Here is a 139,304-nt window from a genome sequence, read left to right as displayed (position 1 = left end):
AGAAACTGTCCCCATTAGCAGTCACTCCCCATTCTGTCCTCCTCTCCAGCCCAGGCAACCACTAATCATCTTTCTGTCTATAGATTTAATTCCTCAGGACACCTCATGTAAATGGATCATATGTGCTCTTTTGTGACTACTTTTTTTCCCCCACTTAGCATAGTGGTTTCAAGGTTCATCCACACTGTAGCATGCTCAGTACTTCATCCCTTTTTGTTGCTGAATAATACTCCACTGTATGGATATACTACATTTTACTCATTTTGTCAGTTGGTGGACATTTGGATTGTTTCTCCTTTTTGGCTGTTACGAATGATGCTGCTGTGAACACTTGTGTACAGGCCTTTGTGTGGACATAACTTTTCATTTCTCTTGGGTATGTACCTAGGAGTGGAGTTGCTGGGTCGTATGATAACCCTATGTTTAACCTTTTAAGGAATCGCCAAACTTTTCCGCAAGAAGCTATACCAGTATAATATTGTTTAATGCTCTTGTCTGCTAATTCCATTATCTCTTGTCTGAGTCTGTTTCTGTTGATTGCTTTTTCTGCTGGTTATGGGTCATAATTTCTTCTTCCTTTGCCTGCCTGATGATTTTTGCTTGGATATCAGACATACATTGTTGGGTGCCAGATTTTGTTTTACTCCTTCAAATAGTGCCGGACTTTGTTCTGGCATGCAGTTAAGTTACTGGGACTTAGTTGTATCATTTTGTAGCTTGTTTTTAGGCTTTGTTAGGGTGGGTCTAGGACAGCTGTTAGTTTAGAGATGATTTAGCTCCATTATTAAGGTGGTGATCTTCTGAGGATTGTGTCTGCTGCCGTGTGTGTTAGGAATCATTTCCACTCTTGGTGGTGGAGCCATGAACTCGTTCTGGCCCTGTGTGAGCTCTGGGCTTCTTAGACCAACTGTTCTCTGGTGCTTGTCTCCCCAGCTTTATTTTTTTAAATATATTTTTATTAAAGTATAGTCAGTTTACAGTGTTGTGCCAATTTCTGGTGTACAGCACAATGCTTTAGTCGTATAGGAACATACATGTATTTGTTTTTATATTTTTTCACCATAAGTTACTACAAGATACTGAATAAAGTTCTCTGCTGTATAGTATAAACTTGTTGCTTTCCCAAAATTTAGATAGTCTCCTCTTAACACGGATCAGAATTCAGCCTGACTCTAGGGGACCTCTGTGCTGCCCCCTCCTCCCAGGGGTGCGGCACTGCCAAATCTAGCTGTCTTGGCCTCCGTGAATGTTGATCTCTACCCCTCAACTCTGTGACTGCTGTCCTCTGAGTTTCCCCTTCTCTGTGCTGTGGCTTGGAAACTGCCTCCTGGCACTAAGTTCAGGCTGTTATCAGGCGTGCCTCCCTAGTTTTACTGTTCTCAGAAATTCAGTTCTATGCTCAGTGGTAGAGCACGTGCTTATTAGCATGCATGAGGTCCTGGGTTCAATCCCCAATACCTCCATTAAAGTAAAACAGATAAATCTTATTACCTCCCCCTCCCAAAAAAACAAACAAACAAAAAAGATCTTTTTTTCAGTTTTATTAGGTAGAATTGACAATATATTGCATGTAAATACATATATACAATATACTGCACATATTTTGTTAGTTTATGTATATGTATTGATTGTTCTAAGAACAGATTAGAGCTTTAGCTTTTTAAACTTAGTTATCAAAGGAATAAAGCCAACCAGAAAATAAGAATCAATAAAATGCAGTAATCTGATCATAAAGGACAGCCAAATATGCTTACACATATTTAAGAAGTCAGTCATTAAAGTTATAAATAATAAGTAGTTCACTTGTGTCCCCCCCTTTTTTTATTTTTTAGATTTCACATATAAGTGATATATGGCATTTTTCTTTCTCTTTCTGGCCTACCTCAGTTAGAATGATGATCTCCAGGTCCATCCATGTTGCTTCAAATGGCATTACTTTATTCTTTTTAATGGCTGAGTAGTATTCCATTCTGTGTGTGTATGTATGTATTTATATGTATATGTGTGTGTATGTGTGTGTATATATATATATATATATATATATATATATATATATATATATGTATGTATATAGTCTCACAACTTCTTTATCCAGTCATCTGTTGATGGACATTTGGGTTGTTTCCACATCTTGGCTATTGTAAGTAGTGCTGCTGTGAACATTGGGGTGCATATGTTTTTGAATTTTATTTTCTCTGGGTATATGCACATGAGTGGAATTGCTGGATCACATGGAACCTCCATATTGTCCTCCATAGTGGCTGCACCAGTCTACACACCCACCAACAGTGTAGAGGTTTTCCTTTTTTCTGCACCCTCTCCAGCATCTATCATTTGTAGACATTATAAAGATGGCCATTCTGGCTGGTGTGAGGTGATATCTCGTTGTAGTTTTGATCTACATTTCTCTGACCATTAGTGATGTTGAGCCAATTCATGTACCTATTGGTCACTTGTATGTGTTCATTGGTGAATTGCTTGTTTAGGTCTTGTCCCCGTTTTTAAATTGAGTTGCTTTTTTTTGATATTAAGAGGTGTGAGCTGTTTCTATATTTTGGAAATTAGTCCCTTTTTGGTCGCATCATTTGCAAGTATTTTCTCCCATTCTGTAGGTGGTTTTTTCATTTTGTTGGTGGTATCCTTATCAGTGCAAAAAAGTTTTTTAAGTTTAATTAGATCCCATTTATTTATTTTTGCTTTTATTTCAATTACTCCAGGAGCTGGTTCAAAAATATATTGCCAGGACTTATGTGTGGGAGTATACTGCCTATGCCCGTGAATTTGCGTGCCAGGGTAAAGGATCTGAAGCCTGGTGCTCCCCCAGGTGCGAGCCCCGCCCCTCTGCAGATGTCTCCTGCTGGCCTTCCCATCTGTGTGCCTTGCGTGGCGCCTCCCGGGCGCCCAGTGCGCAGGCGCCATCCATAAAGCTCGATCGTGCAAGGAGCTCCAGCGGGTCAGAGCGGCGGCAGCGGCGAAGATCCCTGGGCGGGCTGGCTGACGTGCGGTCAGGCCATGTCCCCGGGCACCTGCTGAACTGGAGAGCCCAAGAATGTCTACACTGAGGAAGGTGCCAGCCGCCGGCCCAAAGCCGCGCTAGGACCCGGTGGGGGACGCGGGAGCCATTGGGGTTTTGGAGGCGGGGCGAGGGCTGCGCGGAGAAAAGGACAGCTGGGGCACCGCTAGGGCTGCTGGTGGCGGGGGCACCCGTGGCAGCCTTGCGCGGGGCCCTGGCTCACGAGGCTCCCAGGGGTGCGGGAGCGAGCACCAAGCAGGGCTTCACGGAGAGGTGACTTTCTCCGCTCGGCCCCACGAGCTGGGGGACCCGAGGAAATCCGGGATGGGGCGCCGGCTGCCGAGGGGCTGTGCGCCCTGCTCAGGCTAGGTTCCGCGAGGGGGTGGGGGCTGCAGCAAACTGCATCCTCTCTCCCCGCCCAGCGGGGACCGGTAGACAACCACTCTTGGGAATGGATGGAAGGCGCCGGGAGCCTGGGCTGCGCGAAAGGGGCGCGGGGCGCAGCGGGGAGGCTGGAGGAGCCACTCACGCCTTGTGCGACGTCCGCGGCGACCAGGGGGCTGACAGACTGCCCCGGGAGTGTGGCCTTGGGCTCTCCAAGTGGAAGGGGAGCACGGAGGCTTTTTGTGGGCAGTTCCTGAACGAGGCTTAGAATTCTGTAAGGAGTCTCCCCTGGCAGCAGCGGTTGTTCTGGGCTGGTTGGCTAAAGGTAGCCGAAAGTTGTAATTATTACAGTCTTCCCAGCGAGGGGTGGGGGTGGCATGCATGGTGGCCCCCTGCTGGGTCAGGTGGGTGCCCGGTTCCTGGCACCCCCACCCTGTAGAACGTGCTGCATGGAAAGACGTGGAGTGGGGTGCACGTGATCCGGTGGGGGCCAGGGAAAGAGTCGGGGGTGGAGAGGGGCGGCAGGGCACAGATCCCAGGGGCGGTGGGTTTGCAGAGGGAGAGGGGCTAGAACCAGCCCCAGGGGGCGACCTGTGTTGGAAACTAAAGAGCGGCTCCCTAGGTGCTCGCTCTCCTTTGGAAAGTGTTCTGGCCACCAGTGTGTTGCTTCCCCCATGAATGGCTACTTGGCAGGTCTCCGGATTCAGGACTTACCTGGCTCCTATGGAGTAAAAATAAAGTGACCATCAGGGATTCTTTGCTGTGATTAATGCTGCCAGTGCAGGCTGTGGGTGGTTTCGGAGCCGGAAATGTAACGCGCACCTGCTTTTTCTGTCATCAGAGGAGAACTTCAGACAAGGCTTTACCGAGGGGCCTCGGCTGGGGGGGTCTTTGGGCTTTCCTCACAGTAACTGTGCCTCCTGGTGGACAGTATCTGATTGGAACTCGCAGTCCTGGTAATCTGTGACTTCAAGAAGACTCTTAGTTGCAGATGTGAAGTAATTGTATTAGTTAAATAAAAAAAACCCTGGTGTCTCAGCATGGCCTGAAGGAGCCCAAGAGTCCCGTCGAAAAAGCAGTCTTTCACTCCCTCAAAGCTAACACCACAGAATCCTTTCCCCTTTCCCACACCTTGGAAGGAACAGCATTCAGGTTTGAGGTTAATGTACATTAAATCACTATTTTCATTTTACTTCCTGTGTGTTCTTTGCAGAAAATAATAGGTAACCAAAGCAAAAAAAATGGTGAAATAAGAAAAAATGGTCATTTGGGGCAGGTCAAGTTTTTGCTCTGGTGTTTAAAAAAATGTCATTAATCAGGAATTTCCAGTAGTCAAATTGGTGCAGGCAGCTGGGTGACTCACAGATGTGACTCTGATAGTAATTCTAGACTGTGTGACTTTCTCATGGCTTGGAAGGGAACGACTTAGAATATTTTTCACCCCACATCTGGCAACATGACCAGCAGGCTGTGGGGAGTATTCTGCCCAGGCACATCTGGGCTGGGAGGTCTGTGGACCCACTGAACAGGAACAGCATGAAGCACTCCCATCCTGGAGCACACTGCCCCTTTCCCCCACCACCTCGGTCCGTCCCAGGTCAGGAGTTCCACAAGTGGGAGCCTGCCTTTATTCTCCCTGAGCTCCTGTCAAGGGAGGCTACTTTGTGTCTATGAGCCCCTCCTGCCCCCTTGTGGCCTCCCCTCACTAATTTTCTCTGCTCTTGGTTAAGAAGTCCGTAAGTGTTGAATAAATTATCCCAGTGATCAGGGTTAGCTTTAAGAGCACAGTGAATTCTTTATCAGATCATACAAAGTGATGACGTAATTGGAGGTTTCTCACCACAAAGATACTTTCTGAAATATGACGTCTAAGTCAACTTTCAATGCTGTTAATCATTTTCTCCCTTTCCTTCCAAAGAGCTTTGCACTTACAGTATAGTTGTCCTAAGTGGTGCTGCTGGAGACAGAAATAAACATGGGTTTATTTAGCAATGTTTTTGTGAGCTTTGGGTTTCCTGAGTTGTAAATGAATTAATAACAAAGTGTTTATTTTTATGTAGTTCAGATTACTTTGCATGATTTCTTCTCAGCGATGTAAATGTCTTCCTACGGCAATCTGTTGCTTCTCTTATTTTTGTCTACTTCATTTTTGAAGTTGGTGGAAATTTCACATTAAATATTAAAAGGAAAAAAGAACTTTGCCAAATTTGAGTCACATAGGATTCTGAACACCCAGAATCCAACCAGTTCTGAAACTAAATTCTCGTATTTTAAATTTGTTATAGGATTTGTTTTCTGTGGTTTTGACAGAGGGTCTCTCATCCTGTGCCTGCACGATGAAATTGAATAAATGCTGTAATCCTTTTCTATTTGAGGAAAAACTTCATGGTTTCTTGGTTACTCAAGGAGTTGAATGATATACATGTTGATCATAGATTTTTAAAGGGAAATTAATCAAATGTGTTATTTATTGACCCTTGGAATGGATATGCCATAGTCATTCACTGGACACAATAAAAGTAACTGATTCATCATTTGGCCAGATGGAAGTCATATTTCAAGCATTGCCACATGTCAGTTATAAAAGAATTACGGGGGCCACCAAATACGAAGTTAGCAGGCAAAGTATTCTCTGGTTAATCATTCTGATCAACCACAGGTTTACATATAAGTCATTTTTACTCAATAACCATCTTCCCATCTGATCGCCAAGTTTTCAAGTAGGTGTTGTTGTCTTTGGTCACAAAGCCTGTTCTGGGTGATTTCATGTTTATGCACGACAAACGCTCTGGTTTCTGGGAGCTAAGCTGTGGGCCTCGGGGTGGATGGTGGGGGTGCAGGGCTGCAGACTCCTCTTTATCTCCTGCGCCTGCTGTTAGAAGGGCTGTTGTGTTTACTGCATGTGCCCCTTCCAGGGCTTAACACCAGCTGCAAACAACAGGTTTGAGTCGATGTTGCTCTCCTGGGAAAGGCAGTGGGAGTCCACGTGCAAAGCCAGCTCTTTTTACTGTGTGGTCTGTGCGCTGGCCTCACCTGTGATAAGAGAGTCGGTCAGGCAGTCCCTCGAGGGGTCCCTCACTCTCAGCCTATTTCTGGCTGTTCCCACACTTCCCACGAGGGGCTTCAGTTAGGTGACTCTCAGGGAACACGTCTCCAGACTCGGTGCTGATGGTTTCTCCTGCTTGGGTGGACTGTGTGTGTTCTTGAAGGCTCTTTCTTGGAGGGTCTCCAAGGAGTTGAGCTCACTAGTCTGATTAGGACAACTTCTGTGGCCTGTGCCATCTGGCCTCCCAGGACAGCTGCACAGTGATTTCTCTGGAGAGCCAGCCTGGCCCACTTTTAGGATCTGGCTGTGGTGGGCCCACTCTCTGCTTGGAGGTGGGCTCTTAGTGGGCTCAGGAAGTCAGGACCCCACCCCTCTCTCAGGAGTAAGTTTCCCGGTGAGGAACATGGCATTTCTTTGGAGCCAAGAATGGTACTCACCTTTGAGGGAAGTTTAGGAAGTAAATCTGAAGGATGTGGGGCCATCACTGCACAGCCTCTGAGAGTGAGGCATGGTGGCCAGCCTGGAAAGGAAACCAGTACCCAGGGCAGCAGGGGTTCTGTGGGCTCTTAAAAGCAACCAGAAAGCACCTGTGAGTCTTCAGTTCATCCACTTGCTTGTTTCTCTAGTGATACTTTATTAAGAGTCATGGCAGGCACTTAGTGTAAAAAAAAAAAACACCAAAAACAGGGATATGCTTTCTGATCTACTCCAAATACCTCTTTTGATGAGGGCTAGCATTTTGTTGATGTTTTGGGGGCTGCCGTATTTCCTCGATTAGCCTGAGAGAGAAGTGAGTTTTCCCCTTTTACTCATCTGACTTGCTGAGCTCCAGCAAGTAGGTCATACCTGTTACCATGTTTGAGGTGTTAGCAGAGGTGGATGCTGGCAGTGGTTACAGGTCTCTGTACTGCACAGTAAGTGGGTTTAGCTGAATCAGAGACTCTCCTGTCCCCAGTGTGACTTGTGAGTTGCCCTGTTGCAGTTTCCAAAGAACTAAACTTAGTATGAGACACTTGGGTTGAGAATCTGTCCTATAGCTTATCAATAATAAACTAAATAACCAGTGGCCATCAACTGTCTTATGTGTAAAAGACACATTTGATGGATTAGTATTTTAATGGCAGAAACAGAACTTTTGTCTTTGTCAGGCCAGATTTAGGCAAAGCTTAGCATTTCTGTTGTTGGTGATACTGACTCTCCAACTGCTGCTCTGAGTCGCTCTTACTGTCTCTCAGCTGTTTCTCATAATTAGAAGACAGCTCATAAACTTATCCCGTGTAGCATGTTAGCTGATAATCCCTTAAGATTTGTTATTCTTTGGCATATTTGCGTTTTAATGCTAGTCCAAGAAATAATCAAATTGATGACTCCCTGGTGCTGGAATGATTTTGGAGAGTTGGATGGGAGAAGTGGGCACACACCCTCCTGCTTCCTTATGAGGCTGGTTCTACTAAGTGGATGCTTTCAGATCGTCAAGTAACAAAAATGTCATGTTGATGCTTTGCTCTTACAACCTCACATACTGATTTTTTCTATTTTTATATTAAAGTATGGTCAGTTACAATGTGTCAATTTCTGGTGTACAGCATAATGTCCCAGTCATGCTTATATATACATATATTCATTTTCATAGTCTTTTCCATTAAAGGTTACTACAAGATTATTGAATATAGTTTCCTGTGCTATACAGAAAAATTTCTTTTTTATTCTGTTTTTAACATTTGCAAATCTCAAACTCCCAAATTGACTAAAGTTGTCCAAATTCACTGCTGTAGCTCATCTTGCTCATCATGAGGATGAGTCCAGTGATCCACTGAGGTTTTCTCTGAAACTGACTCTTTGAGTGGATGGTACTCAGTGGGAAACACCTGGACTGTGCTAGTGCATCCAACCCTCCGCATGTGCACCCACTGCGGGCAGCCATTTTCATGTGATTTTAATTGGTATGGCATAAACCTCTGAATTCAGTAGACTGTTAACAAGACAGCTGAATATTCATTCAACAGGGTAGCTAGATGGCCCTAAACAGTGAATTAAAAAAAAAAAAAAAACCCTTCAAACTCCATAATTGGAGGATATTGAAAACTCTTCATACCAGCAGGCTGGAGTCAGGGAGAGGACTGGGAAGCCCTGCCTGACTGTGGCCTGGCAGGGGGTCCTGTCATGTAGTCTGCACGGGTAACACTGGCCATGGAGAAGTTTTGGAGGGGGAAACCAAAAAGCTTTAGATCTTTTGCTGAATTTTTTTAATGTGCTTCTAAATCAAGTAAAAACCATCTGTAAAAAGGTGAGAATAATACTGAATGGCCTCTACTATTATGCAGACCTTTGCTGTCTTTTCAAGGTCCTTTGCAGCTCACTTAGGACTAATGCCTTTTTGGAGAAGAGATCTGTGAGACATGTTTTGGATGGAACTTTGCAGTGCTGGCCGCTTGATAGTTGAAATGTCTTTTTAAGATCACTAGTTTAAGCCTTAAAATCCTTTTTATGATTTAAGGGGCCTAGTTTACATTTAAAATGATACCCTAGGATATATTTTAAACTTTCACGGTGGAGTATGTTTCCAGATCTTGACAAAGGTCTCAAACAGAGAAAGAGCTTTTCCTAGCAGATGAGTGAGCTGGAGGGAGCGAAGCTGACAATCCCTGTTTTACTCCAGACCAGGATAGGCAGACAGCAGAACAGTGTGGTCCTGCAGAAGCTGAAGCCTGACACTCCTTACACCATCACCCTGTCCTCCCTGTATCCTGATATGGAAGGAGGTTGCATGACGGGAAGAGGCGAGACCAGTAAGTGAATCTGGACTCCTGTGGCATTTTTTAGTAAACCATCATGGGGATGGAATCACATCTTCCACTGGAAACACTGGGGTGACACAGAGTTTTGCTAAACTTTTAAGATTGCATGTTAATCTTTTTTTTTTTTTTTTTTTGGTCTCTGTTGGGGATGGAGAGTAATTAGGTTTTATTTATTTTTTAATGGACGTACTGGGGATTGAACCCAGGACCTTGTGCACACTAAGCATACACTCTACCCATGAGCTATACCCTCCCCCAAAGATCTAAATTGTTTTTAATATCCTTACTGGAGTTATCTGTCTCTGGTCTTGGAGAAAGGTGTTTATTACCTTCTAGGATAACACAAACAAACTATGCTCTGAGGCCACAGTACCTTGTGGAGGGATGAGACATGTACCCGATAATCACAGACCTTTTTTCCTTTATTCACTACTTCAACAGGTATTTGCGGGGTGCCTACTAAAGGGATCCTGTGTTCTAGGGTTCCCAGGACTCATCAGTAAACCTGGGCTTCGTGTGTGCTGGGTTGTTAGAGTCACAGTGATGTGCTTTCTGTGCATTTCAGAACCTTTGAATACCGCAAGGAACCTCAGTGTATGACCCTTCCACCAGCACTTTGCACGTTCGCTGGGAGCACACAGAGTGAAATCCTCACCAGTAGAAGCTCTTTTATGCACCCACAGCAGGTGGTCTGTAGGAACTGGTCACTATTTCCTGTAGGGAAAAGTGTGTTAGTTTCAGCTGTAGACTGCAAAGTGGAGATCAAGAGTTAACTAGTGTACCGTAGCGCTGAAGGAGTTCATGTTTCTTCTGTAGAACTCGACGGAGGGTAGTCGGTTGGGGCCTCGGTGCCTGGGTGATGGGAACTTTTGGGGGACTGGGGCTGGGGGATCAAATCATTCTAGGGGCTTTTCAAGAAGGAGCTGGCTGTGTGCAGAGAGGCCTTCATCAACTCTTAACAACAGTTCATATGGGGGCATGTCCTTAGGTCCCAATACTACGGAACCTGCTTCTTGACTTGGTCTTCAGTTAATATTTTGAGTGATTGTTCAAAGTATTATTTCTTGTAAAAGGTTTTCAAATCAAGTACTTAACATTTTATTAAAATCTTCAGGTGCCAATCCCTGTGAATACCAATGATGCCGTTCATAGGAATCTGCAGCCAGATGCCCCAGACACCGTTACAGTGGTTCCCCTTTATCCTAAGGGCGATGGAGGGTGTACACCAGACACTGGAAGGACGTGGAAGTAAGAAGGCAGACAAATTTAGCGTTTTCATGATGCATTTTGCTTTTTAGTGTGGCGTAAAGTTTAACATATAAAGAAAATTTGGGAAATTCATAATGATGGAATAAAAATGTAACAGTTACACATAGTTTACCTCCCAACCCCCACCAATTGTTAATATTTTAGTGTATGAAATAAAAATGACATTCTTCTGAAATGAGAACTTTAGGATTTATAAATGTGTATACAGTTACCAGTATTCTCTGTCACTGACAAAAGTTCATGAGCTTTGCTTTGTGCTCGATAAATTTGTATGAAGCAGCGTTTTGTCACTGGCTTTGAGTGGCAGTTGTTGAAATCTGTTGGTCACGTTACTTGATAGCACATTTCTCTGCTGATGAAGTGCTTTTTGGCATTGAAAATCTCTGCTTTCATTTGCTATTAACATCTTGGGAAACCAGTTTATAGTGGTTTTACAATTCTTTGTAGTATTGTTTAAAGTCTTTGGTGCATACCTCTAAATATTTTATTTGGCTTAAAAATATATGTGTTGATGGCTAAAAGAAAGCAAATGTGGATGACTTCTTTTGGCAAAAGATTAGTGATCTAGAAAAATGATGTTATTGGTAAAGTGGAGTTTGGGGATAATATATAGATTTAATTTGCATGTTTTTCTAAGTCCCTGTAGGGGCAGTTAATTGAGAACTGAGTTATCTTTGATTTCTCCCTATATTTGCCTTTTCTTTGACTCACAGAAGACATTCAGTGTCTGTTGAATGATAAGAAATGAATGATTGAAACCAGCTAACCTAGCTGCCACAGTTAGATGGGTGTCCTCGGTGTTGTCAGTTCTCATTTAGAGGCGGAGATGGTAGAATCCTCTTGTCTCTCTCTCCATGACCTGTGCTGGAAAACTGAAGCTTCTTTTCCAATTTCTCGCTCTTGCTCCTTGTCCCTTGTCCTTTTATGGCCAAGCCAGTACTACTACTTGTACTCCCTTGTTTTTATTGGCAACAACTTAGCTTCCATAGAGACCAAGGCCCTAGTTGGCTAAGTTTGGCTAAATGTGGATTTGGAGAGTTTTCATCTGCTTTTGAATGCAGATAATTCAAAGTCTAAAGAGGTCAGTATTTTATCCTGCTACAAAGTGGAAGTTTGGGGGAAGTGATAACAAAAGCTTGACATGTGTAAATAGATGTAAGAAATACATGTTGGCTTTTCTTTCCTCAGTGGTGAGAAGACTGGCCAGAGATGTCCAAGTGTACAGTCCGACCCCAAGCAGCTGGGACGATCTCGACCCCGCCCCTGGCCAGTGCCGCAGTACCGCGTTGTGTGCGCTCCCCTGGCTAGCACGAGGCCCCCGGAACTTGTAAGTACTGTTGTAACCTTAGAGCTGGCAGAAGAATTTTGTAGATTTTACGGTGCCTCCTGCTGTAGTTGCTGGTGCAGGACAGTAGGTCAGTTGGTGTGGCCCTGGGTCACAGGCACACTCATTTCCTGATGAACTTAGTCTCATATTTGTGTCATGCTTGGCAGCCTGTGAGAACACAGGCCACAAACATGCCCATGTACAATGCTTATTAAGTGATTGCTTTTGATGAATTAAATTGTAACGGTATGAACTGTAGGGTTAGTAAGCAAAAGCAAATTTGGGGAAAAAGCAAATTAGCTATATGAGTTAAAAACCCCAGTAGTAAATGCAAGTCGTTGATACACCTTGTCAATATGGACTTTCATTGTAACACACACGTCTTTGTTAGGACCCTACCTAAAAGTTTGCCTTCATTGGCTCTTAATAGACTGCCCAATCTGGCTTAGTACTATTCCATTCTCTAAGTAGATTAATAACAGAGAGAGCAGAAATGACTGATTTGAGTAGGGAGAGTGTCAGAACACCTGAGGGAAAGTAAATTTATGAGACTTTACAAAAAGAAGCAGGGACCATGGACAAAGATAAACACAAGTTGAGCCTGTCCGAGTGTTGATTTGCACCCTTGTGTGTGGCAGGACGAGTTCAGACAGCACCGCCCTTGTCCATCGCATGGAGTAGCTCCATTTTAATAGAAAAACCTTTCCCTGAGAAGTGTCTCTAACATTCGGGGTGCTTTGGGGTCACTATCGTAAGCCCTGGATGTTGTATTTGAGAACCTTCCCCAGGAACCTAAATGGGAGGTTGTCGAGGTTGCTAAGGGTCAAGTGTGTACTCAGATTTAGTGGAGAGGGAATTTCTGAGGGAAAAGTGCATGTAATGCTGTGGCCTGGGGAGATGTCACAAAGTAGCACAGAGGTTGGCTTCTGCTGAGTCTGGGCTCAGTCCTTCACTATAAACATTATTATGCTAATAAAAGTGTAAATAAGCATTTGGGTTGTTACCAGACAGAATTTGGCATGTCCTCCCCTCCAGGTTGTGGTGCCAGGGAACACCCCCATGGCGCACTTGGAGCAGCTGGTTCCAGACACACACTATTCCATGAACATCACTGCGCTCCACTCGGATGGAGGCAGAATCCCAGCCCCACGCGGGGCCAAACACATGAGGCTGAAATCCTTCCCACCCAGTTCCCTTGTGACTCAGTGAGGAAGGCTGGGCAGGTGGGTGCTGAGGTGGGTGCTGAGAGCCGCCGCCACCTTGCGCAGGTGAGGGGACGCCTGGAGCTCACTTCTGCCCGGGTTCCCACGTGCACATTCAGTCTGAGGGCCCTCTGGGCTGAGTGAGTGTCACTGGGCCGAGTGTCACTGGGCTGTTTCCCTCATCTGGGACCTGGGTTAAGGAGAAGTTTCTTCCCTTCTCCTCCCTGCAGTGGGTCTTCTCACCAACTGGGCACTTTTGAAATGTGAGGGCTCAGCCTGTGTTTCATTCAGCAGGAAATGGTCGGAGTAGTTAAAATCCTGTTCTCTCCCAGTCTGTACATTTAGGCTCCAACCCAGTCCCTGTCCCGAAAAGCTCAGCATGTAACTGTAGCTCTGAATGGAGCACTTCCTACTGTTGAGGGGTCCACATGAGAAAAGTAGGAGATGCGGATTTTATCACAGGGGAGGAAACACCCCAGAGAGTGGTGAAACCTCTGGGTGCAGTGACACTGACCTGCTTACAGGTCTGTTATACCCCTCCCTCCACCCCCATGTCCACCTGCTCACAGACAGGCCACTGACTCTATTGTGTTGATTTATTTACGACCACGCAGTAGACCGAGGAATCTGAGTCTTTGGAGAGACAACCATCAGCCTGTCCGTGCCCTGGGATCACGCTGATGGGCCAGCTCAGCAGCACAGGATCATTTTTTCTCCCAGCGTTGGTGACCGGTCGATGAATATGTGAGTCTGATACTTGTTCATTTGAGCATTTTGCAACCTCTTGCCTGGTTAGAGGGCGAAATTAAGCTTTTTTCTTTAGAAGTGCTTTGATGACAGTTGAGTCCTGTCTCTTGTGTGACAGTCTGACAGTGCCCTGTTTGAATTCTGTGTGACAACCACATTTTATATGACTTTCTCTGACCTGGCCAATCAGAATCCCCCCCAGCTTGGGGGTGGTGACGTGGGGCTGTGCTTGGCGATGCAGTGGAGGCCAAGACTGAGGCAGAAGACCTGGAGTCCCCACTGGAAGTCCTGGACCCGGACCCTCCCACAGCAGGGGGCACTGTCACCTCCCTGGTGGTCCTGCCTCCTGGCCTCCTGGCCTGGGCCCTGCTGGGATCCTCTCACCTGGACCTGCATCAGAGGAATTACCTTTTAGAAGGTCTGTCAACTTCCTCAGCTTACTTTTCTTCATATTTCCTGCTCACTTTCCTGTTGGATTTTTGTGTTTTTCTTACATTGATTGTTTTTAAAATTTCTGTCACCCAGAGCCCCTGGGCTCAGAGGCGCTGGACATCTGACCAGGGCCAGCGTGGTGAGAGCACCAGCTGCACAGGGAGGCCAATGTTGGGCCCCTGCCGGCCTGCGCACAGCACCCCGCAGCCCGGGCTGGACCCAGCCTGGCTGGGGAGACCTCACGGCCCCTGCGGGGTGGGCTGAAGCATTTTTTTTAATGTTGTGTAAGTTTATCTTGTATAGGTTCTTTTTCCTGTGGATACTTGTTTGCTGGTCTGGTGTTTGCAGGTTAATTTTGTTTCTTTCTTACTCATGCAGAATAATCCAGTTGGTTTTATACACTGATCCTCAATCCAGTAACCATGCCCTAATTCACTTCCTAATCATGAATGTCTTTGTATTATGGTGGGTTTTCCATGCATGTAATAATGCCGTGCACACACAATGACAGTTTTCTCACTTAAAATGTGATCTTTATGCCTCCTGTTTTGTTGTTGTTGTTACTACATTATTATCCTGACAGTGTCTTCAGTACAGTATTGACTAGAAGAGGTGAAAGCTGGCATCTGGTTCATTTCAAAGAAAACTTTCGGTATTTGCTCATTAATTATATTGTTGGTTATTGTTACTGAATCCAAACTCATTCTACTCACCACGTGACAGGCCAGCAAATCAGGAGATGAGGTGTTAGGGCAAAGAACAATGACTTTATTCAGAAAGCTGGCTGACCCAGAAGGTGGCAGACTGATGTCCTAGAGCACCATCTTCTCCAAGTTAGAATTCAGGCTCCTTTTATACTAAAAAGAGGAGGGGGAATGCTTGGTTGTTGGAAACTTCTTAATGTAGGAATTCTTTGTTCTTGGAATCCTGTGTTCTTGGCAGCTGTCCACGTGGGTGAGATCATGGTGTCCCTGTAAACCTCCAACAAAACAAATGTTTTCTATATTGCAACTTGTTACCTTTATATGAATGGAAAAGTGTAAATATCCTTAAGGGTCAGAGCCTTGGGAACAGGCTCTGCTGTCTATTTCAGGCTGTTGGCAACATTGTTTTACAAAAGGTGCAGAACCGGCAAGTCTGAGCCTAGGAAACAGGGCACAGAGTTGAAGTCAAAGGAACAGGTCTAGTATGGAGTCAGCTTTGTTCTTTTCTATTCCATTGTCAGTTCACTTAGATAATCAGATTCAGGAAGCTGCCTTCTTTCCTTTTGTTTTCTTTCTGGTTCCTGTTGCTCTGAATGTGTTTCTTCCTGTCTGGATTCTAAATATTGTTGGGACTCATCATGCTCACTCATGTTAGATTCAGTTTTCTATTTCCTTCGTCTGCACCTCACTTTGCATTTCTGTCTATTAAAAAGCCAGTTTTCAGTCTGTTTCCTTCCAAAGAATATGGAAAATACCGTGGGTGGAATTTCTATTGGTAAAGCAATAAAGATGGCAGTCTTTATTAGAGTTCTTCTTCCACAGGGGGAGGAGTAACTACAGCTGAAGTGACCTGGGTAGGTCGGAACTGTCTGCAGGACCTGCCTGAACGGTTGCAGATTTCTGTAAAGCAGAATGAAATTGTCACTTTTGTTTTTGAACAAAAGGCAAGAGCTTGCTGTCTTTTTATGTTCCTCTGCTGTGCTGTTTGCGTTTTCTTGGACTGCTGAGTGTGTGATTCCTGTACTTGGGCACCTGTACTCTATGAAACTTAATGCCTGGCGCAGGATGCTTTTTCTTTATTCTCAGGTTGCTCATCCTAAAGTGGTGTGCTGACTCATCAGAATAGGGTGTTAGTGTGGACATACGTTACTGTGCAGTAGAGTAAACCCATCCCTGCCACCCCCATCTTCCTCACCCATTCAGGAAATTGCAAGAATAGGACCCCAAATGTATTTTTACTACAGAACCACAGACAGCTGCTCAGAGTTTATAATAGCAGCCCTCCTCTGTGTAGCAAAACAAAACAGACACACACATCAAACCCTCAGCACTTTTAATGAGCTGATTCTGGATGTGCTGTACTCTTTTCAGCTTCATTTAGATATTTTTACTTAGCGGGACGATCCCTAAGAACAACGGAGTGTCCATTCTGTATCTTGTGCAGAAACCAGAACTAACCTGTGCTGATGCTCTTAGCAGGCTGCTGTGGCTGGTGGTGCCACCACGCTGTGACCATTGCCTGTCCTCCTTGTATCTATTCATCTTATCACAGGTTTCAAAGCAACATTAACCCTGTTCTTTCTCAGTACAACTTTGCAGGATAGACAGTGCAGGTTTTCGTATCCTAAGTTTTATATATAAATGAAAATTGAAGTTCAGAGACTTGAAGGGGCCGGAATCAGAAGTGATTAGGTAGTAAGACGTAGTCTAGTAGGACGAAAATCAGTCTGTGCACTTTTGTTCTGGTTCCAGGTTTTCGCTGCTTGAAAGACAGGTCTGAGTCCTGGCTCTGCCACTGGCTGTCTTGGGAAAATTGCTTAACTTTTCCAAGCCACAGCTTCATTCTTTGTAAAATTGTCTGGTACAGATCTTTTTATGATTGATTGTCTTGTAAGTGAGATAATGTGAGTAAAGCCCTTAGCACAATGATCACCAAAGGAAGTGCCCAGGGTTGTTGTTGTTGTTATTGTTGTTGTTGTTATTATTATTATTATTACTACTAATGTTGCTAAATGTTCACATTATCCCAAGTATATCCTTTTACAAATTGCATAGCCTTATTTGTTTGTGTGATTGTTTTTATTGAGCTAGAATAGACAAATAACTTTATCTTAGGTTCTGGCATACAGCATAATGATTTGATAGTTATATATATTGTGAAGTGATAACCACAGTAAGTTTAGTTAACTTCCATCGTATATGTTTACACATTTTTCTTGTGATAAGATTCTACTCCCTTAGTAATATCAAGTATTTTATGTGGTATTGTTACTTACAGTCACCACACTGTATGTGTCATTTATTTTGTAAATGGAAATTTGTATGCATTGGCCCCATTCACCAATATTTCCCCTCCTCCTCCCCACACCTGGCAACCACCAGTCTGTTCTCTGTATCTATGAGCCGCCTTTTGGTTTTGTCTTATTTAGCTTCCACCTGTAAATGAAGCCGTGCATGTTTATCTCTGATTTATTTCATTTAGCGTAATGCCCTTAGGGTCAATCCAGGTTGATGCAAATAGCAAGATTTCATTCTTTTTAATGACTCAATGGTACTTTGTTAGACGTATACACGCATACCAGATTTTCTTTGTCCATTCATCCACTGATGGACACTTAAATTGTTTCTGTATCTTGATTATTGAATTAATGCTGTAGTGAAGATGGGCATGCAGATCTCCTCTCAAATTAGTGTTTTCATTTCTTTCAGATAAAGAAGAGTGGAATTGCTGGATCATATAGTAGCCCTATTTTTAGTATTTTGGGAAACCTCCATGTTGTTTAACATTGTGGCTCCACTAATTTACGTTCCCAACAGTCACAGGTTTCCCATTTCTCCATGTCTTGCCGAACCTTGTTATGTCTTGTCTTTTTGGTAACAGGCATTCTGACACATGTGAGGTGATACCTTGTTGTGGTATTGATTTCTGTTTCCCTGATGACTAATGATATATTGGTCCTTTTCATGTTTTAATCAGATTGTGTTTTTTTAATGTTGTGATTATTGAGTTGTAGGAGCTTTTTTATATATTTTGTATATCACCCCCTTTTCAGTTACTATTTGCAGTTCTTTTCTCCCATTCTTACCATTCAGTAAGGTACCTTTTCATGTTTTTGTTAATTTCCTTTGCTGTGCAGAAGCTTTTTAGTTTGATATAATCCCACTTGCTTATCTTTATTTTTGTTTCTTTTGCTTTTGGTGTCAAATCCAAAAGTTCACCACCAAGATCCAAGACTGATGTCAGGGAGCTTACTGCCTACAATTTCTTACAGTAGTTTTATGGTTTCAGGTCTGACATTCAAATCCTTCATGCATTTTGAGTTGACTTTGCTAATAAGATAGGTGTCCATTTTCATTTGTCTGCATGTACTTATACAGTTTTCCCCACACTGTTTAGTGAAGAAACTGTCCTCTCCCCATTATATATTTTTGGCTCCCTTGTCATGAATTATTGTTGATATATGCACAGGTTTATTTATGAGCTTTATTCTGTTCCATTGCTATATGTGTCTGTTTCCAAGCCAACACTATACTGCTTTGATTATTTTCACTTTGTAATGGAAGTTGCTTTCTTTCACAGTTTTGCTAAGAGTTATTTTCATGACTACTCAATGAACCTTATTAGATACCTTTATACATTTATCCTACTTAATCATTATTTTATCATTGTACTTTCTGTTAAGGGGGTAATTTAGTTATTTTTTAAATATTAAAAAGTTTTTAAATACTAAATTATTTTTTAAATATTTAAATTTTTATATATTAAAAATGCATATTTAATGAAGTCATATACTTATTGAACATTTAAATTGCTACATACTTACTGTAAAGGTATTAGTAATATAATGATGACTACAGTTTTAAATATTTAGTAAGCCACTGTAGTTTAGGTATTACCATATTTTAACTTCATAGTAGGGCTACAATGTGATTAATAGTAGTATTCTCAAGTTGAGTATTTGGGAAATGAGATTTATATGGATTAAGTCACCTGCCTAAGAAACAGAATATTGACCGTATGAATTCATGATGGTCTGGCTCTCATTCCATCTCCTATGCTCTGAACCGTATGAACAAGAAAGTGACTGAAGTTATTTTGGGGATCTCAAAAAAGTTTTGCATATTTATTTAATTTAATTATTTTTATTGTTTACCTACTTTTTAAAAAAGTTTATTTTATTGAGCTACAGTCAGTTTAAAATGTGTCAATTTCCAGTGTAGAGCACAATTTTTCAGCTATACGTGAACATACATATCATTGTCACAATCTCTTTCACTATGAGCTACCACAAGATCTTGTATACATTTCCTTGTGCTATACAGTGTAATCTTGTTTATCTATTCTGTGTATACCTGTCAGTATCTAAAATTTCGAATTCCCAGTCTGTCCCTTCCCACCCCCTCCCCCCAGCAACCACAAGTTTGTATTCTATGTCTTTGAGTCTGTTCCTATTTCGTATTGATGTTCATTTGTATTTTTCTTTTCTTTTTAGACTGCATATATGCGCAATCTCATATGGTATTTTTCTTTCTCTTTCTGGCTTACTTCACTTAGAATGACATTCTTCAGGGATATCCATGTTGCTACAAATGGTGTTATGTTGTCATTTTATGGCTGAATAGTATTCCATTGTATAAATATACCACCTCTTCTTTATCTCCTGTCGATGGACATTTATTTCCATGTCTTGGCTATTGCAAATAGTGCTGCTATGAACATTGGGGTGCAGGTGTCTTTTTGAAGTAGGGTTCCTTGTGGATATATGCCCAGGAGTGGGGATTCCTGGGTCATATGGTAGGTCTGTTCCTAGTCTTTTGAGGAATCTCCATACTGTTTTCCACAGTGGCTGCACCAAACTACATTCCCACCAGCAGTGTAGGAGGGTTCCCATTTCTCCACAGCCTCTCCAGCATTTGTTATTTGTAGACTTTTTGAATGATGGCTATTCTGACTGGTGTGAGGTGATACCTCATTGTAGTTTTGATATGCATTTCTCTGATAATGAGTGATATTGAACATTTTTTCATGTGTCTATTGATCATTTGTATGTCTTCCTTGGAGAATTGCTTGTTTAGGTCTTCTGCCCATTTTTGGGTTGGGTTGTTTGTTTTTTTCTTACTAAGACATATGAGCTGCTTGTATATTCTGGAGATCAAGCCTTTGTCAGTTTCATCTTTTGGAAAAATTTTCTCCCATACGTAGGTTGTTTTGTTTTACTTACGGTTTCCTTTGCTGTGCAAAAGCTTGTAAGTTTCATTAGGTCCCATTTGTTTATTCTTGCTTTTATTTCTATTGCTTGAGTAGACTGCCCTAGGAGAACATTTTTGAGATCACGTTTTTTCCTGTTTTCTTCTAGGTTTATTGTATCTTGTCTTATGTTTAAGTCTTTGATCTATTTTGAGTTTATTTTTATGTATGGTGTAAGGAAGTGTTCTAGCTTCATTGATTTACAAGCTGCTGTCCAGTTTTCCCAACATGATTTGCTGAAGAGACTGTCTTTTTTCCATTGTATGTTCTTGCCTCCTTTGTCAAAGATTAGTTGATCAAAAGTTTGTGGGTTCATTTCTGGGCTGTCTGTTCTGTTCCAATGGTCCATATGTCTGTTTTTGTACCAATAGCATGCTGTTTTGATGACTGTAGCTCTGTAATATTGTCTGAAGTCCTGAAGAGTTAATCCTCCAGCCTTTTTTTCTTCAGTAATGCTTTGGCAATTCTGAGTGTTTTGTGATTCCGTATAAATTTTAGGATGATTTGTTCTAGTTCCGTGAAATATGTCCCGAGTAATTTGATAGGGATTGCATTAAATCTATAGATTGCCTTGGGAAGTATGAGCATTTTAACAATATTGATTCTTCCAATCCAAGAGCATGGGATGTCTTTCCGTTTTTTTAAGTATTCTTTAATTTCCTTAATGTTTTCTAGTTCTCTTGTGTATAAGTCTTTCACCTCCTTGGTTAGATTTATTCCTAGGTATTTTATTACTTTGGGTGCTATTTTAAAGGGGATTGTTTCTTTACTTTCTTTTCCTGTTGATTCATCATTACTGTAAAGAAATGCAACTGATTTTTGAATGTTAAACTCGTAACTTGCTACCTTGCTGAATTCTTTGATTAGTTCTCGTAGTTTTTTTGTGGACCTTTTAGGGTTTTCTATATATAGTATCATGTCATCTGCATATAGTGAGAATTTTACATCTTCTTTTTCCAATTTGGATCCCTTTTATTTCTTTCTTGCCTGATTGCTGTGGCTGGGACTTCCAAGACTATGTTGAATGGGAGTGGTGATAGTGGGCAGCCTTGTCTTGTCCCAGATTTTAAGTGGGAAGCTTTTGAGTTTCTCATCGTTGAGTACTATGCTGGCTGTAGGTTTGTCATATATAGTTTTTATTATGTTGAGATATGTTCCCTCTATACCCACTTTGGTGAGAGTTTTTTTTTTTTAATCATAAATGGGTGTTGAATAGTTATTTTTGAATCTTGACCAGTATTGCATTTTCAGTATAGTCTACTATTACTCTGTTAATATAATGGCTTAATTCATATAATAATATTTTGTTTGAATATGTACAGCATAGTGTATGTGTGTGTATATATATATATATATATATATATATATATATATATATATATTCCTTTCCTTACTCTTTTTCATTATGGTTTATTATAGGATATTGATAAACGTTCCCTGTGCTATACAGAAGGACCTTGTTTTTCTACTTATTTTACATGTAGTAGTTTATATCTACTGGAGTTTGTATCTGCTCATCCCAAACATCTAATTTATCCCCCTTCCTGCTTTCCACTTAGTAATCAAAGTTTGTCTTTTAAGCCTGTGAGTCTGTTTCTGTTTTGTAAATAAGTTCACTTGTGTCATGTTTTAAATTCCACATAAAAATTATATCATATGGCATTTGTCTTTCTGTAACGAACTTTATTAGTATAATTTGTAGATCCATGCATTTTGCTGCAAATAGTATCATTTCATTCTTTTTTATGGCAGAGTAGTATTCTGGTGTGTGTGTTTATAAAATATATGTATATCTAAAACACTTCTTCTTTATCCATTTATCTCACAGGGGACATGTAGGTTGCTTCCATGTCTTGGCTATTACAAATAGTGCTGTTTGAACTTTGGGATGCATATATCTTTTTAATTTAGTGTTTTCTCTGGATGAGCCCAAGAGTGGGATTGTTGGATGACATGGTAGCTCTACTTTTAGTTTTTTAAAGAACTTCCTTACCATTTTCCACAGTGGTTGTACCAATGTGCAGTCCCACCAACAGTGTAGGAGGGTTCCCTTTGCCCAGTGTCTCCAGCATTTGTTATTTGTAAACATTTCAATAATGGCCATTCTGACTGGTGTGAGGTGATACCTCATTGTAGTTCTGACGTGAATTTCTCTAGTTATTAGCAACGTTGAGCATCTCTTCATGTGCCTGTTGGCCATTTGTAGTTTTCTTTGGAGAAATGACTAGGTCTTCAGACTGTTTTGGGGTTTGGATCATTTGTTTTGTTGTTGTTGTTACTGAGCTTTATGTGCTATCTGTAAATTTTGGAAATTAAGCCCTTTTTGGTCACATTGTGAATATTTTCTTCAATTTTGTAGTTTGTCTTTTCATTTTCTTTATGGTTTGCTTTGCTGTGTGTGCAAAAACTTGTAAGTTTGTTTGGGTCCCATCTGTTTATTTGTGCTTTTATTTCTTGCCTTGGGAGACTGACCTAAGAACACATTGCTACAATTCATGTCAGAATGTTTTCCCTATTTTCACTTCTAGGAGTTTTATGGTGCCATGTCTTATATTTCAATCTTTAAGCCATTGTGAGTTTATTTTTTATGTATGGTGTGAGGGAGTGCCCTAACTTCAGTCACTTACATGCTGCTGTCCAGTTTTCCCAACACCACTTGCTGAGGGAACTGTCTTTTCTCGATTATATATCTTGTCACCTTTGCCAAAGATTAATTGTAGGTCTGTGTGTTTTATTTCTGGGATCCCTATTCTGTTGCATTGATCCATGTGTCTGTTTTATGCCAGTACCACACTTTTTTGATTACTGTAGCTCTGTAATATTGTCTGAAGTTTGGGAGGCTCATTCCTCCAGCTCTATTCGTTTTCTTCAGTATTGCTTTGGCAATTCTGTGTCTTTTATGATTCCATGTGAATTTTAGGACTATTTGTTCTAGTTCTGTGAAAAATGTCCTGGGTAACTTGATAGGGAATGCTTTAACTGTGTAGATTGCCTTGGGCAGTGTGGCCATTTTAACATTATTAATTCTCCCAATCCAAGGGTATAGGATATGTTTCCATTTCTTTAAGTCCTCTTTAATTTGTTTAATCAATGTGTCATAGTTCTCCATGTGTAAGTCTTTCACTTGCTTGGCCAGATTTATTCCTAAGTATTTTATTGTTTTGGATGTGATTTTAAAGGGGATTTTTTATTTTTTTTACTTTCTTTTTCCACTATTTCATTGTTAGTGTAAAGAAATGCAACTGATTTGTGTATGTTAATGTTGTATCCTTCTACCTTGCCAAATGTTTTTGTAGTTCTTCTCTGTCCTTCTTTCTTCATATTCTTCTCTTATGATTGGTTGATTTTCTTTGTTGTTATGTCTGTGTTTCTCTCACTTGCCTTTGCATATCTAATGTCAGTTTTTGATTTATGATTACCATGAGGTTCATATATTTCACTCTGTTCCAATATCTGATTGTCTTAAAGTGATTGTGATTTAAGGACATGTAAGTTCTTTTTTTTTTTTTGGTTTTGATTTTATTTTCTACATCTTCATATGCCTTGTATAAATGTTTACTGTAACTATAGTTTTTACAAGTTTTGTCTTTCAGTCTTTATAGTGGTTTATTTAAGTGGTTGATTCACAGCTGTTGATCCATTTTTGCCCTAAAAGTGGGATTTCCCCCTTCACACAAGTTCTTATTTCTTGTTCCTTTTCACATAAAGAAAACCTTTTAATAATTCCTATAAGGTCAGTTTAGGATTGATGAACTCTTAGGTTTTGCTTATCTGAGAAACTCTTTAACTGTCTTTCAACTGTGATTAATAACTTTGCTGACTATGTAGCCTAGGTTCTAGGCTTTTCCCTTTAAGTACTTTAAATATATCATGGCTGTTCCTTCTGGCCTGCAATGACTGCTGAAAAACAGCTGATAGGCCTCCATGAGCTCTCCTGTCCTCACGACTACGGTGAAACCACAGCTGACTGCTAAACAAGCATCGAAAAAAAGATGAACCTGGCAAAAAAGATCTTCAACTGGAAACAAAGCGGGGACCACAGCAGGATGGTAGGAGAGGTGTGCTCATGATATAATCAAGCCTCATACCCCCCGGGGTGGGCTACCCACAAGCTAGAGAGTAAATCAGAGAGACCCTCCCACAGGAGTTCTGAGCCCCATGTCAGTCTCCCCAGCCTGGGATTTCAGCATTGGGAGGAGGAAGAGGCCCCAGGACATCTGGTTTTGAAGGCAGGGGTGCTTAGCTCTAGGAGCCCCATGGGGCTGGGGGAAACAGAGAGTTCATTCTCTTGGGAGGTGTACCCAGAATCTATTCATGTGTGCCAGGTTCAAGGGCAGAACTAGTGATTTCATAGAAACCTGGGCCAGGCCTGCCTGCTGGTTTTGGAAGGTCTCCTGGGGTCATAGGGGAAGGCTGTGGCTCACCCAGGGGATATAAAAACTGGTGGCTGACATTCCAGGAGTGTTTATCTATGTGAGCTTTCCTGGAGGCTGACATCTTGATTGAATCACTAGCACCAAAACCTAGCCCCACCCAACAACCTGTAGGCTTAAGGGCCAGGAAGCCTCAGGCCAAAGAACATACTGGGTGGGAACACCGCCCCACCTATCAGTGGGCTTCCTGTCCTAAAAATACATCGAGACAAGGCCCTTCCCACCAGAGGTCCAGGAACAAGCAGTGGGCAGGCACTGACTTCTCCTGCCAAGAGACCTGCATAAGCCTCTAGTCCAGCCTCATCCACCAGGGAGCTGATACCAGAAGGAAGAAAACAACGGCCCCAAAGCCTGTGGAAGGAGCCCACAAACACAGGCCAGAGTCTTCACTGGGACTGGCTGGACTCTGGCCCTTGGGTGACAAGAGGAGTGTACTGCTGGGACACATAGAATGTCTCCCACAGTGGGCCACTTCTCCAAGGTTGAGAAACATAACTATCCTACCTAAAAGTAGAAATAGAAAGACATACAGAATGAGACGACAGAGGAGTATCTTCTAGGCCAAGGTACAAGATAAAATCCCAGAAAAAGTAAGTGATGAGACAGGCAGTTTATCTGAAAAAGAAGTTAAAGTAGTGATGGTGAAGATGTTCAGAGAACTCAAGAGGAGTATAGATGCACAGAGCAAAATTTTTAGCAGAAAGTTGGAAAATATAAAGAATACCCAGAGTTGACTAATAAAATCACTGAAATGATTTTAATGACCTAACACACTAGAAGGAACTAAGACTAGACTAAATGAAGCAGAACAGATCAGTGAGCTAGAAGACAGATTAGTGGAAATCACTACTGCAGAACAGGAAAAAAAATGAAGAGGCATGAGGATAGTTTAAGAGAGCTCTGGGACAACATGAAGTGCACTAATACTCACATTATAGGGGTCTCAAATAGAGGAGAGAGAAAGGACGTGAGAAAATTTTGGGACAGATAATAACCAAAAACTCCCCCAACTTGGGAAAGGAAACAGTCACCCAAGTCCAGGAAGTGCAGAGAGTACCACACAGCATCAGCACAAAGAGGAACACATGAAGGCACAGAGTCATCAAACTTACAAAATTAAGGGTAAGGAGAAAATGTTAAAATCAGCAAGAGGAAAACAACAAAATGACATACAAGGGAGCTGCCATAAGGTTATGTCAGCTGATTTCTCAGCAGATAGTCTTCAGGCCAGAGGGGAGTGGCACAACATATTTAAACAGATGAAAGTGAAAAATTTACAGCCAAGAATATTCTGTGCAGCAAGGCTCTTTTTCAGATTTGATGGAGAAATCAAAATCTTTTCAGATAAACAAAAGCTAAAAGAATTCACCGCCACCAAGCCAGCTTTACAACAGATGTTAAAGGAGCTTCTCTAGTTATCTAACCATAAGAAAAGAGAACCATAAGAAGAAAGGGGGGGGGGAAGACATACACAAGATTGCTGTGGCTGTTCAGGGTCTTTTACGGTTCCATATAAATTTTGGAATTGTTTGTTCTAGTTTTGTGAAAAATGCCATAAGTGTTTTGACAGAGGTTGCGTTGGATGTGTAGTTTGCTTTGGGTAGATGACCATTTTGATAATGATGCTTCCAGTCCAAGAGCAGAAGATATCTTTCTGTTTCTTTGTATCATCTTCAGTTTCCTTCATCAGTTTTCAGAGTATAGTAACCTCCTTGGTTATTTATTTCTAAGCTTATTTCTAGGTGTTTTGTTGTTTTTGATGCAATGGAAATGTTTATGCCAGTTATGAGATTCTCGGTTTTGAAGTGAAAAAAAGTGAATGAAAAGCCACAAATTGCAAAATATCCTTCTCTTTTACGGGTGAGTTGTGTTCCATTAGGTAATGTGTATGGTGCATCTTCTTTATCCAGTCATCTGTTGATGTGCACTTGGGGTGCTTTCATGTCTTGGCAATTGCAAAAGTGCTGCTGTTAATAGCAGGGTGTATTACCTTTTTGAATTAATTCTTGCTTTGTGGTTGGCTTTACTCCTTTAGTAACTATGTAAGTTAAAAAAGCTACAGCTCTAAACCTTCTTAGAGACAGTGAACAGTAGATATATGTAAATTTAAAAAATACATGCAGTAAGAAGAGCTGATGGGCTTATTTCCTTTAATGTGACATTTTCCTCTTTTTTTGCCTTTAGAATTCTGTTATTGTCTTTCTTTTTGACTTTTTTTTATTGATTTATAATCATTTTACAATGTTGTGTCAAATTCCAGTGTAGAGCACAATTTTTCAGTTATACATGAACATATAGATATTCATTGTCACATTTTTTTGTCTGTGAGCTGCCATAAGATCTTTATATATATTTCCTTGTGCTCTACAGTATAATCTTATCTATTCTACAACTTTGAAATCCCAGTCTATCCCTTCCCACCCCCTTCCCCCTTGGTAACCACAAGTTTGTATTCTATGTCTATGAGTCTATTTCTGTTTTGTATTTATGCTTTTTTTTTTGTTGTTGTTGGTTTTTTTTTGGAGTCCACATATGAGTGATCTCATATGGTATTTTTCTTTCTCTTTCTGGCTTACTTCACTTAGAATGACATTCTCCAGGAGCATCCATGTTGCTGCGAATGGCATTATGTTGTCAGTTTTTATGGCTGAGTAGTATTTCATTGTATAAATATACCACCTCTTCTTTATCCAGTCATCTGTTGATGGACATTTAGGCTGTCTCCATGTCTTTGCTATTGTAAATAGTGCTGCTATGAACATTGGGGTGCAGGTGTCATCCTGAAGTAGAGTTCCTTCTGGATATATGCCCAGGAGCCGGATTCCTGGGTCATAGGGTAAGTCTATTTCTAGTCTTTTGAAGAATCTCCATACTGTTTTCCATGGTGGCTACACCAACCTGCTTTCCCACCAGCAGTGTAGGAGGGTTCCTCTTTCTCCATAGCCTCTCCAGTATTTGTCATTTGTGAATTTTTGAATGACGGCCATTCTGACTGGTGTGAGGTGATACCTCATTGTAGTTTTGGTTTGAATTTCTGTGATAATTAGTGATAATTAATGATATTGAACATTTTTTCATGTGCCGGTTGATCACTTGTATTTCTTCCTTGGAGAATTGCTTGTTTAGGTCTTTTGCCCATTTTTGGATTGGGTTGTTTGGTTGTTTCTGTCATTGTCTTTAAATTTCACTTTTTGAATAATGATAGGTCTTGTTGTGAGTTGGTTTGAGCTGATCACATTTGGGACTCTCTCTGATTCCTGTGCCTGGGTATCAGTTTTGTTCTTCAGATTAGGGGAGTTTCCAGCCATAATTTTATCAAAGGTTTTCTCACCCTTTCTCTCTCTTCCCTCAGGGACCCCTACAATGTGAGTGTTACTGTGCTTGATACTGTCTCAGAAGTCCCTTAACCTCATGTAATGTGCTTTTTCTTCTTACCTTTCTGATTGGGTGCTTTTCATTATTCTCTCTTACGGATTGCTAATGGGTCGTCTGTACTGCCTGTTCTTTTGTGTTACCTACACTTCTGCTCTGACTGGTTCTTTCTTAGACTTTCTACTTCTTTTTGAAAATTCCCCCTGTGTTCATCTGTTCTTTTTCCCAGTGCAGTTATCATTCTTAATACTGTTGCTTTGACCTTTTTGTCAGGTAAATTATTTATTTATTTTCATTATGATTATTTTCTTATTCTTTCACATAATATATATTCCTGTGTGTTCTCATTTTAATTTGCTATATCTCTGTGAAATTAGATGAAACAGTTACCTGTCAGAATTAAAGGTGTGTCCTTGTGTGAGAGCACTCCTGTGCAGTCTTCTGTGCTCAGCAGGTTTGTGGGGAAGAGCTGGACCTGAAGTGATTCTGGGCTGCCCTCTTCCCTCAGGACGTGCTGGCAGCCCCTGCAATGGGGGTGGCAGGGCTGGAGTCAGAGGGACTGGAGCCAGTTCCAGGTTCAAGCAGGGGCTTCTCCTCTGCTCAGTGACTGTTCCAGCCCTATCAGGGGTGGCATAGGGTCCCGTAGGGCTGGAGCAGGATCTCTGTGGGAGTGGGGTTCGCCTGGGTGTGGTGGCAGTCTTTGCTTTGGTTTGGGATGTGGCTGAGGCCTGAGGGCTTGCAGCGGCCTTTCTGTACTGGTATAACCTTTTCTCTGACGTGCACAGCTTGGCTAGAGGGTGGGTCAGGGCCAGAGAGATTGGGGCCGCAGCCCTGAGCTGGCCCCACCGCTTGTCGGGTGTGCACAGGAAAGTGAGTTCTGGGGATGGCAGGCTCTGCCCTGGTGCTAGTGCTGTTCCCTGTAGAGGGTGTGCAGGGACGCTCTAGCTGGCCGTGACTGCTGGCCGTCTTTTCAGAGGCAGGGCCACACCCAGGCCAGCGCCACTTTCCCCCACTGTGTGCATGCTGACTGGCAGTGGAAGCCTCCATCTGAGAGGGGAGCAGGAGCCTGGGGAAGTCCAGGGGGCCCCCGTCTGAGCCACCCCTGCAATCCGGCCAGAGCCCCAGGCAGTGTTCAGCCTGCTGTGTCCCTGCCGTGATGGGGAGTCACTGGGTCTCTGCACAGGCTCTTCATGAGCAGAGGCTCAGCTTCTTACAGTGCTCCAGCAAGCCCGCTGGTTTTCACCCCAGCTGAGGGGGCTCCTTATCCCAGTGCTGAACCCCATGCCTGGGGTGCCTAATACATGGTTCAAACCATGACGTAAGGTGCGGGTGATTGTCAGGGCTGGAGCAGCGCTGGGACCTCATGCTGTCTGAGCATGGATGCCCACAGCTTCTAGTGTGTTAGGCCACTGGAGGGCCCTGCGGGGAGCGGCTGTAAATCTGTGGCACAGGTAGATGGGGCTTGTCATGATTATTCCTCACAAGGATGGTGTAAGGTCAGGATATGCTGTCTTATTTTCCAAGGGATTGATTATTATGTGTAATGTGCCCCAGCTGCCTAGTGTGAGCAGCATAACTGCAGGTACGCTGGGTCCAGGAATGCAAGCTCCAGTTACGCTCTCAGGAACCAAAGGAGCAGGTCCTGAACGGGCATGTTTACCATAAACGCTCTTACATGTCAGTCATGGGGAGCACCAGATTAAGAAATGGATGCTGCCTGAGTTTAGTATTGAGTTATTAGAGAATGTAATGAATGTACAAGATTCAGGATCAGAATTAGGGGGGAAGGTATAGCTCAAGTGGTAGAATATGTGCTTAGCATGCGTGAGGTCCTGGGTTCAATCCCCGGTACCTCCACCATAAATAAATAAATAAAGCAAGTGAGTAAGCAAAAGTAAGTAAATAAATAAATAACCCCTGCCCCAGAAAAGATTCTGGATCAAACTTAGTGCAATGAAAAGTGGAAATGATCCAAGGAGTACATACAGTAAGAAATTAAGTCCTGAATTTAATCATCTTGTTTGAGTTTCCCAGTGGGTAAAAAATGATTAGGGTTTTGACTAATGTTGTTTTGATTAAACTATAGAATGTGGTCAATTGTGAAGTGTGGAAGTCTAAGGATACTTGTAGTAAGGTTAACATTGTGATGATACCGTTTTAGGGGCTAATGATTCCTGGGATAGATGTAGTGGGCTGGCTATGTGTGCTGGGGGAAGAAGACAAGTTGCTGATGCAAGAGGAGGCACTGTGGTAGAGAGGAAGGCTAGTGAAAAGTGAAGGCTAGCGTCACTCAGAGTTGATTCAGGAAGAATGAGCTAATAAGGCTGGTTAATAGACCATGAGATGTAGTATTAATTCAGAGGATATAACTTTTGGTAATTATGTTAATGGTATTAATATAATGTTTGTAATAATGAGTTTTATTTAGCCTTGAAGAAGGTTAAGAATTTGTGCATAATCAGTACCGTAGCCGTTGGATCCCACAGCTATTAGCGGTGCAGCCGCACAGGCGGTGAGCACTGACGGTAGGTATTATGCCAGCTAATGTAGAATGGGTGCTGAGCATGCTGACAGTTGCTGTAATGAATAATGACGATACTATGCCATCTAAGCATAGTAATGGGGGTATTAAGTGTGATTGTATATTAGTATCCATATAGGATGCTATAAATGCAAAAATAACAGTAATGTAGACTGATGCCATTTGATAGTTATGGAGCTAATTATAATTTTACGAGTCAGAATGTTTTTCTTTAAACTAATTATCATACATTCATTCTAATCCTTGTAAATTCATTTATAGGCTACGTTTATGGCTACTAGCAATGAGGATAGAGTGTGTGCTATGAAAACTTTGGTTTTTAAGTTATTCTTTTGAAATGTTCAGGGTAGGGGTAGGAGGAGGCCAATTTCTAGGTCAAATAATCGAAAAGTAGTGACAACTGAGAGTAAATAAATGGAGAAGGTGGGCGTGCTGGCCCTATAGAATCAGACCCACACTTGTGTGGGCTTGATTTTTCTGGACAGACACTTATTAGAGGAGGTCAGTGTGTGACCAGGACAAGCTATGAGTCTGGCAGTGCACTGGTGAGTGACGTCAGTATAAGCTTTATTATTCTTTCTCCAGTTACACGAAAAGCTGTAGGTTGGAAGTCAGTTGTACTGTTTAAGTCTAAAGAATAAAATGGTCATCAATAGATAGCGACCTGTAGGAACAATCACACTTCATCTACAAAACGCAGTATCAGGCCATGGATTGAAATCCAAAGTGATTAGATGTAAAGGGAAATTTTAGCTGGTATAGAAAGCACAGAATGAGAAAAGTAGAGGCAATAATTTTGTGTAGTCAGTGGAAGCTTTTAGCCGTGAAAACTACTGAGCCAAAAACTCCATCTGCAATTGTGAATTTTATATTCTCCTGAGGCTAGCAGTGATGTAAAATAAGTTCCCAGAGCAACTGTAATGAATCAGACGAAGTATTGTTTATGACTTCTTTCTGTTAGATGATGGTGAGCGCCAAGTGAGGGGAACTTCAGAGGCTCACAGAACTGAAGTATTAAGAAGTTATTGTGGGAACTGTGTGTGTGGTCAGTGTGCTGTTAGGTGGTGTGTGCACATATTTTTATCATTTTTCTGATCAGAAGGTAGATTATCTTTTTAGGATCTATGTGCATTTGCCTGTGCCTGCGTGTGCGTGTGTGTGTGTGTGTTGAGAGTTTGGTCATGGGGTGAAATACTGTAAACTTACCCACCTTGTACTGAGAGCTGTAGGATCTCCTTCTCTGCTAAAAACACCCTGCTCTTGTCACCACATTCCCATCCGTGACAGCACTAGTTTGTAATGAATGTATGTAGTGTTCTGTTTCTCATGGATCAATGCAATGCATCCATTTATAGTTCATAAAGTTATTTATTTATTTTATTTAAAGTTATTTATTCATATGTAGTACTCATAGGTATGACGGATCTTATGTTTTTACTCTTATTTACTTTGATGCCTGACTTGATGATAGAGGACCCATTTCCTGAGACAAAGCTGACCTGCTGTTAGAAGTCAGGAGCGCTCAGGAACATATCCTCGCCCTGCTTGTCCTGACAGCTGCGTTACTCAATGCCATTGGAAGAGGAGTTTCCCGAGACAAAGCCAGCAGTCTCCCTCAGAGCCTCAGGGAGCAGGTCAAAGGACGGGCTCCAGGTGGGTCCCTTTCCAAGGCAGACCTTGGTTCAGGGTAACGTTCCAGCATTCACCACCCCTGAGACCCTTAGGTGATTCAAATCCCCTTTGTCTTCTCATCCATAAAATGGGTTATTGACAGTGTTGTGTAATTGGAGTACTGCACTTTGAATTTGGCCAGTTGGCACGTTTTATTGCTCAATGTGAGACCTCAATACCTTTGACCTGGTGTTCATTGGTAATTTATAGGTGGTGCCGACTCCTGAGGGCTGGAAGGAATTCTGACAGTACGAGGAGACCCAGGATCCCTGAAGCCTGCTCACCCTGGATGGGGCTCAGTCCCTCCAGGCTGGGGGATCCTCAGGCCAGCCCAGCACATGAAGCCCGGCTGTGGAAGCAGGAAGGCCCATGGTGTAGTTGGAAACACAGCCCCACTGTGTCTGTGAGGATCAGGGTCAACTCCCCACAGGACAGGCTCTGGAGTTTCCTCCCTCAGGGCAGCCCATTTTCCTGGAAGTCAGCCCCTACAGGGATAGATATAGAGGCTGGAACAGCAGTCCCAAGAAAAATGGGAGGTACCAGTGTTTGAAAGTATGGTGACTCCTGGGGAGCTCAGCTCCAGGGGGATCAGAGCCTCAGAGTGGGAAGGACTGTGATGCCAGGATTCCTGCCTTTTCTGCTCCCTCCACTCTGGGCTTTCCCAGAGTCAGGCCACCCTGGCCCTTCGTCCCCCACCATGCACTGTGGGCTGGCTCCTTCTTGCCTTCTTGCCTTCTCTTGTCTCTGCTTCTCACTACCTGGTTACCCTCTGTCACCTCCTCTCTAGGACTTGACCACCACCTGTCTATCTGAATCACTCATGCGGTCTTTCTCCCTGCCTGTCTCTTTCTCTGTCTCTCCACCCAGACGCTCAGGCCCTGGGCTGTGGTCCAGCACTGTCCAGGGCCATAGGGCCCCAGCTCTCCCAGCCCTCCCACTCTCACAGCCAAGTTGTGGCCCCGGCCCTGCACACAGTGGAGGAGCCCGGTTACAGAGGCTGCTCCTGCTGGTATTTACTGCTGCACCACTGTTCCCCCCTCTTTCTGGGCAGCACAGCCTCACCTTGACCTGTTGGTGGCCCTTGACTTGTTCGTGGCCCAGTCTGGACCCCAGAGCTGCTGCAGGGCTGGCCACCTCCCCCAGCTGGAAGGGGAGAGGGCCCTGTGGGCTTAAGGGGCTCCTGGGAGATTGGATTGAGAGATGTATAAGGAGCCAGATATTTTCACCCACCTCCTCTTTGTGAGTGGCAGAGTCCCAAACCACTGACTGTCCCCTGCCTGTTTCTCACTAAGAGCTCCTGAGCTCCTTAGACTTAGGAGGGAGCTGCTGCCCTCAGTCCTTTTCAGAGTTTGCCTGGAATTGAGGCTCCTGAGGGCAGCTGGCAGGGCAGGGCTGGGGCACAAAGCCTGTGTTAGTGCGGGGCCCTCTCACTGGACTCCCGTGGCCACTCCAGGCACCTTAGCCATCCCTCACTGTCAGCAGTTGGCCACTTCACGGGGACAGATAGGCTCTCTATGACCCTTGAGACTGGCAGGCCCTACGTGCTCAGTATTTCTTGATTGAGTGAACACAACCATGCCCCATATCAAGATACCAAATCTTCCCACCACCCCAGAAGGATTTCTCTAGCCCCTTCATAGCCAATACTGCCCCAAAGCATAACTTTGCTTCTGCCTCACCTTGGTAGTTTCTGCCTCCTCGGACCTGGGTGTACCTGAGTCACCCAAGTGCAGAGTGGAGGGTGTGACAATATACAATTATACTGTGTAGTTATATATATGGTAAAAATAATAGGGTTTATTTTTATGCATGTATCATGTGTACCTAAAATTAATGTGTCACATACAGGTGTACTACAGATAAGGACGGCCGTATGGGTGTGGTGATGTGATTAGGATGGTTTGCTGTTTAGATCTTCTCCATCTTGTGGACATTCTATCTGCCTTTTGTATGAAGTGCTGAGTGAGGGGGAGTGAAGACCTCCTACCCTGCTTGTGCAGGTGATTCCTCTTGGTTCTGTCATTCTTTTTCTTAGTCTTTTTCAGCCACTGCCTGTGGGAAACTCTGGGAATCTGGAGAAGAGGGAGGAAGCGCCCAGAATTGGAGGGCAGGGAACCTGAGTTGGGCAGGACCAGAAAGCATAAGGTCAGAAAAGTTTGCAGAGAGGACCCAGGGTTGGATGGCAGTTGGTGGGGGCGGGGATCAGGTGGGCGGGGCCCCCGCATTCTAGAAGTGAGGTCACCCGGAATGTCCACTGTGAGGACCAGGGGCAAAGGCAGGTGATTGGTCGAGAGAGGGCATGAAGCGTCAACGTTGCTAAGGCAGCGTTCAGACAGGAGAAGGCTTGGAGGGAGGCATCTTGTCCCCTCCAGCTGCTCCTGAGAGTCCGCTTGACCTGCTGTTTATTTTCCTGCCCTGCTGACCTTCTCCCCTGACTGAACCCGCCTTCCTCCCCTCAAGGGTTTGATTGACCCTCACCCTTTCTGTGACCCCCTTCTCCTCCCAAGTGCCCAGCCCTTCTTCCTGTCACACTCCCTCCCCAATCCCATCCCCAGCCCCTCCCCTCCTCTCCCCTCCCCTCCCCTCCCCTCCCTTCCCCTCCCTTCCCCTCCCCCCACCTCCTGCCTGGGGACCCCAGGGCCCTGGGAGGACCAGGACATGGAGATAATGGGGATGCTTTTCTGCCGCTACGTGCTGGGGTGTACTGGATATGAAAATACAACTGTGAGTAAACATTGGGCATCGGGTTTCCTCCTTTTTCCTGGGCTCTTCCACACTATGGTTAAATATCTGCTTTCTCACGGGGTCCTTGATGGGAACACATCGTTGGTGCAGACCAAGGCCCTCTGGGCAGGTTTCTTGACCAGCCTGCAGCGGCCCTGGCCACCAGCATTTTCATCAAGGTCTGGGTCCTGTCATGACCTCTTGGACCAAACACAGCAGGCTGACAGGATGAAACCTGAAATAGTTACTTTATTGCATCAAAGAAGGAAATGTGAATGTACTAAAAGCCATTGAGTTGTATGCCTAAAATGAGGAAATGTGTGAATTATATCTCAATAAAGCTGTTTTTTAAAAAGTGAGAAGCTTATTTACTAGAAGTCATAGTTAGACTGGCTTCTGGAAAGCTTGTCAAGATCCTGCTTCAAGCTGTGCATGTTTGGGTGCAGTCGCTGTGAAGTGCACTCTCCTGTGAGTACACTCTTCCCAGTGGTGACATGTGGCAGCCCTGGGAGCAGTTGTGTCTCAGCACTGGGTTGATGCTAGTCTGTTAAACAGTGAAGTGTCATTTGTGCTCTGTGCTTTCTGGTTTGTTAACTTCTAGCAACAATTCTTTTTTCTTTGAAGTGTATTCTTTTCAGAAATCTTAATGTAACAAAAGTATTCAGTAGCCCTGTAATTTTTAAAATATTTTTATTGACATATAGTCAGTTTGCAATGCTGTGTCAGTTTCTGGGGTACAACAGAATGCTTCAATCATATAGGAACATACATATGTTCTCTTCCATATTCTTTTTTACCATAAATTACTACTAGTCATTAAATATAGTTCCCTGTGCTGTACAGTATAAGCTAGTTGTTGTCTACTTTATATAGATTAGTATTTGTGAATCTCAAACTCCCAACTTTTCCCTTCCCACTCCATTCCCCCCAATTATCATAAATTTGTTTTCTACATCTGAGTCTGTTTTTGTTTTGTAAATAAGTTTGTCTTTTTTTTTAAGAGTCCACATATAAGTGATATGGCATTTTTCTTTTGCTTTCTGACTTCTTCACTTAGAATAACATTCTCCAGGTCCATCCTGGAGAATGGCATCATTTTATCATTTTCTATGGCTGAGTAGTATTCCATTCTATAAATATACCACAGATTCTTTATCCTGTGAGTGGACATTTAGGTTGTTTCCATGTCTTGGCTATTGTACATAGTGCTGTATGAACATTGGGGTGCATGTACCTTTTTGAATTAAGGTTCCCTCTGGATATATGCCCAGGAATGGGATTGTTGGATTATATGGTAAGTCTATTTTGAGGAATCTCCATACTGTTTTCCATAATGGCTGCACCAAACTACATTCCCACCAGCAGTGTAGGAGGGTTCCCTTTTCTCCTCAGCTTCTCCAGCATTTGTTGTTGGTTGACTTTTGAATGATGGCCCTTCTGACTGGTGTGGGGTGATATGTCATTGTAGTTTTGATTTGCGTTTCTCTGATAATTAGTGATATTGAGCAGTTTTTCATGTGTCTTTTGGCCATTTGTATGTCTTCATTGGAGAATTGCTTGATTAGGTCTTCTGCCCGTTTTGAGATTGGGTTGTTTGTTTTTTTCTTAAGTCATATGAGCTGCTTATATATTCCAGAAATTAAGCCTTTGTCAGTCTCATTTTTGCAAATATTTTCTCCCATTCTGTAGGTTGTCTTTTTGTTTTATTTGTAGTTTCCTTTGCTGTGCAAAAGCTTCCAAATTTAATCAGGTCCCATTTGTTTATTTTTGCTTTTATTTCTATTGGACTTCTAGCAAATTCTGAGTCATCTCTTTCCTTCTCATCTTGGAGGCTACCCCCAGGGACTCTGTGTCTGACTAGGTTGACAGGAGCCCTGAGAGCCCCGTCGATGTGAAAATGAGTGGCTGCAGCCTGCTGGGATGTTTATAATGGGGAAATGCCTGGGAGAGACATGACCAGGAGGGGGATGAGTTGTCATTCTTTCTTTAGTAAAGTGTCCATGTTCAGAGTGTTGGTTTTCCCAAAGCAGAAAGGGCCCTTCATGTCCTTAGAATTGTCCAAATATGAAGAAATAGAGATACATGCTGTGAAATTTTCACTCTATCAGGAAAAATCACCTCCACACCCCAAAAAAGAAAGACTGAGAACACCTCATGGATCTAAGTGGGTTTGTTCTGATGGGCTTTCAGCAGATTCTCATGGACCTGGAAAAATTGAGTGTCAGGAACAGTCTTTGCACGGAGGCAGAATCACACCACATGAACACTCCACCCAAAGAGGAGTCTGTTCTTTTTCTTTCGAGCCTACTGAGGAGGACGTTTCTAGGTCGTATTTCTTGGAATTTTTTCCCTCAAAGAGGATGAGGCTGAGTTCTCATAGGTTAGTTAAGCCCTCTTTCCCTACCACGTCTTTGAGCATTTGGATAAACTAACTTGTCCTCCTCCTCCGTTGCTCATGGCCGCTGACAGAACCTGAGTCCATCAGCCTGGTGGATAGACTATAGGTAGGAGTCAGCTACTGACATCAGCGCTTAGACAGGACCGTGTGTGACAAGCATGCTCATGACGGAAGGGGTTTTACCAATTGGTGCCTAGATGGTGTTTGTCTTTTTGTCCCCTGGTCTGCATGTCTCCCCTTTGTGCTGAGACCCACTGCTCTCTCAGACTGTGGTTACGCAAAGACAGTGTGTGTTTCCCACAGCACACATTTTACTGACCTCAACGGTGAGAGCAGCTGACAATGACTATGTTACCGATTTCAGAGGCTGCTTTCTAGAGGTTTTATTTGCACAAGACTGAAACTTGGTGTCTAGATTAGTACAAATTACATTGTACATTTATTCCCTCCTATAATACTTATAAATCTAGTTTTTACAAAACTGAGTGTTTGCCTTTTGTTTTGGTGACCGTACATTCCAGAAATACGAATTAATTTTCATTGCAACTGTTAATGGACGTAGGTGCAATACTATGAAATATGCATGTGAATTATTTGTACTGATTATTTTGAATTTTCTTTTTATGTTAACTTCATTCTTAGGGTTTAACCATATTATACAAGATTACTCAATAATACAAATCCTTATTTACTTCAGAAGTCTGACATTACATGCTCTGGTTCAGAATCAGAGTGAACATTGAAAAAACCTCCATGGTTTTTAGAAAGTTGGGCTAAAATTAATCATTAATTTTTGCTGGAATAGTAATTTTGACATTGTTATAAGAGCTGGTCTGCTTTCTCACTCATGTCCAATCTATAAATGTACAAATACATCTCTGTACATATCTCTGTATTCTAACACATTTTCATTGTGACTTTTCCGTACATTTTGGGTGCATTTTTGGAGATATTTCATAGAAGTTTGTCCAGATACTTCATTAACATACAATAGAAGATGTAGGCTTCCCATCCCCTGTAGGTTTGCGTTTCCTCATTTTCAATTTCAAGTTGGCTTCTACATTCATAAGTTAAGTTCTGTTAACTATTTTAAAAATATTTGCAATGTGTCGGCAAAGTCAAGTGTGTAACATTTTGTGTGTCATATTTTTCTGCAGCTTTAGTCTGGTGTGTTTACATGTAATATCAGCGCCTTTCCAGTGATACAGTTTATTGATATTTGACATATGTGAGCAGTAGTGAAACTATCACCAAATGAAGGCAGTAAACATGCCCACACTCCCAACAGCTTGCTCCTGCTCCTTTTGAACTCAAGTGTCCCTTCTTGCCTCTCTGAGGAGCTGTGGTTTAGGGTTTCTAAAGATGATTCTCTGTGACAGATAAGCTGCAAATGTCTTTGAGGTTCCTCATTATCTCCAATATCTTTTCAGATCCTCGAGATTTATGAACTTCTGTGGAAGCTTACTCTTCTCGCTGCCTCCTGGGGAGTTTCTAGTTTTCTCTTGTTTGTTTGGAGGACCGTCTGCGCTGTGAGTATTACTAAAGTACCTTATAGTGTCCTTTTAATCACACCTAACAGGAATTTTTATAGTCACTGGACATTTTATTTGCCTGCCTGGGCCAGAATCCAGGAGTCTTTTCTTTGTTTCCTTTTAGATAACTAACTTGAACAGAAATTAATTTTGAAATGGAAACTTGTTGCAAAATACTATCTTTATAGTAAGAACTCAATGAGCAAGACAACAGTATATTCTCAGTGAGACAATGGCAATTTATAAACTCTTCTCTTCAGTAGCAAAACAGGAAGGTTAAGTGTTTGGTGAGCACATCTCTCTCCCCACCTGCCCCTGTCTGTGTGTTGGGTGACAGGGGACAGGGACTCTCTGTTCCCTGAGCAAGTGTGAAGTGAAGGGAACATCTGTGGTTTTCTGTTTGCCCTCCGTGCATACATTCTTCTATAGCCACATTATTGCCGCTGGAGCTTCAACCCTGTGATGATAGTCCAATATCTTGGCAAGATTAGGGCTGGCCTCAGTCTCTGATCATCACTTAAAGTTTTGAATGAAAAAATATGTGTTAAGGGTCAGGGAAGTGTGTCTTTACATGGTATTACAGTGGAGTCCTGCCTGGGTTTTATTGAGCTGTTATTCCTCAGATGATGACTCGTGTCTGAGTTAGGAAGCATGTTCGCTTCTTGAAAATGGTCACTGTCGGTCCTGCTGCTGCTTGTGCTTGTATTACAGCCATTGCTCACTTTCATTCTCGTCTCATGTCTCATTTGATGTCCGTTTGTTTTTAGTGGTCTTGACAAATCTTACGACTTCATATGTTACAATTGCTTGTCAATTCAACAGTCAACTCTATACGATTTCAAAAAAGCTTTCACTGAATGAAAGTTGTGCATGTTAGTATAAAGATTTTGCCTTTATTTTTCTTTTAGTTTCTCCTCTCTCTCTCTCTCTCTCTCAAAGGTTGCACAGCAATCCAGGTTCTGGACTTACATGTGGATGTTTGGTTTGACAAAAAAAAAAATCGGATAAATGATGCATTACAACATATTATGAAAATAATACAGTTCAGTGTTATTAAACATGAATATGCATTATGAAAATTAAAGTAGATTGGTGTTTGTTTAATAGAATGTAACAGATCTTTTGTTCTAAAATAAGTTATTTACCATTGTGCTATCAGGAATGGTGAGTGAAAGATCATGCCTTAGGTAGGAAATTCTGATTTTTCTTGATTTTTAATCGTATGAATCGTTATGCTGATCCAAATTGATAATTGTAATTTCAATGAATTACTGTTTTAATAGTTTACTAGGAACTATATATTTACTAATTATATGTTTTGACTTCAAATTTAATGTTTCTTCCTCTCTAGGTAAAGCCTCCAAAGCCTCAAGGTAAGATGTTAGGGTTTAGTTTTCTTTGTAATGTTTTCTCAATACTGGGATTCAATATGGGTTTTAATTCAACTAAGAATTAACACAGTGACTTCTGATGTCTAACTGACTTAACTCTTGAAAATTTTACTCCTGGGATGGTGTCTAAATGACACCATAGAGGAAGTTGGCATCTATTGAGATACGAGACCAGGAGGATCACAGGAGTAGGGAGAGTAAGATGAGTTTAATTTTGCATAGAAACCTTTAGGAAGCAGGTGATGAGAATGTTCGCAGTGACTACCTGACCTGACCTGGCTCTTGGTGAAAAGGAAAGATGCTGAAACACCACTGGAGCCTGTCAGGACTCTCCAGGCTGAGGGAGGGATGCAGAAGTATCCAGGTGTGTGTGTCACAGCCGAGGGGAAGCCGTGGGCTGTGACTCGGAAGTGAAGGGGGCCATTCGTGCCAGTGGGGACTTAATGGAAGTGATTCAGCCTGAGAATGCTGCTTTCTGCTGACTCAGTGGGGCTGTGCTTGGCGGGCAGGGTGGCTGCCTGGCACTCAGTAGGCCCTCGAGGCCTGGTGTTGGTGACGGTGGATACAGAAATGCTGGTGCTTGGCAGAGTGATCTCAGCATCAGAGCGTCCCCGCTGGGCAGAGAGAAGTTGCATGTGCGCTGTGCGGTCAGATGAGGGACTTAGATGCCCAAGAGAGGAGCCTGGAGCTGAGGGTCGTGTTCTAGAGCATCACACGTGGAGTCGCCTGTGACCGGCTGCTTTGTGTGTGCTGTTTTCCTGAAACAGTGATGGGAACATTCTCATCCTGGTGATAGAAAAGCTTGTCATTCAGGGACTGTGTGTTACCCAGGCCCTTCAGTGACTAGGTGGTGAAGCCCACATGGTACCAAAGTGTTTAATTCCAGCGACCTTGTCCTCCAGGGCCCCCAGCATGGTTTTCATGAAAGATGATCTGCCAGGCAGCAGGACGACACTGGGGGCTTGTGCGGGCCCAGTCAGGCGATGTGTTGAACTTGCCTTCTGTGGTGCTGCGGATAGGATAGGGCCTGGCTGTGGGGTGAACCTGCGTGGGATGAGGGTTTTTTTTTTTTTCTTTTAAGCAGGGGCATGTTTACTTACCTTAGTAATTGGAGGAGGGAATCTTAAGGGGACAGGATGCTTGGTTTTTCTTTTTCATCTCTGGTGATGTCAGAAGTATTTGAATGATTGAATTTTCTAAGAATGGTGCTTATAGCTGGGAGAGAATTTAGGAGAAGACTTTATTGTGTTTCTGCATCCTTGAAAAAAATTGAACTAGGAATCTCAGCGATCTCACATGTAGAATGCCACTAAGATTTGCTTCCTTTAGGCACAGTAGTAAAGTTAAAAATTTAGTTATACTCTTAGTGCCAGCCAAAGATATGTCTTTGCTGCTAATAAATTGGGGTAATTCTATTCTACTGGATTTTCCTACCAATATGAGAAACTGCTTTATCTCCTTTTAGTTCCTTTAAGGCAGATGGCTGAGAAGATCAAGAATGTTGAGGAAAAAAGCAGAGAACTTGCAGAAAATATATCTGCTTGGAAGCAGAAGGTATCATTGTCCTTCTGATATTCTTTTTCCGATTTCAGCTTCAGTTATTTGGCTCTCTTTTCTCTCATCCTTCTGTTCTGTTCCGTATGTTCTATAAGAGGTCTAGATTCAAAGCAAGTGTCCTAGATAAAAAAAAAAGTCTTCTGTAGAGAACAGGGAACTCTACTTGATATCTTGTAATCTATAATGAAAAAGAATGTGAAGACAAATATAGGTATATATATATGTGTGACTGAAACACTATGCTGTATACCAGAAACTGACACATTGTAACTGGCTATATTGCAGTAAAAAAATAAACAAAGCAAGTGTCGTAGATGTAAAGCACCGCTTTCTGTATTAGTGGAAGGGGTCACACACAAGGTGCGTTCAGCTACCAGTGTAATTAGTATTTGTAATTTCTTTATTACATATTTGCATAGGCCACTGACTCAAAGAAGCGCTTAGAGGAGACCGTTAGGCAAAAGAAGATGCTCTCTGGTGAAGCGCTGACGTTTAAGGTGCAAACCTCTTCTTTTCCTAGATTACATTCTGAAAACAAATGAAAGTAATGAGTAATTGTTACTGATGCAATATGTTTTTTTTGAAGGAGAACTTGAAATCCGTCGAGAAGGATAATGAGTATTTGAATAACATCATTCAAATTACTCTAGCTAAACTGCAGGCAGCGAGGGCTCAGGATGCCAAGAGTCCACACTCGGTAAGAGTTTGGCTGCAACGTTGACCATAACTGGGCTTCTGAGGCTTTTTGTGCCCTGGGCGAGCTGCGCGCTCCAGGTCCACTTGCTTTTGGCCACAGCAGAATTTGGGAGCCCGGTAGCGGAACCTCCCTCTGAACAGTGATCCAGAATTTCACAGACTAAAACCTCCGTGACTTTTTAACTTCAGAGACTAGGAAATATGTCTTATTTTCACAACCTAGGGAGTTTTCTCTCCACTCACACTGTCCTCCAAGATACACAGAAAATGCCAGGAAACACCGGAGAGGTGAAGGAAGTTACTAGTCGAGCTGTGCAGCCCCTTGCCCTGTTTATGTTAAACAGAGAACTTTCCATGTGAGTTTGGGTAAACTTTATTTATATTCCACTAGGGACACTCATTTGTGAGCTCTTTGACATGAGCAGTTTCCCACCCTTGCTTTCCCCTTGTCATGCAGTCGTGTCTTCCATCGTCCAGTGAGGAGGAAGTCTCTGGAGGCTAGGGAGTACTTGTGCCTGATGGTCTCTTTTTTCTGCATTTCTTTATGGGCTTGACATTTGTCCTGGGCCCAGCCTGGATCAGCTGCCATCACAGGAATCTTAGGGGTGGCTGTGGTACTGGCTGAGAAGGGACAGGATTCCAAATGGGTTGAAGAGAAGCAACTGTCCAACAGAAGAAACCAAGACTTGCTGGAAGAGCTTGACAGGCTGGCAGTGGAAGAGGACCAGCTGAAGAAGGAAATGCAGGACAAACAGGATCAGAACGAGCTGCTAGGGGGCCCAGTGCTAGAACTTGAAGGAAGAGGCTCTGTCTGCTGTAAACTCTCAAGTGGAGTAGACACTGTCTTTGACCTCAAACTGAAACTCATGGAAAGCCCCAGATGCTCTCACACATGTGTAAGGGGACGTATGACACTTGTTTTCCTTTCTTTTTAAAATTTTATGTTCAGAATCATATCACTGCCTTAATATCTTCTGGAGATAATGCTCACCAAAGTCTTTGTACCAGAGCTACTATGTTTATTTTGCACTTAACAAAATAATTTGTTTTTGAAAAAAAAGTTACACGCTTTTTAAGCCTATCATCCTGAGTTTTCATTGAAATCTTAGTACATGCTTTGTTTCTGTTCTGCGTGAAGATACTGGGAAAAGGAACATCTCCAGAGAACCTGAAAGATGCTGTTTCAATGAACACTTCAGGAACTTCAGAGGTAAATGCCTCTAGTTGCAGCAGGATTGCCACTGTACACATTAGCTTTCACAAGGAACAACAATCTCATGTCTTAGATTAAATGTTGATATCTGTTCAAATTATTTTCTTGGGAATTTAGTCATCAATGAGAATGTTTTGGGTTGAAATTGCTCATAATAAAACTCGTGTCCATGAAGCCACAGTGAAATCTGAAGAAATGTATGTGCAGGAGGACGTTCAGCTCAGCAGCAAGAAGAGAGTAAGAAACATTACTCACCCCAGAGACACTGAACTCAGAGAGCAGAGCATCACTTTGTCAGTGTTTAATTGTGCTGTAATGTGCATAAATCAGATGACCCGTCTTGGCTGACGTCCAAGTGTGCAATCCTCTCATGTTAAGTACATTCACATTGCTGTGGACCAGTACTTCTTGTTCAACTTCTTGTTCTCACATCTGTCTTACAGCCAGGTGTTTTGAAGACCAGATCTGAGGACTCAATGCAGACAGTTGTGATGACTGAGGACTGCAACCCGGAAGGTATGTTGCTTGTTGGGAAGAAAACCATATGTAGGCTTCCTGGGAGATGATGTGGCTTCAGTTCTAGACCCTTAGAATAAAATAAATATTATAATAAAGAGAGACAAATGATTTTTTTTTTTGGTTTTCCAGTGCATATGACAGTTAAGTTTACACTATACGGTAGTCTATTAAGTGAGCAATACCACTGTGTCTAAAAGCCCCAATGTTTGTAGCTTAATGAAAATATACTTTATTACTAAAAACTACTAGCCATCGTCAGAGCCTTCAGTGAGGGGTAATCTTTTTGTTGGTGGATGGTCTTTTTCTAACTTTTTTTTTTTATAAAGTTATAGTCATTTTGGTGGATGGTATTGAATTGATGTTGGCGGCTGCTGACCGATCATTGTGACGGTCGCTGAAGATTGGTGTAACTTTTGCAATTTCTTACCGTAAGACCACAGTGAAGTTTGTCACAGGGTAACTCTTCCTTTCAGGAACAAGTCCTCTGTAGCAGGCAATTTGATACATTTTACACACAGCAGAACCTCTTTCCAAATTGGAGTCGGTCCTCTTGAAACCCTGCGGTAGTGTATCAGCTAACTTCATGAACTCTTGTAAGTCCTTTGTTATTTCAGCATTCTTCACAGCACCTTCACCAGTAGATTCCATCTCAAGAAACCAATTTCTTTGCTCGTCCATAAGAAGCAGCTCTTCATTCATGCACATTTATCAGGAGGTTGCAGCCACTCAGTCATGTCTTCAGGCTCCACTTCTAACTCTAGTTCTCCTGCTATTTTCAGCTCATCTGCAGTACCTTCCTGCACTGACGTCTTGAGCCCCTCAAAGTCACACATCAGGATTGGAATCAATCCCTTCCAAACCTCAGTTCGTGTTGATATTTTGACTTCTCCCCATAAATCACAAATATTCTTAGTGGCACCTAAAATGGTGAATCCTTTCCAGAAAGTTTTCCATTCATTTGCCCAGACCCATCAGTGGTATCACTGTCTGTGGCAGCTAAAGCCTTCCAAAATGTATTTCTTTAATAATAAGACTTGAAAGTCATAATTACTCCTGATGCATGGGCTGCAGAATGGATGTCGTGTTAAGCTTGGAAAAAGCATTCATCTCATATATCTCCGTCAGAGCTCCTGGGTGACCGGGTGCATTGTCCATGAGCAGTAATATTTTGAAAGAAATTTTTGTTTGTTTTCTCAGCAGTGGGTCTCAGCAATGGGCTAAAATGTTCATGTTGTAAATAGATGTGCTGTCATTCAGGCTTTGTTCCATTTATAAGAGCACAGAGTAGATTTCACATGATTCTCATTGGACGTGGGGTTTTCAGAATGTTAAATGAACACTGACTTCAACTTACAGTCACCAGGTGCATTAGCCCCTAACAAGAGAATCAGCCTGTGCACTGAAGCTTTGATACCAGGCACTGACTTCTCCTCTCCAGCTATTAAAGTGCTGGGTGGCCTCCTCTTGCATTTCTCTGTGTTGAAAACCTGTTGTTTCATGGAGCCATCTTCATTAGGTATCCTAGCTTCATCTGGAGAACTTGCAGCAGCTTCTGCATTAGCTCTTCCTGCCTTACCTTGCATAGCTATGCAGTGGAGATGGAATCTTGCCTTAAACTTCATGGACCAACTCCTGCTGGCTTCAGACTTTCCTTTTGTAGTCTCTTCATCTCTCTCAGGGTTTATAGAATTGCTGAGAATTTGGGACTTCTGCTGGATTAGGCTTTGCCTTAAAGGAATGTCATGCCTATTTTAATTAAAATGATAATGAAATATTTCAAGAATTACCAAAACGTGATGCAGAAAAGAAATGAGCAAATGTTGTTGGAAAGAAATGTCACTGATAGAATTGCTGGACTCAGGATTGTTACAAATATTCAATTTGTTTAAAAAAATGCATTACTGGGAAGCGCAATAAAATGAGATACACCTGTTGTAGAAACGAGTTTGCACTGGGAAGGTAAAAAGTGGGTTCCTACCTTCAGGATTCTCTCCTTTGTCTACTCCCCACCACAACCAAGCTCCTGAGTGCACTGTGCACCCACAGAGACAATTGTTTTATGTTTACAGGACGTAAAAAGAAAATGCAAGGCCACCATGCTGCATCAGGATCTGTGAAAGCAGCAGAGGAAGCCAGATTCCAAAGGCGGAAGAAGAAAGTACGCTGGTTTGATGAAACTTGTGGACAGAGAAATATGGGCACTGAAGGGTAAGACATTCCCGTGTTAATCATGATGAATAATCTGTGAATGAGTGTGTAGAATTATGTGGATATTATAATATGTTTCAGAATACTTGCCACCTTATTTTCTTTACCATATTCAATCAGTACAGATTTGCTTTTCTGCCTTGGTTTTTGTAGTCTGCTGCTTCTGTTCATTCTAAGTGGTTACCAGAGTTCTTGTTTGTATTTAGTTTGTATTTATTTGTACTTAGATCTTAGTGGGTTTTTGGACCAGATTTAGTCACTGTATTATCTGAATCCCCCTTGGTCCATTTTTATTGTCCTTAGGTTTCAGTCACATCATGTTGTCATGACCTGCCTGCCATGTGTCTATCATTTTTGTTAAACTCTAGACATTGGGTAGAAAATAGAGAAAATTGGAGGCCTAGTGTGAGGTTAACTTGCTGCAGAGAAGGTGGGCATTACAGCTGGCAGGTCATCAGGGTGCCAGAGTGCTGCATCCTGTTAACCTAGTTAGCAGCTGAGATCAATCAGTGCAGCCAGCCCTCCTGAGGCCCATGTGTCTCCTCACCTTTGTTCCTGGCATGATCTCACGGATCCCAGCTAAAGCCTGCAGGTGTCTCTGGGAATCACCTTCACTGATTGGCCGTGAGCTCCAGCTGGCTGATTGCGGTCCCCGTGGGGGGGGGGGAGCACCAGCTGCCAGGCTGCTCTGCATCTCAGTAGTTTCCTCTGACCCCCCAGGGAAGGTGGACCCAGTCCTGGGCTTCCGTTTTCTCCATCTTGGTCTCATGTTCCTTCCTGGCTTGTTAGCAATTTGGTACTTTCAATGATGGATTTCGTAATTTGTCCAGAGTTTCCTGTCATTCTCAGGAGGAGGTCATGGACTTCACACCCATTAGCCCACATTCAGAACCAAACATTTTCCTATATTCCCTGAAGAACCAGGTTTTGCCCCAGGCTTTGACTGAAATCAGGGCTCTCTGTGGGAGAAATCAAACAAGTCATGAACACTTGCTTCACCCTAACGGGTTTGGTTGTGATACTTGGTCATGCTCACACTGTCCCAGTCACAGGAGCCTGAGCCCGGGGTTGGGGGGGGCACGCAGAGTGCACCTCACGTGGGCTTTTCACGTGTGTTTAATTTATGTACAAATGAATAAGGGTGGGGACGCTGAAGGGAAGCCCAGATACCAAACATTTGCCAGAGGCCTGGGCGTAATGTTGTATCTACTTGTGGGGGCCTTTCATTCTTTCCTCTGTGTTTGTCAGTCTGAGCATTTATGGGGAAGGGCGAAAGGGACATTGAATCGTTCCCTTCCAATTTCTGGGAGGGGAACTGGCAGAATTTCACAGAGTGTCTTTCCCCTCTCAGGAAGGTGGACGTGAAAGGATGTGAGCTGGTGGGAAAGCAGCAGCTGTTGGCAGCAGAGGAGAGGGCAAAACTGGCTGAGAAAGAGACAAAACAGCACAAGTGAGTTCAGCTTCTCTGCACCCACCGCTCCGAAACCCCTGTTGGATTTTTTGAAAACTTTTCTAAAATGTGTAGACACAATATCACACACAGACCGAAACAAATATTCAGAAGACATTTGTATACATACTTCACACAGGAGAAAAAAATGTTAAGTTTTACACGTTAAGTTAAAAGTTTAAGTTTAAAAAGTATTAAGTTACTAAGAATTTCCTGGTCCCCAGTGCTGGCCAGAGTCTGTGGAAAGACGGTTCACAGAGATGTTTCTGAAGGTGCTGTAAACTGTTCTCAATCTGAGGACAGCAGTTTGGTGTAACGTCAGTTGGGCCAATAAATATGCCCGTGCCACTGGGGAGACCCACTTGTAGAGAAATAGGATCAGGATGTAAGGAAAAGAAGATTCAAGGTTTACTCGACACAGGGTAAGTGAGGGAAGTGTTGAGAATGGGAAAGGAAGCTATGTCAGTGCAGAACCTGGCTGGTGTCAAATAATAATGACGGAAGGAGTGACTGCAGCAATAGCTTCGGACCTGCTGTACTTTTACAGCCGTGTGAAGTGTGTCTTGTACAGTTAGGTAATGTGCTTAAGTGTATAGTTCAGATAATGTGGACTTGGGCAGGTTACTTAAAATCATGCCCAGCATTGTATTTTCTCTGATGAAACAATTTGTAACTCGTAGGAGAAGACTTGAAGAATGTCATGGGCAAATGCGGGAAGCAGAGATCACCTTGGGACTCCAGGTACCCTGCCTTCCCCCTGACGCGCCGAGTCCTCAGCACGTGATGCAGATCGTTATTGTGGCCCTGAGAACCGCTAACCATGGGTTGTTCCTTGATGTGTTGACTTTTTCAGGTCATTCTTGCTGAGAAGGAGGCCCAAGACAACTGGGTAAGAATTTGTTTCCTTCCTTCTCTTTGTGCACAGTCGGCCACAACTGAACGTGGATGTGTTTTTCTCCCACAGATAAGGGCTCGGGAGCTGGAGAGGGAAAATGCTGAGTGGAGAAGGGAGGTCGCCCACATGAAACAAAGGTACAGAGTTTTGACCCATTTTTAAGGGTGTTTTGAGATTTTTAAGGATTGGCTGATTTGTGTCTAGGAGAGGAATTGATGTAATTCTTGTTGAAGCCGTTCTTTCTCTGTCTTTAAGATTGGATGCAATCTGCAGAGAGAGGCAGGCAGAAGAATACATGAGGCAGCAGGCCGAGGAGGCCCAGGTAAATGATTTTTTTCCAGTTGTGTTCCAGTGGTCATTTTGTGTTGGAACTGTCTCTGGAAATACCTGATATCTTTCCAGCCATCCTTTCCTGGCCTTGCCTCTGGATTGTGTATTTTGTAACACATCTACCGTGTCATTTACTTTTCAAATGCAAACTCTTGCCCGAATCTTCCCCCAAGCTTCCCCACGCAGCTGGTCACCTTTGGGGGGACCTTTTATATTTTTCTAAAAGTAGGAAAAACATTCCTAATAGTTATGTGGATTCCCACACAAACCCTGGAGAGCCACAGTAGTCTTCCTGAGAAAAGAACACAGGAGGGCATCACAGCTTGGGATTCCAAGCTGTATCATGGAACTATAGGTTTCAAAACTGACATGAAAACAGACCCAAGACCAGTGGAACACTCTCAAGAGCCCAGAAACACACCCACACAAATACAGTCAATTGACATCTGACAAGGGAGCCAAGAGTACTCAATAGAGAAAAGGCAGTGTCTGAAATAAATGGTGCTGGGAAAACAGGGTATTGCCATGTAAAACACTGAAGTCCCTGTCACCTGCTTCTCAGAAAGATTGACTTGAAATGAATTAAAGACCTGAAACCACCATCCCCTCTCACTCTCTCTGCTCATAAAATGCACACAAGGGGCTTTTGTGCTGGTGAGCGGCCCTGGGAGTAGGTGCGTGCTTGTCTCTGTGATGCCCCAGGACTGGTCCCTTTCCTCCCTGCATTTGCAGACAGTGGCAGTGATGCACTGCCTGGCCTACAACTCCCGTAAGCTCACAGGGGGACCCAGGAGGGTAGAGTTTTTTGGCACTGATGCTCTGCTTATAAACCCTGGTTGATGTGAGGGTAACAGGGACTGTTCCTGTTTTGACTGGTACCTGTGTGTGTGTGTCCTTTTCCATAATAGTCATATATTTCAAAACTGAATCTTCTGTCCTGCAGGTCTATGGGAATGAAAGAGTGCCCTATCCAATCTCAGCAGCTCCGTGCAGGTTCTACCCCTCGGAATATCCACCTGCACCATTCTTGGGTTACAGGCCACCGCCACCGAGTCCACCCTGGTGCTCTCCAGGACCTTATCAAACACCTCTGTCTCCACTCTTTGGTAAGACGAAAGCATATAACTCTGTTTCCGTGTTGAGTATTTGCAAGGAAGGGAAGAAGTCACTCCAGGGCTTTGCAAAGCCTGGGGAAATCAGACGTAAGGCATGGTAACATTCTTCTAGGTTCTTAGCACACATATTTATTTGATGGACCGACTGATTTCCCCATCTTGACCTGGGAAGCAGGTGTCTCTTGAAGAGGAAAAAAATCTCTTCTGACAGAAAGCAAAAATGTCACTGATAAACACATGCCTTCAACATAGAACATGTTCAGGGATCTGTGACAGATGAAACACACCCTTAGTGATTTGTCTAGCTAGTCTGAGCTATGACATTGCACAGATAATTAGTCAAGAAAATACCAGAAACTAGAAGATGTGGTCTCTACATCGAGAGTCAGGAGAGATGCCACTGCTGTGTTCTGGTGTGGGAACCAGCGTGACGCGTGAAGGAAGGCTTGGGAGTGTTGTAATGCTTGATGAGGGTCCACACAGGAAAGCCTGATCCTCCATCCTTTCTGTGGTTTTTCTCCAATGCAGGACCTGGGGCGGCTCCGGTGCAGCCCGGCAGCTCCCGCCAGCCTGAGGCAGCCCTGGAGGCCCAGGTAAGTGGGGTGTCGTTGTCGGTTGGAAGTCGTTCTGGAAAATGTGATCATTTTGTTTTCCCAGCAGCCGCTCCTGGCCTCGTCTCCAGATTGTGTGTTCTGTGACGGATCTGGCATTTCATTACGTTTGAAATTCAAACTCTTGCCCAGGAGCCAGTGGGCTTCTCCCCTGAGCCCCGTCACCTTGGGCGGTGCCTACAGAAGCCATCAGGGAGTTCATGGAAGCTGAGGAGTGCAGACTTTGTGTGTTTCTCGAAATAGCATGAGGAGGGTGAGCCCTCGCTCTGCACTGACTTCTGGCTCGTCTGACTCCTTTTTACCTCCTTCACTTGGGATTGCTCTTGGGTCACTGAGACAGGTTCCTGTCGTCATTCTTTGACAGGTTTCCTGGCTCAGGCTGGGGATTCTCCTGTTTAGAATGTCCACTCAAGTCCTGGTAACTGAAAATTGAGCAAAGCCCTCCCTCCGGCTTTACACCGTGTGCTTTGTGCACCTGTGAGTCTTCGTGGGTGTAGTAAATGTCACAGCCCATCACTGTCTTTTCTGGGGAGGTAACTGTATCTTCCACAGTCCCTCCAGTTGCACTCTGGGTAGAAAAGCCTGACTCTCAGAGATGCTGCATTTGTAGTAGGAAATAGAGGCTGGAACTGGAAGTGCCCGCAGCGAAAATGCCTGTTCCCTGCAGGGGGATTCCAATTGGCACCAAAGTGGTGACATTGTATCCCTCACCCTGCACTGGGTGGGTCCTGCCCTGGAAGCTGTCAGAGCTGCTCCACTGTGTGATCACACACTGTGGGATTTTGCACATGAGCTAAAATCCCTTTGATGTCAGCTGTGGGACTGAGACTTCCCACTTCACTTTCCCATAGGCTGCACATAGTGTGCGTTTCGTAGTGAACTTAAAATGCAGATGTCCCTGAGAATGAGGATGATTGTAGCGGAGCCTGACTACCTTCTGAGAACAACCTCGTCTCCTCTGGAGCACTTGGGCAGTGCCCCCGCAGGATTCCAGGATGCCCAGCTCTCCAGAGTTCTTTACACCCAGAGGCAGCCCCTGCAGGGAGGAGAGGGGCCCTTTGTGAGGAGGGAGTAGAGAACGCCTGGCAGGGGTCTGCACAGAGAGTGATGACCCTGCTGTGGCTGTGCTCCCATGTGTGGAGAATGGGCTCTCCACGTCCTTTCTTTCTCCGTGTTCCTAATCCACACCAAGCAAGCTTCCATGGTGTTGGGGAAGGCAGTGGGGAGGGCTGTTCTGCTCAGAGAGGCTGCCTGTTGGGAAGGCGCTACTTGGGCAGTGTGCTGGAACCTCTCTGTGCATGGTCTCAGGCAGGCCCCTTGGCTTCTTCCACGTACAGACAGCGGTGGTGATGTGTGGCGACCGTGCTTTATCCCCATGTCCTCCTGTGTGGCCCAGGCTGCAGGCAGGCCCCAGAGGGATGGGTGGACTGTGTGGCACTGTGCTGCTGTCTGGGCACCTGATGGAGGGGAGGGTGCCCGGTGCTGACAGCTGCTGCGTTGGGTTCCAGCTTTTGTCCGTTTTGATCCTTTTGTCTGTCATCCAACCCAGCTCTCCCTTGTGTTCTGCAGGTGACACTGGGGGTTGGAGGGCCCCATCCTTTCACAGGACCAGCCTGCATGGCATGCCTGATAAGCAGCCCATCATCACCCAGTGGGCCGCCTGCACCTGGGCCACCCTTGTGCCCTGTGCAGCCTCGCCCACCAGCACCACCTGCTCCACTTGGTAAGATTAAAACATATTACTCTGTTTCTTCTTTGAGTCACTGCAAAAGAAGGGCAGATCGCTCTCCAGAGCTTCCCAGTGCATGGGCAACCCTGAATGGGGCCACTGGCGTGTTCCTCTAGTCCCTTAGCACACACACTTGATGGACCGCGTCTTCCCCACCCAGACCTGGGGAGGAGGTGTCTCTTGTAGAATGAAAAAGAGTCCTCTGATGGAAGGAAGATAATGCTTGTGTTTCACACGGGCTTTCAACATCGACCACGTTCTAGGCTCCCTGAAGGAGAAGCCTGCCCATATCATCTTCTCCAGCGAGTGGAGCCTGGACCTTCCACAGCTGATGATTAGCTATGCAAACACCTGAACCTGTGGCCTGTGGTATCTTCCTCAAGGGTCCTGACACCTGTCTCCCACTCAGTGTGATGTGAGAAAGCTTGTAATCTGTCAGGGAAGGCTCAAACGTTGTTATGCTTCAGCAAACTAACATGTTTTGTAAGACAGTAAACACTGAAAGGTGTTTTCTTTTTGTATTTTATCAACGCTGAGCAGCTAGTTTACAGCGCGGAAGGATATAGGTGAGTTGTAAATAGAATACATGCTTACTTAGCATGAAGGCTTCCCTGGATTGAATCACCGGTACCTTCATATAAAAAGGCTTTAAATGTTACAAAACTACAGTGTGGAAATCTAAGTTTCATACCCTTTCTTTTTACATGAATTATTAGTGTGCATTTTGAAATATACATTAACTGATTTAATATTTTGTCCAGAAAATGCTGTCTTTCAACTTCTTTTCTGCAGATTTCTATTGAACTACCTACAAAACAGTATAGACGCCTACTGGGGTATCAGTTTATACTACAGATACTCTCATTAATGTATGTCTCACTGCATTCTACAGATGCTACATCAATGTGCCCATCTGAAGAAGTGAAAGAAAAATCTTCTTACAATATGGAGGTATTTTCTCTTGTTAATATTTTTCCCATTATTTTAAAGTTTAAGTATTACACATTAATAAAAAATAAAGAGGGGTTTGTTTTCACATTGCAGTCTCTCATTTCCATTTGTGGATTAAACGTTTTAACTACAATTTTTAATGTATTACTGAGAAATTATTCTTTCCTTAATGTCACAAGACAACATGACGTAATTTTATAATAAGCCACACTGATCTAATCAAACCACTGATTGTATCTAAACACATTCATTTGGGGTCTTGAAATAATATTTTATTAAAGAACATTGAAACATGGTACTTACGAATGGAGGTTAGGTTTCCTTGCATTCTTTCTCCTTTTCATAGCTATCTTCATTTGAAAGTTATGAAGGGAAGTCTGGCCTTGAATGTACGGGCTTTTGCCCTTTTCCAGCCCATGGCCAGTAACAGTGCTGTAGTTTCCCTTGCGACTTCCTCTGGTGCTTGACCCCGCAGCCTTTGGCCCAGGCTGCCCTTCCCCGGAAGCGCCCTCGCTTCCCCCTGTGTGCACTGGGTTGTGTCTCTGAAGACCCAGTGCGGGCTTCCCAGCGCTCCGTGACCTAAGCGACCTGCCACGGGCTCTCCTGTCCCTTGTGCCGTTCGCCGTATGCCTCCGCCCTGGGTTGGAGAGCGGTCAGACTTCTGCGTGGCGAGTCGTCTTCCTGGCTCCCTCCCGGTGGCAGAGTCGAGAGAAGGGCCTCCCTTTTATGTGTATCGGCAGCTCCTCCCAGGGGAGAGGGCTTATGATCTGAGAGGTGGCGTGCGTCCTTGCTGTCCCCATGACTAACTGGGGGAAAGACCCCGTGCGTGAATGTGATGGTTTCTGGCGTTCGGTTCTTGTTTAATTGCCCTCTGTGTTCCTAGGGGTTGGCGACTGAGCCAGCAACCGATAGCCAGACGTTTGGACTTGCTCCAGGGCCAGTAACAGCGCATGACACGTTGAGCTGTGTTGATGGAGCTGGCCCAGCTGACACGTTCGGTAAGCTAGTGTACACGTCTGGGGGTTTTCTGTCCCTCTCTTGTCTTGATCAGGCGTCTGTCCAGAAACTCAATTTTCGGAGGGAGCAGCGCAGCTCTGCGGTAGAGTGGATGCATGCTTAGCATGCAGGACTTCCTGGATTCGATGCCCACTGCCTCCCTTAAACAGAACGCCTACTGTGGAACACCTGAAAGGTGTAGGTCCTGGCACAGTATCCGTCCCCTTTGGGGCGGTTGGCCTTTGCCACCTGTCCTCACAGAGATCCCAGCACGACGGCGCTTCTCCTTCCAGGAAGTGCTTTAGCCCCCTGACCTCCTTTTGTGCCCCTTGGTTGCACTGAAGCACGCATGAGCTGGGGATAGGTGAGGCGAGGAGGGGGGGTTTGAAGTTCCCAGAGGTTCGTGTCCCCATTGATGTACGTGTGACTCCTTCTTACAGGCCACGTGACCGTGCCCCAAAGCGGAGAACCGGACGAGGCCGATTTCTTTTCTGATAAAGAGGTACCGTCTCCCTTTGTCACTGTTCTTCTCCTTCGTTCGGTAGGTAAGCGTCAGGGCACGCTGCAGCGGGGACGCCTGGGTGCTTTGAGCCTGCGTCCCCAAGTTTGCATTTGCCCGGGAAGGTCTGCGGGCTTACAGGGTTTATCCCAGTGCACACCTCCTACAGTTACCGGGTGCTTCACGTCGTGTGACTGCACGACCGACGCACCTGCAGTAGTTTTGGAGACTCACCTCGGGAAACGGGTGTCTGTATCTACGTGGTGTGGCCCAGTTCTTTTCCGTTAGCGTTTATGAGGGGACGCTGGAGGCGGACAGAGCCCTGTGGCAGTCAGGTGCTTTCCTGTCGTCGTTTGATCTTGGCTTTTTTCCCTGTGGCCATCCTGATCTGAAAGTTACCAGGGGATGTCTGGCCTTGAACGTAGGGGCTTTTGCCCTTTTCCAGCCCATGGCCAGTAACAGTGCTGTAGTTTCCCTTGCGACTTCCTCTGGTGCTTGACCCCGCAGCCTTTGGCCCAGGCTGCCCTTCCCCGGAAGCGCCCTCGCTTCCCCCTGTGTGCACTGGGTTGTGTCTCTGAAGACCCAGTGCGGGCTTCCCAGCGCTCCGTGACCTAAGCGACCTGCCACGGGCTCTCCTGTCCCTTGTGCCGTTCGCCGTATGCCTCCGCCCTGGGTTGGAGAGCGGTCAGACTTCTGCGTGGCGAGTCGTCTTCCTGGCTCCCTCCCGGTGGCAGAGTCGAGAGAAGGGCCTCCCTTTTATGTGTATCGGCAGCTCCTCCCAGGGGAGAGGGCTTATGATCTGAGAGGTGGCGTGCGTCCTTGCTGTCCCCATGACTAACTGGGGGAAAGACCCCGTGCGTGAATGTGATGGTTTCTGGCGTTCGGTTCTTGTTTAATTGCCCTCTGTGTTCCTAGGGGTTGGCGACTGAGCCAGCAACCGATAGCCAGACGTTTGGACTTGCTCCAGGGCCAGTAACAGCGCATGACACGTTGAGCTGTGTTGATGGAGCTGGCCCAGCTGACACGTTCGGTAAGCTAGTGTACACGTCTGGGGGTTTTCTGTCCCTCTCTTGTCTTGATCAGGCGTCTGTCCAGAAACTCAATTTTCGGAGGGAGCAGCGCAGCTCTGCGGTAGAGTGGATGCATGCTTAGCATGCAGGACTTCCTGGATTCGATGCCCACTGCCTCCCTTAAACAGAACGCCTACTGTGGAACACCTGAAAGGTGTAGGTCCTGGCACAGTATCCGTCCCCTTTGGGGCGGTTGGCCTTTGCCACCTGTCCTCACAGAGATCCCAGCACGACGGCGCTTCTCCTTCCAGGAAGTGCTTTAGCCCCCTGACCTCCTTTTGTGCCCCTTGGTTGCACTGAAGCACGCATGAGCTGGGGATAGGTGAGGAGAGGAGGGGGGGTTTGAAGTTCCCAGAGGTTCGTGTCCCCATTGATGTACGTGTGACTCCTTCTTACAGGCCACGTGACCGTGCCCCAAAGCGGAGAACCGGACGAGGCCGATTTCTTTTCTGATAAAGAGGTACCGTCTCCCTTTGTCACTGTTCTTCTCCTTCGTTCGGTAGGTAAGCGTCAGGGCACGCTGCAGCGGGGACGCCTGGGTGCTTTGAGCCTGCGTCCCCAAGTTTGCATTTGCCCGGGAAGGTCTGCGGGCTTACAGGGTTTATCCCAGTGCACACCTCCTACAGTTACCGGGTGCTTCACGTCGTGTGACTGCACGACCGACGCACCTGCAGTAGTTTTGGAGACTCACCTCGGGAAACGGGTGTCTGTATCTACGTGGTGTGGCCCAGTTCTTTTCCGTTAGCGTTTATGAGGGGACGCTGGAGGCGGACAGAGCCCTGTGGCAGTCAGGTGCTTTCCTGTCGTCGTTTGATCTTGGCTTTTTTCCCTGTGGCCATCCTGATCTGAAAGTTACCAGGGGATGTCTGGCCTTGAACGTAGGGGCTTTTGCCCTTTTCCAGCCCATGGCCAGTAACAGTGCTGTAGTTTCCCTTGCGACTTCCTCTGGTGCTTGACCCCGCAGCCTTTGGCCCAGGCTGCCCTTCCCCGGAAGCACCCTCGCTTCCCCCTGTGTGCACTGGGTTGTGTCTCTGAAGACCCAGTGCGGGCTTCCCAGCGCTCCGTGACCTAAGCGACCTGCCACGGGCTCTCCTGTCCCTTGTGCCGTTCGCCGTATGCCTCCGCCCTGGGTTGGAGAGCGGTCAGACTTCTGCGTGGCGAGTCGTCTTCCTGGCTCCCTCCCGGTGGCAGAGTCGAGAGAAGGGCCTCCCTTTTATGTGTATCGGCAGCTCCTCCCAGGGGAGAGGGCTTATGATCTGAGAGGTGGCGTGCGTCCTTGCTGTCCCCATGACTAACTGGGGGAAAGACCCCGTGCGTGAATGTGATGGTTTCTGGCGTTCGGTTCTTGTTTAATTGCCCTCTGTGTTCCTAGGGGTTGGCGACTGAGCCAGCAACCGATAGCCAGACGTTTGGACTTGCTCCAGGGCCAGTAACAGCGCATGACACGTTGAGCTGTGTTGATGGAGCTGGCCCAGCTGACACGTTCGGTAAGCTAGTGTACACGTCTGGGGGTTTTCTGTCCCTCTCTTGTCTTGATCAGGCGTCTGTCCAGAAACTCAATTTTCGGAGGGAGCAGCGCAGCTCTGCGGTAGAGTGGATGCATGCTTAGCATGCAGGACTTCCTGGATTCGATGCCCACTGCCTCCCTTAAACAGAACGCCTACTGTGGAACACCTGAAAGGTGTAGGTCCTGGCACAGTATCCGTCCCCTTTGGGGCGGTTGGCCTTTGCCACCTGTCCTCACAGAGATCCCAGCACGACGGCGCTTCTCCTTCCAGGAAGTGCTTTAGCCCCCTGACCTCCTTTTGTGCCCCTTGGTTGCACTGAAGCACGCATGAGCTGGGGATAGGTGAGGCGAGGAGGGGGGGTTTGAAGTTCCCAGAGGTTCGTGTCCCCATTGATGTACGTGTGACTCCTTCTTACAGGCCACGTGACCGTGCCCCAAAGCGGAGAACCGGACGAGGCCGATTTCTTTTCTGATAAAGAGGTACCGTCTCCCTTTGTCACTGTTCTTCTCCTTCGTTCGGTAGGTAAGCGTCAGGGCACGCTGCAGCGGGGACGCCTGGGTGCTTTGAGCCTGCGTCCCCAAGTTTGCATTTGCCCGGGAAGGTCTGCGGGCTTACAGGGTTTATCCCAGTGCACACCTCCTACAGTTACCGGGTGCTTCACGTCGTGTGACTGCACGACCGACGCACCTGCAGTAGTTTTGGAGACTCACCTCGGGAAACGGGTGTCTGTATCTACGTGGTGTGGCCCAGTTCTTTTCCGTTAGCGTTTATGAGGGGACGCTGGAGGCGGACAGAGCCCTGTGGCAGTCAGGTGCTTTCCTGTCGTCGTTTGATCTTGGCTTTTTTCCCTGTGGCCATCCTGATCTGAAAGTTACCAGGGGATGTCTGGCCTTGAACGTAGGGGCTTTTGCCCTTTTCCAGCCCATGGCCAGTAACAGTGCTGTAGTTTCCCTTGCGACTTCCTCTGGTGCTTGACCCCGCAGCCTTTGGCCCAGGCTGCCCTTCCCCGGAAGCGCCCTCGCTTCCCCCTGTGTGCACTGGGTTGTGTCTCTGAAGACCCAGTGCGGGCTTCCCAGCGCTCCGTGACCTAAGCGACCTGCCACGGGCTCTCCTGTCCCTTGTGCCGTTCGCCGTATGCCTCCGCCCTGGGTTGGAGAGCGGTCAGACTTCTGCGTGGCGAGTCGTCTTCCTGGCTCCCTCCCGGTGGCAGAGTCGAGAGAAGGGCCTCCCTTTTATGTGTATCGGCAGCTCCTCCCAGGGGAGAGGGCTTATGATCTGAGAGGTGGCGTGCGTCCTTGCTGTCCCCATGACTAACTGGGGGAAAGACCCCGTGCGTGAATGTGATGGTTTCTGGCGTTCGGTTCTTGTTTAATTGCCCTCTGTGTTCCTAGGGGTTGGCGACTGAGCCAGCAACCGATAGCCAGACGTTTGGACTTGCTCCAGGGCCAGTAACAGCGCATGACACGTTGAGCTGTGTTGATGGAGCTGGCCCAGCTGACACGTTCGGTAAGCTAGTGTACACGTCTGGGGGTTTTCTGTCCCTCTCTTGTCTTGATCAGGCGTCTGTCCAGAAACTCAATTTTCGGAGGGAGCAGCGCAGCTCTGCGGTAGAGTGGATGCATGCTTAGCATGCAGGACTTCCTGGATTCGATGCCCACTGCCTCCCTTAAACAGAACGCCTACTGTGGAACACCTGAAAGGTGTAGGTCCTGGCACAGTATCCGTCCCCTTTGGGGCGGTTGGCCTTTGCCACCTGTCCTCACAGAGATCCCAGCACGACGGCGCTTCTCCTTCCAGGAAGTGCTTTAGCCCCCTGACCTCCTTTTGTGCCCCTTGGTTGCACTGAAGCACGCATGAGCTGGGGATAGGTGAGGCGAGGAGGGGGGGTTTGAAGTTCCCAGAGGTTCGTGTCCCCATTGATGTACGTGTGACTCCTTCTTACAGGCCACGTGACCGTGCCCCAAAGCGGAGAACCGGACGAGGCCGATTTCTTTTCTGATAAAGAGGTACCGTCTCCCTTTGTCACTGTTCTTCTCCTTCGTTCGGTAGGTAAGCGTCAGGGCACGCTGCAGCGGGGACGCCTGGGTGCTTTGAGCCTGCGTCCCCAAGTTTGCATTTGCCCGGGAAGGTCTGCGGGCTTACAGGGTTTATCCCAGTGCACACCTCCTACAGTTACCGGGTGCTTCACGTCGTGTGACTGCACGACCGACGCACCTGCAGTAGTTTTGGAGACTCACCTCGGGAAACGGGTGTCTGTATCTACGTGGTGTGGCCCAGTTCTTTTCCGTTAGCGTTTATGAGGGGACGCTGGAGGCGGACAGAGCCCTGTGGCAGTCAGGTGCTTTCCTGTCGTCGTTTGATCTTGGCTTTTTTCCCTGTGGCCATCCTGATCTGAAAGTTACCAGGGGATGTCTGGCCTTGAACGTAGGGGCTTTTGCCCTTTTCCAGCCCATGGCCAGTAACAGTGCTGTAGTTTCCCTTGCGACTTCCTCTGGTGCTTGACCCCGCAGCCTTTGGCCCAGGCTGCCCTTCCCCGGAAGCGCCCTCGCTTCCCCCTGTGTGCACTGGGTTGTGTCTCTGAAGACCCAGTGCGGGCTTCCCAGCGCTCCGTGACCTAAGCGACCTGCCACGGGCTCTCCTGTCCCTTGTGCCGTTCGCCGTATGCCTCCGCCCTGGGTTGGAGAGCGGTCAGACTTCTGCGTGGCGAGTCGTCTTCCTGGCTCCCTCCCGGTGGCAGAGTCGAGAGAAGGGCCTCCCTTTTATGTGTATCGGCAGCTCCTCCCAGGGGAGAGGGCTTATGATCTGAGAGGTGGCGTGCGTCCTTGCTGTCCCCATGACTAACTGGGGGAAAGACCCCGTGCGTGAATGTGATGGTTTCTGGCGTTCGGTTCTTGTTTAATTGCCCTCTGTGTTCCTAGGGGTTGGCGACTGAGCCAGCAACCGATAGCCAGACGTTTGGACTTGCTCCAGGGCCAGTAACAGCGCATGACACGTTGAGCTGTGTTGATGGAGCTGGCCCAGCTGACACGTTCGGTAAGCTAGTGTACACGTCTGGGGGTTTTCTGTCCCTCTCTTGTCTTGATCAGGCGTCTGTCCAGAAACTCAATTTTCGGAGGGAGCAGCGCAGCTCTGCGGTAGAGTGGATGCATGCTTAGCATGCAGGACTTCCTGGATTCGATGCCCACTGCCTCCCTTAAACAGAACGCCTACTGTGGAACACCTGAAAGGTGTAGGTCCTGGCACAGTATCCGTCCCCTTTGGGGCGGTTGGCCTTTGCCACCTGTCCTCACAGAGATCCCAGCACGACGGCGCTTCTCCTTCCAGGAAGTGCTTTAGCCCCCTGACCTCCTTTTGTGCCCCTTGGTTGCACTGAAGCACGCATGAGCTGGGGATAGGTGAGGAGAGGAGGGGGGGTTTGAAGTTCCCAGAGGTTCGTGTCCCCATTGATGTACGTGTGACTCCTTCTTACAGGCCACGTGACCGTGCCCCAAAGCGGAGAACCGGACGAGGCCGATTTCTTTTCTGATAAAGAGGTACCGTCTCCCTTTGTCACTGTTCTTCTCCTTCGTTCGGTAGGTAAGCGTCAGGGCACGCTGCAGCGGGGACGCCTGGGTGCTTTGAGCCTGCGTCCCCAAGTTTGCATTTGCCCGGGAAGGTCTGCGGGCTTACAGGGTTTATCCCAGTGCACACCTCCTACAGTTACCGGGTGCTTCACGTCGTGTGACTGCACGACCGACGCACCTGCAGTAGTTTTGGAGACTCACCTCGGGAAACGGGTGTCTGTATCTACGTGGTGTGGCCCAGTTCTTTTCCGTTAGCGTTTATGAGGGGACGCTGGAGGCGGACAGAGCCCTGTGGCAGTCAGGTGCTTTCCTGTCGTCGTTTGATCTTGGCTTTTTTCCCTGTGGCCATCCTGATCTGAAAGTTACCAGGGGATGTCTGGCCTTGAACGTAGGGGCTTTTGCCCTTTTCCAGCCCATGGCCAGTAACAGTGCTGTAGTTTCCCTTGCGACTTCCTCTGGTGCTTGACCCCGCAGCCTTTGGCCCAGGCTGCCCTTCCCCGGAAGCGCCCTCGCTTCCCCCTGTGTGCACTGGGTTGTGTCTCTGAAGACCCAGTGCGGGCTTCCCAGCGCTCCGTGACCTAAGCGACCTGCCACGGGCTCTCCTGTCCCTTGTGCCGTTCGCCGTATGCCTCCGCCCTGGGTTGGAGAGCGGTCAGACTTCTGCGTGGCGAGTCGTCTTCCTGGCTCCCTCCCGGTGGCAGAGTCGAGAGAAGGGCCTCCCTTTTATGTGTATCGGCAGCTCCTCCCAGGGGAGAGGGCTTATGATCTGAGAGGTGGCGTGCGTCCTTGCTGTCCCCATGACTAACTGGGGGAAAGACCCCGTGCGTGAATGTGATGGTTTCTGGCGTTCGGTTCTTGTTTAATTGCCCTCTGTGTTCCTAGGGGTTGGCGACTGAGCCAGCAACCGATAGCCAGACGTTTGGACTTGCTCCAGGGCCAGTAACAGCGCATGACACGTTGAGCTGTGTTGATGGAGCTGGCCCAGCTGACACGTTCGGTAAGCTAGTGTACACGTCTGGGGGTTTTCTGTCCCTCTCTTGTCTTGATCAGGCGTCTGTCCAGAAACTCAATTTTCGGAGGGAGCAGCGCAGCTCTGCGGTAGAGTGGATGCATGCTTAGCATGCAGGACTTCCTGGATTCGATGCCCACTGCCTCCCTTAAACAGAACGCCTACTGTGGAACACCTGAAAGGTGTAGGTCCTGGCACAGTATCCGTCCCCTTTGGGGCGGTTGGCCTTTGCCACCTGTCCTCACAGAGATCCCAGCACGACGGCGCTTCTCCTTCCAGGAAGTGCTTTAGCCCCCTGACCTCCTTTTGTGCCCCTTGGTTGCACTGAAGCACGCATGAGCTGGGGATAGGTGAGGCGAGGAGGGGGGGTTTGAAGTTCCCAGAGGTTCGTGTCCCCATTGATGTACGTGTGACTCCTTCTTACAGGCCACGTGACCGTGCCCCAAAGCGGAGAACCGGACGAGGCCGATTTCTTTTCTGATAAAGAGGTACCGTCTCCCTTTGTCACTGTTCTTCTCCTTCGTTCGGTAGGTAAGCGTCAGGGCACGCTGCAGCGGGGACGCCTGGGTGCTTTGAGCCTGCGTCCCCAAGTTTGCATTTGCCCGGGAAGGTCTGCGGGCTTACAGGGTTTATCCCAGTGCACACCTCCTACAGTTACCGGGTGCTTCACGTCGTGTGACTGCACGACCGACGCACCTGCAGTAGTTTTGGAGACTCACCTCGGGAAACGGGTGTCTGTATCTACGTGGTGTGGCCCAGTTCTTTTCCGTTAGCGTTTATGAGGGGACGCTGGAGGCGGACAGAGCCCTGTGGCAGTCAGGTGCTTTCCTGTCGTCGTTTGATCTTGGCTTTTTTCCCTGTGGCCATCCTGATCTGAAAGTTACCAGGGGATGTCTGGCCTTGAACGTAGGGGCTTTTGCCCTTTTCCAGCCCATGGCCAGTAACAGTGCTGTAGTTTCCCTTGCGACTTCCTCTGGTGCTTGACCCCGCAGCCTTTGGCCCAGGCTGCCCTTCCCCGGAAGCGCCCTCGCTTCCCCCTGTGTGCACTGGGTTGTGTCTCTGAAGACCCAGTGCGGGCTTCCCAGCGCTCCGTGACCTAAGCGACCTGCCACGGGCTCTCCTGTCCCTTGTGCCGTTCGCCGTATGCCTCCGCCCTGGGTTGGAGAGCGGTCAGACTTCTGCGTGGCGAGTCGTCTTCCTGGCTCCCTCCCGGTGGCAGAGTCGAGAGAAGGGCCTCCCTTTTATGTGTATCGGCAGCTCCTCCCAGGGGAGAGGGCTTATGATCTGAGAGGTGGCGTGCGTCCTTGCTGTCCCCATGACTAACTGGGGGAAAGACCCCGTGCGTGAATGTGATGGTTTCTGGCGTTCGGTTCTTGTTTAATTGCCCTCTGTGTTCCTAGGGGTTGGCGACTGAGCCAGCAACCGATAGCCAGACGTTTGGACTTGCTCCAGGGCCAGTAACAGCGCATGACACGTTGAGCTGTGTTGATGGAGCTGGCCCAGCTGACACGTTCGGTAAGCTAGTGTACACGTCTGGGGGTTTTCTGTCCCTCTCTTGTCTTGATCAGGCGTCTGTCCAGAAACTCAATTTTCGGAGGGAGCAGCGCAGCTCTGCGGTAGAGTGGATGCATGCTTAGCATGCAGGACTTCCTGGATTCGATGCCCACTGCCTCCCTTAAACAGAACGCCTACTGTGGAACACCTGAAAGGTGTAGGTCCTGGCACAGTATCCGTCCCCTTTGGGGCGGTTGGCCTTTGCCACCTGTCCTCACAGAGATCCCAGCACGACGGCGCTTCTCCTTCCAGGAAGTGCTTTAGCCCCCTGACCTCCTTTTGTGCCCCTTGGTTGCACTGAAGCACGCATGAGCTGGGGATAGGTGAGGCGAGGAGGGGGGGTTTGAAGTTCCCAGAGGTTCGTGTCCCCATTGATGTACGTGTGACTCCTTCTTACAGGCCACGTGACCGTGCCCCAAAGCGGAGAACCGGACGAGGCCGATTTCTTTTCTGATAAAGAGGTACCGTCTCCCTTTGTCACTGTTCTTCTCCTTCGTTCGGTAGGTAAGCGTCAGGGCACGCTGCAGCGGGGACGCCTGGGTGCTTTGAGCCTGCGTCCCCAAGTTTGCATTTGCCCGGGAAGGTCTGCGGGCTTACAGGGTTTATCCCAGTGCACACCTCCTACAGTTACCGGGTGCTTCACGTCGTGTGACTGCACGACCGACGCACCTGCAGTAGTTTTGGAGACTCACCTCGGGAAACGGGTGTCTGTATCTACGTGGTGTGGCCCAGTTCTTTTCCGTTAGCGTTTATGAGGGGACGCTGGAGGCGGACAGAGCCCTGTGGCAGTCAGGTGCTTTCCTGTCGTCGTTTGATCTTGGCTTTTTTCCCTGTGGCCATCCTGATCTGAAAGTTACCAGGGGATGTCTGGCCTTGAACGTAGGGGCTTTTGCCCTTTTCCAGCCCATGGCCAGTAACAGTGCTGTAGTTTCCCTTGCGACTTCCTCTGGTGCTTGACCCCGCAGCCTTTGGCCCAGGCTGCCCTTCCCCGGAAGCGCCCTCGCTTCCCCCTGTGTGCACTGGGTTGTGTCTCTGAAGACCCAGTGCGGGCTTCCCAGCGCTCCGTGACCTAAGCGACCTGCCACGGGCTCTCCTGTCCCTTGTGCCGTTCGCCGTATGCCTCCGCCCTGGGTTGGAGAGCGGTCAGACTTCTGCGTGGCGAGTCGTCTTCCTGGCTCCCTCCCGGTGGCAGAGTCGAGAGAAGGGCCTCCCTTTTATGTGTATCGGCAGCTCCTCCCAGGGGAGAGGGCTTATGATCTGAGAGGTGGCGTGCGTCCTTGCTGTCCCCATGACTAACTGGGGGAAAGACCCCGTGCGTGAATGTGATGGTTTCTGGCGTTCGGTTCTTGTTTAATTGCCCTCTGTGTTCCTAGGGGTTGGCGACTGAGCCAGCAACCGATAGCCAGACGTTTGGACTTGCTCCAGGGCCAGTAACAGCGCATGACACGTTGAGCTGTGTTGATGGAGCTGGCCCAGCTGACACGTTCGGTAAGCTAGTGTACACGTCTGGGGGTTTTCTGTCCCTCTCTTGTCTTGATCAGGCGTCTGTCCAGAAACTCAATTTTCGGAGGGAGCAGCGCAGCTCTGCGGTAGAGTGGATGCATGCTTAGCATGCAGGACTTCCTGGATTCGATGCCCACTGCCTCCCTTAAACAGAACGCCTACTGTGGAACACCTGAAAGGTGTAGGTCCTGGCACAGTATCCGTCCCCTTTGGGGCGGTTGGCCTTTGCCACCTGTCCTCACAGAGATCCCAGCACGACGGCGCTTCTCCTTCCAGGAAGTGCTTTAGCCCCCTGACCTCCTTTTGTGCCCCTTGGTTGCACTGAAGCACGCATGAGCTGGGGATAGGTGAGGAGAGGAGGGGGGGTTTGAAGTTCCCAGAGGTTCGTGTCCCCATTGATGTACGTGTGACTCCTTCTTACAGGCCACGTGACCGTGCCCCAAAGCGGAGAACCGGACGAGGCCGATTTCTTTTCTGATAAAGAGGTACCGTCTCCCTTTGTCACTGTTCTTCTCCTTCGTTCGGTAGGTAAGCGTCAGGGCACGCTGCAGCGGGGACGCCTGGGTGCTTTGAGCCTGCGTCCCCAAGTTTGCATTTGCCCGGGAAGGTCTGCGGGCTTACAGGGTTTATCCCAGTGCACACCTCCTACAGTTACCGGGTGCTTCACGTCGTGTGACTGCACGACCGACGCACCTGCAGTAGTTTTGGAGACTCACCTCGGGAAACGGGTGTCTGTATCTACGTGGTGTGGCCCAGTTCTTTTCCGTTAGCGTTTATGAGGGGACGCTGGAGGCGGACAGAGCCCTGTGGCAGTCAGGTGCTTTCCTGTCGTCGTTTGATCTTGGCTTTTTTCCCTGTGGCCATCCTGATCTGAAAGTTACCAGGGGATGTCTGGCCTTGAACGTAGGGGCTTTTGCCCTTTTCCAGCCCATGGCCAGTAACAGTGCTGTAGTTTCCCTTGCGACTTCCTCTGGTGCTTGACCCCGCAGCCTTTGGCCCAGGCTGCCCTTCCCCGGAAGCGCCCTCGCTTCCCCCTGTGTGCACTGGGTTGTGTCTCTGAAGACCCAGTGCGGGCTTCCCAGCGCTCCGTGACCTAAGCGACCTGCCACGGGCTCTCCTGTCCCTTGTGCCGTTCGCCGTATGCCTCCGCCCTGGGTTGGAGAGCGGTCAGACTTCTGCGTGGCGAGTCGTCTTCCTGGCTCCCTCCCGGTGGCAGAGTCGAGAGAAGGGCCTCCCTTTTATGTGTATCGGCAGCTCCTCCCAGGGGAGAGGGCTTATGATCTGAGAGGTGGCGTGCGTCCTTGCTGTCCCCATGACTAACTGGGGGAAAGACCCCGTGCGTGAATGTGATGGTTTCTGGCGTTCGGTTCTTGTTTAATTGCCCTCTGTGTTCCTAGGGGTTGGCGACTGAGCCAGCAACCGATAGCCAGACGTTTGGACTTGCTCCAGGGCCAGTAACAGCGCATGACACGTTGAGCTGTGTTGATGGAGCTGGCCCAGCTGACACGTTCGGTAAGCTAGTGTACACGTCTGGGGGTTTTCTGTCCCTCTCTTGTCTTGATCAGGCGTCTGTCCAGAAACTCAATTTTCGGAGGGAGCAGCGCAGCTCTGCGGTAGAGTGGATGCATGCTTAGCATGCAGGACTTCCTGGATTCGATGCCCACTGCCTCCCTTAAACAGAACGCCTACTGTGGAACACCTGAAAGGTGTAGGTCCTGGCACAGTATCCGTCCCCTTTGGGGCGGTTGGCCTTTGCCACCTGTCCTCACAGAGATCCCAGCACGACGGCGCTTCTCCTTCCAGGAAGTGCTTTAGCCCCCTGACCTCCTTTTGTGCCCCTTGGTTGCACTGAAGCACGCATGAGCTGGGGATAGGTGAGGCGAGGAGGGGGGGTTTGAAGTTCCCAGAGGTTCGTGTCCCCATTGATGTACGTGTGACTCCTTCTTACAGGCCACGTGACCGTGCCCCAAAGCGGAGAACCGGACGAGGCCGATTTCTTTTCTGATAAAGAGGTACCGTCTCCCTTTGTCACTGTTCTTCTCCTTCGTTCGGTAGGTAAGCGTCAGGGCACGCTGCAGCGGGGACGCCTGGGTGCTTTGAGCCTGCGTCCCCAAGTTTGCATTTGCCCGGGAAGGTCTGCGGGCTTACAGGGTTTATCCCAGTGCACACCTCCTACAGTTACCGGGTGCTTCACGTCGTGTGACTGCACGACCGACGCACCTGCAGTAGTTTTGGAGACTCACCTCGGGAAACGGGTGTCTGTATCTACGTGGTGTGGCCCAGTTCTTTTCCGTTAGCGTTTATGAGGGGACGCTGGAGGCGGACAGAGCCCTGTGGCAGTCAGGTGCTTTCCTGTCGTCGTTTGATCTTGGCTTTTTTCCCTGTGGCCATCCTGATCTGAAAGTTACCAGGGGATGTCTGGCCTTGAACGTAGGGGCTTTTGCCCTTTTCCAGCCCATGGCCAGTAACAGTGCTGTAGTTTCCCTTGCGACTTCCTCTGGTGCTTGACCCCGCAGCCTTTGGCCCAGGCTGCCCTTCCCCGGAAGCGCCCTCGCTTCCCCCTGTGTGCACTGGGTTGTGTCTCTGAAGACCCAGTGCGGGCTTCCCAGCGCTCCGTGACCTAAGCGACCTGCCACGGGCTCTCCTGTCCCTTGTGCCGTTCGCCGTATGCCTCCGCCCTGGGTTGGAGAGCGGTCAGACTTCTGCGTGGCGAGTCGTCTTCCTGGCTCCCTCCCGGTGGCAGAGTCGAGAGAAGGGCCTCCCTTTTATGTGTATCGGCAGCTCCTCCCAGGGGAGAGGGCTTATGATCTGAGAGGTGGCGTGCGTCCTTGCTGTCCCCATGACTAACTGGGGGAAAGACCCCGTGCGTGAATGTGATGGTTTCTGGCGTTCGGTTCTTGTTTAATTGCCCTCTGTGTTCCTAGGGGTTGGCGACTGAGCCAGCAACCGATAGCCAGACGTTTGGACTTGCTCCAGGGCCAGTAACAGCGCATGACACGTTGAGCTGTGTTGATGGAGCTGGCCCAGCTGACACGTTCGGTAAGCTAGTGTACACGTCTGGGGGTTTTCTGTCCCTCTCTTGTCTTGATCAGGCGTCTGTCCAGAAACTCAATTTTCGGAGGGAGCAGCGCAGCTCTGCGGTAGAGTGGATGCATGCTTAGCATGCAGGACTTCCTGGATTCGATGCCCACTGCCTCCCTTAAACAGAACGCCTACTGTGGAACACCTGAAAGGTGTAGGTCCTGGCACAGTATCCGTCCCCTTTGGGGCGGTTGGCCTTTGCCACCTGTCCTCACAGAGATCCCAGCACGACGGCGCTTCTCCTTCCAGGAAGTGCTTTAGCCCCCTGACCTCCTTTTGTGCCCCTTGGTTGCACTGAAGCACGCATGAGCTGGGGATAGGTGAGGCGAGGAGGGGGGGTTTGAAGTTCCCAGAGGTTCGTGTCCCCATTGATGTACGTGTGACTCCTTCTTACAGGCCACGTGACCGTGCCCCAAAGCGGAGAACCGGACGAGGCCGATTTCTTTTCTGATAAAGAGGTACCGTCTCCCTTTGTCACTGTTCTTCTCCTTCGTTCGGTAGGTAAGCGTCAGGGCACGCTGCAGCGGGGACGCCTGGGTGCTTTGAGCCTGCGTCCCCAAGTTTGCATTTGCCCGGGAAGGTCTGCGGGCTTACAGGGTTTATCCCAGTGCACACCTCCTACAGTTACCGGGTGCTTCACGTCGTGTGACTGCACGACCGACGCACCTGCAGTAGTTTTGGAGACTCACCTCGGGAAACGGGTGTCTGTATCTACGTGGTGTGGCCCAGTTCTTTTCCGTTAGCGTTTATGAGGGGACGCTGGAGGCGGACAGAGCCCTGTGGCAGTCAGGTGCTTTCCTGTCGTCGTTTGATCTTGGCTTTTTTCCCTGTGGCCATCCTGATCTGAAAGTTACCAGGGGATGTCTGGCCTTGAACGTAGGGGCTTTTGCCCTTTTCCAGCCCATGGCCAGTAACAGTGCTGTAGTTTCCCTTGCGACTTCCTCTGGTGCTTGACCCCGCAGCCTTTGGCCCAGGCTGCCCTTCCCCGGAAGCGCCCTCGCTTCCCCCTGTGTGCACTGGGTTGTGTCTCTGAAGACCCAGTGCGGGCTTCCCAGCGCTCCGTGACCTAAGCGACCTGCCACGGGCTCTCCTGTCCCTTGTGCCGTTCGCCGTATGCCTCCGCCCTGGGTTGGAGAGCGGTCAGACTTCTGCGTGGCGAGTCGTCTTCCTGGCTCCCTCCCGGTGGCAGAGTCGAGAGAAGGGCCTCCCTTTTATGTGTATCGGCAGCTCCTCCCAGGGGAGAGGGCTTATGATCTGAGAGGTGGCGTGCGTCCTTGCTGTCCCCATGACTAACTGGGGGAAAGACCCCGTGCGTGAATGTGATGGTTTCTGGCGTTCGGTTCTTGTTTAATTGCCCTCTGTGTTCCTAGGGGTTGGCGACTGAGCCAGCAACCGATAGCCAGACGTTTGGACTTGCTCCAGGGCCAGTAACAGCGCATGACACGTTGAGCTGTGTTGATGGAGCTGGCCCAGCTGACACGTTCGGTAAGCTAGTGTACACGTCTGGGGGTTTTCTGTCCCTCTCTTGTCTTGATCAGGCGTCTGTCCAGAAACTCAATTTTCGGAGGGAGCAGCGCAGCTCTGCGGTAGAGTGGATGCATGCTTAGCATGCAGGACTTCCTGGATTCGATGCCCACTGCCTCCCTTAAACAGAACGCCTACTGTGGAACACCTGAAAGGTGTAGGTCCTGGCACAGTATCCGTCCCCTTTGGGGCGGTTGGCCTTTGCCACCTGTCCTCACAGAGATCCCAGCACGACGGCGCTTCTCCTTCCAGGAAGTGCTTTAGCCCCCTGACCTCCTTTTGTGCCCCTTGGTTGCACTGAAGCACGCATGAGCTGGGGATAGGTGAGGAGAGGAGGGGGGGTTTGAAGTTCCCAGAGGTTCGTGTCCCCATTGATGTACGTGTGACTCCTTCTTACAGGCCACGTGACCGTGCCCCAAAGCGGAGAACCGGACGAGGCCGATTTCTTTTCTGATAAAGAGGTACCGTCTCCCTTTGTCACTGTTCTTCTCCTTCGTTCGGTAGGTAAGCGTCAGGGCACGCTGCAGCGGGGACGCCTGGGTGCTTTGAGCCTGCGTCCCCAAGTTTGCATTTGCCCGGGAAGGTCTGCGGGCTTACAGGGTTTATCCCAGTGCACACCTCCTACAGTTACCGGGTGCTTCACGTCGTGTGACTGCACGACCGACGCACCTGCAGTAGTTTTGGAGACTCACCTCGGGAAACGGGTGTCTGTATCTACGTGGTGTGGCCCAGTTCTTTTCCGTTAGCGTTTATGAGGGGACGCTGGAGGCGGACAGAGCCCTGTGGCAGTCAGGTGCTTTCCTGTCGTCGTTTGATCTTGGCTTTTTTCCCTGTGGCCATCCTGATCTGAAAGTTACCAGGGGATGTCTGGCCTTGAACGTAGGGGCTTTTGCCCTTTTCCAGCCCATGGCCAGTAACAGTGCTGTAGTTTCCCTTGCGACTTCCTCTGGTGCTTGACCCCGCAGCCTTTGGCCCAGGCTGCCCTTCCCCGGAAGCGCCCTCGCTTCCCCCTGTGTGCACTGGGTTGTGTCTCTGAAGACCCAGTGCGGGCTTCCCAGCGCTCCGTGACCTAAGCGACCTGCCACGGGCTCTCCTGTCCCTTGTGCCGTTCGCCGTATGCCTCCGCCCTGGGTTGGAGAGCGGTCAGACTTCTGCGTGGCGAGTCGTCTTCCTGGCTCCCTCCCGGTGGCAGAGTCGAGAGAAGGGCCTCCCTTTTATGTGTATCGGCAGCTCCTCCCAGGGGAGAGGGCTTATGATCTGAGAGGTGGCGTGCGTCCTTGCTGTCCCCATGACTAACTGGGGGAAAGACCCCGTGCGTGAATGTGATGGTTTCTGGCGTTCGGTTCTTGTTTAATTGCCCTCTGTGTTCCTAGGGGTTGGCGACTGAGCCAGCAACCGATAGCCAGACGTTTGGACTTGCTCCAGGGCCAGTAACAGCGCATGACACGTTGAGCTGTGTTGATGGAGCTGGCCCAGCTGACACGTTCGGTAAGCTAGTGTACACGTCTGGGGGTTTTCTGTCCCTCTCTTGTCTTGATCAGGCGTCTGTCCAGAAACTCAATTTTCGGAGGGAGCAGCGCAGCTCTGCGGTAGAGTGGATGCATGCTTAGCATGCAGGACTTCCTGGATTCGATGCCCACTGCCTCCCTTAAACAGAACGCCTACTGTGGAACACCTGAAAGGTGTAGGTCCTGGCACAGTATCCGTCCCCTTTGGGGCGGTTGGCCTTTGCCACCTGTCCTCACAGAGATCCCAGCACGACGGCGCTTCTCCTTCCAGGAAGTGCTTTAGCCCCCTGACCTCCTTTTGTGCCCCTTGGTTGCACTGAAGCACGCATGAGCTGGGGATAGGTGAGGCGAGGAGGGGGGGTTTGAAGTTCCCAGAGGTTCGTGTCCCCATTGATGTACGTGTGACTCCTTCTTACAGGCCACGTGACCGTGCCCCAAAGCGGAGAACCGGACGAGGCCGATTTCTTTTCTGATAAAGAGGTACCGTCTCCCTTTGTCACTGTTCTTCTCCTTCGTTCGGTAGGTAAGCGTCAGGGCACGCTGCAGCGGGGACGCCTGGGTGCTTTGAGCCTGCGTCCCCAAGTTTGCATTTGCCCGGGAAGGTCTGCGGGCTTACAGGGTTTATCCCAGTGCACACCTCCTACAGTTACCGGGTGCTTCACGTCGTGTGACTGCACGACCGACGCACCTGCAGTAGTTTTGGAGACTCACCTCGGGAAACGGGTGTCTGTATCTACGTGGTGTGGCCCAGTTCTTTTCCGTTAGCGTTTATGAGGGGACGCTGGAGGCGGACAGAGCCCTGTGGCAGTCAGGTGCTTTCCTGTCGTCGTTTGATCTTGGCTTTTTTCCCTGTGGCCATCCTGATCTGAAAGTTACCAGGGGATGTCTGGCCTTGAACGTAGGGGCTTTTGCCCTTTTCCAGCCCATGGCCAGTAACAGTGCTGTAGTTTCCCTTGCGACTTCCTCTGGTGCTTGACCCCGCAGCCTTTGGCCCAGGCTGCCCTTCCCCGGAAGCGCCCTCGCTTCCCCCTGTGTGCACTGGGTTGTGTCTCTGAAGACCCAGTGCGGGCTTCCCAGCGCTCCGTGACCTAAGCGACCTGCCACGGGCTCTCCTGTCCCTTGTGCCGTTCGCCGTATGCCTCCGCCCTGGGTTGGAGAGCGGTCAGACTTCTGCGTGGCGAGTCGTCTTCCTGGCTCCCTCCCGGTGGCAGAGTCGAGAGAAGGGCCTCCCTTTTATGTGTATCGGCAGCTCCTCCCAGGGGAGAGGGCTTATGATCTGAGAGGTGGCGTGCGTCCTTGCTGTCCCCATGACTAACTGGGGGAAAGACCCCGTGCGTGAATGTGATGGTTTCTGGCGTTCGGTTCTTGTTTAATTGCCCTCTGTGTTCCTAGGGGTTGGCGACTGAGCCAGCAACCGATAGCCAGACGTTTGGACTTGCTCCAGGGCCAGTAACAGCGCATGACACGTTGAGCTGTGTTGATGGAGCTGGCCCAGCTGACACGTTCGGTAAGCTAGTGTACACGTCTGGGGGTTTTCTGTCCCTCTCTTGTCTTGATCAGGCGTCTGTCCAGAAACTCAATTTTCGGAGGGAGCAGCGCAGCTCTGCGGTAGAGTGGATGCATGCTTAGCATGCAGGACTTCCTGGATTCGATGCCCACTGCCTCCCTTAAACAGAACGCCTACTGTGGAACACCTGAAAGGTGTAGGTCCTGGCACAGTATCCGTCCCCTTTGGGGCGGTTGGCCTTTGCCACCTGTCCTCACAGAGATCCCAGCACGACGGCGCTTCTCCTTCCAGGAAGTGCTTTAGCCCCCTGACCTCCTTTTGTGCCCCTTGGTTGCACTGAAGCACGCATGAGCTGGGGATAGGTGAGGAGAGGAGGGGGGGTTTGAAGTTCCCAGAGGTTCGTGTCCCCATTGATGTACGTGTGACTCCTTCTTACAGGCCACGTGACCGTGCCCCAAAGCGGAGAACCGGACGAGGCCGATTTCTTTTCTGATAAAGAGGTACCGTCTCCCTTTGTCACTGTTCTTCTCCTTCGTTCGGTAGGTAAGCGTCAGGGCACGCTGCAGCGGGGACGCCTGGGTGCTTTGAGCCTGCGTCCCCAAGTTTGCATTTGCCCGGGAAGGTCTGCGGGCTTACAGGGTTTATCCCAGTGCACACCTCCTACAGTTACCGGGTGCTTCACGTCGTGTGACTGCACGACCGACGCACCTGCAGTAGTTTTGGAGACTCACCTCGGGAAACGGGTGTCTGTATCTACGTGGTGTGGCCCAGTTCTTTTCCGTTAGCGTTTATGAGGGGACGCTGGAGGCGGACAGAGCCCTGTGGCAGTCAGGTGCTTTCCTGTCGTCGTTTGATCTTGGCTTTTTTCCCTGTGGCCATCCTGATCTGAAAGTTACCAGGGGATGTCTGGCCTTGAACGTAGGGGCTTTTGCCCTTTTCCAGCCCATGGCCAGTAACAGTGCTGTAGTTTCCCTTGCGACTTCCTCTGGTGCTTGACCCCGCAGCCTTTGGCCCAGGCTGCCCTTCCCCGGAAGCGCCCTCGCTTCCCCCTGTGTGCACTGGGTTGTGTCTCTGAAGACCCAGTGCGGGCTTCCCAGCGCTCCGTGACCTAAGCGACCTGCCACGGGCTCTCCTGTCCCTTGTGCCGTTCGCCGTATGCCTCCGCCCTGGGTTGGAGAGCGGTCAGACTTCTGCGTGGCGAGTCGTCTTCCTGGCTCCCTCCCGGTGGCAGAGTCGAGAGAAGGGCCTCCCTTTTATGTGTATCGGCAGCTCCTCCCAGGGGAGAGGGCTTATGATCTGAGAGGTGGCGTGCGTCCTTGCTGTCCCCATGACTAACTGGGGGAAAGACCCCGTGCGTGAATGTGATGGTTTCTGGCGTTCGGTTCTTGTTTAATTGCCCTCTGTGTTCCTAGGGGTTGGCGACTGAGCCAGCAACCGATAGCCAGACGTTTGGACTTGCTCCAGGGCCAGTAACAGCGCATGACACGTTGAGCTGTGTTGATGGAGCTGGCCCAGCTGACACGTTCGGTAAGCTAGTGTACACGTCTGGGGGTTTTCTGTCCCTCTCTTGTCTTGATCAGGCGTCTGTCCAGAAACTCAATTTTCGGAGGGAGCAGCGCAGCTCTGCGGTAGAGTGGATGCATGCTTAGCATGCAGGACTTCCTGGATTCGATGCCCACTGCCTCCCTTAAACAGAACGCCTACTGTGGAACACCTGAAAGGTGTAGGTCCTGGCACAGTATCCGTCCCCTTTGGGGCGGTTGGCCTTTGCCACCTGTCCTCACAGAGATCCCAGCACGACGGCGCTTCTCCTTCCAGGAAGTGCTTTAGCCCCCTGACCTCCTTTTGTGCCCCTTGGTTGCACTGAAGCACGCATGAGCTGGGGATAGGTGAGGAGAGGAGGGGGGGTTTGAAGTTCCCAGAGGTTCGTGTCCCCATTGATGTACGTGTGACTCCTTCTTACAGGCCACGTGACCGTGCCCCAAAGCGGAGAACCGGACGAGGCCGATTTCTTTTCTGATAAAGAGGTACCGTCTCCCTTTGTCACTGTTCTTCTCCTTCGTTCGGTAGGTAAGCGTCAGGGCACGCTGCAGCGGGGACGCCTGGGTGCTTTGAGCCTGCGTCCCCAAGTTTGCATTTGCCCGGGAAGGTCTGCGGGCTTACAGGGTTTATCCCAGTGCACACCTCCTACAGTTACCGGGTGCTTCACGTCGTGTGACTGCACGACCGACGCACCTGCAGTAGTTTTGGAGACTCACCTCGGGAAACGGGTGTCTGTATCTACGTGGTGTGGCCCAGTTCTTTTCCGTTAGCGTTTATGAGGGGACGCTGGAGGCGGACAGAGCCCTGTGGCAGTCAGGTGCTTTCCTGTCGTCGTTTGATCTTGGCTTTTTTCCCTGTGGCCATCCTGATCTGAAAGTTACCAGGGGATGTCTGGCCTTGAACGTAGGGGCTTTTGCCCTTTTCCAGCCCATGGCCAGTAACAGTGCTGTAGTTTCCCTTGCGACTTCCTCTGGTGCTTGACCCCGCAGCCTTTGGCCCAGGCTGCCCTTCCCCGGAAGCGCCCTCGCTTCCCCCTGTGTGCACTGGGCTGTGTCTCTGAAGACCCAGTGCGGGCTTCCCAGCGCTCCGTGACCTAAGCGACCTGCCACGGGCTCTCCTGTCCCTTGTGCCGTTCGCCGTATGCCTCCGCCCTGGGTTGGAGAGCGGTCAGACTTCTGCGTGGCGAGTCGTCTTCCTGGCTCCCTCCCGGTGGCAGAGTCGAGAGAAGGGCCTCCCTTTTATGTGTATCGGCAGCTCCTCCCAGGGGAGAGGGCTTATGATCTGAGAGGTGGCGTGCGTCCTTGCTGTCCCCATGACTAACTGGGGGAAAGACCCCGTGCGTGAATGTGATGGTTTCTGGCGTTCGGTTCTTGTTTAATTGCCCTCTGTGTTCCTAGGGGTTGGCGACTGAGCCAGCAACCGATAGCCAGACGTTTGGACTTGCTCCAGGGCCAGTAACAGCGCATGACACGTTGAGCTGTGTTGATGGAGCTGGCCCAGCTGACACGTTCGGTAAGCTAGTGTACACGTCTGGGGGTTTTCTGTCCCTCTCTTGTCTTGATCAGGCGTCTGTCCAGAAACTCAATTTTCGGAGGGAGCAGCGCAGCTCTGCGGTAGAGTGGATGCATGCTTAGCATGCAGGACTTCCTGGATTCGATGCCCACTGCCTCCCTTAAACAGAACGCCTACTGTGGAACACCTGAAAGGTGTAGGTCCTGGCACAGTATCCGTCCCCTTTGGGGCGGTTGGCCTTTGCCACCTGTCCTCACAGAGATCCCAGCACGACGGCGCTTCTCCTTCCAGGAAGTGCTTTAGCCCCCTGACCTCCTTTTGTGCCCCTTGGTTGCACTGAAGCACGCATGAGCTGGGGATAGGTGAGGAGAGGAGGGGGGGTTTGAAGTTCCCAGAGGTTCGTGTCCCCATTGATGTACGTGTGACTCCTTCTTACAGGCCACGTGACCGTGCCCCAAAGCGGAGAACCGGACGAGGCCGATTTCTTTTCTGATAAAGAGGTACCGTCTCCCTTTGTCACTGTTCTTCTCCTTCGTTCGGTAGGTAAGCGTCAGGGCACGCTGCAGCGGGGACGCCTGGGTGCTTTGAGCCTGCGTCCCCAAGTTTGCATTTGCCCGGGAAGGTCTGCGGGCTTACAGGGTTTATCCCAGTGCACACCTCCTACAGTTACCGGGTGCTTCACGTCGTGTGACTGCACGACCGACGCACCTGCAGTAGTTTTGGAGACTCACCTCGGGAAACGGGTGTCTGTATCTACGTGGTGTGGCCCAGTTCTTTTCCGTTAGCGTTTATGAGGGGACGCTGGAGGCGGACAGAGCCCTGTGGCAGTCAGGTGCTTTCCTGTCGTCGTTTGATCTTGGCTTTTTTCCCTGTGGCCATCCTGATCTGAAAGTTACCAGGGGATGTCTGGCCTTGAACGTAGGGGCTTTTGCCCTTTTCCAGCCCATGGCCAGTAACAGTGCTGTAGTTTCCCTTGCGACTTCCTCTGGTGCTTGACCCCGCAGCCTTTGGCCCAGGCTGCCCTTCCCCGGAAGCGCCCTCGCTTCCCCCTGTGTGCACTGGGTTGTGTCTCTGAAGACCCAGTGCGGGCTTCCCAGCGCTCCGTGACCTAAGCGACCTGCCACGGGCTCTCCTGTCCCTTGTGCCGTTCGCCGTATGCCTCCGCCCTGGGTTGGAGAGCGGTCAGACTTCTGCGTGGCGAGTCGTCTTCCTGGCTCCCTCCCGGTGGCAGAGTCGAGAGAAGGGCCTCCCTTTTATGTGTATCGGCAGCTCCTCCCAGGGGAGAGGGCTTATGATCTGAGAGGTGGCGTGCGTCCTTGCTGTCCCCATGACTAACTGGGGGAAAGACCCCGTGCGTGAATGTGATGGTTTCTGGCGTTCGGTTCTTGTTTAATTGCCCTCTGTGTTCCTAGGGGTTGGCGACTGAGCCAGCAACCGATAGCCAGACGTTTGGACTTGCTCCAGGGCCAGTAACAGCGCATGACACGTTGAGCTGTGTTGATGGAGCTGGCCCAGCTGACACGTTCGGTAAGCTAGTGTACACGTCTGGGGGTTTTCTGTCCCTCTCTTGTCTTGATCAGGCGTCTGTCCAGAAACTCAATTTTCGGAGGGAGCAGCGCAGCTCTGCGGTAGAGTGGATGCATGCTTAGCATGCAGGACTTCCTGGATTCGATGCCCACTGCCTCCCTTAAACAGAACGCCTACTGTGGAACACCTGAAAGGTGTAGGTCCTGGCACAGTATCCGTCCCCTTTGGGGCGGTTGGCCTTTGCCACCTGTCCTCACAGAGATCCCAGCACGACGGCGCTTCTCCTTCCAGGAAGTGCTTTAGCCCCCTGACCTCCTTTTGTGCCCCTTGGTTGCACTGAAGCACGCATGAGCTGGGGATAGGTGAGGCGAGGAGGGGGGGTTTGAAGTTCCCAGAGGTTCGTGTCCCCATTGATGTACGTGTGACTCCTTCTTACAGGCCACGTGACCGTGCCCCAAAGCGGAGAACCGGACGAGGCCGATTTCTTTTCTGATAAAGAGGTACCGTCTCCCTTTGTCACTGTTCTTCTCCTTCGTTCGGTAGGTAAGCGTCAGGGCACGCTGCAGCGGGGACGCCTGGGTGCTTTGAGCCTGCGTCCCCAAGTTTGCATTTGCCCGGGAAGGTCTGCGGGCTTACAGGGTTTATCCCAGTGCACACCTCCTACAGTTACCGGGTGCTTCACGTCGTGTGACTGCACGACCGACGCACCTGCAGTAGTTTTGGAGACTCACCTCGGGAAACGGGTGTCTGTATCTACGTGGTGTGGCCCAGTTCTTTTCCGTTAGCGTTTATGAGGGGACGCTGGAGGCGGACAGAGCCCTGTGGCAGTCAGGTGCTTTCCTGTCGTCGTTTGATCTTGGCTTTTTTCCCTGTGGCCATCCTGATCTGAAAGTTACCAGGGGATGTCTGGCCTTGAACGTAGGGGCTTTTGCCCTTTTCCAGCCCATGGCCAGTAACAGTGCTGTAGTTTCCCTTGCGACTTCCTCTGGTGCTTGACCCCGCAGCCTTTGGCCCAGGCTGCCCTTCCCCGGAAGCGCCCTCGCTTCCCCCTGTGTGCACTGGGTTGTGTCTCTGAAGACCCAGTGCGGGCTTCCCAGCGCTCCGTGACCTAAGCGACCTGCCACGGGCTCTCCTGTCCCTTGTGCCGTTCGCCGTATGCCTCCGCCCTGGGTTGGAGAGCGGTCAGACTTCTGCGTGGCGAGTCGTCTTCCTGGCTCCCTCCCGGTGGCAGAGTCGAGAGAAGGGCCTCCCTTTTATGTGTATCGGCAGCTCCTCCCAGGGGAGAGGGCTTATGATCTGAGAGGTGGCGTGCGTCCTTGCTGTCCCCATGACTAACTGGGGGAAAGACCCCGTGCGTGAATGTGATGGTTTCTGGCGTTCGGTTCTTGTTTAATTGCCCTCTGTGTTCCTAGGGGTTGGCGACTGAGCCAGCAACCGATAGCCAGACGTTTGGACTTGCTCCAGGGCCAGTAACAGCGCATGACACGTTGAGCTGTGTTGATGGAGCTGGCCCAGCTGACACGTTCGGTAAGCTAGTGTACACGTCTGGGGGTTTTCTGTCCCTCTCTTGTCTTGATCAGGCGTCTGTCCAGAAACTCAATTTTCGGAGGGAGCAGTGCAGCTCTGCGGTAGAGTGAATGAATGCATGCTTAGCATGCAGGACTTCCTGGATTCGATGCCCACTGCCTCCCTTAAACAGAACGCCTACTGTGGAACACCTGAAAGGTGTAGGTCCTGGCACAGTATCCGTCCCCTTTGGGGCGGTTGGCCTTTGCCACCTGTCCTCACAGAGATCCCAGCACGACGGCGCTTCTCCTTCCAGGAAGTGCTTTAGCCCCCTGACCTCCTTTTGTGCCCCTTGGTTGCACTGAAGCACGCATGAGCTGGGGATAGGTGAGGAGAGGAGGGGGGGTTTGAAGTTCCCAGAGGTTCGTGTCCCCATTGATGTACGTGTGACTCCTTCTTACAGGCCACGTGACCGTGCCCCAAAGCGGAGAACCGGACGAGGCCGATTTCTTTTCTGATAAAGAGGTACCGTCTCCCTTTGTCACTGTTCTTCTCCTTCGTTCGGTAGGTAAGCGTCAGGGCACGCTGCAGCGGGGACGCCTGGGTGCTTTGAGCCTGCGTCCCCAAGTTTGCATTTGCCCGGGAAGGTCTGCGGGCTTACAGGGTTTATCCCAGTGCACACCTCCTACAGTTACCGGGTGCTTCACGTCGTGTGACTGCACGACCGACGCACCTGCAGTAGTTTTGGAGACTCACCTCGGGAAACGGGTGTCTGTATCTACGTGGTGTGGCCCAGTTCTTTTCCGTTAGCGTTTATGAGGGGACGCTGGAGGCGGACAGAGCCCTGTGGCAGTCAGGTGCTTTCCTGTCGTCGTTTGATCTTGGCTTTTTTCCCTGTGGCCATCCTGATCTGAAAGTTACCAGGGGATGTCTGGCCTTGAACGTAGGGGCTTTTGCCCTTTTCCAGCCCATGGCCAGTAACAGTGCTGTAGTTTCCCTTGCGACTTCCTCTGGTGCTTGACCCCGCAGCCTTTGGCCCAGGCTGCCCTTCCCCGGAAGCGCCCTCGCTTCCCCCTGTGTGCACTGGGTTGTGTCTCTGAAGACCCAGTGCGGGCTTCCCAGCGCTCCGTGACCTAAGCGACCTGCCACGGGCTCTCCTGTCCCTTGTGCCGTTCGCCGTATGCCTCCGCCCTGGGTTGGAGAGCGGTCAGACTTCTGCGTGGCGAGTCGTCTTCCTGGCTCCCTCCCGGTGGCAGAGTCGAGAGAAGGGCCTCCCTTTTATGTGTATCGGCAGCTCCTCCCAGGGGAGAGGGCTTATGATCTGAGAGGTGGCGTGCGTCCTTGCTGTCCCCATGACTAACTGGGGGAAAGACCCCGTGCGTGAATGTGATGGTTTCTGGCGTTCGGTTCTTGTTTAATTGCCCTCTGTGTTCCTAGGGGTTGGCGACTGAGCCAGCAACCGATAGCCAGACGTTTGGACTTGCTCCAGGGCCAGTAACAGCGCATGACACGTTGAGCTGTGTTGATGGAGCTGGCCCAGCTGACACGTTCGGTAAGCTAGTGTACACGTCTGGGGGTTTTCTGTCCCTCTCTTGTCTTGATCAGGCGTCTGTCCAGAAACTCAATTTTCGGAGGGAGCAGCGCAGCTCTGCGGTAGAGTGGATGCATGCTTAGCATGCAGGACTTCCTGGATTCGATGCCCACTGCCTCCCTTAAACAGAACGCCTACTGTGGAACACCTGAAAGGTGTAGGTCCTGGCACAGTATCCGTCCCCTTTGGGGCGGTTGGCCTTTGCCACCTGTCCTCACAGAGATCCCAGCACGACGGCGCTTCTCCTTCCAGGAAGTGCTTTAGCCCCCTGACCTCCTTTTGTGCCCCTTGGTTGCACTGAAGCACGCATGAGCTGGGGATAGGTGAGGCGAGGAGGGGGGGTTTGAAGTTCCCAGAGGTTCGTGTCCCCATTGATGTACGTGTGACTCCTTCTTACAGGCCACGTGACCGTGCCCCAAAGCGGAGAACCGGACGAGGCCGATTTCTTTTCTGATAAAGAGGTACCGTCTCCCTTTGTCACTGTTCTTCTCCTTCGTTCGGTAGGTAAGCGTCAGGGCACGCTGCAGCGGGGACGCCTGGGTGCTTTGAGCCTGCGTCCCCAAGTTTGCATTTGCCCGGGAAGGTCTGCGGGCTTACAGGGTTTATCCCAGTGCACACCTCCTACAGTTACCGGGTGCTTCACGTCGTGTGACTGCACGACCGACGCACCTGCAGTAGTTTTGGAGACTCACCTCGGGAAACGGGTGTCTGTATCTACGTGGTGTGGCCCAGTTCTTTTCCGTTAGCGTTTATGAGGGGACGCTGGAGGCGGACAGAGCCCTGTGGCAGTCAGGTGCTTTCCTGTCGTCGTTTGATCTTGGCTTTTTTCCCTGTGGCCATCCTGATCTGAAAGTTACCAGGGGATGTCTGGCCTTGAACGTAGGGGCTTTTGCCCTTTTCCAGCCCATGGCCAGTAACAGTGCTGTAGTTTCCCTTGCGACTTCCTCTGGTGCTTGACCCCGCAGCCTTTGGCCCAGGCTGCCCTTCCCCGGAAGCGCCCTCGCTTCCCCCTGTGTGCACTGGGTTGTGTCTCTGAAGACCCAGTGCGGGCTTCCCAGCGCTCCGTGACCTAAGCGACCTGCCACGGGCTCTCCTGTCCCTTGTGCCGTTCGCCGTATGCCTCCGCCCTGGGTTGGAGAGCGGTCAGACTTCTGCGTGGCGAGTCGTCTTCCTGGCTCCCTCCCGGTGGCAGAGTCGAGAGAAGGGCCTCCCTTTTATGTGTATCGGCAGCTCCTCCCAGGGGAGAGGGCTTATGATCTGAGAGGTGGCGTGCGTCCTTGCTGTCCCCATGACTAACTGGGGGAAAGACCCCGTGCGTGAATGTGATGGTTTCTGGCGTTCGGTTCTTGTTTAATTGCCCTCTGTGTTCCTAGGGGTTGGCGACTGAGCCAGCAACCGATAGCCAGACGTTTGGACTTGCTCCAGGGCCAGTAACAGCGCATGACACGTTGAGCTGTGTTGATGGAGCTGGCCCAGCTGACACGTTCGGTAAGCTAGTGTACACGTCTGGGGGTTTTCTGTCCCTCTCTTGTCTTGATCAGGCGTCTGTCCAGAAACTCAATTTTCGGAGGGAGCAGCGCAGCTCTGCGGTAGAGTGGATGCATGCTTAGCATGCAGGACTTCCTGGATTCGATGCCCACTGCCTCCCTTAAACAGAACGCCTACTGTGGAACACCTGAAAGGTGTAGGTCCTGGCACAGTATCCGTCCCCTTTGGGGCGGTTGGCCTTTGCCACCTGTCCTCACAGAGATCCCAGCACGACGGCGCTTCTCCTTCCAGGAAGTGCTTTAGCCCCCTGACCTCCTTTTGTGCCCCTTGGTTGCACTGAAGCACGCATGAGCTGGGGATAGGTGAGGCGAGGAGGGGGGGTTTGAAGTTCCCAGAGGTTCGTGTCCCCATTGATGTACGTGTGACTCCTTCTTACAGGCCACGTGACCGTGCCCCAAAGCGGAGAACCGGACGAGGCCGATTTCTTTTCTGATAAAGAGGTACCGTCTCCCTTTGTCACTGTTCTTCTCCTTCGTTCGGTAGGTAAGCGTCAGGGCACGCTGCAGCGGGGACGCCTGGGTGCTTTGAGCCTGCGTCCCCAAGTTTGCATTTGCCCGGGAAGGTCTGCGGGCTTACAGGGTTTATCCCAGTGCACACCTCCTACAGTTACCGGGTGCTTCACGTCGTGTGACTGCACGACCGACGCACCTGCAGTAGTTTTGGAGACTCACCTCGGGAAACGGGTGTCTGTATCTACGTGGTGTGGCCCAGTTCTTTTCCGTTAGCGTTTATGAGGGGACGCTGGAGGCGGACAGAGCCCTGTGGCAGTCAGGTGCTTTCCTGTCGTCGTTTGATCTTGGCTTTTTTCCCTGTGGCCATCCTGATCTGAAAGTTACCAGGGGATGTCTGGCCTTGAACGTAGGGGCTTTTGCCCTTTTCCAGCCCATGGCCAGTAACAGTGCTGTAGTTTCCCTTGCGACTTCCTCTGGTGCTTGACCCCGCAGCCTTTGGCCCAGGCTGCCCTTCCCCGGAAGCGCCCTCGCTTCCCCCTGTGTGCACTGGGTTGTGTCTCTGAAGACCCAGTGCGGGCTTCCCAGCGCTCCGTGACCTAAGCGACCTGCCACGGGCTCTCCTGTCCCTTGTGCCGTTCGCCGTATGCCTCCGCCCTGGGTTGGAGAGCGGTCAGACTTCTGCGTGGCGAGTCGTCTTCCTGGCTCCCTCCCGGTGGCAGAGTCGAGAGAAGGGCCTCCCTTTTATGTGTATCGGCAGCTCCTCCCAGGGGAGAGGGCTTATGATCTGAGAGGTGGTGTGCGTCCTTGCTGTCCCCATGACTAACTGGGGGAAAGACCCCGTGCGTGAATGTGATGGTTTCTGGCGTTCGGTTCTTGTTTAATTGCCCTCTGTGTTCCTAGGGGTTGGCGACTGAGCCAGCAACCGATAGCCAGACGTTTGGACTTGCTCCAGGGCCAGTAACAGCGCATGACACGTTGAGCTGTGTTGATGGAGCTGGCCCAGCTGACACGTTCGGTAAGCTAGTGTACACGTCTGGGGGTTTTCTGTCCCTCTCTTGTCTTGATCAGGCGTCTGTCCAGAAACTCAATTTTCGGAGGGAGCAGCGCAGCTCTGCGGTAGAGTGGATGCATGCTTAGCATGCAGGACTTCCTGGATTCGATGCCCACTGCCTCCCTTAAACAGAACGCCTACTGTGGAACACCTGAAAGGTGTAGGTCCTGGCACAGTATCCGTCCCCTTTGGGGCGGTTGGCCTTTGCCACCTGTCCTCACAGAGATCCCAGCACGACGGCGCTTCTCCTTCCAGGAAGTGCTTTAGCCCCCTGACCTCCTTTTGTGCCCCTTGGTTGCACTGAAGCACGCATGAGCTGGGGATAGGTGAGGCGAGGAGGGGGGGTTTGAAGTTCCCAGAGGTTCGTGTCCCCATTGATGTACGTGTGACTCCTTCTTACAGGCCACGTGACCGTGCCCCAAAGCGGAGAACCGGACGAGGCCGATTTCTTTTCTGATAAAGAGGTACCGTCTCCCTTTGTCACTGTTCTTCTCCTTCGTTCGGTAGGTAAGCGTCAGGGCACGCTGCAGCGGGGACGCCTGGGTGCTTTGAGCCTGCGTCCCCAAGTTTGCATTTGCCCGGGAAGGTCTGCGGGCTTACAGGGTTTATCCCAGTGCACACCTCCTACAGTTACCGGGTGCTTCACGTCGTGTGACTGCACGACCGACGCACCTGCAGTAGTTTTGGAGACTCACCTCGGGAAACGGGTGTCTGTATCTACGTGGTGTGGCCCAGTTCTTTTCCGTTAGCGTTTATGAGGGGACGCTGGAGGCGGACAGAGCCCTGTGGCAGTCAGGTGCTTTCCTGTCGTCGTTTGATCTTGGCTTTTTTCCCTGTGGCCATCCTGATCTGAAAGTTACCAGGGGATGTCTGGCCTTGAACGTAGGGGCTTTTGCCCTTTTCCAGCCCATGGCCAGTAACAGTGCTGTAGTTTCCCTTGCGACTTCCTCTGGTGCTTGACCCCGCAGCCTTTGGCCCAGGCTGCCCTTCCCCGGAAGCGCCCTCGCTTCCCCCTGTGTGCACTGGGTTGTGTCTCTGAAGACCCAGTGCGGGCTTCCCAGCGCTCCGTGACCTAAGCGACCTGCCACGGGCTCTCCTGTCCCTTGTGCCGTTCGCCGTATGCCTCCGCCCTGGGTTGGAGAGCGGTCAGACTTCTGCGTGGCGAGTCGTCTTCCTGGCTCCCTCCCGGTGGCAGAGTCGAGAGAAGGGCCTCCCTTTTATGTGTATCGGCAGCTCCTCCCAGGGGAGAGGGCTTATGATCTGAGAGGTGGCGTGCGTCCTTGCTGTCCCCATGACTAACTGGGGGAAAGACCCCGTGCGTGAATGTGATGGTTTCTGGCGTTCGGTTCTTGTTTAATTGCCCTCTGTGTTCCTAGGGGTTGGCGACTGAGCCAGCAACCGATAGCCAGACGTTTGGACTTGCTCCAGGGCCAGTAACAGCGCATGACACGTTGAGCTGTGTTGATGGAGCTGGCCCAGCTGACACGTTCGGTAAGCTAGTGTACACGTCTGGGGGTTTTCTGTCCCTCTCTTGTCTTGATCAGGCGTCTGTCCAGAAACTCAATTTTCGGAGGGAGCAGCGCAGCTCTGCGGTAGAGTGGATGCATGCTTAGCATGCAGGACTTCCTGGATTCGATGCCCACTGCCTCCCTTAAACAGAACGCCTACTGTGGAACACCTGAAAGGTGTAGGTCCTGGCACAGTATCCGTCCCCTTTGGGGCGGTTGGCCTTTGCCACCTGTCCTCACAGAGATCCCAGCACGACGGCGCTTCTCCTTCCAGGAAGTGCTTTAGCCCCCTGACCTCCTTTTGTGCCCCTTGGTTGCACTGAAGCACGCATGAGCTGGGGATAGGTGAGGCGAGGAGGGGGGGTTTGAAGTTCCCAGAGGTTCGTGTCCCCATTGATGTACGTGTGACTCCTTCTTACAGGCCACGTGACCGTGCCCCAAAGCGGAGAACCGGACGAGGCCGATTTCTTTTCTGATAAAGAGGTACCGTCTCCCTTTGTCACTGTTCTTCTCCTTCGTTCGGTAGGTAAGCGTCAGGGCACGCTGCAGCGGGGACGCCTGGGTGCTTTGAGCCTGCGTCCCCAAGTTTGCATTTGCCCGGGAAGGTCTGCGGGCTTACAGGGTTTATCCCAGTGCACACCTCCTACAGTTACCGGGTGCTTCACGTCGTGTGACTGCACGACCGACGCACCTGCAGTAGTTTTGGAGACTCACCTCGGGAAACGGGTGTCTGTATCTACGTGGTGTGGCCCAGTTCTTTTCCGTTAGCGTTTATGAGGGGACGCTGGAGGCGGACAGAGCCCTGTGGCAGTCAGGTGCTTTCCTGTCGTCGTTTGATCTTGGCTTTTTTCCCTGTGGCCATCCTGATCTGAAAGTTACCAGGGGATGTCTGGCCTTGAACGTAGGGGCTTTTGCCCTTTTCCAGCCCATGGCCAGTAACAGTGCTGTAGTTTCCCTTGCGACTTCCTCTGGTGCTTGACCCCGCAGCCTTTGGCCCAGGCTGCCCTTCCCCGGAAGCGCCCTCGCTTCCCCCTGTGTGCACTGGGTTGTGTCTCTGAACACCCAGTGCGGGCTTCCCAGCGCTCCGTGACCTAAGCGACCTGCCACGGGCTCTCCTGTCCCTTGTGCCGTTCGCCGTATGCCTCCGCCCTGGGTTGGAGAGCGGTCAGACTTCTGCGTGGCGAGTCGTCTTCCTGGCTCCCTCCCGGTGGCAGAGTCGAGAGAAGGGCCTCCCTTTTATGTGTATCGGCAGCTCCTCCCAGGGGAGAGGGCTTATGATCTGAGAGGTGGCGTGCGTCCTTGCTGTCCCCATGACTAACTGGGGGAAAGACCCCGTGCGTGAATGTGATGGTTTCTGGCGTTCGGTTCTTGTTTAATTGCCCTCTGTGTTCCTAGGGGTTGGCGACTGAGCCAGCAACCGATAGCCAGACGTTTGGACTTGCTCCAGGGCCAGTAACAGCGCATGACACGTTGAGCTGTGTTGATGGAGCTGGCCCAGCTGACACGTTCGGTAAGCTAGTGTACACGTCTGGGGGTTTTCTGTCCCTCTCTTGTCTTGATCAGGCGTCTGTCCAGAAACTCAATTTTCGGAGGGAGCAGCGCAGCTCTGCGGTAGAGTGGATGCATGCTTAGCATGCAGGACTTCCTGGATTCGATGCCCACTGCCTCCCTTAAACAGAACGCCTACTGTGGAACACCTGAAAGGTGTAGGTCCTGGCACAGTATCCGTCCCCTTTGGGGCGGTTGGCCTTTGCCACCTGTCCTCACAGAGATCCCAGCACGACGGCGCTTCTCCTTCCAGGAAGTGCTTTAGCCCCCTGACCTCCTTTTGTGCCCCTTGGTTGCACTGAAGCACGCATGAGCTGGGGATAGGTGAGGAGAGGAGGGGGGGTTTGAAGTTCCCAGAGGTTCGTGTCCCCATTGATGTACGTGTGACTCCTTCTTACAGGCCACGTGACCGTGCCCCAAAGCGGAGAACCGGACGAGGCCGATTTCTTTTCTGATAAAGAGGTACCGTCTCCCTTTGTCACTGTTCTTCTCCTTCGTTCGGTAGGTAAGCGTCAGGGCACGCTGCAGCGGGGACGCCTGGGTGCTTTGAGCCTGCGTCCCCAAGTTTGCATTTGCCCGGGAAGGTCTGCGGGCTTACAGGGTTTATCCCAGTGCACACCTCCTACAGTTACCGGGTGCTTCACGTCGTGTGACTGCACGACCGACGCACCTGCAGTAGTTTTGGAGACTCACCTCGGGAAACGGGTGTCTGTATCTACGTGGTGTGGCCCAGTTCTTTTCCGTTAGCGTTTATGAGGGGACGCTGGAGGCGGACAGAGCCCTGTGGCAGTCAGGTGCTTTCCTGTCGTCGTTTGATCTTGGCTTTTTTCCCTGTGGCCATCCTGATCTGAAAGTTACCAGGGGATGTCTGGCCTTGAACGTAGGGGCTTTTGCCCTTTTCCAGCCCATGGCCAGTAACAGTGCTGTAGTTTCCCTTGCGACTTCCTCTGGTGCTTGACCCCGCAGCCTTTGGCCCAGGCTGCCCTTCCCCGGAAGCGCCCTCGCTTCCCCCTGTGTGCACTGGGCTGTGTCTCTGAAGACCCAGTGCGGGCTTCCCAGCGCTCCGTGACCTAAGCGACCTGCCACGGGCTCTCCTGTCCCTTGTGCCGTTCGCCGTATGCCTCCGCCCTGGGTTGGAGAGCGGTCAGACTTCTGCGTGGCGAGTCGTCTTCCTGGCTCCCTCCCGGTGGCAGAGTCGAGAGAAGGGCCTCCCTTTTATGTGTATCGGCAGCTCCTCCCAGGGGAGAGGGCTTATGATCTGAGAGGTGGCGTGCGTCCTTGCTGTCCCCATGACTAACTGGGGGAAAGACCCCGTGCGTGAATGTGATGGTTTCTGGCGTTCGGTTCTTGTTTAATTGCCCTCTGTGTTCCTAGGGGTTGGCGACTGAGCCAGCAACCGATAGCCAGACGTTTGGACTTGCTCCAGGGCCAGTAACAGCGCATGACACGTTGAGCTGTGTTGATGGAGCTGGCCCAGCTGACACGTTCGGTAAGCTAGTGTACACGTCTGGGGGTTTTCTGTCCCTCTCTTGTCTTGATCAGGCGTCTGTCCAGAAACTCAATTTTCGGAGGGAGCAGTGCAGCTCTGCGGTAGAGTGAATGAATGCATGCTTAGCATGCAGGACTTCCTGGATTCGATGCCCACTGCCTCCCTTAAACAGAACGCCTACTGTGGAACACCTGAAAGGTGTAGGTCCTGGCACAGTATCCGTCCCCTTTGGGGCGGTTGGCCTTTGCCACCTGTCCTCACAGAGATCCCAGCACGACGGCGCTTCTCCTTCCAGGAAGTGCTTTAGCCCCCTGACCTCCTTTTGTGCCCCTTGGTTGCACTGAAGCACGCATGAGCTGGGGATAGGTGAGGAGAGGAGGGGGGGTTTGAAGTTCCCAGAGGTTCGTGTCCCCATTGATGTACGTGTGACTCCTTCTTACAGGCCACGTGACCGTGCCCCAAAGCGGAGAACCGGACGAGGCCGATTTCTTTTCTGATAAAGAGGTACCGTCTCCCTTTGTCACTGTTCTTCTCCTTCGTTCGGTAGGTAAGCGTCAGGGCACGCTGCAGCGGGGACGCCTGGGTGCTTTGAGCCTGCGTCCCCAAGTTTGCATTTGCCCGGGAAGGTCTGCGGGCTTACAGGGTTTATCCCAGTGCACACCTCCTACAGTTACCGGGTGCTTCACGTCGTGTGACTGCACGACCGACGCACCTGCAGTAGTTTTGGAGACTCACCTCGGGAAACGGGTGTCTGTATCTACGTGGTGTGGCCCAGTTCTTTTCCGTTAGCGTTTATGAGGGGACGCTGGAGGCGGACAGAGCCCTGTGGCAGTCAGGTGCTTTCCTGTCGTCGTTTGATCTTGGCTTTTTTCCCTGTGGCCATCCTGATCTGAAAGTTACCAGGGGATGTCTGGCCTTGAACGTAGGGGCTTTTGCCCTTTTCCAGCCCATGGCCAGTAACAGTGCTGTAGTTTCCCTTGCGACTTCCTCTGGTGCTTGACCCCGCAGCCTTTGGCCCAGGCTGCCCTTCCCCGGAAGCGCCCTCGCTTCCCCCTGTGTGCACTGGGTTGTGTCTCTGAAGACCCAGTGCGGGCTTCCCAGCGCTCCGTGACCTAAGCGACCTGCCACGGGCTCTCCTGTCCCTTGTGCCGTTCGCCGTATGCCTCCGCCCTGGGTTGGAGAGCGGTCAGACTTCTGCGTGGCGAGTCGTCTTCCTGGCTCCCTCCCGGTGGCAGAGTCGAGAGAAGGGCCTCCCTTTTATGTGTATCGGCAGCTCCTCCCAGGGGAGAGGGCTTATGATCTGAGAGGTGGCGTGCGTCCTTGCTGTCCCCATGACTAACTGGGGGAAAGACCCCGTGCGTGAATGTGATGGTTTCTGGCGTTCGGTTCTTGTTTAATTGCCCTCTGTGTTCCTAGGGGTTGGCGACTGAGCCAGCAACCGATAGCCAGACGTTTGGACTTGCTCCAGGGCCAGTAACAGCGCATGACACGTTGAGCTGTGTTGATGGAGCTGGCCCAGCTGACACGTTCGGTAAGCTAGTGTACACGTCTGGGGGTTTTCTGTCCCTCTCTTGTCTTGATCAGGCGTCTGTCCAGAAACTCAATTTTCGGAGGGAGCAGCGCAGCTCTGCGGTAGAGTGGATGCATGCTTAGCATGCAGGACTTCCTGGATTCGATGCCCACTGCCTCCCTTAAACAGAACGCCTACTGTGGAACACCTGAAAGGTGTAGGTCCTGGCACAGTATCCGTCCCCTTTGGGGCGGTTGGCCTTTGCCACCTGTCCTCACAGAGATCCCAGCACGACGGCGCTTCTCCTTCCAGGAAGTGCTTTAGCCCCCTGACCTCCTTTTGTGCCCCTTGGTTGCACTGAAGCACGCATGAGCTGGGGATAGGTGAGGCGAGGAGGGGGGGTTTGAAGTTCCCAGAGGTTCGTGTCCCCATTGATGTACGTGTGACTCCTTCTTACAGGCCACGTGACCGTGCCCCAAAGCGGAGAACCGGACGAGGCCGATTTCTTTTCTGATAAAGAGGTACCGTCTCCCTTTGTCACTGTTCTTCTCCTTCGTTCGGTAGGTAAGCGTCAGGGCACGCTGCAGCGGGGACGCCTGGGTGCTTTGAGCCTGCGTCCCCAAGTTTGCATTTGCCCGGGAAGGTCTGCGGGCTTACAGGGTTTATCCCAGTGCACACCTCCTACAGTTACCGGGTGCTTCACGTCGTGTGACTGCACGACCGACGCACCTGCAGTAGTTTTGGAGACTCACCTCGGGAAACGGGTGTCTGTATCTACGTGGTGTGGCCCAGTTCTTTTCCGTTAGCGTTTATGAGGGGACGCTGGAGGCGGACAGAGCCCTGTGGCAGTCAGGTGCTTTCCTGTCGTCGTTTGATCTTGGCTTTTTTCCCTGTGGCCATCCTGATCTGAAAGTTACCAGGGGATGTCTGGCCTTGAACGTAGGGGCTTTTGCCCTTTTCCAGCCCATGGCCAGTAACAGTGCTGTAGTTTCCCTTGCGACTTCCTCTGGTGCTTGACCCCGCAGCCTTTGGCCCAGGCTGCCCTTCCCCGGAAGCGCCCTCGCTTCCCCCTGTGTGCACTGGGCTGTGTCTCTGAAGACCCAGTGCGGGCTTCCCAGCGCTCCGTGACCTAAGCGACCTGCCACGGGCTCTCCTGTCCCTTGTGCCGTTCGCCGTATGCCTCCGCCCTGGGTTGGAGAGCGGTCAGACTTCTGCGTGGCGAGTCGTCTTCCTGGCTCCCTCCCGGTGGCAGAGTCGAGAGAAGGGCCTCCCTTTTATGTGTATCGGCAGCTCCTCCCAGGGGAGAGGGCTTATGATCTGAGAGGTGGCGTGCGTCCTTGCTGTCCCCATGACTAACTGGGGGAAAGACCCCGTGCGTGAATGTGATGGTTTCTGGCGTTCGGTTCTTGTTTAATTGCCCTCTGTGTTCCTAGGGGTTGGCGACTGAGCCAGCAACCGATAGCCAGACGTTTGGACTTGCTCCAGGGCCAGTAACAGCGCATGACACGTTGAGCTGTGTTGATGGAGCTGGCCCAGCTGACACGTTCGGTAAGCTAGTGTACACGTCTGGGGGTTTTCTGTCCCTCTCTTGTCTTGATCAGGCGTCTGTCCAGAAACTCAATTTTCGGAGGGAGCAGTGCAGCTCTGCGGTAGAGTGAATGAATGCATGCTTAGCATGCAGGACTTCCTGGATTCGATGCCCACTGCCTCCCTTAAACAGAACGCCTACTGTGGAACACCTGAAAGGTGTAGGTCCTGGCACAGTATCCGTCCCCTTTGGGGCGGTTGGCCTTTGCCACCTGTCCTCACAGAGATCCCAGCACGACGGCGCTTCTCCTTCCAGGAAGTGCTTTAGCCCCCTGACCTCCTTTTGTGCCCCTTGGTTGCACTGAAGCACGCATGAGCTGGGGATAGGTGAGGCGAGGAGGGGGGGTTTGAAGTTCCCAGAGGTTCGTGTCCCCATTGATGTACGTGTGACTCCTTCTTACAGGCCACGTGACCGTGCCCCAAAGCGGAGAACCGGACGAGGCCGATTTCTTTTCTGATAAAGAGGTACCGTCTCCCTTTGTCACTGTTCTTCTCCTTCGTTCGGTAGGTAAGCGTCAGGGCACGCTGCAGCGGGGACGCCTGGGTGCTTTGAGCCTGCGTCCCCAAGTTTGCATTTGCCCGGGAAGGTCTGCGGGCTTACAGGGTTTATCCCAGTGCACACCTCCTACAGTTACCGGGTGCTTCACGTCGTGTGACTGCACGACCGACGCACCTGCAGTAGTTTTGGAGACTCACCTCGGGAAACGGGTGTCTGTATCTACGTGGTGTGGCCCAGTTCTTTTCCGTTAGCGTTTATGAGGGGACGCTGGAGGCGGACAGAGCCCTGTGGCAGTCAGGTGCTTTCCTGTCGTCGTTTGATCTTGGCTTTTTTCCCTGTGGCCATCCTGATCTGAAAGTTACCAGGGGATGTCTGGCCTTGAACGTAGGGGCTTTTGCCCTTTTCCAGCCCATGGCCAGTAACAGTGCTGTAGTTTCCCTTGCGACTTCCTCTGGTGCTTGACCCCGCAGCCTTTGGCCCAGGCTGCCCTTCCCCGGAAGCGCCCTCGCTTCCCCCTGTGTGCACTGGGTTGTGTCTCTGAAGACCCAGTGCGGGCTTCCCAGCGCTCCGTGACCTAAGCGACCTGCCACGGGCTCTCCTGTCCCTTGTGCCGTTCGCCGTATGCCTCCGCCCTGGGTTGGAGAGCGGTCAGACTTCTGCGTGGCGAGTCGTCTTCCTGGCTCCCTCCCGGTGGCAGAGTCGAGAGAAGGGCCTCCCTTTTATGTGTATCGGCAGCTCCTCCCAGGGGAGAGGGCTTATGATCTGAGAGGTGGCGTGCGTCCTTGCTGTCCCCATGACTAACTGGGGGAAAGACCCCGTGCGTGAATGTGATGGTTTCTGGCGTTCGGTTCTTGTTTAATTGCCCTCTGTGTTCCTAGGGGTTGGCGACTGAGCCAGCAACCGATAGCCAGACGTTTGGACTTGCTCCAGGGCCAGTAACAGCGCATGACACGTTGAGCTGTGTTGATGGAGCTGGCCCAGCTGACACGTTCGGTAAGCTAGTGTACACGTCTGGGGGTTTTCTGTCCCTCTCTTGTCTTGATCAGGCGTCTGTCCAGAAACTCAATTTTCGGAGGGAGCAGCGCAGCTCTGCGGTAGAGTGGATGCATGCTTAGCATGCAGGACTTCCTGGATTCGATGCCCACTGCCTCCCTTAAACAGAACGCCTACTGTGGAACACCTGAAAGGTGTAGGTCCTGGCACAGTATCCGTCCCCTTTGGGGCGGTTGGCCTTTGCCACCTGTCCTCACAGAGATCCCAGCACGACGGCGCTTCTCCTTCCAGGAAGTGCTTTAGCCCCCTGACCTCCTTTTGTGCCCCTTGGTTGCACTGAAGCACGCATGAGCTGGGGATAGGTGAGGAGAGGAGGGGGGGTTTGAAGTTCCCAGAGGTTCGTGTCCCCATTGATGTACGTGTGACTCCTTCTTACAGGCCACGTGACCGTGCCCCAAAGCGGAGAACCGGACGAGGCCGATTTCTTTTCTGATAAAGAGGTACCGTCTCCCTTTGTCACTGTTCTTCTCCTTCGTTCGGTAGGTAAGCGTCAGGGCACGCTGCAGCGGGGACGCCTGGGTGCTTTGAGCCTGCGTCCCCAAGTTTGCATTTGCCCGGGAAGGTCTGCGGGCTTACAGGGTTTATCCCAGTGCACACCTCCTACAGTTACCGGGTGCTTCACGTCGTGTGACTGCACGACCGACGCACCTGCAGTAGTTTTGGAGACTCACCTCGGGAAACGGGTGTCTGTATCTACGTGGTGTGGCCCAGTTCTTTTCCGTTAGCGTTTATGAGGGGACGCTGGAGGCGGACAGAGCCCTGTGGCAGTCAGGTGCTTTCCTGTCGTCGTTTGATCTTGGCTTTTTTCCCTGTGGCCATCCTGATCTGAAAGTTACCAGGGGATGTCTGGCCTTGAACGTAGGGGCTTTTGCCCTTTTCCAGCCCATGGCCAGTAACAGTGCTGTAGTTTCCCTTGCGACTTCCTCTGGTGCTTGACCCCGCAGCCTTTGGCCCAGGCTGCCCTTCCCCGGAAGCGCCCTCGCTTCCCCCTGTGTGCACTGGGTTGTGTCTCTGAAGACCCAGTGCGGGCTTCCCAGCGCTCCGTGACCTAAGCGACCTGCCACGGGCTCTCCTGTCCCTTGTGCCGTTCGCCGTATGCCTCCGCCCTGGGTTGGAGAGCGGTCAGACTTCTGCGTGGCGAGTCGTCTTCCTGGCTCCCTCCCGGTGGCAGAGTCGAGAGAAGGGCCTCCCTTTTATGTGTATCGGCAGCTCCTCCCAGGGGAGAGGGCTTATGATCTGAGAGGTGGCGTGCGTCCTTGCTGTCCCCATGACTAACTGGGGGAAAGACCCCGTGCGTGAATGTGATGGTTTCTGGCGTTCGGTTCTTGTTTAATTGCCCTCTGTGTTCCTAGGGGTTGGCGACTGAGCCAGCAACCGATAGCCAGACGTTTGGACTTGCTCCAGGGCCAGTAACAGCGCATGACACGTTGAGCTGTGTTGATGGAGCTGGCCCAGCTGACACGTTCGGTAAGCTAGTGTACACGTCTGGGGGTTTTCTGTCCCTCTCTTGTCTTGATCAGGCGTCTGTCCAGAAACTCAATTTTCGGAGGGAGCAGCGCAGCTCTGCGGTAGAGTGAATGCATGCTTAGCATGCAGGACTTCCTGGATTCGATGCCCACTGCCTCCCTTAAACAGAACGCCTACTGTGGAACACCTGAAAGGTGTAGGTCCTGGCACAGTATCCGTCCCCTTTGGGGCGGTTGGCCTTTGCCACCTGTCCTCACAGAGATCCCAGCACGACGGCGCTTCTCCTTCCAGGAAGTGCTTTAGCCCCCTGACCTCCTTTTGTGCCCCTTGGTTGCACTGAAGCACGCATGAGCTGGGGATAGGTGAGGAGAGGAGGGGGGGTTTGAAGTTCCCAGAGGTTCGTGTCCCCATTGATGTACGTGTGACTCCTTCTTACAGGCCACGTGACCGTGCCCCAAAGCGGAGAACCGGACGAGGCCGATTTCTTTTCTGATAAAGAGGTACCGTCTCCCTTTGTCACTGTTCTTCTCCTTCGTTCGGTAGGTAAGCGTCAGGGCACGCTGCAGCGGGGACGCCTGGGTGCTTTGAGCCTGCGTCCCCAAGTTTGCATTTGCCCGGGAAGGTCTGCGGGCTTACAGGGTTTATCCCAGTGCACACCTCCTACAGTTACCGGGTGCTTCACGTCGTGTGACTGCACGACCGACGCACCTGCAGTAGTTTTGGAGACTCACCTCGGGAAACGGGTGTCTGTATCTACGTGGTGTGGCCCAGTTCTTTTCCGTTAGCGTTTATGAGGGGACGCTGGAGGCGGACAGAGCCCTGTGGCAGTCAGGTGCTTTCCTGTCGTCGTTTGATCTTGGCTTTTTTCCCTGTGGCCATCCTGATCTGAAAGTTACCAGGGGATGTCTGGCCTTGAACGTAGGGGCTTTTGCCCTTTTCCAGCCCATGGCCAGTAACAGTGCTGTAGTTTCCCTTGCGACTTCCTCTGGTGCTTGACCCCGCAGCCTTTGGCCCAGGCTGCCCTTCCCCGGAAGCGCCCTCGCTTCCCCCTGTGTGCACTGGGTTGTGTCTCTGAAGACCCAGTGCGGGCTTCCCAGCGCTCCGTGACCTAAGCGACCTGCCACGGGCTCTCCTGTCCCTTGTGCCGTTCGCCGTATGCCTCCGCCCTGGGTTGGAGAGCGGTCAGACTTCTGCGTGGCGAGTCGTCTTCCTGGCTCCCTCCCGGTGGCAGAGTCGAGAGAAGGGCCTCCCTTTTATGTGTATCGGCAGCTCCTCCCAGGGGAGAGGGCTTATGATCTGAGAGGTGGCGTGCGTCCTTGCTGTCCCCATGACTAACTGGGGGAAAGACCCCGTGCGTGAATGTGATGGTTTCTGGCGTTCGGTTCTTGTTTAATTGCCCTCTGTGTTCCTAGGGGTTGGCGACTGAGCCAGCAACCGATAGCCAGACGTTTGGACTTGCTCCAGGGCCAGTAACAGCGCATGACACGTTGAGCTGTGTTGATGGAGCTGGCCCAGCTGACACGTTCGGTAAGCTAGTGTACACGTCTGGGGGTTTTCTGTCCCTCTCTTGTCTTGATCAGGCGTCTGTCCAGAAACTCAATTTTCGGAGGGAGCAGTGCAGCTCTGCGGTAGAGTGAATGCATGCTTAGCATGCAGGACTTCCTGGATTCGATGCCCACTGCCTCCCTTAAACAGAACGCCTACTGTGGAACACCTGAAAGGTGTAGGTCCTGGCACAGTATCCGTCCCCTTTGGGGCGGTTGGCCTTTGCCACCTGTCCTCACAGAGATCCCAGCACGACGGCGCTTCTCCTTCCAGGAAGTGCTTTAGCCCCCTGACCTCCTTTTGTGCCCCTTGGTTGCACTGAAGCACGCATGAGCTGGGGATAGGTGAGGAGAGGAGGGGGGGTTTGAAGTTCCCAGAGGTTCGTGTCCCCATTGATGTACGTGTGACTCCTTCTTACAGGCCACGTGACCGTGCCCCAAAGCGGAGAACCGGACGAGGCCGATTTCTTTTCTGATAAAGAGGTACCGTCTCCCTTTGTCACTGTTCTTCTCCTTCGTTCGGTAGGTAAGCGTCAGGGCACGCTGCAGCGGGGACGCCTGGGTGCTTTGAGCCTGCGTCCCCAAGTTTGCATTTGCCCGGGAAGGTCTGCGGGCTTACAGGGTTTATCCCAGTGCACACCTCCTACAGTTACCGGGTGCTTCACGTCGTGTGACTGCACGACCGACGCACCTGCAGTAGTTTTGGAGACTCACCTCGGGAAACGGGTGTCTGTATCTACGTGGTGTGGCCCAGTTCTTTTCCGTTAGCGTTTATGAGGGGACGCTGGAGGCGGACAGAGCCCTGTGGCAGTCAGGTGCTTTCCTGTCGTCGTTTGATCTTGGCTTTTTTCCCTGTGGCCATCCTGATCTGAAAGTTACCAGGGGATGTCTGGCCTTGAACGTAGGGGCTTTTGCCCTTTTCCAGCCCATGGCCAGTAACAGTGCTGTAGTTTCCCTTGCGACTTCCTCTGGTGCTTGACCCCGCAGCCTTTGGCCCAGGCTGCCCTTCCCCGGAAGCGCCCTCGCTTCCCCCTGTGTGCACTGGGTTGTGTCTCTGAAGACCCAGTGCGGGCTTCCCAGCGCTCCGTGACCTAAGCGACCTGCCACGGGCTCTCCTGTCCCTTGTGCCGTTCGCCGTATGCCTCCGCCCTGGGTTGGAGAGCGGTCAGACTTCTGCGTGGCGAGTCGTCTTCCTGGCTCCCTCCCGGTGGCAGAGTCGAGAGAAGGGCCTCCCTTTTATGTGTATCGGCAGCTCCTCCCAGGGGAGAGGGCTTATGATCTGAGAGGTGGCGTGCGTCCTTGCTGTCCCCATGACTAACTGGGGGAAAGACCCCGTGCGTGAATGTGATGGTTTCTGGCGTTCGGTTCTTGTTTAATTGCCCTCTGTGTTCCTAGGGGTTGGCGACTGAGCCAGCAACCGATAGCCAGACGTTTGGACTTGCTCCAGGGCCAGTAACAGCGCATGACACGTTGAGCTGTGTTGATGGAGCTGGCCCAGCTGACACGTTCGGTAAGCTAGTGTACACGTCTGGGGGTTTTCTGTCCCTCTCTTGTCTTGATCAGGCGTCTGTCCAGAAACTCAATTTTCGGAGGGAGCAGCGCAGCTCTGCGGTAGAGTGAATGAATGCATGCTTAGCATGCAGGACTTCCTGGATTCGATGCCCACTGCCTCCCTTAAACAGAACGCCTACTGTGGAACACCTGAAAGGTGTAGGTCCTGGCACAGTATCCGTCCCCTTTGGGGCGGTTGGCCTTTGCCACCTGTCCTCACAGAGATCCCAGCACGACGGCGCTTCTCCTTCCAGGAAGTGCTTTAGCCCCCTGACCTCCTTTTGTGCCCCTTGGTTGCACTGAAGCACGCATGAGCTGGGGATAGGTGAGGAGAGGAGGGGGGGTTTGAAGTTCCCAGAGGTTCGTGTCCCCATTGATGTACGTGTGACTCCTTCTTACAGGCCACGTGACAGTGCCCCAAAGCGGAGAACCGGACGAGGCCGATTTCTTTTCTGATAAAGAGGTACCGTCTCCCTTTGTCACTGTTCTTCTCCTTCGTTCGGTAGGTAAGCGTCAGGGCACGCTGCAGCGGGGACGCCTGGGTGCTTTGAGCCTGCGTCCCCAAGTTTGCATTTGCCCGGGAAGGTCTGCGGGCTTACAGGGTTTATCCCAGTGCACACCTCCTACAGTTACCGGGTGCTTCACGTCGTGTGACTGCACGACCGACGCACCTGCAGTAGTTTTGGAGACTCACCTCGGGAAACGGGTGTCTGTATCTACGTGGTGTGGCCCAGTTCTTTTCCGTTAGCGTTTATGAGGGGACGCTGGAGGCGGACAGAGCCCTGTGGCAGTCAGGTGCTTTCCTGTCGTCGTTTGATCTTGGCTTTTTTTCCTGTGGCCATCCTGATCTGAAAGTTACCAGGGGATGTCTGGCCTTGAACGTAGGGGCTTTTGCCCTTTTCCAGCCCATGGCCAGTAACAGTGCTGTAGTTTCCCTTGCGACTTCCTCTGGTGCTTGACCCCGCAGCCTTTGGCCCAGGCTGCCCTTCCCCGGAAGCGCCCTCGCTTCCCCCTGTGTGCACTGGGTTGTGTCTCTGAAGACCCAGTGCGGGCTTCCCAGCGCTCCGTGACCTAAGCGACCTGCCACGGGCTCTCCTGTCCCTTGTGCCGTTCGCCGTATGCCTCCGCCCTGGGTTGGAGAGCGGTCAGACTTCTGCGTGGCGAGTCGTCTTCCTGGCTCCCTCCCGGTGGCAGAGTCGAGAGAAGGGCCTCCCTTTTATGTGTATCGGCAGCTCCTCCCAGGGGAGAGGGCTTATGATCTGAGAGGTGGCGTGCGTCCTTGCTGTCCCCATGACTAACTGGGGGAAAGACCCCGTGCGTGAATGTGATGGTTTCTGGCGTTCGGTTCTTGTTTAATTGCCCTCTGTGTTCCTAGGGGTTGGCGACTGAGCCAGCAACCGATAGCCAGACGTTTGGACTTGCTCCAGGGCCAGTAACAGCGCATGACACGTTGAGCTGTGTTGATGGAGCTGGCCCAGCTGACACGTTCGGTAAGCTAGTGTACACGTCTGGGGGTTTTCTGTCCCTCTCTTGTCTTGATCAGGCGTCTGTCCAGAAACTCAATTTTCGGAGGGAGCAGTGCAGCTCTGCGGTAGAGTGAATGCATGCTTAGCATGCAGGACTTCCTGGATTCGATGCCCACTGCCTCCCTTAAACAGAACGCCTACTGTGGAACACCTGAAAGGTGTAGGTCCTGGCACAGTATCCGTCCCCTTTGAGGCGGTTGGCCTTTGCCACCTGTCCTCACAGAGATCCCAGCACGATGGCGCTTCTCCTTCCAGGAAGTGCTTTAGCCCCCTGACCTCCTTTTGTGCCCCTTGGTTGCACTGAAGCACGCATGAGCTGGGGATAGGTGAGGAGAGGAGGGGGGGTTTGAAGTTCCCAGAGGTTCGTGTCCCCATTGATGTACGTGTGACTCCTTCTTACAGGCCACGTGACCGTGCCCCAAAGCGGAGAACCGGACGAGGCCGATTTCTTTTCTGATAAAGAGGTACCGTCTCCCTTTGTCACTGTTCTTCTCCTTCGTTCGGTAGGTAAGCGTCAGGGCACGCTGCAGCGGGGACGCCTGGGTGCTTTGAGCCTGCGTCCCCAAGTTTGCATTTGCCCGGGAAGGTCTGCGGGCTTACAGGGTTTATCCCAGTGCACACCTCCTACAGTTACCGGGTGCTTCACGTCGTGTGACTGCACGACCGACGCACCTGCAGTAGTTTTGGAGACTCACCTCGGGAAACGGGTGTCTGTATCTACGTGGTGTGGCCCAGTTCTTTTCCGTTAGCGTTTATGAGGGGACGCTGGAGGCGGACAGAGCCCTGTGGCAGTCAGGTGCTTTCCTGTCGTCGTTTGATCTTGGCTTTTTTCCCTGTGGCCATCCTGATCTGAAAGTTACCAGGGGATGTCTGGCCTTGAACGTAGGGGCTTTTGCCCTTTTCCAGCCCATGGCCAGTAACAGTGCTGTAGTTTCCCTTGCGACTTCCTCTGGTGCTTGACCCCGCAGCCTTTGGCCCAGGCTGCCCTTCCCCGGAAGCGCCCTCGCTTCCCCCTGTGTGCACTGGGTTGTGTCTCTGAAGACCCAGTGCGGGCTTCCCAGCGCTCCGTGACCTAAGCGACCTGCCACGGGCTCTCCTGTCCCTTGTGCCGTTCGCCGTATGCCTCCGCCCTGGGTTGGAGAGCGGTCAGACTTCTGCGTGGCGAGTCGTCTTCCTGGCTCCCTCCCGGTGGCAGAGTCGAGAGAAGGGCCTCCCTTTTATGTGTATCGGCAGCTCCTCCCAGGGGAGAGGGCTTATGATCTGAGAGGTGGCGTGCGTCCTTGCTGTCCCCATGACTAACTGGGGGAAAGACCCCGTGCGTGAATGTGATGGTTTCTGGCGTTCGGTTCTTGTTTAATTGCCCTCTGTGTTCCTAGGGGTTGGCGACTGAGCCAGCAACCGATAGCCAGACGTTTGGACTTGCTCCAGGGCCAGTAACAGCGCATGACACGTTGAGCTGTGTTGATGGAGCTGGCCCAGCTGACACGTTCGGTAAGCTAGTGTACACGTCTGGGGGTTTTCTGTCCCTCTCTTGTCTTGATCAGGCGTCTGTCCAGAAACTCAATTTTCGGAGGGAGCAGCGCAGCTCTGCGGTAGAGTGGATGCATGCTTAGCATGCAGGACTTCCTGGATTCGATGCCCACTGCCTCCCTTAAACAGAACGCCTACTGTGGAACACCTGAAAGGTGTAGGTCCTGGCACAGTATCCGTCCCCTTTGGGGCGGTTGGCCTTTGCCACCTGTCCTCACAGAGATCCCAGCACGACGGCGCTTCTCCTTCCAGGAAGTGCTTTAGCCCCCTGACCTCCTTTTGTGCCCCTTGGTTGCACTGAAGCACGCATGAGCTGGGGATAGGTGAGGAGAGGAGGGGGGGTTTGAAGTTCCCAGAGGTTCGTGTCCCCATTGATGTACGTGTGACTCCTTCTTACAGGCCACGTGACCGTGCCCCAAAGCGGAGAACCGGACGAGGCCGATTTCTTTTCTGATAAAGAGGTACCGTCTCCCTTTGTCACTGTTCTTCTCCTTCGTTCGGTAGGTAAGCGTCAGGGCACGCTGCAGCGGGGACGCCTGGGTGCTTTGAGCCTGCGTCCCCAAGTTTGCATTTGCCCGGGAAGGTCTGCGGGCTTACAGGGTTTATCCCAGTGCACACCTCCTACAGTTACCGGGTGCTTCACGTCGTGTGACTGCACGACCGACGCACCTGCAGTAGTTTTGGAGACTCACCTCGGGAAACGGGTGTCTGTATCTACGTGGTGTGGCCCAGTTCTTTTCCGTTAGCGTTTATGAGGGGACGCTGGAGGCGGACAGAGCCCTGTGGCAGTCAGGTGCTTTCCTGTCGTCGTTTGATCTTGGCTTTTTTCCCTGTGGCCATCCTGATCTGAAAGTTACCAGGGGATGTCTGGCCTTGAACGTAGGGGCTTTTGCCCTTTTCCAGCCCATGGCCAGTAACAGTGCTGTAGTTTCCCTTGCGACTTCCTCTGGTGCTTGACCCCGCAGCCTTTGGCCCAGGCTGCCCTTCCCCGGAAGCGCCCTCGCTTCCCCCTGTGTGCACTGGGTTGTGTCTCTGAAGACCCAGTGCGGGCTTCCCAGCGCTCCGTGACCTAAGCGACCTGCCACGGGCTCTCCTGTCCCTTGTGCCGTTCGCCGTATGCCTCCGCCCTGGGTTGGAGAGCGGTCAGACTTCTGCGTGGCGAGTCGTCTTCCTGGCTCCCTCCCGGTGGCAGAGTCGAGAGAAGGGCCTCCCTTTTATGTGTATCGGCAGCTCCTCCCAGGGGAGAGGGCTTATGATCTGAGAGGTGGCGTGCGTCCTTGCTGTCCCCATGACTAACTGGGGGAAAGACCCCGTGCGTGAATGTGATGGTTTCTGGCGTTCGGTTCTTGTTTAATTGCCCTCTGTGTTCCTAGGGGTTGGCGACTGAGCCAGCAACCGATAGCCAGACGTTTGGACTTGCTCCAGGGCCAGTAACAGCGCATGACACGTTGAGCTGTGTTGATGGAGCTGGCCCAGCTGACACGTTCGGTAAGCTAGTGTACACGTCTGGGGGTTTTCTGTCCCTCTCTTGTCTTGATCAGGCGTCTGTCCAGAAACTCAATTTTCGGAGGGAGCAGTGCAGCTCTGCGGTAGAGTGAATGCATGCTTAGCATGCAGGACTTCCTGGATTCGATGCCCACTGCCTCCCTTAAACAGAACGCCTACTGTGGAACACCTGAAAGGTGTAGGTCCTGGCACAGTATCCGTCCCCTTTGGGGCGGTTGGCCTTTGCCACCTGTCCTCACAGAGATCCCAGCACGACGGCGCTTCTCCTTCCAGGAAGTGCTTTAGCCCCCTGACCTCCTTTTGTGCCCCTTGGTTGCACTGAAGCACGCATGAGCTGGGGATAGGTGAGGAGAGGAGGGGGGGTTTGAAGTTCCCAGAGGTTCGTGTCCCCATTGATGTACGTGTGACTCCTTCTTACAGGCCACGTGACCGTGCCCCAAAGCGGAGAACCGGACGAGGCCGATTTCTTTTCTGATAAAGAGGTACCGTCTCCCTTTGTCACTGTTCTTCTCCTTCGTTCGGTAGGTAAGCGTCAGGGCACGCTGCAGCGGGGACGCCTGGGTGCTTTGAGCCTGCGTCCCCAAGTTTGCATTTGCCCGGGAAGGTCTGCGGGCTTACAGGGTTTATCCCAGTGCACACCTCCTACAGTTACCGGGTGCTTCACGTCGTGTGACTGCACGACCGACGCACCTGCAGTAGTTTTGGAGACTCACCTCGGGAAACGGGTGTCTGTATCTACGTGGTGTGGCCCAGTTCTTTTCCGTTAGCGTTTATGAGGGGACGCTGGAGGCGGACAGAGCCCTGTGGCAGTCAGGTGCTTTCCTGTCGTCGTTTGATCTTGGCTTTTTTCCCTGTGGCCATCCTGATCTGAAAGTTACCAGGGGATGTCTGGCCTTGAACGTAGGGGCTTTTGCCCTTTTCCAGCCCATGGCCAGTAACAGTGCTGTAGTTTCCCTTGCGACTTCCTCTGGTGCTTGACCCCGCAGCCTTTGGCCCAGGCTGCCCTTCCCCGGAAGCGCCCTCGCTTCCCCCTGTGTGCACTGGGTTGTGTCTCTGAAGACCCAGTGCGGGCTTCCCAGCGCTCCGTGACCTAAGCGACCTGCCACGGGCTCTCCTGTCCCTTGTGCCGTTCGCCGTATGCCTCCGCCCTGGGTTGGAGAGCGGTCAGACTTCTGCGTGGCGAGTCGTCTTCCTGGCTCCCTCCCGGTGGCAGAGTCGAGAGAAGGGCCTCCCTTTTATGTGTATCGGCAGCTCCTCCCAGGGGAGAGGGCTTATGATCTGAGAGGTGGCGTGCGTCCTTGCTGTCCCCATGACTAACTGGGGGAAAGACCCCGTGCGTGAATGTGATGGTTTCTGGCGTTCGGTTCTTGTTTAATTGCCCTCTGTGTTCCTAGGGGTTGGCGACTGAGCCAGCAACCGATAGCCAGACGTTTGGACTTGCTCCAGGGCCAGTAACAGCGCATGACACGTTGAGCTGTGTTGATGGAGCTGGCCCAGCTGACACGTTCGGTAAGCTAGTGTACACGTCTGGGGGTTTTCTGTCCCTCTCTTGTCTTGATCAGGCGTCTGTCCAGAAACTCAATTTTCGGAGGGAGCAGTGCAGCTCTGCGGTAGAGTGAATGCATGCTTAGCATGCAGGACTTCCTGGATTCGATGCCCACTGCCTCCCTTAAACAGAACGCCTACTGTGGAACACCTGAAAGGTGTAGGTCCTGGCACAGTATCCGTCCCCTTTGGGGCGGTTGGCCTTTGCCACCTGTCCTCACAGAGATCCCAGCACGACGGCGCTTCTCCTTCCAGGAAGTGCTTTAGCCCCCTGACCTCCTTTTGTGCCCCTTGGTTGCACTGAAGCACGCATGAGCTGGGGATAGGTGAGGAGAGGAGGGGGGGTTTGAAGTTCCCAGAGGTTCGTGTCCCCATTGATGTACGTGTGACTCCTTCTTACAGGCCACGTGACAGTGCCCCAAAGCGGAGAACCGGACGAGGCCGATTTCTTTTCTGATAAAGAGGTACCGTCTCCCTTTGTCACTGTTCTTCTCCTTCGTTCGGTAGGTAAGCGTCAGGGCACGCTGCAGCGGGGACGCCTGGGTGCTTTGAGCCTGCGTCCCCAAGTTTGCATTTGCCCGGGAAGGTCTGCGGGCTTACAGGGTTTATCCCAGTGCACACCTCCTACAGTTACCGGGTGCTTCACGTCGTGTGACTGCACGACCGACGCACCTGCAGTAGTTTTGGAGACTCACCTCGGGAAACGGGTGTCTGTATCTACGTGGTGTGGCCCAGTTCTTTTCCGTTAGCGTTTATGAGGGGACGCTGGAGGCGGACAGAGCCCTGTGGCAGTCAGGTGCTTTCCTGTCGTCGTTTGATCTTGGCTTTTTTCCCTGTGGCCATCCTGATCTGAAAGTTACCAGGGGATGTCTGGCCTTGAACGTAGGGGCTTTTGCCCTTTTCCAGCCCATGGCCAGTAACAGTGCTGTAGTTTCCCTTGCGACTTCCTCTGGTGCTTGACCCCGCAGCCTTTGGCCCAGGCTGCCCTTCCCCGGAAGCGCCCTCGCTTCCCCCTGTGTGCACTGGGTTGTGTCTCTGAAGACCCAGTGCGGGCTTCCCAGCGCTCCGTGACCTAAGCGACCTGCCACGGGCTCTCCTGTCCCTTGTGCCGTTCGCCGTATGCCTCCGCCCTGGGTTGGAGAGCGGTCAGACTTCTGCGTGGCGAGTCGTCTTCCTGGCTCCCTCCCGGTGGCAGAGTCGAGAGAAGGGCCTCCCTTTTATGTGTATCGGCAGCTCCTCCCAGGGGAGAGGGCTTATGATCTGAGAGGTGGCGTGCGTCCTTGCTGTCCCCATGACTAACTGGGGGAAAGACCCCGTGCGTGAATGTGATGGTTTCTGGCGTTCGGTTCTTGTTTAATTGCCCTCTGTGTTCCTAGGGGTTGGCGACTGAGCCAGCAACCGATAGCCAGACGTTTGGACTTGCTCCAGGGCCAGTAACAGCGCATGACACGTTGAGCTGTGTTGATGGAGCTGGCCCAGCTGACACGTTCGGTAAGCTAGTGTACACGTCTGGGGGTTTTCTGTCCCTCTCTTGTCTTGATCAGGCGTCTGTCCAGAAACTCAATTTTCGGAGGGAGCAGCGCAGCTCTGCGGTAGAGTGGATGCATGCATGCTTAGCATGCAGGACTTCCTGGATTCGATGCCCACTGCCTCCCTTAAACAGAACGCCTACTGTGGAACACCTGAAAGGTGTAGGTCCTGGCACAGTATCCGTCCCCTTTGGGGCGGTTGGCCTTTGCCACCTGTCCTCACAGAGATCCCAGCACGACGGCGCTTCTCCTTCCAGGAAGTGCTTTAGCCCCCTGACCTCCTTTTGTGCCCCTTGGTTGCACTGAAGCACGCATGAGCTGGGGATAGGTGAGGAGAGGAGGGGGGGTTTGAAGTTCCCAGAGGTTCGTGTCCCCATTGATGTACGTGTGACTCCTTCTTACAGGCCACGTGACAGTGCCCCAAAGCGGAGAACCGGACGAGGCCGATTTCTTTTCTGATAAAGAGGTACCGTCTCCCTTTGTCACTGTTCTTCTCCTTCGTTCGGTAGGTAAGCGTCAGGGCACGCTGCAGCGGGGACGCCTGGGTGCTTTGAGCCTGCGTCCCCAAGTTTGCATTTGCCCGGGAAGGTCTGCGGGCTTACAGGGTTTATCCCAGTGCACACCTCCTACAGTTACCGGGTGCTTCACGTCGTGTGACTGCACGACCGACGCACCTGCAGTAGTTTTGGAGACTCACCTCGGGAAACGGGTGTCTGTATCTACGTGGTGTGGCCCAGTTCTTTTCCGTTAGCGTTTATGAGGGGACGCTGGAGGCGGACAGAGCCCTGTGGCAGTCAGGTGCTTTCCTGTCGTCGTTTGATCTTGGCTTTTTTCCCTGTGGCCATCCTGATCTGAAAGTTACCAGGGGATGTCTGGCCTTGAACGTAGGGGCTTTTGCCCTTTTCCAGCCCATGGCCAGTAACAGTGCTGTAGTTTCCCTTGCGACTTCCTCTGGTGCTTGACCCCGCAGCCTTTGGCCCAGGCTGCCCTTCCCCGGAAGCGCCCTCGCTTCCCCCTGTGTGCACTGGGTTGTGTCTCTGAAGACCCAGTGCGGGCTTCCCAGCGCTCCGTGACCTAAGCGACCTGCCACGGGCTCTCCTGTCCCTTGTGCCGTTCGCCGTATGCCTCCGCCCTGGGTTGGAGAGCGGTCAGACTTCTGCGTGGCGAGTCGTCTTCCTGGCTCCCTCCCGGTGGCAGAGTCGAGAGAAGGGCCTCCCTTTTATGTGTATCGGCAGCTCCTCCCAGGGGAGAGGGCTTATGATCTGAGAGGTGGCGTGCGTCCTTGCTGTCCCCATGACTAACTGGGGGAAAGACCCCGTGCGTGAATGTGATGGTTTCTGGCGTTCGGTTCTTGTTTAATTGCCCTCTGTGTTCCTAGGGGTTGGCGACTGAGCCAGCAACCGATAGCCAGACGTTTGGACTTGCTCCAGGGCCAGTAACAGCGCATGACACGTTGAGCTGTGTTGATGGAGCTGGCCCAGCTGACACGTTCGGTAAGCTAGTGTACACGTCTGGGGGTTTTCTGTCCCTCTCTTGTCTTGATCAGGCGTCTGTCCAGAAACTCAATTTTCGGAGGGAGCAGCGCAGCTCTGCGGTAGAGTGGATGCATGCTTAGCATGCAGGACTTCCTGGATTCGATGCCCACTGCCTCCCTTAAACAGAACGCCTACTGTGGAACACCTGAAAGGTGTAGGTCCTGGCACAGTATCCGTCCCCTTTGGGGCGGTTGGCCTTTGCCACCTGTCCTCACAGAGATCCCAGCACGACGGCGCTTCTCCTTCCAGGAAGTGCTTTAGCCCCCTGACCTCCTTTTGTGCCCCTTGGTTGCACTGAAGCACGCATGAGCTGGGGATAGGTGAGGAGAGGAGGGGGGGTTTGAAGTTCCCAGAGGTTCGTGTCCCCATTGATGTACGTGTGACTCCTTCTTACAGGCCACGTGACAGTGCCCCAAAGCGGAGAACCGGACGAGGCCGATTTCTTTTCTGATAAAGAGGTACCGTCTCCCTTTGTCACTGTTCTTCTCCTTCGTTCGGTAGGTAAGCGTCAGGGCACGCTGCAGCGGGGACGCCTGGGTGCTTTGAGCCTGCGTCCCCAAGTTTGCATTTGCCCGGGAAGGTCTGCGGGCTTACAGGGTTTATCCCAGTGCACACCTCCTACAGTTACCGGGTGCTTCACGTCGTGTGACTGCACGACCGACGCACCTGCAGTAGTTTTGGAGACTCACCTCGGGAAACGGGTGTCTGTATCTACGTGGTGTGGCCCAGTTCTTTTCCGTTAGCGTTTATGAGGGGACGCTGGAGGCGGACAGAGCCCTGTGGCAGTCAGGTGCTTTCCTGTCGTCGTTTGATCTTGGCTTTTTTCCCTGTGGCCATCCTGATCTGAAAGTTACCAGGGGATGTCTGGCCTTGAACGTAGGGGCTTTTGCCCTTTTCCAGCCCATGGCCAGTAACAGTGCTGTAGTTTCCCTTGCGACTTCCTCTGGTGCTTGACCCCGCAGCCTTTGGCCCAGGCTGCCCTTCCCCGGAAGCGCCCTCGCTTCCCCCTGTGTGCACTGGGTTGTGTCTCTGAAGACCCAGTGCGGGCTTCCCAGCGCTCCGTGACCTAAGCGACCTGCCACGGGCTCTCCTGTCCCTTGTGCCGTTCGCCGTATGCCTCCGCCCTGGGTTGGAGAGCGGTCAGACTTCTGCGTGGCGAGTCGTCTTCCTGGCTCCCTCCCGGTGGCAGAGTCGAGAGAAGGGCCTCCCTTTTATGTGTATCGGCAGCTCCTCCCAGGGGAGAGGGCTTATGATCTGAGAGGTGGCGTGCGTCCTTGCTGTCCCCATGACTAACTGGGGGAAAGACCCCGTGCGTGAATGTGATGGTTTCTGGCGTTCGGTTCTTGTTTAATTGCCCTCTGTGTTCCTAGGGGTTGGCGACTGAGCCAGCAACCGATAGCCAGACGTTTGGACTTGCTCCAGGGCCAGTAACAGCGCATGACACGTTGAGCTGTGTTGATGGAGCTGGCCCAGCTGACACGTTCGGTAAGCTAGTGTACACGTCTGGGGGTTTTCTGTCCCTCTCTTGTCTTGATCAGGCGTCTGTCCAGAAACTCAATTTTCGGAGGGAGCAGTGCAGCTCTGCGGTAGAGTGGATGCATGCTTAGCATGCAGGACTTCCTGGATTCGATGCCCACTGCCTCCCTTAAACAGAACGCCTACTGTGGAACACCTGAAAGGTGTAGGTCCTGGCACAGTATCCGTCCCCTTTGGGGCGGTTGGCCTTTGCCACCTGTCCTCACAGAGATCCCAGCACGACGGCGCTTCTCCTTCCAGGAAGTGCTTTAGCCCCCTGACCTCCTTTTGTGCCCCTTGGTTGCACTGAAGCACGCATGAGCTGGGGATAGGTGAGGAGAGGAGGGGGGGTTTGAAGTTCCCAGAGGTTCGTGTCCCCATTGATGTACGTGTGACTCCTTCTTACAGGCCACGTGACCGTGCCCCAAAGCGGAGAACCGGACGAGGCCGATTTCTTTTCTGATAAAGAGGTACCGTCTCCCTTTGTCACTGTTCTTCTCCTTCGTTCGGTAGGTAAGCGTCAGGGCACGCTGCAGCGGGGACGCCTGGGTGCTTTGAGCCTGCGTCCCCAAGTTTGCATTTGCCCGGGAAGGTCTGCGGGCTTACAGGGTTTATCCCAGTGCACACCTCCTACAGTTACCGGGTGCTTCACGTCGTGTGACTGCACGACCGACGCACCTGCAGTAGTTTTGGAGACTCACCTCGGGAAACGGGTGTCTGTATCTACGTGGTGTGGCCCAGTTCTTTTCCGTTAGCGTTTATGAGGGGACGCTGGAGGCGGACAGAGCCCTGTGGCAGTCAGGTGCTTTCCTGTCGTCGTTTGATCTTGGCTTTTTTTCCTGTGGCCATCCTGATCTGAAAGTTACCAGGGGATGTCTGGCCTTGAACGTAGGGGCTTTTGCCCTTTTCCAGCCCATGGCCAGTAACAGTGCTGTAGTTTCCCTTGCGACTTCCTCTGGTGCTTGACCCCGCAGCCTTTGGCCCAGGCTGCCCTTCCCCGGAAGCGCCCTCGCTTCCCCCTGTGTGCACTGGGCTGTGTCTCTGAAGACCCAGTGCGGGCTTCCCAGCGCTCCGTGACCTAAGCGACCTGCCACGGGCTCTCCTGTCCCTTGTGCCGTTCGCCGTATGCCTCCGCCCTGGGTTGGAGAGCGGTCAGACTTCTGCGTGGCGAGTCGTCTTCCTGGCTCCCTCCCGGTGGCAGAGTCGAGAGAAGGGCCTCCCTTTTATGTGTATCGGCAGCTCCTCCCAGGGGAGAGGGCTTATGATCTGAGAGGTGGCGTGCGTCCTTGCTGTCCCCATGACTAACTGGGGGAAAGACCCCGTGCGTGAATGTGATGGTTTCTGGCGTTCGGTTCTTGTTTAATTGCCCTCTGTGTTCCTAGGGGTTGGCGACTGAGCCAGCAACCGATAGCCAGACGTTTGGACTTGCTCCAGGGCCAGTAACAGCGCATGACACGTTGAGCTGTGTTGATGGAGCTGGCCCAGCTGACACGTTCGGTAAGCTAGTGTACACGTCTGGGGGTTTTCTGTCCCTCTCTTGTCTTGATCAGGCGTCTGTCCAGAAACTCAATTTTCGGAGGGAGCAGTGCAGCTCTGCGGTAGAGTGAATGCATGCTTAGCATGCAGGACTTCCTGGATTCGATGCCCACTGCCTCCCTTAAACAGAACGCCTACTGTGGAACACCTGAAAGGTGTAGGTCCTGGCACAGTATCCGTCCCCTTTGGGGCGGTTGGCCTTTGCCACCTGTCCTCACAGAGATCCCAGCACGACGGCGCTTCTCCTTCCAGGAAGTGCTTTAGCCCCCTGACCTCCTTTTGTGCCCCTTGGTTGCACTGAAGCACGCATGAGCTGGGGATAGGTGAGGAGAGGAGGGGGGGTTTGAAGTTCCCAGAGGTTCGTGTCCCCATTGATGTACGTGTGACTCCTTCTTACAGGCCACGTGACCGTGCCCCAAAGCGGAGAACCGGACGAGGCCGATTTCTTTTCTGATAAAGAGGTACCGTCTCCCTTTGTCACTGTTCTTCTCCTTCGTTCGGTAGGTAAGCGTCAGGGCACGCTGCAGCGGGGACGCCTGGGTGCTTTGAGCCTGCGTCCCCAAGTTTGCATTTGCCCGGGAAGGTCTGCGGGCTTACAGGGTTTATCCCAGTGCACACCTCCTACAGTTACCGGGTGCTTCACGTCGTGTGACTGCACGACCGACGCACCTGCAGTAGTTTTGGAGACTCACCTCGGGAAACGGGTGTCTGTATCTACGTGGTGTGGCCCAGTTCTTTTCCGTTAGCGTTTATGAGGGGACGCTGGAGGCGGACAGAGCCCTGTGGCAGTCAGGTGCTTTCCTGTCGTCGTTTGATCTTGGCTTTTTTCCCTGTGGCCATCCTGATCTGAAAGTTACCAGGGGATGTCTGGCCTTGAACGTAGGGGCTTTTGCCCTTTTCCAGCCCATGGCCAGTAACAGTGCTGTAGTTTCCCTTGCGACTTCCTCTGGTGCTTGACCCCGCAGCCTTTGGCCCAGGCTGCCCTTCCCCGGAAGCGCCCTCGCTTCCCCCTGTGTGCACTGGGTTGTGTCTCTGAAGACCCAGTGCGGGCTTCCCAGCGCTCCGTGACCTAAGCGACCTGCCACGGGCTCTCCTGTCCCTTGTGCCGTTCGCCGTATGCCTCCGCCCTGGGTTGGAGAGCGGTCAGACTTCTGCGTGGCGAGTCGTCTTCCTGGCTCCCTCCCGGTGGCAGAGTCGAGAGAAGGGCCTCCCTTTTATGTGTATCGGCAGCTCCTCCCAGGGGAGAGGGCTTATGATCTGAGAGGTGGCGTGCGTCCTTGCTGTCCCCATGACTAACTGGGGGAAAGACCCCGTGCGTGAATGTGATGGTTTCTGGCGTTCGGTTCTTGTTTAATTGCCCTCTGTGTTCCTAGGGGTTGGCGACTGAGCCAGCAACCGATAGCCAGACGTTTGGACTTGCTCCAGGGCCAGTAACAGCGCATGACACGTTGAGCTGTGTTGATGGAGCTGGCCCAGCTGACACGTTCGGTAAGCTAGTGTACACGTCTGGGGGTTTTCTGTCCCTCTCTTGTCTTGATCAGGCGTCTGTCCAGAAACTCAATTTTCGGAGGGAGCAGCGCAGCTCTGCGGTAGAGTGAATGAATGCATGCTTAGCATGCAGGACTTCCTGGATTCGATGCCCACTGCCTCCCTTAAACAGAACGCCTACTGTGGAACACCTGAAAGGTGTAGGTCCTGGCACAGTATCCGTCCCTTTTGGGGCGGTTGGCCTTTGCCACCTGTCCTCACAGAGATCCCAGCACGACGGCGCTTCTCCTTCCAGGAAGTGCTTTAGCCCCCTGACCTCCTTTTGTGCCCCTTGGTTGCACTGAAGCACGCATGAGCTGGGGATAGGTGAGGAGAGGAGGGGGGGTTTGAAGTTCCCAGAGGTTCGTGTCCCCATTGATGTACGTGTGACTCCTTCTTACAGGCCACGTGACCGTGCCCCAAAGCGGAGAACCGGACGAGGCCGATTTCTTTTCTGATAAAGAGGTACCGTCTCCCTTTGTCACTGTTCTTCTCCTTCGTTCGGTAGGTAAGCGTCAGGGCACGCTGCAGCGGGGACGCCTGGGTGCTTTGAGCCTGCGTCCCCAAGTTTGCATTTGCCCGGGAAGGTCTGCGGGCTTACAGGGTTTATCCCAGTGCACACCTCCTACAGTTACCGGGTGCTTCACGTCGTGTGACTGCACGACCGACGCACCTGCAGTAGTTTTGGAGACTCACCTCGGGAAACGGGTGTCTGTATCTACGTGGTGTGGCCCAGTTCTTTTCCGTTAGCGTTTATGAGGGGACGCTGGAGGCGGACAGAGCCCTGTGGCAGTCAGGTGCTTTCCTGTCGTCGTTTGATCTTGGCTTTTTTCCCTGTGGCCATCCTGATCTGAAAGTTACCAGGGGATGTCTGGCCTTGAACGTAGGGGCTTTTGCCCTTTTCCAGCCCATGGCCAGTAACAGTGCTGTAGTTTCCCTTGCGACTTCCTCTGGTGCTTGACCCCGCAGCCTTTGGCCCAGGCTGCCCTTCCCCGGAAGCGCCCTCGCTTCCCCCTGTGTGCACTGGGTTGTGTCTCTGAAGACCCAGTGCGGGCTTCCCAGCGCTCCGTGACCTAAGCGACCTGCCACGGGCTCTCCTGTCCCTTGTGCCGTTCGCCGTATGCCTCCGCCCTGGGTTGGAGAGCGGTCAGACTTCTGCGTGGCGAGTCGTCTTCCTGGCTCCCTCCCGGTGGCAGAGTCGAGAGAAGGGCCTCCCTTTTATGTGTATCGGCAGCTCCTCCCAGGGGAGAGGGCTTATGATCTGAGAGTTGGCGTGCGTACTTGTTGTCCTGGTGACTATTTTTCTGAAAGTCCATGTGTATTATGTTAATGGTTTGTAACTTTTGGTTCTTGTTTTTGTGTGTGTGTGTGTTCATAGGAAGTCTTGACTGGGCCTGAAATTGACAGATCACTTCATGTTTCTGAGTCGGTTCACATTGCTCCAGAGGAACTGGCCGATCATGGCTCTTTGACGTCTGTTACTGCAGCAGAAAAAAGCTGTACATTAAGTAAGTTGATGAACATGCATGATAGTTTTTTTCTCTATCGTAATACGTAGTGTGCCAGGGTGGATTTTTTAGCTCAGTAAGAGATAGAATGTATGCATTACAGGTAGTAATATTCGGTTCAGTTTTCAGTTCTCAAAAAAATATTATGAAATTCTGCTGTTTGTAAATGTATATATTATGACCATTTGTTTTTAATGGTTTCCATTTAACATCTATCTTTATAACTGTCCCATGTTTGATGATGTTTTTCGTCCAGAAAATGGTACAACTTTTTAAAGTGGCTTTTCTGCTTTATTATATAGTAATATGCATGAGTGACAGTTGATGTATTTGTGTGTTCAAAATTTAATTTGTAAGTATTCTCATTTATGTGTCTGTGCCTTAGTTTTATATGTAACATTTCATCTTTTCATTCAGGTATCCAGGAAGATACAGAATCATCTTCTCATTTAGAGGTAGTATTCTATTTTTATTATTATTACTATCGCCCTTAAATATTAACTAGTTTTGTTAATACATAAGTGAAGGGATGCTTTGAGGTTAGTTTCTCTTTTTACATTTTCCCATCCATATTTTTCTTATGTTTTTGAATCTTCCATTAAGAAATTCTTTGAGTGCTAAAGGTCTTACTAGTACCTAGTATCCTCTTGTTAATTTTCCAGTGTTACCTAATGAAACCAGTGTTTATAGCCCAGAAAGCAATGCTTATTTGTCCTATGGAATCGATTTGACTTCTTGAGCTGTTTTCTCTAAAATGTAGAGAGTTATTCTTTTTCAGCCTGTGACCAATTGTGTGTGTTTCTTATAAATGGATTTGTCCAACTCTCAAGGCATATTCAGAGAAAAATGTTTTGGGTCAAAAAGAAGACTGTTTTCATATTGTTGTGTTTTGTTTTATGTTTTTGCCAATTTGACCTTCAAAAGCATATGCCCGTGAGTTGGAAATATTACAGTTTTCTTGTCAAGTAGATCTGCAGGGATAGTTTCATGTAAATCAAAAGCATGGTGAAGATTAGTAAATATGTGGGGTTAGTATACCAACAGTTTGGGTTAGTGACATTGTAATGAGGACAGCCCATATGGGATAGTTAGTGTGGCCTGCATGTTGTACTTTAATCGTGACCGTAGTTGAAGTATTGTAAGTAACAATGGTGGAGTGTTCTAAGCTGACAGCTGTGAAGACCCTGAACTCTTGGATCTAGACAGGTGCTGCCTAGTGGCACAGCACTGTATTTCAAGTCAGCAGATATGTTGGCATCTTTGTTCTGTCATGCATAAGCTGTGGGGTCTTGGAAAAACCTGTTGGAGCTGATTGAATGTCAGTGACCTTGTTGGTAAAAGGGCACTGGCACTTAACTCTGAGGTGTGTGCAGTGAACAAATGTAACAAATGTGAAAAGATGTCATCTGCAAATGGTGCTATAAAGTGTAAGACAGGATGATCACAGTGACAATGAATGACTTACTAAGTGCTGAGGACACTTTTTGACACCTGAAGGACAAGAAAACGGCAGTGGATAGTTAAGAATGGGAAAGTTAGAGTGGGCATGTGGAGTTCTCATTAAAATGGGGGTATGTCGTGTTTTAGTAGACTATTAGTGGAGATCTCTGATAGGTATAGAGTGATTTGGTGCTTGTGGGCATCTTGAGATTTTCGATGTTTTGACCTTAAAGGAATTCCTGCTTCTGAACACCAACTGCGTGCCAGGCAGTTAAGACACTGAACTGACCGAAGGGTTGAGGGGTTAGGCTGTAGTGGTAGGAACAGAAGGACAAGTAAACAGGAATCCTCTGTCAGTCACAGTAAGTCCTTCAGGTAAAGGAAGTGGAGAACTTTGGTTTTTGACAGAAGGGGCGTGTCTGTAGTTATGATGGGTGTGGAGTAAGAGTGGAATTCACTTAGTTGGCACAGATCAGAATGTGACCAAAGCTGCCAAGGGAAGGACGGGAAGGAGCCAGTGACGTGAAGGCCCAGGGAAGGAACACTCTGGACAGAGAGAAATCCTTGTAGTTTTTTGAAGAATTGCATAACTGTACTTAAAGATTCCGCTGTTATTAAGGCATCAATGTTTTTCTTATTACTTTGCTACTTTATTCAACTAGTTTTCCTAACTATAAAAGTTTTATCAAATAATAAGATTGTGCTAAGCCATTGTTTACTGAAATGAAGCAGCTTCTACAGTGTTCTGTCAGTACTCAATGTGACAGTCTCCAAGGTTTGTTTTCATGTCAAGGATCTCAATTTAATACTAAATCCGTATCTGTCGTTAGAAATATTTTAAATTTATAGGAAGTATATTTATGAAAGTACTTGTTTTAAAATAAGTGCATTTTAAGTTTTGCTTTTTTATTGAAGTGTGGTCAATTTACCATGTTAGTTTCACATGTACTACAAAGCAATTCAATTTTACCAACAAAAATACTTATTTTTAAATATATCTTCATTTTTGTGGGGGAATGTAGAGTGAAGTTAGGTGTTTTGAAGTTAATTCTTTGTTGAAATGTGAATATAAGTCAATATTTTGCCTGTGAAAATACTTGCTCTGGCTTTCCATGTTCAGCTTACTGAATCAAAAGCCAAATGAAAATAAAAGATAGGCTTGTTCTAGAAAATGTATATGAAGTTTTCTATTTATATGTTTGGTTTCCCAAGATACTCTTCTCTTGTTTTTAAGTCTAAATTGCTTTTAAAATAGGAAGGCTTTTTTTTTAAGTTTTGAAATGCAGGGATTTTCTTAGGGATTAGGAATTCTTTATGCGACTCATTATTAATATTGATTTTAACAGAGTATCTCTGAGAGTCTACCACAAATGTATGTGGATATTTCATCTGGAGCTGCAGGTCAAACAGGAAAAAATATATTAAGTGGACAAGTAGAAGGTAAGACCTGTATTTTATTAAAAGGCCATCTGACAGAATGTTGATTTCCAACATGAATTCTGATATATTCTAAAAGCCAAAGAAAAATCACCCGGTGAAGGTATAGTGAGGGAAAAATGAGAAAAGGAGGTAAATTTTATAACTTAGGTGTCAACGACAGATTAAATTGAGAGTGCCATTTAAGGAGCTTAATTGTTTCATTTCAGGATGCTCTGTGACCTAAGGACAGTCAGAAAATGAGGCAGGAAAGAGGGGATGAAGAATGAGAGCGGCAGAGGGGACAGGCAGTAAATGAAGGGAAAGGAGGTAGGGGCCTGTGGGAGAGGGTGGGAAGGTAGATCAGTTCTTTGGAAAAAGGAAGTGTCTGAAATGTGAGATGGACCTGAAGTGAGCTTCCAGCACCGCAGCTTGTCCGAGAAGCACGAATGTTCCCACTGTCCCCATATTCCTCATTGTTGGGCAGGCAGTGAGGACTGAGGTGCCTGATCACGCAGAGCTGGGTTTTACCTGCCGTGGGTGAACACAGGCAGATGTGGGCAGCTGTAAATGTCTGGACCTTCATGTCATGTAGTGTGTTGCTGCCTTACTGGATGGTGTCACCTAGGCCAAAAGAGAATAAGGAAGAGGAAGAGAGCAGGGTGTGTTATGGGGGGTGAGGGGGGCAGGGAAGCTGTTTCCTGATAAATAGTCCATTAGAAAGTTTGCAACTTCTAATGCAGTTTCAATTTGGAGAAGTGTTATAGTGGGCACTTGAGGCTAGATTTTTCAGAAGGATCAGTTAAGTCGAGTAGACTCGGTATAGATGAGACTGTCTCAAATTTTAACTAGTCACCTGGGGACCCATTGAAAAGTGTGCATTCTGAACAGTAAGTCTGAGATTCTGCATTTCTAATGAGTTCTAAGCTGACACTCTTGTTGCTTGTCTTGAGACCACGCTCAGAATAGCAAGAGGGTAGATTTGTGTTTAGAGAAATCTGGGAGAAGAGCCACTAGAGAATTCAAGACATAAAGCATCAAGGAAAAGCGTAATTTTGTTTTTCTTTCTGAGCACGTTTATAGCCAGAGGGAGGCAAAGAGTTGAAGCAGAAATTACCGATGTAAGTTCCTGCCATTAAGCAGAGAGAAAAAAGAAGTGGTGGGGATAATCCATCAAAAGAATATAAAAGGGGGGAAGAATTAAGACCACAGATCTAGAGCTACCTTTGAAAAGGGAAGGATACAGTGAAAGGAAAGAGAAAAAAAGGTGATAGGTGATCTGGGAACTGATGAGGAAACTTGAGAGAACTCCTTTCAGATGGCGTCATATGTTTGCACTGAAGCAAGATTAGATCATTGCCACTGCAGAGAATTCCGGAAGCAGGAAGGGGCTAGAACTGGGGTAAACCACAGCCACTCCTCACAACTGTCAGACATCAAGACTATATGTTGAATTGGCATTTGTTACTCAAATGAGATTAATTTCTGTATGGAAGCACTAGCTTTTTTTTTTTTTTTTAGGATAGCTAATTTTTTGATGATTCTCTCATAGAAAGGCTTTTAAACATTAGCATGAGGTAACAAACCAAACTAATTTTGGAAACAGAAGAAATTAATAGCATTCATTCCCTAAATGCTAAAAATGTTTTCAGTGAATACTACAGTGATCTTGAAATATAAAAGACTTAATTTCTAATAATTCTGTGGCAATTAAATTAATTTTTTACCTTTTCAATAACCTTATGTCAATATTGAAAACCTAATATACATTATTTCTTAGGTGTGTCTTACATACCTTCTTGCACGAGTGGGTCAAGAAACTTCAAGATGACAGCTGAGACCACGTCCACTCCAACAGCACAGGCCTCTCACCGCTCCACCTTTGCCACTGGTCTACTCCACCACCAGTTTGCCATGGATAACGATACTGCTGCAATCGTGGTTGACAGCGGCTCCGGCATGTGCAAGGCCGGCTTCGCGGGCAGCGATGCCCCCCAGGCCGTCTTCCCCTCCGTCGTGGGACGCCCCCGGTACCAGGGCGTCATGGTAGGCATGGACCAGAAGGACTCCTACGTAGGTAATGAGGCCCAAAGCAAGAGAGGCATCCTGACCCTCAAGTACCCCATTGAACACGGCATTGTCACCAACTGGGATGACATGGAGAAGATCTGGCACCACACCTTCTATAATGAGCTGCGCGTGGCCCCAGAGGAGCACCCCTTGCTGCTGACTGAGGCCGCACTGAACCCCAAGGTCAACCGTGAGAAGATGATTCAGATTATGTTCGAGACCTTCAACACCCCAGCCTTGTACGTGGCCATCCAGGCTGTGCTGTCCTTGTACACCTCTGGCCGCACCACTGGCATTGTGATGGACTCTGGTGATGGGGTCACTCACACTGTGCCCACCTACGAGGGGCATGCCCTCCCCCACGCCACCCTGCGTCTGGACCTGGCTGGCCGGGACCTGACAGACTACCTTATGAAGATCCTCATGGAACGTGGCTACAGGTTCACCACCACGGCCGAGCGGGAAATCGTGCGTGACATCAAAGAGAAGCTCTGCTACGTCGCCCTGGACTTGGAGCAGGAGATGGCCACTGCCGCCTCCAGCTCCTCCCTGGAGAAGAGCTATGAGCTGCCCGATGGTCAGGTCATCACCATTGGCAGTGAGCGCTTCCGCTGCCCTGAGGCTCTCTTCCAGCCTGCCTTCCTGGGCCTGGAAGCCTGTGGCATCCACGAGACTACCTTCAACTCCATCATGAAGTGTGACATGGACATCCACAAGAACCTCTATGCCAACACGGTGCTGTCTGGCGGGACCACCATGTACCCCGGCATCACCGGCAGGATGCAGAAGGAGCTCACTGCCCTGGCCCCCAGCACGGTGAAGGTCAAGATCATTGCGCCCTCTGAGCGCAAGTACTCCGTGTGGATGGGTGGTTCCATCCTGGCCTCACTGCCCACCTTCCAGCAGATGTGGATCAGCAACCAAGAGTATGATGAGTTTGGTCCCTCCATCGTCCACCGCAAGTGCTTCTAGGCGGACTGAGTTACCTTCCACCCTTTTCATGACAAAACCTAACTTGCACAGAAAAGGTGACGAGATTGGCATAGTTTTATTTTTTTTTTCTTTTGAATATTTTTTTTTTTTTTGGTACTGACTCAGGACTTAAAAACTGGAACAGTGAAGGTGACAGCAGGCAGTTGGATCAACCATCCCCAAAGTTCTACCTTGTGGCTGAGGACTTCGTACATTTTTTAAAATAGTCATTTCGAATGTAAGATGCATTGTTATAGGAAGTCCCTTGACTTCCTGAAAGCTGCCCCACTTCTCTAAGGAGAAGGGCCAGTCCTTGCCTAAATCCACACAGGGGAGGGTGATGGCATTGCTTTTGTGTAAGTGATGGTCTCCAAAAAAAAAAATTACATTAAGTCTTGCTTTTGTTTTATTTTGAATGATCAGCCCCCCCTTTTTGTCCCCAAACTTGAGATGTATGAAGGCTTTTGGTCCCCTTGAGAGTAGGCTGAGGCATGGAGGCAGCCAGGGTTTACCTGTACACTGACTTGAGACCAGTTCGATAAAGTGTACAGCTTTAAAAAAAGGGGGGTGGGGGATCAGCCAAGATGGTGGAGTAGAGGAATCCTCGTAGCTCATCGTCTCCCACAAATACACCAAAACTCACACCCATGGACCCACCCAGCCAAGCAGAGCACCTGCTGAACTCTGACAGAACATTGCCTTCTTCAAAAGACGGAGACACCACAAATATGGTAGGAAAAAAGTAAAAGTAAAATAACTTGGGACTAGTCCTGCAGGGAGGAAGCTGCAAAGGAGAAATAGCGTTCACTTGCTGGGTCTACCCCTCTCCAAGGGAGAGGTCATTGGGACTGAGGGGGATCCTCCAAGGCCCAGATCTATATGAAATAGCTCTTGACAAACAGAACTAAGTTAAATGGGCACAGAGGTTCTCTGCAACCCCTAGCCCTAGAGGGAAAGTGGCAGGTGGAGGACAGGACAAGCTGCCTGAGCTGGGCGGAGGACAGGCAGGCTGCACAGAGGCAATCCCAGGGAACTATAGGGTATTTCACACTGTGGATTAGTGGGTACACAGGGCAGAAAAACCTGGGCCCTCCATAAAATACAAAAAAAAAAAAAAAGCAACATGGCTGACGTGCCCTGAGGGGAAGGGTACAATATCTCCTACCTCTGAAAATCTGTCGAGCCAAGAGGCGGTGCTCAGACACAGCTTCCATATCCTCCAGTGCTTAGCACCCAGGTGTGGCGTGGTTGAAACCTGAATTCATACCTAAGGGCTTAGCAGCCTCAAAGGGCAGACTGAGACTTGTTCATAGTGCAAGGCAGATAGGATAGTTCTGTCCTGGGAATTCTTGAGAACTTAAGCCTCCAAGACAAACAAGGAGCTGAGTTTGGGCACAAATCATGGGTGGCGCTGTTCTGCTGTCTCCTGGAGCGCAGACCCGAGGTGGAGCAGGCAGCTGCACAGAGCAGGGGAGTGATCTGCACTGGGAGAGGGCAGGTGGCTACCTGCCTTCTTGGCAGGAGTGCAGTATGTGACCGTGGCATAAGGAAGGGTGTAACCCACCCGCCCACTGTGTAAGAGCGCAGCACCTGACTGCAGTTTTGGGAGGGGATGTGATCTGCTTGCCGACCTGCACTGGGAGCAGCACAGACCAGGGGCTTGGCCAACGGAGGGGTTCTGAATGCAGCGAGCTCAGTTCATGCAGCAGGGAGAGGACAGAAAGACCTCTCGATAAAACCATTAAGAGCATACGGTCTCCATGAGAACACAACCACTTTATTTCTTTTTCTCTTTTTCATCTGTTCTATTTTCTATTACCTTTTGAATTTTTAAATTTTTAAACAACTGTATATGTTTCCCATTTTAATCCCTTTAAAATATTTGTTTTATTTTTATTATTACTAGTTTTCAAAATCCACTGCAATTTCAGTTTCATTTATCTTGGTTTTGATCTCCTGTTATTGATTATACTCAAGTTTCAAAATTTTGGAGGGTCTTTTCTCCTTTTTTTGAGGTTTTTAAAAGACGTCTCAACTCAAATTGTTACATTGCCCCAACTTGTTCTTCTGTTGTTGATTATACACTTTTTTCAAGCTTTTTATCTTTCTTCTTTAAAAATTCTTTTTAAATTTTATTCCTGCATAGGCTTAGATAGATTAATAAACTCCTTAATGACCACAATAGATAACTGATACTCCATAAGAAATAATGCCAGAGAGAGATAAGCAAGATGAAGCAGAGGGACCACTCCCAATTACACGAGAAATTCCCTGATGATCAGTGAAATAAACACTGATGGCCTACTAGATAAAGATTTCAAAAAAAGTGATCCGAGTACTGAAGGAACTAAGAGTGTATAGAGATATAAAATATGTCAAAAATGAAATTGAAGCTATAAAGAAGAGCCAAGTAACATTGGAAAACCCACTTGCTAAGATAAGAGCTGATCTAAAGGTTGTACAAAAGCAGGATAGATAATGCAGAGGAACAAATAAGTGACCTAGAAGGCAGGACAATAGAAAGCACCCAATCAGAACAGCTTAGAGAGAAACAAAAACCAATGAAAACAATATAAGGGACCTATGGGATAATATAAAGCTTGCCAATCTACACATAATAGGGGTTCCAAAAGGGGAAGAAAGAACAAAGGGTATTGAAAAGGTATTTGAAGAAATCATGACTGAAAACTTCCCAAACCTAAAGAAGGAATCAAAATATCCAAGTACAGGAAGTTCAGAGAGTCTCAAACAGAAGAACCCAAGTAGACCCACACCAAGACATATTATAATCAAGATGGCCAGGGTTAAAAGGATAAAGAAATGATCCTAAAGGCAGCAAGAGAAAAACAGAGTGAGTTACAAGGGAACTCCCACAAGGCTCTCAGCTGATTTCTCTACACAAACACTACAGGCCAGAAGGGAGTGGTTAAGATACATTCAAAGTCTTGAATGAAAAAAAAGATGCAGCCTAGGACACTCTATCCAGCAAGGTTATACTTTAGAACAGGAGAGATGAAGAACTTCATGGACAAGAGAAAACTAGAAGAGTTTAGCATCATTAAGCCTATGCTAAAAGAAATACTGACAGGTCTACTCTAAATAGAAAAGAAGCAGAATGCTACAGAAATGAGAAAATCATGACTGGAAAGGTGATAACTACCATGAATTACAAATAGAATAAACACAAAGTTGTAAAAGAAGACATCTAAATCATAAAGAGTGGGAAAGGAAAGCAAGGAAATATATATTTTTTTTTCTTTTCAAAATTTTGTGTTCTTGGTAGGATGGGTTTGAGCTTATAGTACTATCTGTTTAATACAAACAGTTATTGTAATGGGTTAATAGACTTACAAAAAAAGGGTAACCGCAAGCCAAAAACTTACAAGTGAGTCACAAAAACTAAATAAAATCCAAGATAATACAAAGGAAAATTATCAAACCACAAAAGGAAGAAGAAAGGAACAAAGAGGAAATACCAAATCAACTGCAAAAATAAATACAAAATGGCAATAAACACACATCATTAATTACTGTAAATGTTAATGGACTAAATGCTCCAGTTGAAAGATGTAGAGTGGCAAACTGGATAATAAAAGAAGAATCGTCAATATGCTGCATACAAGAGACCCTCTGTAGGAAGAAGGATACATATAGATTGAGAGTGAAAGGATGGAAAGGATATTCCATGCAAATGGAAAAGCCAAGAAAGCAGGTGTAGCAGTACGGACTTCAGACAAAATAGACTTTAATACAAAGGCCATAAAGATAAAGAAGGACATTTTATCATGATTAAAGTAGTAATACAAGATGAGGATATTACACATTAATATATATGCACCCAATATAGTAGCACCTAAGTACATAAAAAATTACTAACAGAGATAAAGGGGGAAATCGATGGGAATACAATCATTATTGGAAATTTTAATACCACATTAACATCACTAGACAGATCTCCTGGACAGAAAATAAATAAAGCAACAGAGAAACTAAATGATACAATAGAAAAATTAGATTTGGCTATTTTCAGAGCATTACACTCCCCAAAATAGGATATACATTCTTTTCAAGTACACATGGAGCATTTTCTAGGATTGATCATGTACTTGGGCACAAAAGAAGCCTCAACAATTTTAAGAAGATAGAAATTATCTCAAGCATCTTTACTGACCACAATGCCATGAAACTAGAAATCAACAATAGAGAAACAAAGGAGAAAAAAAAGGAAAGCATGGAGATTAAACAACATGCTACTAAAAAACAATGGTTCAATGAAGAAATCAAAGTTGAAATTTTAAAAGTACCTTGAGAGAAATGAAAATGAAAACACAACCACACAAAATTTATGGGACACAGCAAAGGCAGTGCCAAGAGGGAAGTTTATAGCAATACAGGCCCTCCTCAAAAAAAGAAAAAAGAAAAAAAAAACCTATCTCAAATAAACAATCTAACCCACCAACTAAAAGAATTAGAAAAAGAAGAGCAAAAAATCCCAAATTCAGCAGAAGGAAGGAAATAATAAAGACGAGGGAGGAAATAAATAAAATAGAGATTTTAAAAAATTAGAAAAAAGTCAATCAAACCAAAAGCTCTTTTTTTGAAAGAATAAATAAAATCAACAAAACTATGGCCAAAGTCACAAAGAAGAAAAAGGAGAGAGCACAGATAAGCAAAATAAGAAAGGAAAATGGAGAAAGAACAACAAATAACATAGAAATACAGAATATCATATGAGAATATTATGAAAAAATATATGGAACCAAAATGGATAACCTAGAGGAGATGGACAAGTTTCTGGAAACATACAGTCCACCAAGACTGAATCAAGAAGAAACTGACCGCATGAACAAACCAATCACTAGAAATGGAATCAAATTAGCAATAAAAAAAACTTCCCCACAAATAAAAGTCCAGGACCAGACGGCTTCACAGGGGAATTCTACCAAACATACAAAGAACTCATACCAGTCCTTCTCAAACTCTTCCAGAAGACTGAAAAGGAGGGAATACTCCCAAACTCATTCTATGAAGCCACCATCACCCTGTCAAAGACACCATCAAAAAAGAGAATTACAGACCAATATCACTGATGAACATAGATGCAAAAATCCTAACCACAATATTAGCAAGCAGAATCCAACAGCACATAAGAAAGATCATACATCATGATCAAGTGGGATTCATCCCAGGGACACAAGGGTGATTCAACATACACAAATCAATCAATGCAATACAACACATCAACAAGAGGAAGGACAAAACCACATGATCATCTCAATAGATGTAAAAAAAGCATTTGATAGAATTCAACACCCATTTATGATCAAAACTCTCACCAAAGTGGGAATAGAGGGAAGGAACATAGCTCAACATAATTAAAGCCATATATGACAAACCTACAGCCACCATAGTATCAACAGTGAGAAACCCAAAAGCTTCCCACTAAAATCTGGGACAAGACAAGGCGGCCCACTATCACCACTCCTATTCAACATAGTCTTGGAAGTCCTAGCCACAGCAATCAGGCAAGAGAGAGAAATAAAAGGGATCCAAATTGGAAAAGAAGAGGTAAAAGTGTCACTATATGCAGATGACATGATACTATATATAGAAAACCCTAAAAGTTCCACACGAAAACTACTAGAAATAACCGAAGAATTCAGCAAGTTAGCAAGTTACAAGATTAACATTCAAAAATCAATTACATTTCTCTACATTAATGATGAATCAACAGAAAAAGAAAGTAAAGAAACAATCCCCTTAAAAATAGCACCCAAAGTAATAGAATGCCTAGGAATTAATCTAACCAAGGAGGTGAAAGACTTATACATGGAAAACTATAAAACACTGAGTAAGGAAATGAATGAAGACTTAAAAAAATGGAAAGATATCACGTGCTCCTGGATTGGAAGAATCAATATTGTTAAAATGGTCATACTGCCCAAGGCAATCTATAGATTTAATGCAATCCCTATCAAATTACCCAGGACATATCTCACAGAACTCGAACAAATCATAGTAAAATTTATATGGAACCACCAAAGACCTAGAATTGCTGAAGAGAAAGAAAGAGGCTGGAGGAATAACTCTCCCAGACTTCAGACAATACTACAAAGCTACAGTAATCAAAAGAGCTGGTATTGGTACAAAAACTGACATATGGACCAATGGAACAGAATAGAAAGCCCAGAAATGAACCCACAAACTTTTTGTCAACTAATATTTGACAAAGGAGGCAAGAATATACAATGGAATAAAGACAGTCTTTTCAGCAAATGGTGTTGGGAAAACTGGACAGCAGCATGTAAAGCAGTGAAGCTAGAACACTCCCTTACACTGTACACAAAAATAAACTCAAAATGGATCAAAGACTTAAACATAAGACAAGATACAACAAGCCTCCTAGAAGAAAATATAGACAAAACATTATCTGACATACATCTCAAAAATGTTCTCTTAGGGCAGTCTACCCAAGCAATAGAAATAAAAGCAAGAATAAACAAATGGGACCTAATGAAACTTACAAGCTTCTGCACAGCAAAGAAAACCATAAGTAAAACAAAACGACAACCTTTGGAATGGGAGAAAATTTTTGCAAGTGGAACCAACAAAGCTTGATCTCCAGAATATATAAGCAGCTCATACGACATAATAAGAAAAAAAAAAGAAGAATAACCCAATCCCATAATGGGCAGAAGACCTAAACAAGCAATTCTCCAAGGAAGAAATACAAATGATCAATAGGCATATGGAAAAAAAAGTGCTCAATATCACTAATTATCAGAGTAATGCAAATCAAAACTACGAGGTATCACCTCACACCAGTCAGAGTGGCCATCATTCAAAAGTCTGCAAGTGAGAAATGCTGGAGAGCTGTGGAGAAAAGGGAACCCTCCCACACTGCTGGTGGGAATGCAGGTTGGTGCAGCTACTGTGGAAAACAGTATGGAGATTCCTCAAAAGACTAGGAATAAACTTACCATATGACCCAGGAATCCCGCTCCTGGGCATGTATTGAGAAGGAGCCCTACTTCAAAAAGAAAACCTGCACCCCAATGTTCATAGCAGCACTATTTACAATAGCCAAGACATGAAAACAGCCTAAATGTCCATCAACAGATGAGTGGATAAAGATGTGATATATTTATTCAATGGAATACTATTCAGCCATAAAAACGACAAAAACGCCATTTGCAGCAACATGGATGTTCCTGGAGAATGTCGTTCTAAGTGAAGTAAGCCAGAAAGAGAAAGAAAATACCATATGAGATTGCTCATATGTGGAAATTTTAAAAAAAAGACATAAATACAAAACAGAAATAGACTCATAGACATAGAATATAAACTTGTGGTTGCCAAGTGGGTGGTTGGTGGGAAGGTACAGACTGGGATTTCAAACTTTGTAGATACTGACAGACATGTGCAGAATACAAAGAAAAAGGTTTATAGTGTATAGTACAGAGAAATATGTACAAGATCTTGTGGTAGCTCACAGCAAAAAAAAAAAGACTGAATACATGTATGTTCATGCATAACTGAAAAATTGTGCTCTATACTGGAATTTGACACATTGTAAAATGACTATAATTCAGTAAAAAATGTTTTTTAAAAAAAGTGAAGTGACTTACACAGTAGAGAAATCAGGATTGGAACCCAGTTTTGTTTGATGCCCAAACTCATTCATTCATTCATTCATTCATTCATTCATTCATCTACAGACTGGGACTTGTGTTGTGGTGTTGAATAGGGGCTAAGTCCTATGTCTGAAACAAGAAGCTAAACAACACTTACTGAAGATTTGAGCAAGACCCTTAGTGGCAGGTTTATGAAGCAGCAGCAGGATGGGACCTGTCATCACCCACTGCTCTCCCTCTAGCCCCTCCCCAGGCTATTTGGGAAGAGGACTGGGAGGCAAGGGTAGGGGTGGTCTTTCTGGCACTCAGGCCATATGTGTGCTGGTATCTCACCATGAGGAAAGGAATGTTTTCCCTTCTTCTATGCCATGTGCAAAGGCTGGGTGACCCATTAGAAGGGAAACCAGCTGCTAGAGGATGGCTGAGATGCAGAACCCACAGGCTCACCCTGTGTTCTTACCAAAATTCAGCATGATGAAGGAAAAGGCAACCTGGGCCCCTGAAGGAGAGAAAATGTGGACATAAAACTTGTCCAATGGTCTAGAGAGTTCTGAGGACAGAAGGCCCACTAGAGTTGCTGGTACCAGTAAGACATGGATTATAGGACAGTGTCCTTGGGAAGAGGAGGGAGCAGCTCTCACCCTATCTTGTTCTCTACAGTCCTTAGAGAATAGTAGAAGCACCCCTAAAGCTTGTCCTCTTCTTTGTTCATTCTTAACAAAGTTCCCTGGTGTTAAAAAGAAAAACCATAGGATCAAAATGACATAAATTGAGCCAAAGCCCATGATACCAAATCTATACTTAATTGTAGTTTTGACCTTCCCCACAAATGTAATCTTTTCAAAATTTGAAGTATAGTTGATTTACAATATTGTGTTAGTTTTAGGTGTACAGCATTATAATTTTTTTCCTGCAGATTATATTCCATTATAGGTTATTACAAAATATTGGGCATAATTCCCTTTGCAATATAGTAAATCCTTGTTGCTTATCTAGTTTATGCTTACTAGTTTGTATCTGTTAATCTCATATTCCTAATTTTGTCCCTCCCCCATTTCCTCTCCCCTTTGTTAACCATGTTTGTTTTCTAAGTCTGTGAATCTTTCTGTTTTTTATATAGATTCATTTGTATTATTTTTTAGATCCCACATGTGAGTGATATCATATAATATTTATTTTTGTGTGTCTCAGCTATTGTAAATAGTATTGCTATGAATATTGGAATGCATGTATCTTTTCTTGGTGGGGGAAGGATAGAAAAGAACTGCTTTATTGCTCTGCCAGGCAAAGGGAGTCACAGCAGGCTAATGCCTTAAAGACTGTGCGTCCCTATCTTTTCAAATTAGACTTTTCATCTTTTCTGGATATATGCCCAGGAGAGGGATGGTTGGGTCATATGGTAGCTCTATTTTTAATTTTCTAAAGAACCTCCATACTGTATTTCATTGGGATTGCACCAATTTACATTCCCACCAACAGTGTACAAGGGTTCCTTTTTCTCTCCATCCTTTCCAGCATTTATTATTTGTAGACTTTTGATGATGGCCATTCTGACCTGTGTGAGGTGATACCTCATCGTGATTTTGATTTGCATCTGCCTACTAATTAGTAATATTGAGCATCTTTTCAGATGGCCCTGTTGGCCCTCTGTATGGAAGAATGTCTATTTAGGTCTTCTGCACATTTTTTGATTGTTTTGTGTGTGTGTGTGTGTTTTGATACTGAGTTGTATGAGCTGTTTGTATATTTTGCATATTAATCCCTTGTTGGTTGCCTCATTCACAAATACTTTCTCCCATTCCATAGGTTGCTGTTTTCTTTTGTTAATGGTTTCCTTTGCTGTGCAGAAGTGTTTAAGTTAGATCAGGTCCTATCAGAAATGTAATCTTAATCAACCATTCTCGAATTTTCTCATGAGGCAGTCTGTTACATGAGCACTCTCTGTCCAGTATCACACTTCCCAGGAAGAGGCAATCTGCGTGGTAAAACCCTTGTCATTCCCTTCTTCCCTGGAAGAGGATGTCGTGGCCTGAAAAAAATAAATTCTTTTCTTTTGCTAATACCTCCCTTGCTCCATCCTTCTTCCTATAAAAACTTGCCATTTTTTAACAATTTCCATTTTTTTCCACCCTTCTGTTTACTAGATGGGATGCTGTGCCATTCATGAATCTAACAAAGTCAATTAGATCTTCAAATTTACTGAGTTGAATTTACTTTTAGTTTAGTTTTTTTTTTTAACATTGGACAGATAAAAATAAAAGCCAAAAAACTCTCTAACTTAGAGACTTTGAGCAAGGTGCTGAAATCCACTGAAGCCCTCAGTTTTGCCATCTCTAAAATGGGCCCAAGACTCCCCCAACCCCCACCCCCATCCACTGAGATTTTGTAAGACCTCACTGAAATCAGCCTCAGATGTGTCTCACAAGCCGGCTCACACAGGACACTCTAAACATGATGTGAAATCTGTTTCCTGTGATTACTCTTTCATCATTTTTCCTGCTTCTTTCCTCTGAGTCTATTCCAGGAATCCCTAAATATCCTGCTTTTATGGATTGCAGCCCTCTTTCTTTATGTCTATGGATTAGAATATTCTAGAGAATTAGAAAAAAACACAGATTCCCACTCAAGGGGCTTCTGATTGAGTGTCTAGAGTAGAGAGTAGGAATCACAAGTTTTAAAAGCCCCACAGGTGGTTCTGATTCATAGCCAGGTGTGAGCCCTTCTGCCTCAGTCTACACTTGAAAATTCTGGTCTTTGTTGCCTTTTGTATGGCTTGAACTGGGTGCCACCTGCTCCTTGCTCATATATCACTCCTCTGGTTCTACAGGATGTGTGAGGTTCTCATCTTCACCTGAAAGGCACAGTTATTTCAAGAGGTGCTTGCAAAGAACCTTAATTACTGCTAACACTGCAGCTCAGATTGGTTTATCAGATGTTCTCACCAATCTCATAGGTCCCTGAAAGAAGGGGACTCAGCATAGATTAATTTCATGATCAAGAGGGTGAAGATGTCCTTTCTTAATGGGACCATCTATTCAAATCAGCTCAAAAAATATGTGCTGAGTGTCAGTTAGGTGCTATGTTTTGCAAAGGATACTAACCTAGTAAGAGACAACATAGTGATGTTTTTAGGAGCTTTGATGACAGACCACTTGGGTTAGGACCCCAGCTCCCTCTGGCTGTGTGACCTCAGGCAAATTACTGAATTTCTCTGAGGTTCTATTTTCTCATATGTAAAACATATTGCACGTTTGTTACATGGATTAAATGATTTACTACATGTAAAGGACTTTAAAAAAAAAAAAAGAAAATGAGGGTGGCCCCATGACAGGTAGCCCTGAGAAGCCAGGACAGCCAGGGAGAGGGGACACCTTAAAGAAGGAAGAAGAGGGGATGGAGAAGGAAGAAAGTCATCCTCACTTAACAAGTATTTCTATCATTAATATTTTTAATATCTCATTTTGAAGTAATGTCGGACTTAACAAAGAAGTTGCAAAAGTCTTGTAAAGTTTCCTACACCATTCAGTCAGCTTCTTCAAATATTAACCTCTTAGAAACCGTAGCCCAATGATCAAAACCAGGAAATTAACATTGATATTAAACTATTAATTAGTCTATAGATGAATTCTGTAGAATTTAATTCAAATTTAATTTAAAATCAAATCATTTGACTTTCATCAAGCGCCTCACTTTCTGGCCCAGGAGCACAGCCAGGATCCCACAGCACGTTTAGGTGTCACACTTCACCAGCCTCCTTGGGCCGGGAACAGCGCCTCTTCTTTGCCTTGCAGGACTGAAGAGTGCTGACTAGTTATTTTGTAGAATGTCTATGAGTTTGAGTTTGTCTGATGTCTCCTCCTGATCAAACTCAGGTTATTCCTTTTTTAGCAAGAATCCTAGTGCATTAAAGGAAGTGGTGCAAGATTAGAAGTTTGCATTATTATCCCCCAAAAAGCATCATGGAAGAACCTGAATGAACAAGATGGCTGTTCTGTACATCCCCTGCTCAACCAGTCGCTGCCTCACCCCCACCCTGCTCACCTGCCTGACTTTCCTTCTAAGTGCTCACATACTTGCCCTCAGCCCCTGGCAGCGGTTGTTCTAATATTTAAATAAGAACGATCTCCACTATGATGGTTTATCCAAGGAGTGGTAAGGAGCATGCTGTGCTCCCCTGCTGGCTTTCCTGGCAGCTGAGAAGTGAACTGGACATCAGTTCCTCCTATAACTGGTAACCCACTGTCTCCACCCCGCACCCCAGGAGGGAAGACTGCCGCCGTGTCCTGTCCACCGTCTGCTGCACATGGTGGGGAGTCGCTCCGGGACATTGCTTCAGACAAGTAACCCCCGCCCCCCCGTCTGTTAAACCACTGGTGTCTCTGTTGCTGGCTCTGGGCTCTTTCTTCAGTCTTAAGGCTTGGAAAGTACAAGGCTTACAAACCTGCAGAGCGCAGGCCAGCAATACCCATTGGTAACAATGAGCAAGCAATTTTTAAAAATAACGAGGAATGGCTGATGCCCCCCGCCGACCGGCGCTGCGTTGGGGGCGGCCCGGCCGCCTCGCCCCGCCTCCCACTCGCGGACTCGGCAGCTCCTTCCCCGCGCTTCCTTCCTCACGCCCGGCCGTCGAGTGCGCGAGGCCTGCTCCTAGCGCGGTGCGGTGCTTCAGGAAAGGTACGTACACGCTCTCGTGGAAACGGGTCCGGCGATGGTAGACACGCGGCCACCGCCTCTAGAGAAGCGCCGTTGACCTTGGAGAGGAAATCGGGTGTAACAGAATGAACTGAGTGTGGCCGAAGAAAAACACCTACTTGTTCCAGAATATGTGATGCAGGCAAGTGGTCATGATTTCAGTTTGACTTATGTTCTGTCTAATTTTCTCTATGTCATCTTGGAATTTAATGTTTTCACTTAATGTGTCTTGGACCCAACAGCTTTCTACCTGATGTTGGTGAGGCCCCTTGACCTTTCTGGTATTCAGTCTCATCTCTCTGAGTGTGGTGGCGATCACCTGTATTGTAAGGGTTTTTCTCATTTCTCACCCTGCCTGATATTTTAGGAGTGTCTGTCTCCACTGACTACCCCAACCCTCTTCAAACTTCTCCTCTTTTGAGTTCATGGCACTGCCCTCCCCCCCACCACCCAGTCCAGGCATCTCCCCTCCATCCCTGCACACGTTCTCCTCTCTTGAAACCAAAAGCTCCTTCCCTTTTCCTGGCCCCTCGTTCCCCTCTGGCTTCTTGGCTTGCTTATCACATGTGGCTCTTCGCTGTCACTCAGGTTTGGATCTTCCCTCCCCTCTCCGAGCCTTCTTGAAAGATGACTGCACACCGCCTACAGCTTCAGCCCTCACACTGATCCCTAGCTGGGAACCTCGTCTGCGTCAGTTTCCTGGAGCTGCTGTTACAAAGCACCACAAACTGCATGGCCTAAACCAACAGAAACTTGTTCTCTAGCGGTTCTGGGGGCTAGAAGCTGAAATCAAGTTGTTGGCAGGCCCATGCCATCTCTGAAGTCTCTGGGGGAGAAATCCTTCCAGACCTTATTCTGGTTTCGGGTGGTTGCTGACAACCCTTGGAGCTTCTTGGTTTGTACACACATTACTCAAACCTCGGCCTCTGTCTTCCCATGGCCTCCTGTCTGTGTGTCTGGGTCTAAATCTCCCTCTCTTTGCAGGGAAACCAGTCATTGGATTAGGGCCCAGTGTGATCTCACCTTCACATGACTAATTACACCTGCAAAAGCCCTGTTTCCAAACGAGGTCACATTCAAAGGTTTCAGGTGAATGTGAAATTTGGGGGGGACACTATTTAGCCCAGTGCACTGCTCTAGATCCCTGTTACCACTTTCCTTTCAACACTTCCTTGTAGATACACAACTGGTGTCTCTAACTCAACATATCAAAAAGAGAGGTCATGATCTTACCTGTCCAGCCCTGCTTTTTACTGTTCACAGTCATTGCCTTAGTTCGGAATTTGGACTCAAATGCCTGGAAGGACCAAGAAGATAATATAAATCATTGAAGTGCGGGCTGTGACACAATAGGGTGGCCTGAGAATCACAGGTCTTCTAAAAGTATTCAGTTTCAATTCTGTTTCCTCCCGCAACATGATAGGGAGCTCTCCTTCCTGTTTGCAGTTTTGATTCAGCCCCTCATTGTCTCCATTCTGGATTAAAATGAGAGCTTCCTAAATGTTCTGCCTGTGGCAGCCCCCATCCCATCCACTACAGAGACCATTTCCTAGAATACAGATTAAAACCTGCTATTCCTGCCTCCAAAATGTGCAACGGCTTCCATTATCTACACTGCTGGCTGCTCCCCAGTGTGGAAGCACGCTCTGTAGACAGTGTGCAAGAGGGAGGCAGGAGGGGGATTCTGGAACTTCTGTTTCTGTGTATTTACAAACATTGTTTATGTGGATTGACACCAGCACCCTGCTTGGGTCTCAAGTAGTTGTGAGAAGGAGCTGGAGTCTCAGCTCACTGGAAGTGTGAGTGGAGTTCATCCTCAGGCCACATCTTACGGGAGACCAGGGACAGATATTAGCACCTAGTGTTGGCTAAACAAGCCTTTATAAAGTGTACAAGAGGCTTCAACATTGTTGCAAGGCTGACGGGGATGCTAGTGGTAAAGTACAAACAAAGAAGCAGCTAGGCGGGCCTCACTGCTGGGCCTGCATGAGCCCCCTGCCCGCTGCTTCACGAGGAAACAGCAGCGACAATCCAAGGAGCCCTGGCAAGAAGCTGGCTGCGCAAGTTCAAAGTTATCAAGAAGATGCTTTGAAATATAAGTGTTAATTACAAGATTTGTCGAAGTAAACGTACATTGTGCTTTGAGGATGCGCTTCTGCCAGTAGGAAACCCACGATAAGCACGACATTCGAATATTATAATCTGATTCTTTTTAGGTTATATTTTCCTATATCTTTCATAATATACGTAGATAGCACATAGCACATTAATGTAGTAGTAGGTCAGGTATATAATTTAATAAGTAAGTAAGTGAATAGACCTGTATTAGGGTGTGTGCTCAGAGAGACTTCTAAATGAGTGGAGTGTGTGATCAAAAGTTTGGCGAGCAGTGGTTTACAGAGTCAGTTTCACATTCCTTAGCACTGCATGCAAGGCCTTTAGTTACAGCCCCCAATCTTTTTTTTCTTTTTTTAAGATTTTACTTGTTTACATTATTTTTAGGTTTGCAGCAAAATTGAGAGGAAAGTACAGAGGTTTTCCCTGTCTTCCCTGCCCCATGCATGCACAGACTACCCCTTTATCCACATCTCCCATCAGAGTGGTACATTGGTTACCAAGGCTAAACCTGCGTTAACACATCATAATCACCCGAAGCCCAGAGCTGACCTTGGAGTTCTCTCTCGGTGTTGTCCATTCTGTGGATTTGGACAAATGTGTAACAGCACGTGTCCACCACTATAGTATCTCACGGAGTAATTTCCCTGCTCTCAAAACCCCCTGTGCTCCACTTATTCACCCCTCTCCCCCAGCCCCTGGCAACCACTGAATTTTTACTGTCTCCATAATTTTGCTCTTTCCAGAATGTTGTGTAGTTGGAATCATACCATGCATAGCCTCCAACCTTCTTTTTAACCTGGTCCCCACTGTATCTCTCCATGCCAGCTGGGCCTGGTGCCGCGTGCATCCATGTACACACTCAGGGCCTGGGCTGTGGCTGTGCTCTCCTTCTGTCAGAGCTTCTGTTCATGGTTCCCTGTCCGACGTCTGCAGCCCTCTTCTTCTCTCTAAGGTGGGGTCAAACCCATGTCCTCCCCTGTCCTCAGACCCCCTCTGCTCTTGCTCGCATGGTTTCTGTTGTCAGCTCTGTGTGTGTGTGCGTGTGTGTGTGTGTGTGTGTGCCCTGTACTAGGTGGAAGGCTCGCTGAGGACCGTTCCTCATTCTTGGTCACCCTCATCTCCCCTTCTCTGTTCCAACAAGGCACTTAATATTCACTCAATACACTTTTGCAGAATTGCTTAGTTATTTAAAGCTTATTAAATTAATAATCTTTTATCCTTGAGCATGGTCACATTGCCTATGAAATAATGAGGCTCATTAGGAAATGAGAAAAGGGTAAAAACCAGCAGTTCTGATACTGTTTCTTGCCCAGATCTTCCCCATTTTTCTCCCTAGAACTGCTTATTGAGTAAGTTTTTATGGGGATTAAACACGGCAAAAGAGCAGAGGGCACAATCTCAGGTGAGACAAAGAGGTAAAAACGGAATACTTTCCATTCTGTTTGTATTTTTTGTTGTTACAAGAGACTGTTTTTAAAAACAGTGTTTTCGTACTAGTCAAAAGCAGTAGTCACTCTGACTAACTAGAAAAAGCATTTCCTTTCCTTTTTTCAGTTCTCTAAGACATACATTTCATCCACTTTTAGCATTCCCTTTTTTGGCAAAACAAGAATTTTTTTTTTTTTTTTTACTGGATATGAATGAGTTGCAAACATTACATACAAAAGAAATGAGCTGCTGTCATCAGTACAACCTACGCGGGCGCTCATCCCAGGAAGGGCCACTGAGCTGAGCGGTGTGCGGCAAGGAACCACTGGCTGCGTGGCTTTCTTGCTTGCCACCTGCAGTGGCTATGGGGGCTCCTAGCATGACACCCAGTGTTTATACTTGGGCTGCACATAAGAAACAGACAAAAGGTAATTTTCAGCCATATCTGTCTTATAGTGTGTTCAGGCGATTGTAAGGACAGGCATATGTATCATATTGTAAAAATCATAAAATGATAACATACAGTTTTGGCTCAGCGATGGGGCGAAGTGCACTCAGCTCCTCTTGGCAGGAGTCTGAATTGTATAACACAAGTGTAGTTTTCTGGAAAGCCACTTGAGATAATACATCAAAAACTCCTAAATGTGCATATCCTTTGAGCTAAAACTTTCATTTTTAACAATGTATTCTAAAAATATCATTATACTTTTGGACAGAGATTAGTACAAGGATTGTTTATAGTGGTGGCAGAAACCTCAAAATGACCTACGTGTGAAATGACAGGAAATTGCTGAAATAAAATATGATTTTCCCATATGACGGAATACTTCGTGGCTAGTACAAATCCCATGGTAAGACAATTTTTACAATACAATATATTGCCAAGTGAATTAAGCAAGCTAACTATATGTATATATAAACCCTTGAGGTGACATGATCTGAAATATAAACATCAGTGAACTCTGGGTTACAGTATATTAGTTATCGATTGCTCTGTAACCACTTACCTTAAAATTTAGCAGCTTAAAGCAATAAGCATTTATTATTTCATGGTTTCTGTGGGTCCGTTTCTGAAATCTAGATGCAGCTTGGTTGGGTGTCCTCTGGCTCAGGGTCCCTCACAAGGATGCAGTCAAGGTTGTGGCTGGGCCTTAGTCATCTCAGGGCTCAATGAGGGAAAGATGTGTGTGTGTGTGTATGACAGCGGGAGAGAGGAAGATAGAGAGAGAGAGAGTGAGAGATGGAGAGAGCAAGGGAGATTTTAGTCTTTTGGTGGCCTAACGTGGGAAGGTTTCATCCTGAAATCCGTGCTCCAGGATGCTGGCCAATGGGCCAACTGTGAGAGCAGGCCTTTCTGAGGATAACAGTCTCAGGTCTGCTCTGGTAACTCTTTTGGGCACACCTAAGCTTGGGAGCGACAGCCATGACTTTTTCTGTATTCTGTTCATTAGAAGTGACCCATGAGATCCAGGCCACGGGCGTGAAGAGGACTGCACAGGGGTGTGAATAAACACCAGGCGGAAGGCTCCCTGGGGACCGTCTTAGAGACCAGCCGCTACAGGCGTGGGGGGTGGGTGCTTTCTTCATCTGTATTTTCTATTTTCTCCCTAATGACTCAAAGCACTTTTATAATAAGAGAGAGCCATTTGAAAACCATGATTAATTATACAGCCATACAGACTGTGGTGGAAAAAGCACTGTATTTCTTGGTGGAAGAAAACAGATTTTTTTTTACTCCACTCTTAGGTGTGTATTCTTATGGCTTAATAACTCTTGTCGGTATTTGAGATGGTGAAGTTACCTGGGAGAAGAAGCTGGAATGTTCCTAATTATAAGAATAAACACTGGCTTTTAAAAAAAGATGTAGTGTTTTAGAGACAGCATCGGTAGTGGCAGGAGAGCTGAAGTAGGTAATTATTTGTGAAATGGCAGGTTGTGGAGGCTTGGGGAAACCTCATCAGCCTCTAGAAAACTTCAGACCAAGGCAAATGTTATGCCTTGAAATATTTGGCAAGAATGCTTGCAGGACACTGATGCATGCATGCAAATGTAGGGGCAGGGAGAGGGCGCCGGTGGGGGATGGTGCTGACGTGATGGCATTTCCAGGGCTGCTCTGCTGGGAAGAGATGAGGGGGAAAGATCATTTTCCCTCTCTCCTTCTGAGCTCAGAATTCCAGAGAGGAAGGGAGCCTAGCCTGGGGGAAGATGGACATGGCACAGAATGAGTGAAAGTTGCTGCCTGCTGGTCCATTGCCCGCGCGCGCCAGCGGAGTCCCAGAGCCCGGGGGGCGCCAGGCTTCCCGCCGGGGCCAGCACCGCCCTGGCGCTCCGGAGGCCCAGGCGCCCGGGACGGCGGCGACGGCCGAGGCTGCCGAGGCTGCCGAGGCGTCTGCGTCCCCTCGCTCTGCCGGCGGTTCTGGCCTCGGGGCGCCCGCAGGCACGCGGCGCGCTGCGCGAGCCACCCAGAGCCCCGCGGGCCGGCCCCGCTGCCGCTGCCGCCGCCCGGCCTCCGGGGCGCAGCCAGGCCCCCCCCCCGCGCCCTCCTCCCCGCGTCCCCGTCGTCGTCCTCGCGGAGGGCGCGGGCTGCGGTCCCCCCGCTGAGAGCCTGGCCGACCCCGCGGAGCTGCGGCCGCTGCCGGCGCCTGGCTCAGGGGCGTGGCCGGCACTGGGCCGCCCAGTTCCCATGGTGTCACTTCAGACTTTTTTGTTGTTGTTGAGGTTTGCTGAGAATCTTTTAGCTTAGAATTTCTTAGCTGAGGATCAATAAATTGATCCATCATTTTATTTTTTTTAAATAAGCATTCTATCATCTAGGAATTGCGAATTTCAAATTTTACACTATTAGCAAACTATAGAAAACAGTACAGTTTTATTATAGAAAATACAGTAAATGTGTAGTGTGTGTGTGTGTGTGTGTGTGTGTGTGTGTGTGAGAGAGAGAGAGAGAGAATTACCATATTCTGGCCCCATGGTCTGAAAAGAAACATTAAGAGACGTGGATGTGCCAAAAAGTTTTTTTTTAATGTAAATAACGAGATTCATATGAACATTCTTTTGCTTAGACAGACTGCACGCCTAAATATTTATATTTTACCAGATTTAGATCAACATAGTGACTCACCAATATCGTAGAAAGTTCAGATAAAATCGCCATACCTTCCTTACTGTCTTTATTATGATGAGGCATTAAAATAATGACTGGGTTCAGAAATACAGCTGATTTTGCAGTCAGCCAAGATTGTCAAAGTTAACACAATCATTAGTCCCAGAATTTTTCAAACATTTCAATTCAGAATTTAAATTTCTCTGGATACAACTAATCAATTTCTATATGAATATCACACGTATTACCTATACATTTACACATTTCTATAAGTAACTCTAAGTCTTGGCTGATACTGGCTGAGTAAATTGATTTTCTAGGGTAAAAATTACTTTCAGAGGAGAAAGGGATTGCATTTTTTAAAAATTACTTGAAGGAGATGCAAATATTAAAATGATCATGTTTTAAAATTATGCATTCATTTAGTTGTATGAGACTCATTTTATATAAATCATTTCTATTTAACAAGACTGTAGGATAGAACTGATTATCCTTCTGGATGTGATTGCTAGGTTATTATACAGAAAGGTGGTAAAATTTGGAAATGTGTGGCTACTAAAAGTGTAGAAATGAACATTATCTTTTTAGTGTCACCAGTGCTCTTGGTTTCACCCAATATTACCTCTTTGGGCTTTCAAAATTTTATTAAAATAGTACTTATGACATCTAGAGGTGTGGATTTAGTCAAAATTCTGTCATGGAGAACTCGGGTGTTAAATCGTGTGAAGAGCATCTGCTGAGCCAGCTGTTGTCACCATTTAAGTTCAAGCTGTTTCCAGGAAGCTTTTCCCCCCAATGGTTTTATTTGTTCTCTTGGGAAGCATGATCCGGGACTGAGTGCCTCGGCTAGATATGATTATTAAGGCATAGAATGATTTAGTGAGCCTTAAATGGGCCGTCACATCTTTGCAAATCAAATGGTCTGGATTGCTGCCAGGACGTGTTGGAGTGCACTTGATAGATACACTGCATGGCGCTGTTAACAGTGATGGCGCACTATGCTGCTTGAGTGAAGGTGAGTGTGAAGTCTGCACTGGGACCTTCTGTAAGTGTAGTCATTTCACCAGGACGAAGTACCTGCTATGCACTGGACTCAGGTAACAGAGCCAGGAGTCTGACCCATGTGGTCAGAATGACTTGCGGGTTGAGGGTGAAACTCAGTTACTTTCGGCGACTATAGAAACACCCGCATTATCTAGGTCAGCAGTCTACATTTTCTTTGTTCTGGATGATTGCTAAACTCTTTACTTTTTGTAAGTAGAAGAAAAGATTTGAAATATGATGGTCATTTGATTTAGTTGTAAAGATTAAATAGATGTTCAAATATCATTGAGAATTGCCTCCGATTATTCAGCAAGAGAAAGAGGTCAGAAACATAAAATTACTTCTTTGCTACTTTGTCTCACAAATAAATTTTTAATTAGAAGAAAGCAGTGATTTGTGGGTATTTTCTGTACATTTGCCTCAGGCAATCACAGACCCCTGAACTGACCTGTCCATGAGAGAAAAGAGAGCTGAACTTGATGGTAAATTTTGTAAATTGTGAGACAAGCAAGATTCCACCAAGGAGCAGAAGAGCAAACAAACAAAAAATGCTTTTTACAAATGTTTTTACGTTGTACCGGGGAGGAAAGGAGTTATCTGGTAAAATGACGTGTATGTCAGTGATTTTGCAGAAATAATCATTTACAGAAGCTTGCATGGATGCATCATGTCCATAAGTGCCTTGCTGTTTAAGGTGAAGGAAATACATTTCACAGTTCAGAGGCTCATGTGTCTAAGACGTCCCAGGAGCACAGGTTTACTTCTCTCTGGCATTAGGTCAGCTTCTCTGGAAAAGTTAGCTGCTCTGCCAAACGC

General features: G+C 49.0%; 2 protein-coding genes and 1 long non-coding RNA gene across 3 annotated transcripts; all 3 read left to right on the top strand.

Moving 5' to 3' along the window:
- Nucleotides 1-2,960: 2,960 nt before the first annotated feature.
- LOC140685844 (uncharacterized) lies at nt 2,961-13,773 on the top strand. Its single transcript, XR_012059276.1, has 5 exons — nt 2,961-3,067; nt 9,103-9,232; nt 10,356-10,489; nt 11,699-11,837; nt 13,654-13,773. It is a non-coding gene; the product is annotated as an uncharacterized lncRNA (long non-coding RNA).
- A 25,016-nt stretch (nt 13,774-38,789) lies between these two features.
- On the top strand, nt 38,790-52,911 carry LOC107035192 (transport and Golgi organization protein 1 homolog). Its single transcript, XM_072938379.1, has 17 exons — nt 38,790-38,839; nt 40,194-40,215; nt 41,699-41,787; nt 42,210-42,287; nt 42,377-42,487; nt 43,625-43,696; nt 44,143-44,215; nt 46,288-46,426; nt 47,778-47,876; nt 48,557-48,617; nt 48,730-48,765; nt 48,841-48,908; nt 49,027-49,093; nt 50,045-50,207; nt 50,745-50,809; nt 52,397-52,550; nt 52,820-52,911. Exons 3-17 carry the CDS (start codon nt 41,713-41,715, stop codon nt 52,909-52,911), a joined length of 1,353 nt encoding a protein of 450 aa, XP_072794480.1. The 5' UTR covers nt 38,790-38,839; nt 40,194-40,215; nt 41,699-41,712.
- Nucleotides 52,912-54,399: 1,488 nt separating this feature from the next.
- On the top strand, nt 54,400-118,555 carry LOC140685639 (actin, cytoplasmic 1-like). Its single transcript, XM_072937526.1, has 80 exons — nt 54,400-54,505; nt 54,944-55,005; nt 55,918-56,032; nt 56,471-56,532; nt 57,445-57,559; nt 57,998-58,059; nt 58,972-59,086; nt 59,525-59,586; nt 60,499-60,613; nt 61,052-61,113; nt 62,026-62,140; nt 62,579-62,640; nt 63,553-63,667; nt 64,106-64,167; nt 65,080-65,194; nt 65,633-65,694; nt 66,607-66,721; nt 67,160-67,221; nt 68,134-68,248; nt 68,687-68,748; nt 69,661-69,775; nt 70,214-70,275; nt 71,188-71,302; nt 71,741-71,802; nt 72,715-72,829; nt 73,268-73,329; nt 74,242-74,356; nt 74,795-74,856; nt 75,769-75,883; nt 76,322-76,383; nt 77,296-77,410; nt 77,849-77,910; nt 78,823-78,937; nt 79,380-79,441; nt 80,354-80,468; nt 80,907-80,968; nt 81,881-81,995; nt 82,434-82,495; nt 83,408-83,522; nt 83,961-84,022; nt 84,935-85,049; nt 85,488-85,549; nt 86,462-86,576; nt 87,015-87,076; nt 87,989-88,103; nt 88,546-88,607; nt 89,520-89,634; nt 90,073-90,134; nt 91,047-91,161; nt 91,604-91,665; nt 92,578-92,692; nt 93,131-93,192; nt 94,105-94,219; nt 94,658-94,719; nt 95,632-95,746; nt 96,185-96,246; nt 97,159-97,273; nt 97,716-97,777; nt 98,690-98,804; nt 99,243-99,304; nt 100,217-100,331; nt 100,770-100,831; nt 101,744-101,858; nt 102,297-102,358; nt 103,271-103,385; nt 103,824-103,885; nt 104,798-104,912; nt 105,355-105,416; nt 106,329-106,443; nt 106,882-106,943; nt 107,856-107,970; nt 108,409-108,470; nt 109,383-109,497; nt 109,936-109,997; nt 110,910-111,024; nt 111,467-111,528; nt 112,442-112,571; nt 112,989-113,026; nt 115,358-115,451; nt 117,208-118,555. The coding sequence occupies exons 79-80, from the start codon at nt 115,382-115,384 to the stop codon at nt 118,467-118,469; spliced, it is 1,332 nt and encodes a 443-aa protein (XP_072793627.1). The 5' UTR covers nt 54,400-54,505; nt 54,944-55,005; nt 55,918-56,032; nt 56,471-56,532; nt 57,445-57,559; nt 57,998-58,059; nt 58,972-59,086; nt 59,525-59,586; nt 60,499-60,613; nt 61,052-61,113; nt 62,026-62,140; nt 62,579-62,640; nt 63,553-63,667; nt 64,106-64,167; nt 65,080-65,194; nt 65,633-65,694; nt 66,607-66,721; nt 67,160-67,221; nt 68,134-68,248; nt 68,687-68,748; nt 69,661-69,775; nt 70,214-70,275; nt 71,188-71,302; nt 71,741-71,802; nt 72,715-72,829; nt 73,268-73,329; nt 74,242-74,356; nt 74,795-74,856; nt 75,769-75,883; nt 76,322-76,383; nt 77,296-77,410; nt 77,849-77,910; nt 78,823-78,937; nt 79,380-79,441; nt 80,354-80,468; nt 80,907-80,968; nt 81,881-81,995; nt 82,434-82,495; nt 83,408-83,522; nt 83,961-84,022; nt 84,935-85,049; nt 85,488-85,549; nt 86,462-86,576; nt 87,015-87,076; nt 87,989-88,103; nt 88,546-88,607; nt 89,520-89,634; nt 90,073-90,134; nt 91,047-91,161; nt 91,604-91,665; nt 92,578-92,692; nt 93,131-93,192; nt 94,105-94,219; nt 94,658-94,719; nt 95,632-95,746; nt 96,185-96,246; nt 97,159-97,273; nt 97,716-97,777; nt 98,690-98,804; nt 99,243-99,304; nt 100,217-100,331; nt 100,770-100,831; nt 101,744-101,858; nt 102,297-102,358; nt 103,271-103,385; nt 103,824-103,885; nt 104,798-104,912; nt 105,355-105,416; nt 106,329-106,443; nt 106,882-106,943; nt 107,856-107,970; nt 108,409-108,470; nt 109,383-109,497; nt 109,936-109,997; nt 110,910-111,024; nt 111,467-111,528; nt 112,442-112,571; nt 112,989-113,026; nt 115,358-115,381; the 3' UTR covers nt 118,470-118,555.
- Nucleotides 118,556-139,304: the final 20,749 nt, after the last annotated feature.

The sequence above is a fragment of the Vicugna pacos genome, chromosome 15 (genome assembly GCF_048564905.1).
Source record: "Vicugna pacos chromosome 15, VicPac4, whole genome shotgun sequence".
NCBI lineage: Eukaryota > Metazoa > Chordata > Mammalia > Artiodactyla > Camelidae > Vicugna > Vicugna pacos.
This window is presented reverse-complemented; position numbering and strand designations above follow the sequence as displayed.

Excerpts from the sequence above, each read along its gene's own strand:
- LOC107035192 (XM_072938379.1), top strand. The coding sequence starts at position 41,713 with ATGGCTGAGAAGATCAAGAATGTTGAGGAAAAAAGCAGAGAACTTGCA. Across the intron at positions 44,216-46,287 it reads TGAGGACTGCAACCCGGAAG|GACGTAAAAAGAAAATGCAA; the intron begins GTATGTTGCTTG and ends TTATGTTTACAG. Across the intron at positions 50,208-50,744 it reads ACCTCTGTCTCCACTCTTTG|GACCTGGGGCGGCTCCGGTG; the intron begins GTAAGACGAAAG and ends TCTCCAATGCAG.
- LOC140685639 (XM_072937526.1), top strand. The coding sequence starts at position 115,382 with ATGTATGTGGATATTTCATCTGGAGCTGCAGGTCAAACAGGAAAAAAT. Across the intron at positions 115,452-117,207 it reads ATTAAGTGGACAAGTAGAAG|GTGTGTCTTACATACCTTCT; the intron begins GTAAGACCTGTA and ends ATTATTTCTTAG.